At 64.0% G+C, this 127,993-nt stretch overlaps 4 protein-coding genes across 11 annotated transcripts; 2 read left to right on the top strand and 2 right to left on the bottom strand.

The window, feature by feature from the left end:
• Positions 1–8,763: 8,763 nt before the first annotated feature.
• PHF21B (PHD finger protein 21B) lies at positions 8,764–33,957 on the top strand. 7 transcript variants are annotated; one of them, XM_055141664.1, is made up of 13 exons: positions 8,764–9,035; positions 9,834–9,896; positions 24,479–24,571; positions 25,260–25,598; positions 27,543–27,665; positions 29,237–29,288; positions 29,406–29,482; positions 29,883–29,937; positions 30,560–30,582; positions 30,972–31,130; positions 31,214–31,286; positions 31,393–31,496; positions 32,532–33,957. In XM_055141664.1, exons 1-13 carry the CDS (start codon positions 8,982–8,984, stop codon positions 32,730–32,732), a joined length of 1,416 nt encoding a protein of 471 aa, XP_054997639.1. In that variant the 5' UTR covers positions 8,764–8,981; the 3' UTR covers positions 32,733–33,957. The 7 variants fall into 7 exon arrangements, 4 of the variants coding, with proteins under 4 accessions (XP_054997639.1, XP_054997642.1, XP_054997640.1 ...); XM_055141666.1 differs by lacking the exon at positions 8,764–9,035 and adding an exon at positions 9,323–9,685; XR_008630660.1 differs by lacking the exon at positions 32,532–33,957 and having other exon boundaries at positions 30,560–31,130; positions 31,393–31,457.
• A 4,590-nt stretch (positions 33,958–38,547) lies between these two features.
• On the bottom strand, positions 38,548–44,764 carry ARHGAP8 (Rho GTPase activating protein 8). The gene is made up of 4 exons (XM_055143630.1): positions 44,714–44,764; positions 42,693–42,839; positions 40,741–40,931; positions 38,548–38,658 (listed from the first exon to the last, which is right to left on the bottom strand). Exons 1-4 carry the CDS (start codon positions 44,748–44,750, stop codon positions 38,548–38,550), a joined length of 486 nt encoding a protein of 161 aa, XP_054999605.1. The 5' UTR covers positions 44,751–44,764.
• Positions 44,765–50,977: 6,213 nt separating this feature from the next.
• Positions 50,978–73,515, bottom strand: PRR5 (proline rich 5). Of its 2 annotated transcripts, XM_055141669.1 has the most exons (9): positions 73,415–73,515; positions 60,279–60,389; positions 57,687–57,767; positions 57,516–57,564; positions 57,279–57,336; positions 54,902–54,993; positions 54,671–54,811; positions 52,382–52,517; positions 50,978–51,598 (listed from the first exon to the last, which is right to left on the bottom strand). In XM_055141669.1, exons 2-9 carry the CDS (start codon positions 60,377–60,379, stop codon positions 51,192–51,194), a joined length of 1,065 nt encoding a protein of 354 aa, XP_054997644.1. In that variant the 5' UTR covers positions 60,380–60,389; positions 73,415–73,515; the 3' UTR covers positions 50,978–51,191. The 2 variants fall into 2 exon arrangements, with proteins under 2 accessions (XP_054997644.1, XP_054997643.1); XM_055141668.1 differs by lacking the exon at positions 73,415–73,515 and having other exon boundaries at positions 60,279–60,421.
• A 41,189-nt stretch (positions 73,516–114,704) lies between these two features.
• RTL6 (retrotransposon Gag like 6) lies at positions 114,705–117,527 on the top strand. Its single transcript, XM_055141672.1, has one exon. It carries the CDS (start codon positions 114,845–114,847, stop codon positions 115,565–115,567), a length of 723 nt encoding a protein of 240 aa, XP_054997647.1. The 5' UTR covers positions 114,705–114,844; the 3' UTR covers positions 115,568–117,527.
• Positions 117,528–127,993: the final 10,466 nt, after the last annotated feature.

Genomic DNA, 127,993 nt, shown 5'->3' with positions numbered 1-127,993 from the left:
CCCACCCCCAACCCCAGACCCGGGAAGCCTTCCCCACACCCCGGCTTCCTACTGACCTTGGCTGGTTCTGCCCTTCAGGGAGTTTGGGTGGAAAGTTCCAGGGGCGGGGGGGCTGCATCTGAGCCCCCCAACCCCAGATCTCCTGCTCAGGGTACTTGGGGCACAGGCAAGAGCCCATCTCCCTGCTCCTGCTTGCACGTGGGCCTTGGATAACGCCCCTCACTTCCTCTCAGGCCCCCGCAGGAGGAGGGTGCTGGGTGCGGGACCCGGAACCTGGAGAGTGTCGCAGCCCACCACGGTGACCCTGGGGAGAAGCCCCAGGCCTCCCCGTCCCAGTGGAACCCCAGAAACCCCCGGAGGGTCATCTCATCCCCCAAACAACCACGACCCCTCTCCTGAGCCCCTGCCAAGCCCCCTGCCCTCAAGGGCCCCGTCTCCAAGGGGCTGGTTTGGTGCTGGTCACAGCCCGGAGCACCCGCCCCCTTCCAGAATAGACGCAGCCTAAGCGTTTGCTGAGCCCCTCATGGCGTGCACCGAAAGGTGGGCCTGCACGGATATGCCGAGGCCCATCTTTTGTGACTTTGCTGGGGGGGGGGTTGTTTTTTGCTTGGGGGCCACACCCAGCGGTGCTCAGGGACCACTCCTGGCCTCAGACCCTCTGTCCGAGCCACTTGCTCCTGGGCTGCACGGCGCCTCGCTGCCACTAGGTGGCGCGGGAGAGTAGTTTGGGTTCGTTTCTGCTGCGGCCCAAGGGGGCTTTTGTTCCCATCCCTCTGGCCAGGCTGGGGGCTGGGGGGAGGGAGGGGGTCGTCGGTTTTTCATGTTCCTGACCGAGGCCCACAGTGCCTGCACAGGCGAAATGGTTCTGAGCTTGTCCCTTCTCTGGGCAGAGTCCTCACCAGCCTCCTTGCAAAGGTCCACGGGGGCTAGAACAGGGGGAGGGGGCTTGCCTGGCTGTGCTGGACACAGGTTTGATCCCCGGTGTCCCATACGGTGCCCTGGACCCCCGGGAGTGAGCCCGGAGCACTGCCGAGTGTGGCCCTAAAAACAAGCGAGGCAAATGGGCTTGAGAGCCATTGGCAGGTCATCAACAAAAGCCCCACACTGGGGGCCACGGTGATATCCCGGTGGGGAGGGCATCAGCCTCGCACACGGCCAACCTGGGTTCCATCCCCGGCATCCCCTCGGGTCCTCCGAGCACCACCAGGAATAATGAGTGAGTGCAGAGCAGGTATGACCCACCCCCTCAAAAAGAGACCCACATTTTTTTTTCTTTTTGGGTTACACCCGGCGATGCACAGGGGTCACTCCTGGCTCTGCACTCAGGAATTACTCCTGATGCTGCTCAAGGGGACCAGATGGGTTGCTGGGATTCGAACCCGGGTTGGCCGCGTGCAAGGCAAACGCCCTCCCCGCTGTGCTATGGCTCCAGCCCCAAGAGAACCACGTTTATCCGTTTCTCTCAGGCCTGAGCAGGTGTCCAGGTGCTCCTGGCTCAGTCCCCTGCTGGTAACATCCATGGGTGGGTTTCATGCCTGGGGTTTGGACTGGGCCGATCCCAGGTTCCTGCAGAACTCGGCAGGGCTGAGGGAAGGAGATTCTGTTGGCTTGTCCCAGTGCTCCCCCTGGGACCCCCAGCCCCACGTCCCGGGGGGGGGGGTTGTGTCCCTGGGGCCTGCATACACACCCCCTTGCGTTCGCTCTGCCTCCTTCATGCTGGAGCGTTTCCGTCCTGTCTTCTTACTCATTGATTCTCTCTCTGTGGTCGTGCGCTGTGGTTCAGCCCCTTCCTGCTCCACTTGGCCATGGCATTTGGCGTTTGTCAGACACGGAGTCTCCCCTACAGCCCCCCTACCCCAGTCTGTCTTCGGGATCCAACTCCGGAGCGATAGCACAGCGGGGAGGGCGTTTGCCTTGCACGCGGTCGACCCGGGTTCGATTCTCAGCATCCCATACGGTCCTCTGAGCAACGCCAGGGGTAATTCCTGAGTGCATGAGCCAAGAGTAACCCCTGTGCATCGCCAGGTGTGACCCAAAAAGCAAAAAAAAAAAAAAAAAAGCCCCTCCGAGTCAGACGCCGCCGCCCTCTCCCTCTCCTCCCTCCAGCAGTGGGGCCCAGCCGCAAAGAGAAACGGCAACTCCGGGCTCCCCCGCCGGGGCCCACCTTGCCGGCTACGGGGCCTGACTGCGGCTGTACTGCCGGCACCCCTCCCTGGCCATGTCGGCTGTGCCAGGGTCCTCTCGGGGGGCTGAACCCCCGCTCGGGCCTTCTTGGACTTGTGAACGTCCTGAAGCCTCTTCCTGTTATCCAGGGGCGTGTTGGCTCGCACCTGGCCCTTCTAGCCACCCACTGTGCGGTGGGTGCGGCCTGCACCCACTCTGACGTGTGGGGGCTGCTGGGGGTCCCACACCAGAGCCGGGGCTCACCGCGCCTCCCCCACACGGAGGCGTCCTCTCCTGGCTCCGGGCCGAGCGCTGCTCACGCTGCCCGGGCCCCAGGCCACTGCCCAGCTCTGGGACAAGCCGCTGCTCCGGTCAGCACCATCCCTGATCCTCCCGGCGGGAGGCACATCACCCCCTCGGCCCCTTGGGGTTTACAGACCTCGGGTCCCAGTGACCTCTGCCATCTCCATCCTCTCTAGGGGCCCCAGCAGCCCCGGGGTCCCGTCATCCGTCAGGCCCAACCATTGGAGGCCTCCAGCATCGCTAAAGGGACAGGCCTCAGCAATGGCCTACCGTCGGTACGTCCCATCACCGCCAAGGTGACCGTCATTCCTGCTTCCATCATCTGTCAGGCCCCCATTCTAAGTCCTATCACCCCTAGGGTCCCATCATAAGTATGGTCCCATCTCTAGGGTCCCCGTCCTCTCTAGGGTCCCTATCCTTTCTAGGGTCCCTGTCCTCTCTATGACCTCCATCCTCTCTAGAGTCCCCGTCCTCTCTATGGCCCCCATCCTCTCTAGGGCCTCCATCCTCTCTATGACCTCCATACTCTCTAGGGTCCCCTCCTCTCTATGGTCCCCAACCTCTCTATGACCTCCATCCTCTGTAGGGTCTCCACTGTCCCCGGGGTCCCAGCCACTCTAAGGTCCGTCTTCTGTAGAGTCCTCATCATCTCCAAGGCCCCATCATCTCTGTCCCTTGAAGGACCCTCTACTGTTCCTGATCGTATAAGGAGCACGAGGTCTTCCCTGGACTCGTCCATCCCTCTCTGGTTCCTCCTGTAATACCCCCAGCCGCATCCTCTGGCAAGTTCTAGCAGGGATATTTTTATCTTTAGGGTTTTTTTCTTTTTTGGGGTTCACCCTGGCGATGTCGTATTGGGGGGCTCTTCCAGGGTCAGGGGAATGAGGCTCATTTTTGTTACTGTTTTTGGCATGTCGAATATGCCACGGGTAGCTTGCCAGGCTCGGTTGTGCGGTTGGCATGTAGGAGGTGGCCCCTTTCCTACTCCTCACTTACCTTCACTTATCTTCAATGGTTTGAGGCTCTTCATGTTCCTGGAGCGAGCAGATGCCATTGGGCTACACTACCATGTGACAGGGACGAATGGAGACGTAACTGGCGCCCGCTCAAGCAACAGGATGACAAGTGATACAAGTGACAAGTGATACCCTGGTGATGCTCAGGGGTTATTCCTGGCTCTATACTCAGGAATTCCTCCTGGCGGTGCTCAGGGGACCCTATGGGATGCTGGGAATCAAACCCCGGGTTGGCCGCGTGCAAGGCAGACGCCCTCCCCACTGTGCTATCGCTCCAGCCCCTAGGGGGGATTTTTTTCAAACTGCAGATTCTCCTTGTGGGCAGCCCCACCCATGCTCCCGGGGGATCCCTCGCTCCTCAGCGCTCTGAGCTGCCCACACCCAGTCCGGAAACGGGGGCTCTGCCTAGGTTCCCAGGGAAGCCCCGCCTCCCGGTCAGCTCTTGCCAACAAACTCGAGACTGTCCTTCTGGCCCCCTGGAGACTGTGGCTCACTGGGGTGGGCCCGGCCTGCCTTGGGGGGTGGGGGGCAGCTTCAGGGAGCAGGCAGCTTTGCAGGCCCGGTGGAGGCCCCCATGGGCCCTGAGCCTTGCTCACTCTTCGGGGCTCCTCCAAGTGCTAGCAGGGGGCCCCCCCACCCCCGCTGCCCCTCCCCTCCCAGCACCCGAGGGAGGCGCTCCCAGGCGCAGTGGGCCCTCTGCAGCTGTGGGTGCAGAGCAAGGGGGCACCCACCCACCCCACTCCAGGCACGGTGGGTCTGCCACGATCTCCCCATGACCCAGCCCCCAGGCAGCACGTGGGTGGTCGGCCACTGTCTCTCCTGTCTGCTCTTCGCAACGCTGCCTTGAAGAGTTAGCAAGCGGGCTGGGGAGACAGCACAGTGGTTAGGGCCTTTGTCTTGCACACAGCAGGCCTGGGTTTGATCTCCAGCACCCCAATAGGGCCCCTGAGTGTAGAGCCAAGAGGACGCCTGAAGCACCACAAAAACCCAAAATCGATCAACGGAATTTTCTTTTTAAAGTTTTTGGTTTTGATTTTGGGTCATACCTGGCAGTGCTCAGATCTTAACTCCTGGCTCAGTGCTCAGGGATCACTTCGGACAAGGCCCAGGGCACCCTGTGGGGAGCTGGGGATGGAACCTGGGTCAGCTGTGGGCAAGGCAAGTGCCCTCCTCTCTTATTATCTCTCTGCCCTACAAAAAAGTTTTTTGAATCCACAGGGTGGGGGCAGGTCACACGAGCGGCCCCCAGGGTGAGGAGACGTCACAGGCCTGCAGGCCCGGACATAGGCATGGGATCCCGAGAAACAGTGTGTGTGTGGGCGGGAAGGGGGGGTCCCCAGGGAAACTGACAGATGAAAGGGTGTGAGGGAGCCCAGGGGAAGCCATCGCTGGCTGCGACCAGGCAGCCAGAGAGATGTTGCGGGCAGAGAGCGGCCGGGCCTGCGGGCCTCCCGGGATAGCACAGAGGCCTGAGGTGACGGGGCAGGGAGACGGGTCAGCGGGCGGTGCGGGCCGGAAGCCCGGGTGCTGTCCACAGCGCCTCCTGGTCCCTGGAGCACTGAGCCCGAAGCACCACCGTGTGTTTGGCCCCCGGCGTGGGCGAGGCCCCAGGAAGCAGCGAGCACAGCTCGGGTGGACGAGGGGGGGCTGCTCCCCCGGGGAAACGCGCTCCTGGCTGGAAGCTGGGCCCCGCGGGGTCCTTTAAACAGGCGGCTAATGCATTTTTAATGCGCTTCAGCATATGAGACTATTGACATGTCAGCTGCGCGGGTTTGTTCATTTCACCACTGTGCCTCAGTTCCTGAGACCGGCAGCGCCTGTGCGTGTGTGTGTGTGTGTGTGTATGTGTGTGTACGTGTGTATGTGTGTGCGCGTGTGTGTATGTTTTTGTGTGTGTGTGTTTGTGTGTGTATGTGTGTGTGCGTGTGTATGTGTGTGTGCGTGTGTATGTATGTGTGTGCACGTGTGTGTATGTTTTTGTGTGTGTGTTTGTGTGTGTGCGTGTATGTGTATGTATGTGTGTGCATGTGTATGTGTGCATGTGTGTATGTGTGTGCGTGTGTGTATTTGTGCATGCATGCGTGTATGTGTGTGCATGTGTGTGTGTGTGTGTATGTGTATGTTTGTGTGTGTGTGTGTGCAAGAGTAGTGGTGGGGGGGCGGGGCAGGGGGGTCTACCCAGAATGGTCGGGATGGAGTGTGGGGGGATCTCAGGAAGCTTCTGGATGTCCTCTCCGGCAGAGGGGACAAGACGTGCCTGGGGCTGCAGAAGTTGGACCGTTCCAGCCTCGCCCTTGAAGTGCAGGACTCACCTCCGCTCGCTGCCCTGCAGTCCGGGGACCCAGGCTGGAGGGTCCTGGGGGCTCCGCCCACTCAGGTGGCCCATATGACCATCAGGGCTTGAACACAGAGGTTGAGGCACTGGCTCTGCATGTGGCTGCTGCAGCCACATAACGGTGCAGACGATGGCACCGCCAGGCGTGGCCTCTGAGCGTCACCAGGTGTGCCCAGAAAACATTTAGTTTTCTTTTTTGGGTCACATCTGGCAACACACAGGGGTCACTCCTGGCTCTGCACTCAGGAATCACTCCTGGCCGTGCTCAGGGGACCATACGGGATTCTGGGTATCGAACCCGGGTGAGCCACGTGCAAGGCAAACGCCCTCCCCGCTGTGCTCTCACACCAGCCCCACTTATTTAAAATAAAAAAAAATTTATTTCCTGCCAGGACAGATAATGATTTCACTTACGGCCACTTGATTTTATAATGTTTATGATTTTATACTTTTTATGATTTTTTAATGATTGTGTACTTTTTTTTCTTTTGGGTCACACCCAGCGATGCTCAGGGGTTACTCCTGGCTCTGCACTCAGGAATTACCCCTGGCGGTGCTTGGGGGACCCTATGGGATGGCAAACACCCTCCCTGCTGTGCTATCACTCCAGCCCCAAAAACAAAATTTTTGAAAATGACAAGACTCGGGGCCGGAGCGATAGCACAGCGGGTAGGGCGTTTGCCTTGCACGCGGCCGACCCGGGTTCGATCCCCGGCATCCCATATGGTCCCCCAAGCACCGCCAGGAGTAATTCCTGAGTGCAAAGCCAGGAATAACCCCTGAGCATCGCTGGGTGTGACCCAAAAAGCAAAAAAAAAAAAAAAAAAAAAAAAGAAAATGACAAGACTCTCCGAGGGTGTCTCTCTGTGGATAGCCCAGACCAGAGACCACGCACTCTCCCCCCGGGCAGTCCCACGCGCTGGCCCCACTGGCTGTGCTCTCTGGTCCAGAGAACAGTGTGGGCAGGAAGTGGCCGATGCACACGCTGCTCCCTGGGGAAGTGCTCCCAGGCAAAGCAGAGCGTTCTGGTTCCTTCTCAGCACCTCAGGTTAGGAAGACCCGAGAGATGCGGGGACAGGAGCAGCTGCAGCCCAGGAGGAGGACGCTGGGGAGGTGCGGCTGGCTGGCTGCAGGGGCCCGGGCGTGTCCCTCAGACAACCACCGAAAAATGTTCGAACATTCTCCCCAATGTTCTCCTCGCAGGCGCCCAGACAGTTGGGCTCTGTGGGGGACGGGTGGGCGGGCACTTGCTGGCTTCTGCTCCAGGGTTTGGCAAACACCCTTCCTTCCTTCCTGGGCCGGTAGGCACTGACAGAGCGTGGCCACGCTGCAGGATCCCAGCAAGGCGGGGGGGGGGGGGGGTGGGAACCCAGCTCCGCAGGGGGTCTGATGGGGAAGGACCCAGGACCCCACTCAGAGGTCTTAAGCGGCATGGAGTTCAGCCCTTGGTGCTCCCAGGGCGCCGGGAAGCGCTTCTCAGCTGGATGCTTAGCGGCCCGGAGTCCTCACCTCACTGGGTCATAAGGGTAAGCATCGGGGGTCAGGATGATTGACCCTAGGTGTTCGGGGGTCTCCACAAACACATAATCAGTGATGGCAAATATCCTCACTGCTGTCAGAGGAACACTGGGGTCTTGACCTGAAAATAAAATCCAATAATTCCTGCTGACCTTAGAAGCAGCACATGGTCTGTTGGCCGATGTCCAGCAGCCTCTGTCGCGTCCTGGGTGCGTAATTCTGAGCCGGGGAGGAATGTGAAATCAGAAGTGTTTAACTTGCGGTAGAAAAACACCTTTGCTCTTCGTCATTTCCAGGATGCAGCTAACAGGGCACCAGGCACCCCGAAATGAGCTGAGGATGGAAGGTTGATTCTCTCAGACCTTCATCCTGTGGCAGCCGGGGCTGGGAGTTGGGGGGCGTGACGAGCAAGCAGGAGTAACCCTCGCAGAAAGTGTACATTGAGCCCGTGACAATTCGAACCAGTCGGTTGGAAGTTTAATGTTGGGGCTGAAGTGATAGCACAGCAGGTAGGGCGTTTGCCTTGCATGCAGCCAACCCAAGTTCGACTCCCAGCATCCCACATGGTCTCCCAGCCCCGCCAGGAGTGATTCCTGAGTGCAGAGCCAGGAGTAACCCCGGTGCATTGCCGGGTGTGACCCAAAAACCAAAAAAAAAAAAAAGGAAAGTTTAATGGTGAAGGTTGAAAATAAAAAAAAAAAAAATCAGTACGGGCACAGTCCACAGTCCAGAAATCAATTTGCATGCTGTTTTCATGCGGGCTGTCCAGAGCAGGGAACGTGGGCACCAGGAGAAAGGACATTTATTTTTCATTCCATACATCCATACATTTTCCATTCTTTCAATCCTGACATCCCAGTCCCACGGGGGAGGAATGTGCCCCCCACATCGTGTTCCTTGGGTTTGGTTGCTGGATGAGGGGCCCGGAGCACTGAGCTCTTTTGTTTTGTTTTATTTTTTGGGGTCACACCCGGCGATGCACAGGGGTTACTCCCGGCTCCTGAACTCAGGAATCACTCCTGGCGGTGCTGGGGAGGGGGGGGACTTTAGGGGATGTTGGGAATCGAACCCGGGTCGCCCGCGTTCAAGGCAAAGGCTCTCCCCGCTGTGCTATTGCTCGGGTCTGGGAACTTTGGGGGTGCAGCTGCCCAAGCGGGGAGAGGGGGGCCCGCTTTGCAGCCACTTTGTTCTCCGCTCCCGGGCACCGGGCCGCGGCGGGGTAGCAGCGCGCATGCGCGGGCCGGTCAGGGGCGTGGCCGGTAGGGGGCGTGTCCTGCTCCGGCCCCGCCCCCGGCCCGCTCCATCCGGGCACTGCCGAATTAGCCTCGCGCCGAGACACAACTTTGCCGCGGCCCTGCGAGATCCAGGCGCGCGCGCCGGAGGAAATATAGTCCCTGGCGGCGGGGCGCGCGCGGGGGGTGGCGGGGGGCTCCGGGCGCCGGGCGGGGGCCATGCGCCGGGCCGCGCCCGCAGCCCGGGCACCCGGCGCAACTTGCCGGGCGGCTTGAGGAGTTGGGGCCGCCGGGCCCCCCACGCGCCGGCCCCGGGCTGGGGAGTGGGCGCGTGTGCGTACCCCGGCCCGCCGCGTGCCCCTCGCCCCGCCGGGGCCGCGGCCCGAGTGAGCCCAAGTGCGGCCAAGTGGCGGGATGGAGCTGCAGAGCCGACCCGAGGCGCTCGCCCTGGAGCTGGCGCGCCCCCAGGTAGGCGCGCGGCGGGGGTCCCGGGCGGACGCGAGCCCCGAGCCCCCCTGCCTCTGGGCAGGGTCTCCCACCGTGCTGGGGGCGCGGGGAGTGCGGGCACGCAGAGGAGACCCTCTCCCTGGGCGGGCCACCCGCCCACCCCCGCGCAGTCCTGTCTAGGATTTTTGGGGGGTGTCCCAGGCGGGCTGCGGACCCGAGCGGGGAGCCTGCTCGTCCTCGCGGGGGTGAGGGGTGCCCGGGGGGCCCCTGCCCGCGGCTGCCCGGCGCGCGCGCCCCGGCCCCCGCCCCGCGCGGACCTGCACACTTTGCAAAAGTAGTTTTGGCGATTGTTGCTCGGGCGGCCGGCGCCGGGACATTGCAGGGTGCGCGCGCGCGCGCGCGTGTGTGTGCGCGTGTGTGTGTGTGTGTGAGCGTGTGTGTGTGTGTGTGTGTGTTGGGAGATTAGGACGCGACTTGAATATTTATGAGCTTTGCTCTACACGGACTCGCCGTGTTTACTTGGCTCTTTGTTCCCCCCTCCCCCGGCACACATTCACACTCCTTCACACACGCACCCCGGCCTGCAAACTTGCACGGCTCGGGGCGCGCCGCCGGGTGGCCTCGGCCCCCGCCCCGCCCCGCGAGCTGCCCTGATGCGGCGGCAGCCACAGGTAAGCGGCCCGGCGCGGCACGGCCCGGCGGCGCGCGCGGGACGCGGTCCGGGAACTTGGGGGCGCAGCCGGGGCGCCGGGGTGCGCTCGCCCTCCCCTCCCCTCCCCTCCCCTGCGCCCTGAACCGGCTCCCCCGTGTTTTCCGCAGAACGGAGACCTCAGCAAGCTCCACGAACGGCAGCCCCGGATCGCCGCGCTCAGCGACAAACAAGTAAGCGGGCCCGAGCTGCGCCCCCAAACCCGGCTGGGGGAGGGTCGCCGGGTACTTAGGCAGCTCCCTCGGAAGTGCCGGCCTGGGCGGCACGCACCGGCTCCCCGGAGCCTCCAAGTTACCCGCCCCCCTTTCTTTCCTGGAGAGAAAGAGCCGCTGCTCCGAGGCCGAGGGGGGCTGAGGCCGAGGGGGCCCCCGGGCCCCCCGCAGCCGCTCTTGGTCGGAGCTACCCTTAAAAGGCCACCCGGAGCCCGGCGTCCATTTTGAGGTGGTGGATCTGATTTTGGGACGGGCACCTTCCACTGGGCCGGGCTTCCCGCGGCTGGGGGTACGGCAGGGGGACCCCGAGCCCCGGGGGAGCGAGCCCCGGCGCCAGGCGCAGCCCCTCTGCAGCGCGCCCCTGCGCCCTCTCCCCTCCCGCCTCACTTTTGCTTCCTGGAGCCCGGGGGACCGCAGCTCCGGGGGAACAAAAGAAAGGCGCCCCCGGGACCCCCGCCCCGGCCTGCCCCAACTTTGGTCTTCGGACTCGAGGTGTCGGCGCCGTGCGGGGAGCCCGTCGCGGGCGGGGGCTACGGCTGCCGCCCCCCAGTCCCGGCCCCCCCTAGGTGGCGGGGAGGAAAAGTTGTCCATTGTGACTTAGTTGCGCTGAGCTCAGCGCTCAGGGTTTCAGCACCACGAACAGATGCCGTGGCCCGAGCGCGGCCCCGGCCCCTCCCCCGCCCGCGCCCCTCCCCCCGCCCCTCCCCCCGGGCGCCCCGCGCCCCGCACACGCGCGCCCGCACCTTCTCCAGTCGAGAACTTCGGGCGGCGCAGCCAATGGCCCGCTGGGGGGCAGCGGGGGGGGCAGGGGCGCCCCCTCCCTCGGCCCCGCCCCCCGCCCCCCGCGAGTCCCTCGCACTTGCTCCGGAATGCCGCTGCCGTGGGCACCAAACTTGGCGAGGGCGCGCGCCCCGCGGGCCCCCTCCCCCGTTCCCCTCCCCTGGGCCGGGCTTCAGGTCTGCCCTTCACCCGCCACGCACCCACCCCCCAAAGAACCCCCAAAACTCCTGCTCCAAAGACCCCGTGCCGCCTCCCTGTAGGAATTTGTCGGGGTGTCAGTGTTGGGGGCTGGGCGGAAAGCCGGGCACCCCGAGGACCCCTTCCCCCCACCGGCGTTCATTCTCTTTCAAGTCCTAAAGTTAGAAAGTGGCGGGAGGCGGCCGCACTGGGCCGGGGGTCCCCGAGAGGCCTGGGCAGCGCCGCGCCGAACCCCGCCGACCCCCGGCCCGCGGCGCGCGCCCCCCGTGCGCGAGTGGAAGCTTCCATTCCCCCCGAGGGGGCCTTGCGCGGGGGGGAGGGGACCCGCCGGCATATTACCATTTTGATTGCTTTGACGCCGGTTTTTTTGGAGGGGGAGGGGCTGGCGGACCCTCTGCGCGAGCACAAAGATGCTTCATCCCAGGAGCCGCAGATCCGGTACTTTCTTCCAAGAAGCAAAGGCCGGCGCGGCACAGCGGGCCACAAAAAAGCGCCGCGCACACCCGCGTTCCGGGGGGCTGACGACGAAGCACCCCCTGCAGCCCGCGCGGGTGGGCGCCGAGGGTCGCGACGCCCTTGTCTGCAGTGGCAGATTGCAGGGAGCGCGGCGCGGGGATCCTGCGCCTTGTTGTCGACAATGTATTTCTGTCGCCTGCGCCCTGGCTACAGTTTCACAATTATTTGCGGGAGCGGAGGTTGCTTCCGGTCTGCTTGTAACTATTTGAAGGCTATTTGAATTTCGCCGCTGATGGTCAATGAGTCTCTGTTTATTGTTTGTCCTGCCGGAATGTCCTTGAGGCGGAGAAAACACTTAAAAAAAAAAATCCTGTGTTTCTCCTTGGAGCAGCTCGCGCCCAGAAGTGCTCCCTTTTAAATTGGATCTCAGGCCGAGGAAGGGGGGCCGCGAGAGCACCCCCATCTGCCGGCTTGTGTTTGTAAGGGAAAGAAAGAAAGACCAAGGGGAAACTTTTGTTCCCCGGCCTTTTAAAAGCCGTTTCTCTCTGAAATGACTTAACAATAACGCCCGGGAAGCCGTCAGGGCTGGCGGCCCGGCACTTGCCCTGTTCCGCTGGGCTTGTGTTTCCTTTGTGGCATTTTATGTAACAAGGGCTCGTAAAACGAGCAGGGGAGGGGGCCGGCCGTGGCGGCGCATGCTAATAAAGCGCCTCATCTGCGCCTGGCCTCGGCTCCCCGCGGACACCGAGGGGGCGCCCGGGAAGGAGTTGCCAGGACTTGGCTGAGTTCTAGCGAGGAGTCGGGTGGTTCCGTGCCGGATGGCCGGGATGGGCCGGTGGATTCCGGGCTGCTCCCTGCAGTGCCAGAGGAACCACTGGGGGTAGGACGGTCCCCTCCAGCCCCAGCTCAGGCGGAGAAGGAAGAAGTGGGAGCCTACAGTGTATTTCCAAGTCCGCAAAAAACGAAAGAGTGTTTCTTCTTTTTTTTTTCTGACCACACCCGGGCTGGCAGCTGGCTCCTGGGGAGCGCACACTTGGGGTATCAGGGATCGAATCCCATTTAGCTGCATGCACACCAGCGAGCACATACCCGCTGTGTCATTGCTCCATCCTGGAAGAATGCTTTTGTGCACGTGTGTTTGGGGGAGTCACTCGCTGGCCACTGAGGGGTGCTCTGTGCTGTGCGGCTGGCTGGTGTGGGCCGGGAGGGTGTTTGCACTGGCTGATGGCCAGGAGCATGCTGGGCCGGGAGCCTCGGGGTGCAGCAGGGCAGTGCCGGTGCGTCCCCGGCCATCAGTCACCTGGGGCCCTGGCATTAGGTCAGTTACTTGGAAGCCCGTGCACTGGGCCGAGCTTAAAGATGTCAGGGGGACTCCGGGCTCATATCAGATGAGCAGGTGGTCAGGAGCGTGCAGATGTCACCGGGTTCCCCCACCACCGGGGGCTTAGGGGAAACGTGGGGGCAGGGGGGGAAGTCAGCTTTGGTCTTGGAAAACCAAATTCCATTTAAAAAAAATAAGTGATGGTCATGTGGGGGACCAGGCAGGAGCATGGTGGTCGCCTCCCCAGGGTGGGTGGTCTGGCTGCAGGCTTGCGTTCTGGGGGGCCGGCAGACCCTCTTCTTTAGGGAGACGGGATGTGTGAAGGTGTCCCCGTCTCCGTGAGTCGTGAGTTTGCAGCACAGGAGAGGCAGTAATGTCTCTGTCTGAACGTCAAGCCGGACACTTCCCTGTGCGTAACAGCACCGTAGCGGCGGCTCTGGGTGTCTCAAGCAGAGCCAGCACCCCGGGGGGCTGGCTTAGGGCAAGTCCGGCCTTGTCTGGGCTGGGGAGATGTGTGTGTGTGTGTGTGTGTGCGCACGCGCGTGCATGTATGTGTATGAATGTGGGTGAGTGTGCATGCATGTGTGAATGCATGTACATACATGCATGCAGACATAGTGTAGTTGTATGTGTGAGTGCATGTGTGCAGGGGGAGGGAGAGCCACAGGGGTCAGCCCGGGAGCCCGTGTCCTGTCCCTGATGGACGCTGAAGTCCAACGCGTTTGTTTGTCCTCAAGTGCAGCAGAAAAATCCATCTCCTTGAAAGGTGTTGTCGGTGACACCTGCCTGCACCCTGCCGCTCGGTCACCTCCCTGCCATGGCCACGGCCAGCCTCGCTGGGTGCAGCTCTGGAGGCCTCCCGCAGTGGCACCGCGGGCCGACAGGATGCCCTGGGCCTGGACCTTGCTGGTGTTTTGGTTCCGCGCTGTCTTCCCGCGTTGCTGGTTTCCATCTCTTGGGCTGGAGCAGTTTGGGCCAACCGGGGTTTGATCCTGGGGTAACACCTGAACCCCCGACTCCCGCCGGGAGTGCTCCCTGAACAGGGCCCTGAGCACAGCTGGGTGTGATCCCCCCCAAATGTCATCATCTTAGGCTAGTCGCCCCGATGATCTGTCTGTGTGCGCCTTTCGCACTGTCAGCTCCCTGGACGGGGTGGGGGCTTGGCCCTCCCTGCGACCTGGGGTCCCTGCCCACCTGGCTCTGCTCTGTCTGGGGGATCCCAGCGTGCTCCCCAGCACTGCCGAGCCCTGAGCACTGTGGGGGTGATTTGGAGTACTGAGCTGGGTGTAGCCCCAGAGCACAGCCGGGGGTGCACCCACCTGTACATCGTCCTAACGGTTGGGTGTGCGTGACGGGTTCTGTTCTGACTTCACGTCAGCTGTGTACATTAATGCGACTCTTGATATCTACCATCTAATATAAGACGTTTATCTGGGGTTTATGGAACTGGTTGTGGTTTGGGATTTGGCTGGGAAGCCAGAAGAGATGATTCCTGTGGCCGCTCCAGGCCAGCCCTGCCGAGAAAGGCGGCAGCCAGGCCCCTGGGCTGTTTCTGTGGGTTTAGGGGCAGAGAAAGACCCCGTTGGTGTGTGCGGGGGGCCTCACCCGGTGACAGACTCACGATGACACACGCCTGTCTCCTTCCGTGGCCACCCCCAGTGGAGTCGGGGTCCTTGTGCTGGCGCTGGGGGGCAGTGCCCAGGGGGCCTTTGGGTGCTGGGGGCCTGACCCAGGCGCGTGAGCTCTGCCCCCCCACCCCCCTGGGTGCCCTCCACGAAGGCCGTGGTGGAGAAGGTTCTCGCCTGCTTGCGGGGGCCACTGCACCCCGTGTGCACGGACCCCGACATGCAGTGGCATGTGGCCTGCAGGTGTGAGCACTTGGGCATGAGTCTCCTCACCCTGCCTTTCCCTCGGGGCCCAGGGGCTGCTCTCAGCAATCCCTTCATCTCAGCACTAGTTCCTCAACGTGTCCTTAGCCCGCGCCCCCACGGGCATCCCCCGACATGCCCCCCGCACGCCCAGCCCCGTGTCCCTCAGGGGCATCTGCCAACATGCCCCCCCTGCCCAGCCCCATTACCCTGACGGGCAACCCCGACATGTCCCCCGCACTCCCAGCCCTGCATCCTCACCCCGGTGCAGGAGAGCGTGGGGAGAGGTGATGTCTGTCCGGCCGTCCCGGTGCCCTACCCAGTGGGCAGCACCCCGGGAGCCCCTCCTGGACAAGCACCCTTAGTGGGCTTCAGGCTGCCCACCCCAGGGCCATGCAGGGAGGCTCGGCAGATGCTGTGCAGCTGGCCAGCGGAGCAGCCGCCTGGGCTGTGAAATGGGGAGCCCTGCACCCAGGGGGTCAGGGTGGGGAGTGACCCAGGGGACGGAAGCGAGCTGGTGCTGGGCTCGGGGCAGAAGGGCCACCGTGGGGTGCCACAAGAGTCCTCACTTTCCTGCGTGACCCCGACACCAAGGCCCTTCTGGAACATTCTGTGCAATCCAGGACCTTCTGGAACATTCTGTGCCGCCCATCACCTACCTTGCTGTCATTTCCTGCCTGTCCCCCGTCCTGCCGTCTGGGCACCCACAGACCTTGCCTGGACACAGAGCTGCTGGAGCCGTGGGCTGCCACGCCGTGTCTCGAGTCCACACGGGTCTCCTCGTTTCCCAGAACCCCCAGGTGGGCCGTGGGGGTGGCAGCTGTGGAGGGGAGGCCGGGCCCACCACACGTTAGTGCGAGTCACGTCGGTCTCATCAGTAGCCCCCCCCCCGCCCCCGTACCCCGTCTCCACTGCTGCCCAGTTAAAGTTATTTTATCAGTCAGTTGTGCTGAGCGGGCTCCGACTGTGGATCTAATTATAAACCCGAGGGCCGGCGAGGAGGAAGCGGGGTTCGAGGGAGGGGCGAGGTGGCTCGGGGCACGCTCTCCCTTAATGAGCCTCTTGGAACTGTATCTTAGCGACACATTTATTACATCCTGGCGCGGCCCGCGCTGCCCGGGGAGTTCCCCCTCGCCACCTCCCCACCCCCCGCCCCTGGGCCGGGCCCCTCTCCCGCCGGTGGGCTGGTGGGGGCGGGGACTGGGCATTTTTCTCTGGACATCTTTCCGGGAACGACACTCACTCGAAGATGGCGGAAGTAGGGACATTTGCGAAGCTGTCGTGGGGCCCCGGGGAAGGTTCTAGATGAGGGGAGCGGAGGCAGAGACGCCCATCTGGGCCAGGCCGAACTCTCCCTGCTTCCTGCCGGCAGCCCCTGCACCTGGAGGTGGCCTTGGTGGTCCCTGAGGCCAGAATCCCGCCATCGGGGTGACCCCGTCCTGTTGCTCCCGGCCGAAGGGGGCTTGGTGCTTGCCGCCCTGCGACTCAGCCTTGCCCGTGGCCTCCTTGTGTAGTGACACTCCTCACCCCCCGCCCCTGCCCCCACCCTTCCCCCCCAGGCCCTGTGCTCCCTTCTGGAAGCTTCTCTGCAGCAGAGCTGGACCTCTGGCGGCGGGTGTGGACACTGGGAACCAGCTCCTGAGTCCGGGTCAGCGTGGGGGCCTCCCCGGACTGCATCGAGGTTGGGTCCGTCTGCGGGGCCCACGTTGGTCCCTGCCCCCAGCCTGCCCGGGACCCTCCGGCATGTCTCTCCTCGACTGCCTCTGGGCCTCCTTTCTGCTGCCTCCATCTAGAACCTTCCGGCATATCCCGGCAGCTCTTGGCCCAGCATCTGCCTTCCGGGCCCTTACCAAGGGGCGTTGTCTCGTTTAGCCTGAGTGGGGGCTCTGGGTGCCCAAGGTCAGCACTGCTGACCCCGCTAGTGGAAGCGCAGCCTGCGGGGACAGTGTCGGGCTGAGAGTTGTCCCTCCCTGGCCTCCTGGACACGAAGCGGGCACAGCTCCCAGATGTGCCACAACCGTGGGGCCGGCTCTGCCCGGCGTGTGTCCCTGCATCAGGTCCCTGCCCTTTCCCAGCCCCCCGCACCCGCCCCCAGCCAGCAGAGGCCTCTGGCTTCCTCGGGACTGGACCGGGAGGACGGGACAGTGATGGCGGGTGGCGGTGACCAGTGTTGACCCTGCTGGGTTGGTGCTGGGGGTGGCGGGGACACAGGCCAGGACTGACGGCGTCGGCTCGGGGGGTGACATTGTGGTGGCAGTGGCGACCTCTGGACACTGGCCTGGTGTGGTGCTGCCCGGTCACCCGCCCAGCCCGCTCTGCTGCCCCGACAGGAGCCCGGCAGGTTTGTGACTGCGGCCGACCTTGGCGGCCACCCCGAACCTCCTCAAGGCGGCTTGACGCTCAGCACTCGGCGCTGGGACGCACCCCGGCCCCCCGCGTTCTCGGCTGACCCTCGCTGCCCGGTCAGCTGCCGGAGCGTCGTCCACCCCTGGTGGCCTGCGGGCGAGGCTGAGGTTCCCGGAAGCCAGAACAGAAGCCACGTGGTTTCTGTTCTGGAAGGTTCTTAGCACCCAGAGCGGTCGGACAGCACGTAGGGCGCTTGTCTCGCGGGCGGCGGGCCTGGGTTCGATCCCCAGCATACCCTGAGCGATTGCCAAGTGCAGAGCCAGGAGTGACTGACCCCTGAGCATCACCGGGTGTGGCCCAAAACACAACCCAAAAATGAATATTTTAGAGACCCAAGAGGTGACTCCTAGGAGGGTCGGGGCACTTGCCTTGCATACTCCTGACCCAGGTTCGATCCCCAGCACCGCAGGAAGCCCCGAGCACCACCGGGTGCAGCCCTGGAGGCCCAGTTGGCAAAGCATGACCAGGAGTGACCCCGGGACCCTGAGCATCGCTTTGACCCTTTCCACGCAAGGTTCCACAGGGACTGTCGCGGGCTGAGCATCCCTGACCATCCCGCCACCATGAGCTGTGGGAGCAAGATGAGGTGCAGCGACATCCCCTGTCCCTGATGAGCGGGGGCGCTCAGACCGACAGTGACCCTATGGGCAGGTCCCAGGCCCCACCCCTGGCCCAGGCGTGTGGAGGGCAGGCTCCCCCGGGGTCTGGAGCCCCACGGTGTGAGACCCAGGTCTGGGGAGGTGTTGGCCCGTCCCCGAGCGGGGGACGGAGCTGCTCCTTGTGGGCCCCAGGGTGGCAGTGGTGTAGGGGCTCCGCGTGGAGACCAGGTGCCGCGATGGGGAGAAGGTGTCGTTCGTGGTGACGGGGATGGGGAGTGTGTGCTGGAAAGGGGGTGTGCGATGGCGACGGTGGTTATGGCGTTGGCGCTGGTGCCCGTGGCAGGGAAGGGACGGTGTGAAGGTGGTGGTCATGGGACTGCTGACCGTGAGGTGTCCATGCTGTGAAGGCTGTGATGAAGCTGTGGTGATGGTGGTGGTGACGGTGGGGGTGACGGTGACAGTGGTGGTGGTGACAGTGGTGGTGACGGTGGTGGTGGTGGTGACGGTGTTGGTGGTGGTGATGGTGCTTGTGGTGACAGTGCTAGTGGTGGTGATGGTGGCGACGGTGGTGATGGTGGTGGCGACGGTGTTTGTGGTGGTGATGGTGTTGGTGATGGTGGTGACGGTGGTGACGGTGGTGGTGACGGTGCTTGTGGTGGTGAGGGTGTTGGTGATGGTGGTGACAGTGGTGGTGACGGTGACGGTGGTGGTGACGGTGGTGGTGTGATAGTGGCACGGTGGCTGTGATGGTGGCAGTAAGTTCTCTGGGAATCGCAAGGTGGCCCTGGTGGCTGGGAGGGTGGGGCTTGCTGAGGCCAATGGCGGTGATGGTAGTTGTCCTTCCTTCCTAAAATAGGAACAGGTGGAGGCAATGGTAGGGGCCAGGGGCCCTTTCCAACCTCCTCCTGGTGTGCCTCAGTTTCCCTATCTGTGGTGGGAGAAAGAGCTCTTGTCAGCTCCACCTGCCCCCATGGGCCTTTTGACTCTCACCCTGCTCTCGGAGTCTGTCTGTCCAGGGGCAATGGTGAAGGGGGAGGGTCACGCTGACGGCAGGCAGTGGGCCCTGTCCCTGTGTCACCAGCGGGGAAAGGAGTGGCTGTTCCTTCTATGCAATTTGTTTTACTTTTTTTTTTTCTTTTTTGGTAACACCCGGCGATGCTCAGGGGTTACTCCTGGCTCTACACTCAGGAATTACTCCTGGCGATGCTCAGGGGACCCTATGGGATGCCAGGGATCGAACCCAGGTCAGCCGTGTGCAAGGCAAATGCCCTCCCCGCTGTGCTGTCGCTTCGGCCCCTCTGCAGTTTGTTTTAGGTGGAGTTTGAAAACTCCTTCTCTTGGTGCTTTAAGAGACCGCAGAGCCATCTAGGGGTTGCGGCAGCCTCGTGCCGGCCTGTGCTGGGCTTCTCCGGCCGGTCTTTGGGTGCCGGGGGGGCTCCAGTATCTCCCCGAGCCCCCGAGCGTCCCCGCAGAGGCCTTTTCCCTCCCGTCCTCGGTCACTCGGTGCCCCTCCCCCACCTCCCCGAGTCTCCCAGCGTCGTGATAAAGAATCGTCCTAATGAGCTACTTAGAAACTGAGCATTGATTTCCAGATCCAAATCACAATTAATTTTATTTATTTATTTATTTTTTGGTTTTTGGGTCACACCCGGCGATGCACAGGGGTTACTCCTGGCTCTTCACTCAGGAATTACCCCTGGCGTTGCTCAGGGGACCATATGGGATGCTGGGATTAGAACCCGGGTCGGCCGCGTGCAAGGCAAACGCCCTACCCGCTGTGCTATCGCTCCAGCCCCCCACAATTAATTTTAAATGCCCTCTGTACACTTGGCTACAAATAGTTACCCAAAACACACACACACACACACACATACACACACACACACAATCTGAAATTAATGAAAATCTGCAGCCTTGCAGGACATGGGATGCTGAGGGGCGGGGCGGGAAGCAGGTGCGTGTCCAGGCCCCGCCCCTCCCAGCCATGCCCTGGCGCTGTCCAGCGGGGTGGCCGTGGGGGACAGCGTGTCCATGGCATTGGCGCTGGAGTGACCGGCCGGATTCAGCCCGCCTCCACCCAGGTTCCTCAGAGTCTCTCCACCCGTCCCCTCTCCCTGGGCTCTGGAGCCGCCCGGGTGCTTCCGCCCTTCTCAGGGGTGGGGTCCAGGGGAGCCCCCGAGGGAGCCGCCAGCCCAGGGCTGCCCCTTGCTTGAGTGAGGGCAAGTCCTGAGCTGGGGCAGAGAGACAGCACAGCGGGGAGGGCGTTTGCTTCTACGTGGCCGACGTGGGTTCGATCCCCCGCACCCCATTTGGTCCCCCAAGCCTGACCGGAGTGATTCCTGAGAGTAGAGCCAGGAGTCACCCCTGAGCATTGCCGGGTGTGGACCCCAAAACAAAAATGCTGAGGGGCTAGAGCGATAGTACAGTGGGTGGAGGGGGTGGTGTTTGCCTGACCTGAGTTCAAACCCTGGCATCCCCTAGGGTTCCCTGAGCACCACCAGGAGTGATTCCTGAGTGCAGAGCCAGGAGGAACCCCTGAGCATCCCTGGGATGACCCAAAAAGCGGAAAAACAAAATAAAAGCCCACCCAAAGGGGCTGGAGCGATAGTCCGGCGGGGAGGGCGTTTGCCTTGCACGCAGCCAACCCGGGTTTGAGTCCCAGCATCCCATAGGGTCCCCCGAGCACCGCCAGGAGTAATTCCTGAGTGCAGAGCCAGGAGGAACCTCTGTGCATTGATTGCCAGGTGTGACCCAAAAAGCAAAAAAAAAAAAAAAGCCCACCCAAAATGCTGACAAGCCCTGCCCGCCCCCTCCCTGCTCCTGCCTCTTCCTGCCCCCTCCCTCCCCTCTGCTCCCTCCTCTCTGTCACCCCTACTTGCACCCTGGCTGGTGGAGACTGGCTCCTCAGATGCCCCCACATCCCCCGCCCCATGTCTCCAGTGGCCGCACGGGGCAGGAACAAAGCTCCTGGTCTCTCTCCCATGGCAGAAGGGCTAGTGGGCAGCCGCCTGGCGGGTGGGATGTTTCCATTGGAGTAGTGAAGACAAAGGCAGGAAGACAAACGATGTTACACTTAGTGGCAATTGCTGGAAGAGTGTGTGTGTTGGGGGCAGCTTCCCCGCCTCATGTCGCGTCCAGGAGGGGGCGTCAGGGGTCCTCCGGGAGAGACTCCTGGCTCTGTGCTCAGGTCCCTGGGCTTCTTCCCAGCCTGTGTTTGGAACTTGTGGTGGTTTGGGGGTTGGGGGCCTGGCCTGGAGGGACCGGGGTCTCCAGCCTGCTGGACACTGTGCAGGCAGCAGGTGAGTCCTTTGTGCCCCCTTGGAGGGTCTGACCCAGCTGGACGTTCCCTGTGGGCGCTCCTGCCCGGGCCGGTACTGCCGGTCTCGCCTCTCCGGAGGAGAGACTGGGATTGACGGCGTCTTACATATTTGGGGGTCTCTGAGCTGTGTCCAGGGTCACGCCCAGCTGCTCACACCTGACTAAACAGTGCTCGGGCCTGGCGGTGTGGGGCTGGGGTCCCTGTGGTGCTGGGCACCCGCCCAAGGCCGAGGCGAGTGTTTCTCTGTGGAGGGAAGGCACAGCAGCTTACCGAGGGACCCCCTGACCCGGTTCTCCCTCCTGAGCTCCACCAGGAGCGACTCCCCCCACCCCCAGACAAACCAGGAGAGTCCTGAGCACCGCCTGCGACCCTCAAACCAAAAGCCCAGTCAAACAGCGACTGCGGTCGTGTCTCAGGCTTTGGACCACACCTAGCGGGGCTGGGGGGCACCTGGGTGGGCTGCATGCTGTCTGCGGCCCCCAGGCTGTGGTGCTGGAGTCTGCAGAGACGGGCCATTGTCCCTCAGGGCTGCACGATGGGGCAGTGCCGGGCACATGAGGTCTCTTTCCCTCTGAAGTTTTTTGGTGCCTTTTTTTCCTGGGGGTCACACCCAGCGATGCACAGGGGTTACTCCAGGAATTACTCTTGTGGTGCTCAGGGGACCATATGAGATGCTGGGAATTGAACCCGGGTCGTCCCCGCTGTGCTATCGCTCCAGCCCCTTTCCCCATGAAGTTTGGGCATTAACCGGGACCGGGCCTGGCAGTAAAGCAGAACTGTGCAGCGCCCCCTCCTGGCCCACCGGTGAGTCCGGCTCCGGGGCTTGGCTCAGCACCCGGGACAGCGCCCGTCTGCCTGGGGGCGGCGTCCGAGCTTAGAGACCCGGGTCAGGTCAGGATCCTGCTCTAGGGTAGAGACTCGGGTTCGAGTTCTGCCCAGGGAGGGGAGCAGGGCTTCCTCCTGGCTCTGTGCTCGGGGATCACCCCTGGCCGGGCCGTGGTGGCCGGTCTCAGCGGCGTCCCTGTCCCCTCGCCCTGCAGGGCTGAGTCTTCCCGGTCACTTCGGGCCTCACGGATCCTGCGTCCACCCCGGCACGCGGACAGGGCGGCTGTGTGGCGTCCCCGGCACGGGAGCTGACGCGCTTGTGGGCACTGTCCCTCCTGCTATGTTCCTCTTCTCCCTGGGGACACCTGTGGTGGGCGTTGGAGGCGGGGCTTGGCTGAGGCGCGAGGAAGCCGGGGGGGGGGGGGGGGTGCCGGGGGCAGGTCAGGACGCAGGGAGACGGCGGCCAGTGCTCCGTCAGGTGCATCCTCAGGTGCCGGCTGGTTCCTGCCCCGCCCCACGCAGGGGGCAGTGTCCAGCACAGGCCGGGGCAAGACGGGCGGTGGCCACAGTCGAAGAGACCAGGACCCGGGCTGGCTGGGCCCCGAGAACCAGCCAACAAGTAACTGGGAGAAGCTTCTGGGCCAGCCTGGCCGGGAGGCGCGTCCACCCGCGGGCACTGAGCCCCGAAGGCTCCAGGCGTCTGTCTGTGGCTGGCCGGCGTTGCCGACATCGGGGGGGGGGGGGGTGGTCCTGGGGCCCCCGCAGCCCCGAGGCAGTGGCGGGGGGGGGGGATTTCCTCTTCCCTGTCAGCAGCTTGACCTTGACATGTGAATTAACTCACTTGTTCACACCCAGGGCTGCTGACGGGCCTGAAACGGAGAGTCGCTGTTGGTGTCCGGGGTCTCCTCGGTCAGTGTAGGGCTGCGGCTCTGTGCGCCCTGGCCGTGCCCGGCCCCCTTCCCTGCTCCCAGGGGAAGCCGCCTTTGACTCTCACCGCCCTCCTCTCCCCGCCCAAGTGCCTCTTGCTGTCTGTCCACCGCGTGGTCAGCGGGAAGTCATGTGACGGCAGCGTGGCATGGCATAGCAACAGAGCGCAGAGGCCTTCTCTGCTGCTCTTGACCCCCCGAGCAGTAAGGGCCACCCTCCCCTCCCCGGGGTCTGTCTCCGAGCTTGGGAATTAAAGGTCTGCATGGACGAGAGCGTCCACTCGGGACGCACAGGGGTGGGGGGCCCGGTAGAGGAGCCGTGGCCTCCCAAAGAGGAGGGACCCCACTCCCCGCTCTGAGCCCCAGGACTTGGGGTGCTGCCCAGGGGGGGCCCCATGTTCTGGTGGTCCCTGAGCAGGGCTGGCCCAGGTGAGGGCCTCTGAGGAGCAGTCAGCCAGGCCTCCGGGGATGGCGCCCGTGCATGGGCCCTGCGGTCACTGCTTTCTGGGCGGGCGCTGTTGCTTTGCTGTTCCCTTGGCGTGGGGGGCTCAGGCTGCCTGGTTCTGCACTCGGGGGTCTTTCCCAGCTAGGCTCAGGGACTCCGGGGCGCTGGGGCTGGAACTGGGTCGGCCGCGTGCACACACGCGCGTTAGCCACTGTACGTCTCTCTGGCCCTGTAGTTTTTCTGGTCCAGCCCAGTGGGGTGGCCCCACCCACGGCGGGACTCGGGCCGCAGTGCCCCCCCACATCAGCTGCCACCCTGCGCCCGGCTGGAGGTGTTGGAGGTGCCACTGCCCAGGTGCCGAGAAGAACGCAGTGTCCCTGGAAAGGCGGGTGCAGCCCACGGGTGGGGCGGCCGCGAGCCCAGCAGCCCGGGAAGCAGAGGGCGGCGCAGAGGATCCGGGAAGGGGACAGCTCTCCCCCTCACCCGCCAGCTCCGACGGCTCCTCCCTCCAGACACCTGGGGGGGGGGGCGTTTCCTGGTCAGCTCAGGAGCCTCAGGGTCCGCACAGGTGTTTCATGGTCTAGATTGGTGTTCCGTGGTCCTGGTGCGTTGGTGTGAGACTCGGCTGCTGATAGCTGGGGTCATCACCGGTGTCGCTGCTCACTCAGTGCTCACCTGTTGGAATCAGCATTTTGCATCCCGGTCGCTGAGTTTAGGGCGTCTCCACACAGTCTCTGCTCCGCGCCGCCTCAGCCGCTGCCGTAGGGGCCTTCCCGCCCGGGGGGGACTCCGGTCCCTTCCCACCCACTTCTCCCGCTGCTCCTGCGCCCAGACTCCCGGCGTGCGTGGCTCCGGCTGCTGTGGCCGGCTTCTCCCGTTCTCGCTCTAAGCTTTTCTGCTTGACTCCAGAGCCCTGGAGCTCGGTGACCTGTGAGTTCGAGGGAAGTAGAAACTCCAGAGCGAGACCGAGTCCCGCCTGTGTGCTCGGTCGGGAAGATGACTTTGAGAAGGATGCCGGGGAGGTGGACAGGACGGCGGGCCGGGCGCTCCCTTCCATCCCGGCACCGCGTCCGGTCCCCTGAACCCCACCAGGGCGGGTCCCCGAGTGCAGAGCCAGGAGGAAGCCCTGAGCCCCACCGGCTGTGCGCCAGACAAAACAGGCTTCAAATAAAGGCCCAGAAGTGCCCATGGGCGGCCGGGCCCCGTCGCCTTCCTGCGGCTCTTCCTCTTGGGTTTCTAGAAAGTCTGGCGTGAGCGTCTGTGACTTTCGTGGTTCCAAAGCGCACCAGCAGGGCCGGGAAGCGGGGGCCAGGGGTCGGGCTGGAGGAGGCTCTGGGTTCCACGAGAGACGGCACAAAGGGGCAGCCGGAGCTCCTGCCCTCACCCGCTCTCTCCCCCAGGCTCTGGGCACCATCTCGGCTGTGCCCGGTGTGGGCCTCCCCGTCAGCTCCCTGCAGAGGTTGGCCGGGCACGGAGCGGCAGTGCTACCTCAGGTGAGCCGTGCGCTGCGGGTCTGTCCCCAGCTCCCGGGCACCCAGTGGGGCGGGGGCGGGGCGGGCGGCCTGCCGGGCACCGGGAGGCCCTTCCCCTCCCGCCTTCTCTGCCCCCCCTTCATGCAGCGGCTGCCCAGGGCGGCAGTGAGCAGGTCCTGCCCGTGCTGCAGTGACACCCAGGGCCTGGGGGCATCGCCCAGCCACCCCAGGCAGCCGGGCATGGTTCAGTGCTGGGGGCCACCAGGGATCCACCTCGGGGTCTCGTGCCTGCCAGGCCCAGTGCTCAGAGCTGCGTCTGACCTGGGGTTGCCCTTTTCTTGTTTTGCTTCTGGGGTGCGGAGACCCTGGAGGGGAGGACCGTCTAGGGAGGCGGGAGACCCCCCCACCCCGCCCCCAGCACACACCCCCGGGCCACAGTTCCCATTTCCCCTTCCAGGTCAGACTCTCCCGGTGTGTGAGTCGGCACCCCCATATGCACACACACGCACACTCAGCCTCGCGGTACACGCCTCTGCACGCGTGTGCACACGGCGAAGCAGACACACCCGTGTGCGCAGGAAGAACCCGCAGAGTCGCGCTCTCGCACTCGGGCCCCACCCCTCCCTCTGGCGGGGGGTCTGGCTGGGTCCGCAGGTGCCCCTGGATGGTGGTCACCCCGCCGGCCGCTGTGTCTCTGACCCCTCCCCAGGTTAGGCCAAAGACCCTGATCCCGGACAGCCTCCCCGTGGCGCCGGGCCGGGAGCGGCCCCCCAAGCAGCCCCCGGCGTTCCCCAAGGGCACCGCGGTTGGCGTCAAGAACCCCAGCCCCGCCCTCCCCACCGCCAACAGCACCGCGGGCCATGGCGGGCAGCCCCGGGCCCTCGCCGAGCCCGCGGCCGTCGGCTGTCCCCTGAGCGGCGCGGGGGTGGCCTACGCCATCATCTCCAGCACCCCCAGCAATGCCGGCGCTGTGGCCCCCGGCTCCGCCGTGGCCGTGCTCAGAGAAAGCATCAAAGTGCAGCCGCTTCTCATCAGCAGCGACAGCAAGGTGAGGGGCGGGGCGGGGCGGGGTGGTGGGCGGGGCGGGGCGGACTGAGGGGTGGAGCAGGGCGAGGGTGGGGCTGGAGCGGGCTGAGGGGCGGGGCCAGGCGGAGTGAGGGGCGGGGCGGGCGAGGGGCCGGGGTGAGTGGTGGGCGGGGCCGGGCGAGGGGCGGGGCCGGTGAGGGGTGGGGCCAGAAGGGTGAGGGGCGGGGCGGGGCGGGCGGGAGCCCAGTGGGCATGAGCCCGGGCGCCCACTGGGCACCGCTTGACGCGTCCGTGCAGGATGCGCTTGAGGCAGTGCAAGCCGGGGAGGCGGGAGGGTGTACAGGGCGCTCGCCTTGCACACGCCTAAACCGAGTTCGCTTCCCGGTGCCCCATACCAGGTGAGCACAGAGCCAGGAGTCACCGGGTGTGGCCCTGGGACCGTGGCGGAGGGCCAGAGCGGGGCTGCAGCAAGGACGCTGCCCAGTGAGCCCCCGGCTCTGCAGGGCGGCCCGAGGGGTTTGGTCCGAGCAGGCGGACCAGTGGGACAGAAGAAAGACTCGCTCAGGCTCTTCCCCCCCCTCCCCAGCCCTCCCTCCCCACCTTCCCCTCTGCCCCCCACTGGTGCTCACTGGGAAGTGCCCCTCATGCCCTCCCTCCCCTGCCCTGACCTTACCAGGGACAGCATATTTCTGGGTGTGCTCTCGAGTGCCCCCCTCTGACCGACCGGGAGACCCACCCCTCGGCGGGGGTCTCAGGGCCAAGAGACCCGTCGGGCTGTGGAGCGTGGTTGGGTGGATGGTGCCCGGTGGGGCCGCCCCAGCCCGCGTGTTGTCCTTGAAAGGTGTCTTGTCCCCGGGAATGGAGCCCCGGAGCCTGAGCGCCAAGCTTGCCCGCGGATTCTTCTAGAACTCTCCCCTCGAGGCTCGTGGGAGGGGATTTTTTCCCCTCCGTTTGTTTCTCCTTGGAGTCAGTCTTCCTGCCATGAACGTGAAAAGGGGTATTGGGTTCCTCCGCGTTCTGGGGTGTTAAAGACGTGACGCGGAGAACTGCGTGGAACTTTCTCTCAGGCCGGGGAGCGGGGCTGGATCGTGTTTTCTTTGCTGCCGGAAGCCCCGGTCTTGTGGGAGGGAGGCCCGGCCGACACGGCCAGCGCTGGACAGCTGGCCTCTGCCCGCCCCGGCCAGGAGGACCCTGCGCCAGAGAGAGGCTCCAGGCTCCGGGAGTGCCCGGCCTGCTCCAGCTGATTTCAATTTTTTTTTTTTTTTTTTTTGGCTACAGCCGGCGATGCCCAGGGGTTCCTCCTGGCTCTGCACTCAGGAATCACTTCTGGCGGTGCTCGGGGTACCATGGGGGATGCCGGGGATCGAACCCGGGTCAGCCGCCTGCAGGGAAGACGTCTTCCCCGCTGTGCCCTGCGGCCCCTCCCAGCCCCTGGGGATGGGACAGGGGTCAGCCGGGGCACCATCCCCCTGCCCCAGGCCACCGTCTTGCTGATGCTTCTTGTGGCCACACGGGCCGTTTGGTCAGTCAAGGGACAGCAGGGCCCTCAGCAGAGCTGAGGAGACTGGACTTGTGGTCTGGCACGCACGAGGCCCGGGGCCCTCTCGGCGGTCCCTGGGTCGGGGGTCATCTGCTCTGACCTCCGACCCTTCCGTGGCGCCCGGGGCCCCAGCATCAGGCTCAGAGCCAGTGGCCGTGGGAATGGGTGGGCAGTAGGTGGGCCAGGCGGTGTGGACAGACGGGTGGGCAGGAGGGACCCCGCCTCGGCTCCCTGACCTGAGGGCTCCAGGCCTGAGTCCTCGGCCTCAGTTTCCCTGACTTTGGGCCGGGGACCCAGTGACCCAAGTATTGCCCCGTTGTCAAGGGGGGTGGGGTCTCCGCGGGCAGCTAGGGGCAGGCGGGCGGGTGGCCTCCGCTGAGGGCATGGGGGCGCCGGGCTGCCCCCCCAGCTGTCCCTCGCCTGCAGGTCATCATCCTCCAGCCCCCCGTGCAGACGCAGCCCGAGGGCCCGGCCCAGCCGCGGTCGCCCCCCGAGGAGCCGCCCCAGGGAGCCCCGGACAAGCAGCCCCCGGGCCAGGAGACCCCCGAGGTAGGTGAGCGTGGCGGGTGGGCAGAGCATCTCGGACGCTGAGATGTCTGGGGGGATGTCTGGGGGGGCCTGGCCAGGGCCCCAGCGTGCAGACCGTGCAGGGGCTATAGAATGTTCTGGAGCAGGAGAGTGACCCCGTCGCTGTCCTGTGACTGGCCCAGAGACCCACAGGGCATCGGAACCCACTTCCCCAGCAGCCGCCGCCCCAGCTTGGGCCAGAGACGGTCAGGCCCACTGTGGGGTCTCCCGCACGCCCAGGACCGGCCCCACCCCTGCCCTGGGTGCATGGAGCCCCCTCCCAGCCCAGGCCACCCCACCCCTACCCTCCTGTACCCTCCCAGCCCAGCCTCACCCCTGCCCTCCTGCCCCCTCCTAGCCCAGCCTCACCCCTGCCCTCCTGCCCCCTCCCAGCCCAGCCCAGCCTCACCCCTGCCCTCCTGCACCCTCCCAGCTGAGCCCAGCCTCACCCCTGCACTCCTGCCCCCTCCCAGCCCAGCCCAACCTCACCCCTGCCCTCCTGTCCCCCCAGCCCAGGCTGCTCTCACCCCTGCCCTCCTGCCTTCTCCCAGCCCAGTCTCACCCCTGCCCTCCTGCCCCCTCCCAGCCCAGCCCAGCCTCACCCCTGCCCTCCTGCTCCTTCCCAGCCCAGCCCAGCCTCACCCCTGCTCTCCTGCCCCCTCCCAGCCCAGGCTACCTTCACCCCTGCCCTCCTGTCCCCTCCCAGCCCAGGCCGCCCCACCCCTGCCCTCCTGCCTGGTTCTGCCCGCACCCTTCACATTCTGTGAAGGTTTTCTGGGCAGTTTCGCTTTGTTCTCTCCGAGTCGACTGTTGTGCGTTTATGCCATTAGTCTGATTACACGTATCCACATAATTAGCACGAATGTGTGTAATGGCATCCACAGGACTCACAGCGAGTTCAATGTAAAAGTCCTCAGGAAAGTTTCTTTTAGAAGTGGGCCGGGGGGGTCCCTGGACACTTTCAATAGTACGAGGAGGTGCTTGCCTGGCACGCAGCCAACCCTGGTTCGATTCCCAGCATCCCTAAGTCCCTGAGCACCTCCAGGAGGAATTCCTGTGTGTGGATCCAGGAGGAACCCCTGAGCATTTCTGACTGTGCCCCAACCCCCCAAAAAAAAGTGGGCTGGGGGCCAGGGAGGAGGTGCAGAAGGAAAGACACCGCGTGCATGAGGCGGGTTCAGCTCCCCAGCGCGACGTGAGGCCCCTGGGGCACCTCTGGGTGCAGCCGAAAAAAACCCAAAGAATAACCAGCCCAAACAGAAGGGGGCCGGGGAGGTGGCTCAGTGGTCTGGGCCCCGGTGTGGCCCCCGGCAGAGCTAAGGGGAGTGGGGCTCACAGGCCCGGGGGGTTCGAGCAGCAGGATGGCAGGTACTGATGTGCCCTCTGAGAGCACAACCCTGCCCCGGGGCAGCCCTGATCCAGGGAGATCTAGAAGGTTCCAGAGGGAAGTTTCCCCACAGTCACCGCTCCCTCGCCCGGAACCTTCTGCAGAACCCCCGCCCCGTGTGTTGGGGGGGGGGCGCGGGGTGCTGACGCTTCCGCTTCCCCCCCAGAAACTCGCCTTCATGGTGGCGCTAGGCCTGGTCACGACGGAGCAGCTGGAAGGTGAGGCTCAGGGGGGCCTCAGGGGCCTGCCTGCCCGGAGACGCTGCCCGCTGGACGCAAGCCGGGGCCGCAGGGCGGGGCAGGAAGACTCCGAAACCCTCCCTCCGTGCCTTCCAGAAATCCAGAGCCGGCGGCAGGAGCGCAAGCGGAGGAGCACAGCCAACCCTGCCTACAGCGGCCTCCTGGAGACAGAGGTGCGGCGGGAGGGGCGGCGTGGGAGGGGGCGGCCACTCGAGGGCAGGGCAGGCCGGGAAAGGGGGGGCGGCCACTGTGAAGGCAGGGCTGCCAGGAGTTGGGGGGGGTTGTGGCCTCCTGGGCCAGGCCCTGTGCAGGGGTGCGGGGAGGGGTGCCGGGCCCCAGGGCTGGGGTCTGTGCCGCCTCCCGGGAGCTGGGGAGCAGAGCCCCAAATGGAGTCAGAGGAGAGCGGGGTGAGGTGTCCAGACCCACCAACTGAGCTCCGGGGGTCAGGGAGACGCCCCTCTTCCTGCCGCCAGGACACGGGCCCTGGGGTCACTCCTGGCCGGGCCCCGCAGGGGCGGGCAAGGAGGGCACCCGGGCCCAGCGGCTCTCGCGGGCTTTTCTCTGTCCCTGCAGAGGAAGCGGCTGGCGCCCGGCTACCTCAGCACCCCGCTGCCCCTCACAGCCAGAGGTGAGTGGCGCCCGGTCTCACGCCAGCCCCCGAATGGCTGCAGAAACGGGGCGAGGGCGTGACGGGTCCCAGGTCACCGGCTCCAGCTGCCCCCTGGGGCCCTGGTGTCCATGGGGCTGTGAGGGGCCCACCCTCGCCGCCCGCCCCATGTGGCTGGGGCCAGTGTCGCCTCTGCTAGGCTGCGCCCTCCCCTCCCCGCTGCACCCCGGGCAGCGAGGACCCTGCAGAGAGCACGGCCAGGCTGCGGGGTTGCTTGTTGGATGCAGCAGGGCTGTTCCCACTGAGCGAGGGGAGGGGGGTTCAGGAGAGACCACAGGCCCTCTGCTGGCGGGGGGGCGCGAGCAGAGACGGGACCAGCCCGAGCACTTCGCGGGGAGCCTTCCTGCAGCTCTGCCCGTGGGTTTCTCTGGAGTTTTGCTGTCAGAGTTAGTCTGGGCGTCACCAGGACAGCCGTGCCGCGGGTGTCGCCCTGGCACGGCGTGTGACGTGACGGTGACGGTGACTGCCGGTGTGACGGGTGACCCCCCGCCCCCGTCCTGGGGCCCTCGCGGCACAGGGCCCGTCTTGCCTGCGCCACCTGCGCGGCGCCACTAACGCTCTCCGCCCTTCCTCCCTGTGCCAGCCAATGAGGAGCCCTGCTGGAAGGTAGGTTCCGCCCCGTGGGAGGGGCTGCCCCGGGGGCCTGACCTGGGCAGCCCTGCCCGGCCAGAGGACGCGGCTCCGGGCTCTGCCCGCCTCCTGCCCGGCCCTCTCGGGCCGCGGGTCACCTCAGGACCCGCGTGGCCCCGCCCACTCCCCCGTTCCCGTCCCCAGCTTCGGGCGCTGCTTGCTGGGCTTCCTGATCAGTCTCTGGAGCGGGGCCTGCTGGACTCTGGTCTGCTGGTGCCCGGGCCCCACCCTCTGGCCACCCCCGGGGGCAGCTGCTGCACCCCCACCTCCGGGCCGGCCCCGCGGCCCCAGAGCTGCCGGGAGGGCGGGGCGCAGCTGCCGGACCCCTCCCCGGCCGGCCGCAGACCACCCGCTCCCCCTTCCAGAGTGAACTCGCCCATGACGAGCACTGTGCCGTGTGCAAGCGAGGGGCCGACCTCCAGCCGTGCGGCACCTGCCCGGGGTCCTACCACCTCGGCTGCCTGGAGCCCCCCGTTAAGACGGCGCCCAAGGGGCTGTGGATGTGCCCCAAGTGCCAGCAGAAGGTAGGGGCGGGGCGCTCCTGACGGCACCCCCAGGCCTGTCCGTGACCCCGCCCCGGCCCGCCCACTGACCCCGTCACCCGCAGGCCCTGAAGGACGAGGGCGCGCCCTGGAGCGGGATGCTGGCCGTCGTGCACTCCTATGTCACCCACAAGTCAGGTGAGGCTGGCGGGCGGGCGCGGCCCCTCCCCTGCTGCACGTCCCGGCCGGGGGCCCCCAGAGCCCGGGCGATGCTCACGCCCTCCCCTCGCCCCCTCTCTCCCAGTCAAAGAAGAGGAGAAGCAGAAGCTGCTGCAGAGAGGCGGCGAGCTGCACGCCGAGCGCCAGCAGCTGGAGGCGCGGGACCGGCGCCTGGCCTCGGCCGTGAAGGTGCGGCATGGCCCGGCACGGGGGTCGCCTCTGCCCAGATGGCTGGGCCGAGAGGCCCTGAGGTCACAGGTCCCAGGGGACGGTGATGCCGAGAGAGAGAGAGAGAGAGAGAGAGAGAGAGAGAGAGAGAGAGAGAGAGAGAGAGAGAGAGGGAGGGAGGGAGGGAGGGAGGGAGAGAGACAGAGACAGAGCGCGCAAGCGTGATGAGGCGAGGATTATACGCTCAGAGCGGGTGCGAGGTGGCGGTGAGGGTGATGTGTAGAGACGGTGAGGGTGCCTGTGACAGTGTAGTAGAGTAGAGACAGGGTATGATGGTGTAATAGAGATGGTGGGTGACAGTGATGGTGCCTGTGATGGTGTAGTAGAGACGGGGTGTGACATGACAATGTGACAGGGGAGTAGAGACGGGGTGTGACGGTGACGGTCTGACAGTGTAGTAGAGACAGTGTGTGATGGTGACGGTGATGATGCCTGTGACAGGGTAGTAGAGACGGGTGTGACAGTGACGGTGTGACAGTGTAGTAGAGACAGGGTATGACTGTGACGGGTTAGTAGAGACGGGTGTGATGGTGACAGTGATGGTGCCTGTGACAGTGTAGTAGAGACGGGTGTGACGGTGACGGTGATGGGGTGGCGCTGATCAGTGCTGCTGGTGCTGCTGGTGGCCATGGTTGCAGTCACGTGACGGTGCTGATCTGACGGTGTGGCATAGGTGACAGTGCCCGCGCCGGGTCGTGTGCAGGCGGGGGCGGGGGCTCTGGGTGAATCCCCGCCCCCCCAGGACAGGCTGTGCCCCCGCCCGCCCTGTGGTCTGACAGCCTCTCTCCGGCCCGGCAGGGAGCTGGTGTCCGGCCTCGCTGGCCGCTCCAGCATGAGGGGAGGCGACGCGGGTGGGTGCCCGAGGGGTCGCCCGGCCTCCGCTGAGCTTCTCCTGCGGACAGAGGGCAGTGGAGGCCCGTGGCCTGGTCTGAGTTCTGGCCCGGCGTGGGGTTGGGCCGCTGCGGCCGGCCTTACTGGAGCCCCCTTCCCCCCCAGAAATGCCTGGAGCTCAAGAGCAGCCTGCTGGCCCGGCAGCGGGGGGCCCAGTCCACCCTGGGCCGCCTGCGAGCGCTCCTGCGGCTCATCCGGGGCACCGTGACCAGCGCCAGCGCCGCCCCACTGCTGCCCATGGCCTGGACCAAGCCGGCCGCGCTGCCCGTGCACTCGGCCCTCCAGCACCCCCCGGGCCACAACTGACGCCCCGGAAAGCCACAGGGACGCTCGGCACAAGGCCCGGGGGTCCCGTCCGCCTTAACTCAGAAACGCTGTGAATTCCAGACGCGAACTGCCGCCGGCCGGCCGGGGCGGAGGAGGCGGGCTCGGGGGTCCGGGGAGGGCACCCCCGAGGGAGGGAGCAAGGCCCCCCGGGCCCTGGCCAGAGCTGCAGGCAGCAGTCTGGGCCCCGCCGGTCAGTATTAGGGGCCGCGGCCCCGTCGCTGGAAGGGCTCCTGGGCCGGGCGCCCCGCACCCCTGCACTCGGAGCCTCGCCCCCCCCTCCCCGCACCCCACCCCCACCCCACGTCGCCAGTGCAGACACGAAGCCAAAAACGACCTTTTTCCCTTTTTGTGAGGCGTTGGGTTCCGGGAGGGGCCCGTGGCCGGGGAGGTGGGGGGCCGCTGCTGGCCGTTGCCTGCCCAGAGTGGTCCCTGCGCAGGGGCGAGGGGACCCTCCCCTTCGAGGGGGCATGCTGCCAAACTGGAGGGATCCACTTCCTGTGATCCCGAGACCCCCCCAGAGAGACCAAACCGATCTGTCAAGGGCCCCCCGCGCCCCCCCGCCCCCCCCCCAGCCCCGGCTCCTCAGCCACCAGCAGCCCCAGGACTTAGCACAACAGGATCGTCACGTCCGCCCCCGCCCCGACTCCCCGCATATCACATGGTGCCGAACCGCTTAGAACACGTGTGTGCCGGGGGCTCCTGCCCCACACGCAGACAGGTCAGAGGGAGGAGGCGGCGGGCCCCCCCGCAGCCCCGGGCCCTCCCGCCCTCCTGAGCCGGGAGAAACTGTGCTGTATGATACAGAGCTATTTTAATACACCGACACTGGGTTGAACAAGATTTTTCTATTCTTTTACGGAAGAGCAGAGTGTGCCCGAGCCCTGCCCGCCGCCCGCTCGGCGTCCATGTCTGAGGTTCGTTTCCCGTCTGGTTTGTCTTCTCGGATGGACTGAATTCATTTTCTTTCTTTCTTTTTTTTTTTCCCCCCTTTTTCCAACGTGCTGAGAGGCGAGGAGAGGCCCAGCCCGGGAGGGGCCGCTGCTGACTTCCTCGAGACTCCGTTTTCCGTTGCTTTCTTTCTCCCGAGTGGGCTGGGGCTCGGGGCGGGGAAGGGCCAGCCCGGGCTAGTGAGGTAGAGAGAGTGTTTGTCTTCGCTAAGCTGATGTAGTTTTCCTGCTGTGAGACGCATTAAACTCATGGATGGTTTCAGCCTTGGTGCCTGATTCCTGCCTTCAGCCGGCGGGGGGAGTGTGCAGACCTGGGGCCCCCCAGGGACCCAAGAGCCCGGAGCTGGCCCCCACCCGAGGGAAGGAGAGAGCTTGGAGGTGCCTCCCTCGGAGCACGGCTGCAGACACAGGTGGTCCGGGCGGGGGCACAGCCCAGCTCCCAGGGGTCCTGCATCCGGGGTCCCAGTGGGCCTGGGGCCTGAGCCCCGAGGGGTCCCTCACTGTCACCGCTCTGTGCTCGGCATCTCAGCCCTTCCCTACTCAGCCCCCCTGGATAGAGGGGCCCGGGGACTTCTCTGCAGGGTCACAACGCCAGGGTCCAGCTTCTCCCCAAGGCCACGCCTGGCCCAACTGGACACCCATGATGGACCCTGGCCTCGCCACAGCACACAGGTGCAGGAGACGCAGAAGCCACGGAGAGCCAAAGCTGCCTAGCTCAGGCTGTGCCATTGGAAAGGGGACCCCCAAGTGGCAGGGCCACCTCCGTCCTGCTGAGTCCCCCAGGCCGGCACTGGGGGGGAGACAGCGCCACCTGGTGGTGGTCCCTGGAGAGCAAGAGCGCTGGAGAGAGACAGACTGACAGAGAGACAGAGAGAGCCTCACCATCCTGGAATGTGGGGTCACATTTCATGTTTTCCTTTTAAAGATAACCTTTCTGCCTTTATTTTGCATCTCCTGAGAGTTCAAGTTCCTAGAACAAACCTCAGGTTTGGTCAGACACCCGACCCAGCAGGACCAGCTCTTCAGCCGCCTGCAGACCTCAGCCATCGAGGGGGCTCCCCAAGTCTCTTCCACCTGCAGACCTCAGCCATTGAGGGGGCTCCCCAAGTCTCTCCCTGCCGTCTCCTGTGCCTTCCTGGTCTGTGAAAACTGCTTTAGCTCCCAGAAGCGTTTCACTTGCTGCACCTGTTTGCCAGGAATGTGTTGGGGGGTGGGGGTGGGGGGGAGGAGCGTTAAAGCCACACCCTGCAGTGCTCAGGGGCTTTCCTGGCTCTGTGCCCGGCAGTGACCCCCAGTGGGACTCGAAGGACCATGTGTGGTGCTGGGGATTAGAACTGAGGTTGGCCACGTATGAGGGAAGTGGCCTGGACCCCTGTGCGACCTCGCAGGACCCGGTGTTGGTTTCTGGGCCACACTCGGGGTGCTCAGGGGGACCATCCCCAGTGTGGGGGAGCAAGCCAGGATCTGCTGCGTGCCAGGCAAGCGTCGTAACCCCTGCCTTGGGCCCGTTTGCTATGGCTTTCCCCCTCTACCCGACCCCTGGCGGCAGGAAGCAGCAAGATGCGGCTGCTCTGGCCTGAGGGAGGCTCTCGAGGGGCACAGGGTGGGGGGGCAGCGTGGATGGCGTCTCCCCCATGCAGAGGCCAGCCCGGCACTTTGCAGGGTGTGCGCCCAGCAGCCCGCACGGAAGAGGGAAAAGAAGCCCAGCTTCCACCTTGAACCCCACCTTCAAGCTAGAGAGTGCCTGAAGGTCACGGTGCAAAGCCCAGCTGGCCCCAGAAGGGGGGTGTCCAGTCCTTGCTCCGCCCCCCCCAAAACTGCCAGCCTGGCCCACTCCCCAGGCAGCCCCACCCCTCTCCTCTGCTTCAGACTTGGAGGCCCTGGACAAGATTCAATATTTCATTGTGCCTTTTGGGCTGCGAGTTCTGGGCAGCTTGCCTGCTCCCTGCCCACCGCAGCTGCGTGCGGGGCCCGGGCCTGGCTGCCCCGGCGAACGTTTGCACAACTGACCCCTCTAACGTCCCGTCCTTGGAGGCCCGGGAGTCCTCGTTCCCACTCTGAACCGGGCCGTGCGCGGTTCCCACACACTGTCGCGGCGATCGGGCCCCGGGCGGTGGATGAGGAGGTGGAAACGGGGCTGTGGTGCCAGGGAAGCGGGGAGAGGCGGTTCCGCCCGCACCCGCGGGGCCAAGGAAACTCTTATTACAGGAGCGGCAGCCCGGCCCCGGGCCAGCTCTTGGGGCTGCAGGCTTTGAGACATAAGATTTCAGAAGCGCGTGTGGCGCTGCGAAGCCTCCTGCATAATGCATGAGAGCGGGTTTAATGTCGCAGTTAATCCCGGGGCTCTCGGTGCGCGGCTCTTAGGGGAACCATCATCTTTTATTTCGGATCCCACCCCCCACCCGCACCTTGGCAATCAAACGGGAGGCCAGTTAGGGCTGATTCTGAATTCTATGAGCACCGGGACTTTCTGGCAGCAGCTCAGGAGCTTTCCCGAGTGGGCGGCACTGGCTCTGGTGGGCAGAGCTGGGGCGCCTTGCTCTGATTGGCTAAGGGGCTCGGGATGCCTTGCCCTGGTTGGCTAAGAACTGGAGCGCCCCGCTCTGGTTGGCTAAGGGGTAGAGCGCCCTGCTCTGGTTGGCTAAGAGTTGGAGCGTCCCGCCCTGTTTGGCTAAGGACTGGAGCGCCCCGCTCTGGTTGGCTAAGAGCTGGAGCACCTCGCCCTGGTTGGCTAGAGCTGGAGCGGCCTCCCACTCCCATTGGCTAAGAGCTGGAGTGCCCCACTCTGGTTGGCTAAAGGTTGGAGCGCCCCGCTCTGATTGGCTAAGAGCTGGAGCGCCCCGCCCTGGGCTGCGGTGTGAAACCAGATGTCCAGGTGTCAGAAGAAATGCTGGCCCAGGGCCCGCTGGGCTGGCAGCGCGGGGACAGGGCAGCTGTGTGACCTGGCTCGGACACTGTGCGGTCAGCGAGCCTTGCGTGTGGCCGGCCCCATTTCCAACCTGCCCCCTCACCACCGCCAGGGCTGACTCCTGAGCACAGGCCTGGGGCAGCCCCTGAGCCTGGCGGGGTCGGTCGAGCACGACACCCCCTTTGCCCCCAACCAGGGAGGCTGGGCTCGAGCACGGCTGAGGTCACGAGGCCCCCGACCCTTTGCAGAAGTGGCTCCTGGGCACCCAGCAATGGCTCTGGGGTAGGGGGAGTCAGAGAAGGCGCTGTCCCCCCACCCCCATCTGTCATGTGGACCCACAGGAGTGACTGATATGTTGGTGACACCCCCCCGCCCCCCGTCACAAACCCGGGTGCCTGCCCGCAGGCCTCAGCTGTCCAAGCCCCCAGGTTGGGACAGCCAATGCGGAGGGCGCCCTCTCGTCACCCCAGCACTGGGTGGGCTGGGTGGGACCCACGAGGGTGAATCTGGGAGATTTCTGCAGATTCAGGGGCCCTGGGGATGCCATGGGGGCCTCCGCGGGTGACGCAATTGACCGGGCGACCCCCCCACGTGTCCCTGCAGGAGCCTGGCTGGGTCCTGGGGTGGCAGAAGGGGCTGAGCCAATGGTGCCAGCGACCCGGCCCAGTCACATCCCGCGCGGACAAGGCTGACCCGGAGTCACTGGCCAGCGTGGCCTTTCAGAGGAGCCCCCGGTGTTGGTGTTCTGGCCGGGGGCTGCGGGGGTATGGTGGGTGCAGGCAGGCGGGTGGGGCCCCCGCGTCCTCCCCACCTGCCCCGGGCGTGCTGACTTCCCGTTGTGAACAAGAGCAGCTTGTGAGAGGGACAGGAAGAGGCAGGCATAGGCAGAGCCGGAGGGGGTCTGCGAGGGGCTCCGAGCATCGCTGGCTGTGCCTCCCCCAGTAAAGGAAGGGGCAGGACATGCCCGAGGGGCCTGGGTCCAGGTGGGGCCTCCTGGTGGGGACAGAATCTTCTCCTGGGAACTTGCCCTGGGCTGCTGTGCGGGCGAGGCCCCCGCATCCGGTCCCCCAACCCCAGGGGTGGCCTCTGCTCCTGTGTTGGGGTGTGTCCCCAGTGGGCCCCCAGTGGACTCGGTGCGCAGAGTGGACATGGGGACAGGCAGGCTCAGTGCAGGAAGGTGGCCAGCAGCCAGGTCGGGGCGGTGGGCCCGTCAGGGGTGGGTCAGGGAGGGCACCGCCGCACCGACTGCCCACACAGGCCCTGAAGTGTGGGACAGGAAGTATGGGGCTGGTGCCCGGAAATGTGGGCTAGAGGACAGGAAATATGGGCTTGAGGACAGGAAGACAAGGCTCAATGACAGGAAGTGAGGGCTCGAGGACAGGAAGTACAGGGCCGAGGATAGGAAGTGAGCACTCAAGGACAGGAAGTGTGGCCCTGAGGACTGGAAGTGTGGGACTGGCACCCGGAAGTGTGGGCTCGAGGACAGGAAGTGTGGGCTGGAGGATAGGAAGTGTGGGCTCAAAGGCAGGAAGTGTGGGGGCTGGAGGACAGGAAGTGTGGGATTGGCACCTGAAAGTGTGGACTCAAGGACAGGAAGCGTGTACTTGAGGACAGGAAGTGCGGGCTGGAGGACAGGAGGTGCGGGCTGGAGGACAGGAAGTCTGGACTTGAGGACAGAAGTGTGGGACTGGCACCCGGAAGTGTGAGCTGGAGGAAAGGAAGTGTCGGCGGAAGGACAGGAAGTGTGGGCTGGAGGACAGGAAGTGTGGGCTGGAGGACAGGAAGTGTGAGCTCGAGGACAGGAAGTGTGGGCTGGAGGACAGGAAGTGCGGGCTGGGGGACAGGAAGTGCGGGCTGGGGGACAGGAATTGCGGGCTGGCGCCCGGAAGTGTGCCCGGCCCAGACACCCACCGTGCAGGAAGCCCGAGGTAGCCGAGGACTATGCGGTGGTGCTCGGGAGGCTCTGCAGGATCTGGCGGCAGCGGGTCACACGCAGGCTGCTGGCCACCCCTGCATTGACAGGGCGGCCTTTCCTGGTCCTGCCCCAGGACTGGGGGCGTGGGAGGGGGGGAGAAGCCGTGGAGGTGCCACTCCCCGCAGGGTCTCTGCGGCCCCTCCCGGTGATGCCGAGTATCTGCCCCAGTGCCTTGTGGGTGAGCGGTGGCGGTGGCTCTCAAAGGAGGCTCTGAGGGTCGCTCTGAGGGTCGCTCTGAGGGTCGTTCTGAGGGTCGCTCTGAGGGTCGCAGCGGCCACGAGCACGTCCCGCAGGCGTCAGACCCACCAGCTTCCCTGCTCGGCACAGCACAGAGGTGGCCTGGGGGCCGCGGGGCCCCCTCTCCCCCACAGGCTCCTCCCGGGGGCTTGAGCGCCTGGTGGGGGAGCCCACGGCTGGCCAAGGGTCCCGGGAGGACACGTTCCTGGCCTGGAAACGGGGGCGCCTCACTGCTCCCACCGTGGGTGCCAGCAGATGCCCGGAACTGTGGCTGGCTCACCCACCCCTCGGCCAGACGGGGATGCTCAAGGGAAGGTGGAGGGTGACCGGGGCACTCAGCCCGGCGACACGGCCCCGGCCAGGCCCAGGTCCAGCTCCCCAGATGGGAAAAGCACCAGACGGGCTGAGAGATAGGGCAGCAGGTGGGGCTCTTGCCTTGCACATGGCCAACTCGGGTTCGATCCCCGGCACCCCCATACGGTCCCCTGAGCCCTGTTGGGAGGGATTCCTGAGTGCAGAGCCAGGGGTGGCCCCAGAGCACTGCCAGATGTGACCCCAAAGCAAAACAAAGAAATAAAATAGAGCGATGACAGCCAGGCATGGCAGAGCAGGGGCAGGTGGGGCTCTGGCCCTGCACACGGCTGACTGGGGTTCAACCCCAGCACCCCAGGGCCCCCTGAGTCCCTCCAGGAGTCAGCCCTGAGCACAGAGCCAGGAGTCAGCCCTGAGCACTGCTGGGGGTGACCCCTACACCCCAAGCAGGGAGACGAAACAGGGGCAGGAGGAAAGGCCATTAGCACGAGCACAGACGTGCTCATGAGCACTGGCAAGGTGTCCCCGTGTTGGGGACCTGTATCGGTGCAGCCGACCCCGAAACACGGACGCTGCCCGGGGGCCCCACTCATCCTGGCTGTGAGCCGCTGGACCTCTCGGACACTCTGGGTGCTGGCCGAATTCCGGAATAGGCCCTTGGTATGCAGCCCCGGGGGGAGAGGGTCTCAGGAGCCCCGAAGGTACCAGCACACAGGGCTTCTGGAATGTTCCAGGGCTCCCCTGCCCGAGGCTGGTGGGGGAAGCTTTCCGGCCCGGTTTCCTCTCCCCCACCCGCCTCCTCATTATCCCCCCAGGTAAAGTTCTCCATAGACACAGCACCAGGAAGGGACCCATTGCCAGTCAGACAGATCTGCCCACCCCTGCCCAGGGCCTGCTGTGTGACCTCTCTAAGGTGCTAGACCTCTCTGAGGCGACAGAGTAAAGACACAGCGCTGTCTCCCAGGGCTGCAGAGTCTACCTGGAACCCACCCTGGTCCGTCCCGTGGGTCTGGACTTGGTCTGAGGAGGCTCAGGGAGCACCAGCTACACCCCTCGTGTCAAAGACGCTGCCACAGCGGGAACTGTGGGGTCAGAGGCATCCCTGCTCCAGAGGTCTTTGCTGTGTCCCCACTTTAGGCCCGAGGACCACTCTCCTATTATTCACCCCACTGGGCAGCCGGGGAAAGAGACAGCAAGGAACACACCCAAGGTCACACAGCCAGCAGGAACCAAACCCAGCTGGTCAGAGCCCCCTGACCAGAGCTCCCTGGCTGCTGGGGGCTCCACACCCATCCTCACGCCCACGGTGTTGGAGGGGCGTGTGCAGGGGTGAGTGTGTGAGAGGGAAGGGCGGGTGCAGGGGTGCGTGTGTGAGAGGGAGGGGCGTGTGCAGGGGTGAGTGTGTGAGAGGGAAGGGCGGGTGCAGGGGTGAGTGTGTGAGAGGGAGGGGCGCGTGCAGGGGTGCGTGTGTGTGAGAGGGAGGGGCACGTGCAGGGGTGAGTGTGTGAGAGGGAGGGGCGTGTGCAGGGGTGAGTGTGTGAGAGGGAGGGGCGTGTGCAGGGGTGCGTGTGTGGCAGGGAGCGATGTGTGTTGGGGAGGGGTGCGTACAATGGAGTGTATGTCCTGGACAGTCAGCACGTGCAGGGGTGCGTCTGCCCACAGGAGGGCAGGGAGACAGTAAGGTGCACGCGCAGCCCGCGGGCAGGACTTACTCCAGCAGGCGCCCGTGGTCAGCTGGTGGGACGGGGGCAGGCGGCAGCAGCTGAAGGTGACCACGTGCCGTCCGAAGTGGTCCTGGCCTGCAGGAGCAGCGTGTCAGCCCCACGGCGCTGACCCCGGGGCCTCTCCCCGCTGTGAGAGCACCCCTACGTGCGCCGCCTCACACTGTCACCAGCATGCAGGGGCCACCCCGGCTTCAGAGAAAACGGGGTCCAGGCTCAGCCCACAGAGGGGTCGCCGGCCCCGTGAACTGAAACCTACAGAGCCGACATCAGGGTGGGAGCGACAGCACCGCGGGGAGGGCGTTTGCCTTGCACGCGGCCACCCCGGGTTCGATCCCCGGCATCACATAGGGTCCCCTGAGCACTGCCAGGGGTGATTCCTGAGTGCAGAGCCAGGTGTGACCCAAAAAGCAAAAAAAAAAAAAAAAAAGAGTTGGCGTCAGCGCCTGCTGCCCCCTCACTCTACCAAGAGAGCCCCCCTCCCCAGGGGACCGACTGGGCTCTGCACGGCACTGCAGGGGGCTCAGCTCCATCCTGCACAGAGGGACGTGACACCACAGGGCACAGCAGGCTGTGAGTGAGTTCCAGCCCCAGCACTGCGACATCACGACACACGCGTGCAACCCCGTGAGCAGCACAGAGCTGGGAGCCTCAGCCAGGCTGCAGACGGGCTCCGGGCGCCTGGGGGCACGGGGTGCCAGGGTGCCAGGTGCAGCCCCTGTGCGGTCTCCCTGGGCTGTCTGTTGCTTTTGGTTGTTGTTGTTTGGTTTGGAGCCGCACCCAGCGATGCTCAGGGCTTCCTCCTGGCTCTGTGCTCAGGAATCTCTCCTGGCGATGCTCAGGGGACCTTATGGGATGCCGGGGGTTGAACCCGGGTCGGCCGCGTGCCAGGCAAACGCCCTCCCCGCTGTGCTATCACCCTGGTCTCAACTTTGCTTTTTAACGGGAGCAGGAAGCTGCCCAGCGGCTTCTCAGAGCACCCGGTGATGCTCCTGGATGGCGGTTAGACACCCACGTGGGCTGAGCACAGGTCTGCGTGCAGGAGGCCAGGCCCAGCCCCAGCTCCTCAAGGGCCCCTGAGTACGGCCAGGCGCGGCCCCGAGCTCTAAGTTGGGGAGGAGCCAAGTTCCACCAGGCGTGGCCCCGTGACAAGAATAAACAACTATATTGTCAATGTGGGGTGGAGCGATAGCACAGCAGGTAGGGCGTTTGCCTTGCACGTGGCCAACCCGGGTTCGATTCCTCCGCCCCTCTCAGAGAGCCCGGCAAGCTACCGAGAGTATCCCGTCCACACGGCAGAGCCTGGCAAGCTACCCGTGGCGTGTTTGATATGCCAAAAAACAGTAACAAGTCTCACAGTGGAGACGTGACTGGTGCCCGCTCGAGCAAATCGATGAGCAACGGGGTGACAGTGACAGTGATTTTTGATATGGCCGGGAGCAAGCAGGCGTGTTGGCCCCGCAGAGCTGGGGGACCCCAAGGCTGCCACCGTGTCCCTCTGGGGAGTGACATGCTCCTTTAAACACTGTCCAGTCCTAGGGGCTGGAGTGATAGCACAGTGGGGAGGGCGTTTGCCTTGCACACGGCCGACCCGGGTTCGATTCCCAGCATCCCATAGGGTCTCCTGAGCACCGCCAGGGGTAATTCCTGAGTGCAGAGCCAGGAGTGACCCCTGAGCATCGCTGGGTGTGACCCAAAAAGCAATAAATAAATAAATAAACACTGTCCGGTCCTCAATGGCCGTGGTCTCATTCTGCGAGCACATGTCCCCAGAGTGGGTGTGAGACAGCAGGTGAAGCCTCTCAGCCCTGCCCCCTGCCCCCGGCCCCCTGGACCCACCTGCCACCTGCAGGAAGCCGTGTCTGGCCACGTCGTAGAACAGGTGGTTGTTGCTCAGTGCCAGCTGCTCCTCCGCCACCGTGGGGTCTCTGAGGGTCTCCGAGGGTCTCTGGGCCGTGCCCAGCAGGGCTGCCTCCTCCTCTCTCTCTGCAGCTCCGTGGCAGACAGGGCGGGGGAGGGGAGCATGCTGTGTTCCCATGAGGGGACTGAGGGGCCTCCAGAGTGACCTTATAGGACAGTCACATGTCCCACTGCCTCCTGGCACCCCTCTCTGAACCCCACCCACACCGTCACTACCTCTCCGGGCCGACTCCTGGGGAGAAATGAGCCCAGGGCAGCTTCTGCCCGCCCAGCCTCGGGGTGGGGGGAGGGCGCCCCCACAAGGCCCCTCTGTCCCTAGCAGCGCTGGGTGTGTGTGGATTGATGCCCAGCTGCGGCCGGGCAGCTGGCAGGAAGCCCCAGCGGGGGTGGGCGGGAGGGTTGCTCATAACCCAGTCTTCTTGGGTGCAAGCGAGGTTCCTGTAGTCACCCACGGCCCAGAGCCCGCGGAGCTGAAGCGGCTGCCGGGTCCCACCAGGCTCCCCGGGGGGAAGCCGTGTGCGGGCATCTGGCCACGGCTACACCCCACGGCTGGCGTTCCCGCCAGAAAAAAACATGGGCACAGAGGCTGGGGGCCCACAGACAAGCCCCTGGGTCCCCCCTAGAATGGACAGGACTGGGGTGTGTGTGTGTGTGTGTGTGTGTCTGTCTGTCTGTCTGACAGATCCAGGCAGTGACCCCAAGGCAAAGCCAGGCCTGAGTGTCCCCTGGGTGCAGGGCACACACATTCCTCCACATCACGGAACCTGCTTCCGGGCCAGTCCCACGCCCCCTCTTCAGGGCCTCGCCCCTGCCCACCGGGTCTGTGACAGCAACGAGGGGATGGGCGTGTTCTCTGCCCGGGGTGACAGGTGGGTCTCAGGGCTGCAGCCGCATCCTCACCCCCCACCACGGACCCGAAGAGATGGACCCAAAGTCCCTGTGACGCGCACTGTCGAGGCTGCCAGGGCAGCGCTGTCCTCATCCCGGAGCACACAAGTCACCCCACCTGGGCAAGGGGGCGCTGCAGGTGTGAGTGGGTAAAGGGCCCAGCGGGTAGGGAGCCGCTGGGGGTGATTGGGTGAAGGGCGGGGCTCGGAGAGGAAGCTACAACTGTGATTGGGTGAAAGGCAGAGCTGTGTGAGAGAACTCCATCTATGATTGGGTGAAGGGCGGGGCGGGGCGAGGAAAATACAGCTGTGATTGGGTGAAGGGCGGGTCTGGGAGAAGAAGCTACACCTGAGATTGGCTGAAAGACAGCTGGGCAAGAAAGCTCCAGCTGTGATTGGGTGATGGGTGGTGGGAGAGGAAGGAAACGACAGCTGTGATTGGGTGATGGGTGGTGGGAGAGGAAGGAAACGACAGCTGTGATTGGGTGAAAGGCAGAGCTGAAGAAACTCCAGCTGTGATTGGGTGAAGGGGTGAAGCTGAAGGACGTTACAGCTGTGATTGGCTGAAGGTGAGGAAACTACAGTTGTGATTGGCTGGAGGGCGGGTCTGGAAAGCGGCCGCCCGGCAGGGAGCAAGTCTCGGTTGTACGTGCGCAAGCTCCCGGCCGCGCTCCGTGTCGCATTCCACCGCCGTGTGTCACTGCTCACAAACACGTCTGCAGTCTCCTGCAAACGCTCTGCCGCCTCTGGTTTCATGCCATGCCCAGCGGTGCGCAGAGGCCGCTCCTGCTCCGCGTGGGCCCCGGGTCTGCTCCTGCCTCTGCTCCGGGCCACACAGTGCCGGGCTTGAACCCGGGCCCACGTGCAAGCCCGTGCTCAGCCCTGAGCCAGCCCCGGCCTGGGAACGCACTTGCCTCTGCTGGGGGCCCCGAGCTCCCCCGTGGGGGACGTGTGCGGTGGACACGGCCCGAGCTGCCCTGGGGAAAAGGTGTCGGTGGACACGCCCCGCGCTGCCCTGTGCTCTGCCCGGTCCCAGCTCCGGCCCAGTGGTACCTATTTCAGCCAGTTCCTCCAGGTCCAGCTGGGACATGCTTTCCCGCGGGTGGGGACACCCAGACGTTGGCTGGTTCTTGGGGACCCAGGCAGGTCCCTTCCGACACCCTGAGGGAGAAGCACAGGGACGGGGCCGTTCCTTCCGGGGCGAGGAGCCCAGGTCAGCCCCCAGAGACCCCCAGGCCACATCAACCCCTGCCCTGGAGCCCTGGGGTCTGAGCCTGCATCCGCTCTGCGCCCCCCAACCCCGCCCAGTGAAGTCTGGGGGGAGGGGTTGTCCTGGGTGTGCCAGAGGGTCAGGTTCCACACGGCAGCAGCGGGCCTGGACCCGCAGAGGGTCACTGTCTGCAGGTCCCACCATGTCCACACCCGGGGTCCGACGCCACCTTCCAAATCCAGCTCAGCAAGACGGGGCTGGGGGCACGCCCAGGCCGGAGACCTGGACCCACCTGGTGCCCCCTCCCCTCCGGAGTGAGAGTGAGAAACGCAAAGGTGGATGTGGCAGGCTCTGGGCACAGCCCAGGACACCCGGTCTGCACCCACACCGGAGCCTGGTAAGCCGTGGGACCCCCCAGCCCCCGGTCGTCACTGTCCGGCCCCCTCGACTCACCCTCCCTCAAGGCAGCACGAGGAGCCCCCCACCCCCACCACCCAGAGCTCCGGGCCAGTGTGGCCAGTCGAGAGGCGAGACCAGCCGGACATGCAGACTAACGGACTCTGGGAGCAGGTCCTGAGAGCCGGGACAGCAGGGGGGCACAGTGGACCCGGGGTCCATCCCTAGCATCCCTAGGGCTCATATCCCCGCCCCCCCAGTGACCCCTGAACACAGACAGGAAGGAAGGAAGGAAGGAAGGAAGGAAGGAAGGAAGGAAGGAAGGAAGGAAGGAAGGAAGGAAGGAAGGAAGGAAGGAAGGAAGGAAGAAGGGAAGGAGGGAGAGAGGAAGGAAGGAAGGAAGGAAGGAAGGAAGGAAGGAAGGAAGGAAGGAAGGAAGGAAGGAAGGAAAGGGAGGGAGGGAAGGAAGGAAGGAAGGAAGGAAGGAAGGAAGGAAGGAAGGAAGGAAGGAAGGAAGGAAGGAAGGAAGGAAGGGAAGGAAGGGAGGGGAGGGAAGGAGAAGGGAAGGGGGAAGGGAGGAAGGAGGGGAGGGAGGAAGGAATGGGAGGGAGGAAGGAGGGAGGGAGGGGCTGTCCTTTTAAGAGCCCGCTAAGCAAGTCCTTTTCTTCCAACCAGGGCTTGGGAGGGATGTGGGCCCCCCTGCTGCTCCCCCTTCCTCCCATCTCCCAGAATCTGCGCTAGTAGCTAGCAGGGCTGGTGCATGAGACAGTTGGGGGGGGCCCTCACCAGGACACGGATTCCTGGGGACTCGCTCCCTGGCCCCTGGGGTGGGTTCTGGGAAGTGCCAAGAGCCCGTGAAGTGAAGCAGAGATGACAGGCGGCGGCAGGTGTGTCCCTGGATGCCCCACTGGGCCCCCAGGAGCCCAGCTCAGACTTCAACTCCCCCTAAGGGTTCTATTTATAATTCACAGCAAACCGGTTTGTTGCTATAAAAGTGCGTTTGCACATTACACAAATAGACCCTCGCAGCAATTACCCTAATGCTGCAGCTACAAATTAGCACCTACTTACCTTGGGCAAATTAGCACCAAATTTCCTTTCAGTGGTGCCCGGGGGCAGGCATGGTCTGAGGTGGTCTGAGGCAAGAGTGAGCAGAGAAGGGGTGTGGGGGTTCTGACAGGGCCGTGGGGGTGCCGGAGGGGGGGAGGCCTGCACGGGAGCACCTCTGAGCTAGGGACGCCCAAGGCTGAGGGGTCACCGCCTGCAGGCACCCCGGAAGTTATTTTGGGCAACAGCTTAACGGCCTGGAGTGTGCTTGCGTGGGGGTCCCTAGGCGAGACCCCTGACCCGGTACAGTCCCCTGGGCACCGAGCTGGACGGCATGTGAACCCCCAAACAAGAGACCGTCTCCACGCTTCTGCCTCAGCTCTGCCAAGCCTCCCGAATAGAGGGGCGCCCACCCCCCTATGCCTTAGCCCCAGTACTGGCCGACAGGCAGCAAGGCCCTGGGTCCGAGGACAGAGCGACGGAACCCGGAGCTGACTCTGGGATCGAGCACTGAGCTCAGAGCAAGCGGGTCCCCTCACAGCCTTGGCACAAATCCCAGGGGCCCTCAGTGTGCCCGTGGGCACGGGGGTCCGGAAGGCCTGACCCTCCTCCCCCCACCAGGCCGAGGACACAGGGCCGGGGCAGGTCAGTGTGGGGCCGTGTCAGTACGGAGACAGCAGCGCCCCCACCTCCGAGGCCCCTGGGGGGTCGCTCACACCCAGGTGCCTCACAGGGCCCCTCCAGAGGCCCCAGGGAGTCGGTGCTGGGGAGGGCGAGAGGCGGGAAGGGAACCTGGGGCAGCTGGGAACCCGGATCCAAGCTGGGGGCCGGACGTCAGGCTGACCCTGTGTGGCTGACCAGGCCGTGGGAAGGGAGGGCGCCGCGCCCCGTCCCTCGAGGATCACAGGACAGCGCTGACCGCTGGCAGAGACCCGGCCCATCCCCAGTGGGCAGGGAGAGCCCAGAGAGCAGATGGGGGAGGGTGACGGGGACGGGGGGGGGGGGGGGGGGCGGAGCAGGGGGGAGGGGCAGGGGGTGTGCAGGGGGAGTGAGAAGGCCCTGGGGGTGCAGAGGCCAGCTTGGCTGTGACGGGCACCCTGGGAACATGCCAACCCCTCCCCAAAGCAGGAGCACACAGAAGGGGTGGCTGGGGTGTCTGAGGGAGGGGGCAGCGGTGGGACCCCTCACCCTGGCCCCCAACAGGGGCCCAGGGGACAAGCCCGCAAACAGGCTCCCTGCCTGGTTTGGCTTCTATGGGGGGGTGTGGATGGGCAGCTGGACTCCAGACCTGCCAAACCGGTTCCTGCTGACGGTGCCCGCGGGTCACCGTCACTTCAGGTGACCTGCTCTGGCCAGAGGGACGCCAGCCATGCAGGGGCGGCCACTTCCCAGGGTCCACCCGGGAATTCTCCCAGAAACCCGGAGAGCAGGGCAGCACCCCGCCGGTGTTTCAGAAGGGGAAACCAAGTCACCCTTTGGCCAGCACCTGGAGGTCCCGGGGTGGGAGGGGGCAGGTGACCGGCCTGCTGCCCACCACAGCCCAAACCTGGGCCAGCGGGGGCACCTGGGGAAACAGACACCCCTTGAGGTGCCCGGCCCGCCTCACCTTCCAGGGACCCAGAAACCTGGCTAGGGGCCCAGGTCTCTGCCTGGAAGTTCCAGAAGTTTCCAGGTAAAGTGCACGAGGGGTGGGGGTGGGGCCAGGAGAGGCTCCAAGGGCTGAACACGGGCTCTGCACACAGGAGCTCTGGGTTTGACCCCGAGACTGCAGGTCCCCTGATCACCGCTGGGTGTGACCCCAACACCAAAACCCAACCAAAATCCCAAACCAAAATTCTCCCCTGGGGCAGGAGCGGGGAACTCAGGGGTTCAGCCCTTGAGGCTCAGGGGGTGTCCCCAGGGGGCCCCCTGCCCATCCTAAGAGTGTGTGTGTGTGTGTCTGTGTGTATTAAACAATAGATCGGAGGGGCTGGAGCGATGGCACCGTGGGGGCGGCATTTGCCCTGCATGTGGTAGACCCAGGTTGGGTCCGCTGCATCCTATAGGGTCCTCTGAGCACTGCCAGGAATGATCCCTGAGCACAGAGCCGGGAGTAAGCCCCGAGTCTCGCTGGGAGTGACCCAGCAATCGAAACAACAACAACAAAAAGGATCTGAAAAGAACCAGCGCCCCATGGCCCGGCTGGACAGGAGACCGGCCCAGTGCGGGCCCGGGAGGGAGCGGTCAGCCTGGCCCCCTGCACTGACCGTGGAGCAGGCGATGGGGGCTCCAGGGTCCGAGCCTTGGGGGGTGGAGCCCCCGGGGAGGGAGAGGGCGACACCAACAGGCAGGGGGTCTCGCTCCCTCTGCTGCCGCTCTGCCTCAGTTTCCCCAGCAGTAACAGAGGGTGCCCCGCTTGTCCCTGCCCCCGCCGGAGGGGCGCGGTCCGGGATCCTCCGAGTGGGCAGGGCCCGAGCAGTGGTTTGGCTCCGCCCCGTGTGTGCGCAGGGACGTGGTCCTAGCAGTGGCTCCACCCCGTCCTCAGAGGGGCGTGGTACAGGCGGTGGCTCCAGCCTGTGCACGTGGATGGGCGTGATCCCAGCGATGGCTCCGCCCCGTGCGCGTGAGGGGGCGTGGTCCCAGCTATAGCTCCGCCCCATGCGCGTGAAGGGGCGTGGTCCCGGCGATGGCTCCGCCCCGTGCGCAGGGGGGCGGGGCGTGGAGCTGGGACCGCGTGGCGCGCGCACACGCTCCCTCCCTCTGCCCCTCTCAGCCTCCAGCATCATAATACTGTCCACAAGAAATCCCAGGAGCGAATGGGGAGGAAAGAGGGGTCCCATTAGCAAGAAAACCTAAGCAGGGACGCAGGTCCACTTGCGCGGCAGGAACGCCGCATCCCAGAGACAGTGCGCGTGCGCCCAGGGGCCAGAGGGCCGTGGTGCAAAGTCTCCACTGGCCAGTACTGGCCAGCCTCTCAGCGCAACCACGAAGAGCTGTTACTGGAATTGTTCTCACGCCCAAATTGCCAAGAGAAGACAATGGTGCAGTTACTCCCAGGGAGAGGGGTCCCACCGGCGGGGGCCAGCCTGGGGCTGGTCTGTGCCAGCTTTTCCTAACCCCAGGGTCCTCAGTTGGGGGGGCGAGGCAGAAAGATGCTTAAAGTGCTTGCCTCGGGGTCTGCGAGATAGTATAGGAGGCCTTTCCGGGTTACTGACCCCTGCGCGGAGGTTGGAGCAAGCCCCAGCTGCCTGTGGCCCGGAAGCCCAAAGATGAGTCAGGGCAGCCCTCGCCCGGGACACTGCAGACACCGCCGCCACCGCAAACGGTCCCCTGGGCGCAGAGGCCGGGGGTCTGGGTCTTGCCCCCGAAGCCTGGCGCAGACGGACACACTCCCGCCCCGCTCTCCCGTAGAGCCCCCCCATCCTTACCCCCACGGCACCGGGGGCAAAACCACACACATCCCGCAGGAAACACGCTCCAGGGGCCGGGGCGATCGTCAGCATCAGTTACTCCCATGTTCTCCCTCCCCAAACACAGGTGTCCTGCAACCACACGCGCCCTGGGCCTCGGCCGGCCATGCATGCCGGAACCGACACACATGTTCACTCTCCAGCGTCACGTGGCAAAGCCCACCCCCACCTAACGCGCTTCCTCTCCCCGGCCTGACGGGAAGAAGGTTTTTCTGGGACCAAAGTCCACAATTCGGAGGGATAGTACAGGAGATGAGGCGCTGGTTCCACCCCCAGCACTGCCAGGGTCTCTGAGCACTGCTGGGTGCCGCCCAGACCTGCCCCCGCCCCAAAGAAAGAATCCAGAATGTTCCCGGGGTGCTAACCCCTGAATAAGCCAGTGTTTCTCCTCTCAACCTTTGTCTGTGGTGCTCGGGGCTGACTCCTGACTCTGTGCTCAGGGCTGACTCCTGGGCTCTGTGCTCCTGCAGCGGGGACCAGGACTTGCTGCCTCAGTGCCAGGTATAAGTCCTGTCCCCGACACCCGCCCCCCAGCAACTCCCCTGGCTGGCTGGGAGCCAGCAGCAGTGCGGGGGGCCTTCCCCCCTCTGCAGGGGGTGCTGGCGAGGTGACCTCCGGCCGCTTCAGAGCCCAGGAGCCGACGGCAGGGCCGTTTTCAGCGCCCGCACTCGGCACACGGGAGTGCCCGCTGGCCCTGGGCACCACGCAGCCCCGTGCTCAGATGCTGGGAGAAGCCGAGCCCTGTGATGTGGACTCCTGAGGGGCTGCCCAGTGCCCTCGCACCCCAAACTTTTTCTTTTTAGTTTTGAGGCCCAGCCAGCCGTGCTCAGGGCTCACTCCTGGCAGGGGGGACCACATGGTGCCGGGGAGGGGTCGGCGCCCTCCCCGCTGTCCTGAAACTCTCACAGCAGAGATACAAACTGGGCTCCACGGCGCCCGTGGGACCCCCAGCAGGCTGAGCCTGCAGTCTTGGCTTGCTCCTCCCACATGAGAGGAGAAACTCAGCCCCCAAGAGACCCCCCCACAGAACTGGACTCGGGAGCAGCACCCCCACGCCCTACAGGGGTCCCAGCACCCCCAGCAGCTCCATCAGGCGGGGGCCCAGGGCTTCAGCCACTGTCCCCCACACACACACACCACGGCACCCCCCGTTCCTCCCGGGCCTGTGGGCGGAAGGGCCCAGAGCCCAGAGACGTGGGAACCAGGTCACGGAGCTGGGCTGGAAGTGGTTTATTCCCTCTGTGCCCACGCCCAGGCCTGGGTCAGCCCCTTGGCTGGGACCCAGGCGACCAGCGGGGGCTCCGAGCCCATCTCAGCTGGACCGGGAGGGTCTCGGGGCGCAGATGTCCGGGGACCTGCCGTCCAAGGGGTGGGGCCCCGGGCTGGCTTGTGCGCTGGGTCCCGCCAGGGGCTCCCGGCCCACTCCAGCTCACAGGACGCTCTGCCGGCCCCCCGAGTCCCCCAGCTCGGGCGTGTCCGAGCGGTCGCCCCGTCCAAAGTCGATGAAGATGCCGCCGGCATCGGAGCCCACGGACTCCAGGATGTGGTCCACCAGGTGCTCAGGGCTGGAGGAGGCCGGGGAACCGGGCGCCGCGCCCGCGGGGTACAGTCTGCTGGGGCTGCCGGACGCCGGGGAGTCGCCGAAGCCCTGGGCCTCGGGGCAGGACGTCATCTCGGACACCGAGTGCCTGCGGACGCCCGAGCCGCTGCCCGCCGCCCCCTCCGCCTCGTGCTCGGCCACCGGGTTCAGCAGGGGCGTGTTGTAGCTCTTGGAGCGGGCCACGGGGTTCTTGGCCAGGCTGTCCCCCGGGCGTGAGCCGCGCAGGAAATGCTTCTCTGCAGGGGAGGGAGAGAGGAGGAGGAGGGGATGGAGGGAGAGGGAGAGAGGGAGGGACAGGGTGTCATGCGGCAGCCACACAGCAGAGCGAGGACAACGGTCAGCCCCTCCCCTCCCGTGGCCGGCTGGACGTGGCTGCGGGGAAGGGGCTAAGGGTCAGCTCGAGGTCAGACTGGCCACTGACGGGGGGCGCAGAGCCTGTGCCTGGCCCATGGAAGGCCCCGGGTTTGATCCCCAGCGCCCCAGCGCCACACTGGAGCGCGCGGGCAGGCCATGACTTGGGCCACACTCGGGACCACAGGACCACGGGGCGTAACGCCGGGAGCCGAGAGGGGAGAAGCAGGGGGCCTGGGGGATGGGGGATGCGGCGCATCTAGCAGTCACAGAGTCCCGCAGTGTAGCACAGCGGCCACCAGGTGGCAGGGCTGAGCTAGAGTGCCAGTGTCCCCTGCCGGCCTGTCCCTCTCCTGGTCTCCAGCTCCCACCACTGCCCCCAGGAGCCTCACCTGCAGATCATTCATTGGCCCGACTCCGGGGGATGGACGGCCCGGGAGGCCGAGCACAGGCTTTGCACGGGGGAGGGAGGGTATGGGGGTCTGCCCCCCGATTCCACTCGGTCTCCCCGTGCCCCACTGACTAACGTGGCGACCGACTTTTGGCTCTGGGACCGGGCTGGGTCCTCCGGCCAGTGGCCTTCCGGGAAGACCGAGGCCCCGGGGGGTGCAGGAGGGACCCAGGTGAACACCTGCGTGGGGACCCCCGTTTCCCTGCCTGGGCCGTACCGAGGATGCAGGAGTGGGCGCAGGGGCCCTCGCTGGAGCAGAGGCCGTAGGTGCCCAGGTAGGGCGACACCACCTTCTGGACCAGCGTCTCCAGGCGCAGGTAGTCCTTGGTCACACCCCTGGCCTCGTGCACCCCCTGGAAGAAAGCAGCAGGAGGGTCCGTGTGCGCCTGCGCGGCCCCGCCCACAGCGCCCAGGCCTGGCCCCTTGCAGGGGGATCCCCGCTACCCAACCCTTCCCTAGGCAGGGGGCCTGGCCAAACGCGTCCCCTGCACGAGGCTGCAGCCCGCAGCCGTCCTGGGGTGTGTGGGGAGGGGCATCCTTGGCGCCCGAGCCCCAGGAGCACTGCAGGGTCCTCTAAGGGTCCTACCCCGCGTGTCCCCGCCTGGGAGCCAAACCCGGGCACAAGTTTGGGGCAGCTGTCAGCCCACACGAGGGCTGGACGGACAGTGAGAAACATCCAGGCGGGGACATTCCCCACCGTCGGAGCCGCACCCCAGGCCGGGGAGGGCTCTGATCCACACCCCCGCGCGCGCCACCTCCCCACCCGAACCACCAGGAGTGACGCGTGGGCACCCCTGGGTGTGACCCAGAAGCACAGGACAGCAAACGAGCCCGTCCGTCTCCCAGCGCCAGCACGTAGCCGGCAGGGCCCAGGGCGCCGTCCCACGCCGGGGCGGGCACGTGGGACGCGGAGTCGCAGGGCCACTCGCGGCCGTCATCGGGATAAAGAACTGCAGGAGGAGGAAGGACCCGGCCCCGAGGGAGGCTCGTGTCTGTCACAGTGACACGGGCCACAGGGCACCCTGCACACGAGGACAGCAAAGGCAGAGAAGTGTCTGAGTCTGTCACAGCCCCGGGACACGGCTCAAAGGTGGGCGCATTAGCGCGGTGCCCTCCAGAGCACTGCAGGGTGCGGCCCCCATGGCTCAAGCAGCACCAGGCCCGCAGGGGTAGCCCCTGCCCAGAGCCTAGAAATGGAAAGGCAGGCAGGAGTGACAGTCCAGCGGGGAGGGCATTTGCTTTGCACATGGTCGACCCGGGTTCGATCCCCGGCATCCCATAGGGTCCCCTGAGCACCGCCAGGAGTAATTCCTGAGTGCAGAGCCAGGAGGAAGCCCTGAGCAACGCTGGGTGTGACCTCCCCCCAAAAAAGCAAAAAAAAAAAAAAAAAATAATAAAAGCAAAAGAGAAATGGAGAGGCCCCCGGAAGGAAGCCCCAGCCATGAACGACCGGCCACCACCAGCTACAGGTGACCCAGCTCGGTGCAGGACGCGGCCTTCCCAGCTCACAGGGAATGTGTGCGGAGACAGGCTGCATCTGGGTCACACGACACAGACCAGGGGTGCAGGCCCGGCACAGACTCAGAACACGCCACGCCCCGAGTCCCACCCCTTGCCCAGCACAGAAACAGGCCGGGGGCAGCCCAGCGGGCGGAGTGCAGGCGCTGGGAGCGGAAAACCGGGTTTGGTCCCTGGCTTCCCACGGCAGCGTCAGGAGCACTAGGCTGGGAGTAGCCCCGAGCACCGTGGAGTATGGCCCTCACCCGGACACCAGAAAAACGCACCCAATTCCACATCGGCGCAAAGCCCCAAAGGACGGGCAGTGGGACTCACTCCAAATAACGGATGCATGAAAGGGAGAGAAACCTCAGGAAATAACAGGCGCCAGGGGAAACCGCCACGAAAAGCGAAGGCAGGAAATGGTCCCCCCCAAATCAACAAGACCAAAGGCTGGTTCTTGGACAATGACCAAGATCAAGGTAGCTCTGGCCAGAACCGAGAGGGGAAACCAGTGAAACAGCACTGACGGCGCAGTGTGTGTGTGTGTGTGTGTGTTCGTTCTGCAGTACACAGAGTGGCCACCAGGGCGGCAGCACCAGCCAGCTGTGTGTGTGTGTTCTGCAGTACACAGAGTGGCCACCAGGGCGGCAGCACCAGCCAGCCTGTCTGTGTGTGTATGTGTGTGTTCGGCAGCACACAGAGTGGCCACCAGGGCGGCAGCACCCGCCAGCCTGGTTCCCCAGCGGGGCCAGGTTCAGGGACCAAAGCCAGCTCAGCCTTGCCGGGTCTCAATCCCGATGCTTCCTGGGGTGCCGACAGCTGCGCTGAGGTGGGCGCCTCACGCCACCACACAGCCCCCCAACGTCCCAGGCGGCAGAACGAACGCCAGGATGCACCCAGCCCTTCACTAGCTCCCGAGATCTGGCTCGGGGGAATCTTCCCCAGGTGCCTGGGCGGGGGTCCCACAGTCCGCTCTCCCGCACCCAGAGGGGGCATCCCCACTCACCTGCAGCACGAGCAGCATCTGGACGATGGCTGGGGGCACGCGGGCGTGGCCCCGGGCCAGCGCGTCCTCCAGCTTCACGCTGAGCGTGATGGTGTTCCGGAAATGCAGCAGTGCCAGCTGGCGGACGGACAGCTCCTTGCCCTGCCCGGGGGAGGACGCGGCGTCAGGGGACTGGCCAGCCCTCCGCCCCCGCCCCCGCGCCCGCCCCCGCGCCCCGGGAGCGCCGGGCACCTGCACGGGGTAGAACACGGCCTGCAGCGTGGGCAGCACGTCGCTGAAGAAGAAGTCCCAGGTCTCCGCCAGCGAGTCCAGCAGCTTCTGTCCTGCGGGCGGGCACACGGCCGGGGGGGTTGGGGGGTCAGCACCCAGCCCGGATGACCGCCTGGCCCTGCCTCTCCAGCTCCACACCCAAGTGGCTGTTTCTTTTATTTGTTAATTTTTGGTTTAAGGGGTCACCGCCGGCAATGCTCAGGGGCCACTCCCGGCAGACTCAGGGCGGGGGGGGGGGATGCTGCTCTCCCTGCGGTCCCATCACTCTGGCCCCCGTCCTTGTCCCTTCTGAATCCCCCCCCAGCCCAGGCCGCTGTGGACCCCGCCGATGATGCCCACACCCAGCGAGCCCCCAGCGAGCCCGTCGCCTGCATGGTGAGGGGAGCCCCGGGGGAGGAAGGGGACTAGCACACGGGACAAGCTCTGGGTGCTTCTGGGGACGCTGGGGAGGGAGGTGCCGCCTCCCTGTGGACAGACCCCCGGGAAGGGACGTGCTGAGACACAAGCGGCAAACCCTGAGGCGGAATGAGAGGGAAGCCAGGGCGGACCCAGTGAGCAGGGAGGTCTCTGCTGGCCGGCAGAACAGTGTCCTCCTCCGAAGCCAGCCCGAGAGGTGGGCAGTAAGGTCTCCATGGGGACAGGAGGTGGCCCCAGGCCAGTGTAGACGCCGCAGCCCCAGGAGGAAGCGGGCAGTGTGGAGACGCCCGTCCAGCTGGGCTGACGGGAGGGCGTGCGGCCAGACTGCTGGTGTCAGGGGCTCTGCCCAGCGGTCAGTGCTGGGCTCCTGGGGGATGAGCAGCCTGAAAGGGGTGTCCTGAAGTGGACAGGCTCCCCAAGCTGCCCCACTGTGTCCCTGGCCCTGGCCAAACCTACTACATGTGAGGTCACCACATCCAGGCAGCCCTCCATGACTGCCAGGCGGGCCTCGGTCTTCCCTCCCAGGGCTTTCCTGCACCCTCATGCTTGTCACCCTGCACCACCGCCATCAGGCTTATGTCCGTGTCCCCCACTGGACTGGGGGCTGCTCCAGAGACTACCTAGACGTGGGGGGGGCTGTCCGGTCCCTGCATGAAGACATGACACCAGGGCCAGGCCGTGGGCCCCAGCCTGGGTCTCGGTGCCTGTCCCCGGGGCCGGGGGAGGCTGGACGTGGCTGGCATGGCCCACGGTGGCCTGGCGGGCACGGCTGCTGTGGGCAGCGCTCCACAAGCCACACAAGGCTTCTGTTCTGTGCCCGCTCTCCTGGCGGAGCCGTGGGAGGGACAGGCACTGTGGGAATGTGCCGAGTCAGGTGTCCCGGCCACCAGCTAGCTTAGGTGCCACCTCCTCCGAGAAGTCTACCTGGATGCCCTGAGTCTGTGGCTGCTCTAGGGAGCTTTCCTCAAGCTACTGCCTCGGCCGGTCCCTCCTTCCTGACACAGAGGTGGAGCCAGAGGGACATAGGACAGAAGCCTGGGAGTGACTGGAGAGCTCCGTGCCTCAGTTTCCCAGGGTATTCAGTGCTGACCACCCCTAGCTCCATCCAGGGCTGCTGGGACAAGCCCAGTGCAGTTCCTGTGCATCCTCGGGACGCCCTGGGCCCGGCTGGGTTAGCTCTGTATGGAAGGTGCTCTGAGTCCAGCAGGGCGGGGGCTGGCCCCAGCAAAGGCGCCCCACTCGCCCTGGGCTGACCACTCACTAGGAAGCCTGTCCTTCGGGCAGCCCCACCGAGGCAGAGAACTCCAGCGGCCAGGACCCCAGCAGTGCTGGACGCGGGCAGAAACTTGCTCACGGGCAGGAGAGGTGGGAGGTGGGGGGAGTGTGTGGTGCCCCCAGTCCCTGCTTTAGGGAGCCCTGGGGAGTTATTTCTCACTGCCACGGGCCCTCTGGTCCAGGGAAGGCGGACGGCGCCCTGGATGACAGAGGCACGGCTGCAGCGCCACGGGGCAGCGCACCAGCTCATGCCGACTGAACTGCGTGACCAGGGCCACTGACCCACCCACCACAGACCCTGCCCACAAGCCCCGCCCACCACAAGCCACACCCACCACTCATCTACCAGACTCCTCCCATAAAGCTCCACCTACCATGGGCCCCGCTCACAGTCTCATGCACTGACCCCACCCATCACGAGCTCCGCCCACAGGTCATATCCAGGCCCCGCCTATGCTGTTCCAGCCAGGCCCCGCCCACACGGTCCTATCCAGACTCCGCCCACAAGATCCTACCCAGGCTCCGCCCACATGGTCCTATCCAGGCCCCGCCCACAAGGTCCTATTCAAGGCCCCGCCCACACCAGCCCCTTCCACCACATGGCCCTGCCCACACCACCGCCCCACGAGGCTGCCCCCAAACTCACCCTCGTAGAAGCGGATCTTGTCCCGCAGGATGACCATGCCCTTGGTCAGCAGCTGGTTCTGAAAGGCAGCGCGGAGATGTGGTCACTGACCCGGGGATACGGAACACGCGCTTGGGGTGGCTCCCAGGGTCTCGAGCCGTCTCAGCCCCAGCCCCCCTGCAGGCCGAGGCAATCAGTCACGCGTCAGCTGAGCCCCCCACCCCGCATCTGTCCCTTCCACCGGCCCTGGGCACCCACCTGCAGGTACTCGGTGAAGAAGGCCCCCAACTCCGTCTTCAGCAGCTGCCTGCGGGGGCGGAGACGAGAGTGAGGGGCTGGGCCCCGCCCCGCGCCACACAGCAGGAAGCCGCGCAGGGGTGTGGGGTGAGGCCCCCACCCCGACAGCCCCCGGCCCAGGTGGCCACTCACCGGACACCCTCATTGAGGCTGAAAAGCTCCTGGTCGGGCAGCCCCTTGCGCTGGAAGACAGCGATGACCCCGTTGTGAATGCTGCAAGGGAAGCGGGGTGACCGGCTGAGCCCCAGGCCCCTCCCGAGCTCCTGTCCCTCTCTCCGGCCCCAGACCTCGCCTTCCACCCAGCCCCAGACTCCCAGCACCCTGCCCAGGCCTGAGTCTCCACGGCCAGCTCTCCAACATGCCCTCAGCACCCCACGCACCGAGGCTGAACCAGCATGCAGCGCTCTGCCGGGTTTCTAGAACCTTCCATGCCCGGGCCGGGAGGAGGGAGCCCCCGGGGATGGCCTGTGCTATCTCCCCAGGACACGCACGCCTCTCCTGTGGTGCCCGGAGCTGGTCCTATTGGGGACCCCGCCTCTGCCCAGCTGCCCCGGCACAGCCGCGACCCCTGCCCTCTGCTCTCCCTTCACATCCCCCTTCCACTCCTGCCCACCTCCTGGTGTCCTGGGCAGCCCCCCTTCCCTGCACCCCTGCACCAGCCCCCGAGTCACATCCCGGGCAGGGCCTGGCAAGGCACCACCCCCCGCAGACTGCCCGAGGCCAGGACAGCTCCCCACCTCCCAGGGGCGTGATGCAGTGGGGACCGAAGGCCAGCAGCCCAGGGTCAGGGCCCAGTGTGAGCGAGAGGGACACAGAGCTGGCCCTTCCCCTGCAGGCAGCGGGGGGGCGGTGGCCACTGTCACCCGGGAGGCTCAAGGCGGGTGTGCAGGGGGCGCCCAGCAGCTGTTGCCGGGAAACCCAGGAATCCGACAGCTGGGCGGCATTCCTGAGCAGCCTGGGGCCCCCGGGCCTGGCCAGCCTCCCCCCACCCACCCGCCGGGGACAGACACACCCGGGGCCAGGCAGGCCGGCTCCGTGCACCCTTCCCGGGGGCCCCTGTGCTCCGGCCCCTGCCTGGGGCGACCCCCGACCATGGGTTCCGTAGGGCAGTTCAGCTCCAGGACAAGCCCTTGCTGAGCACCCTGGAATCCTTCCCGGGCCACCCAGGGATGTTCCGGGCTTCCTCCTGGCTTAGTGCTGGGGGACCCTGTGGGATGCCAGGATCGAAGCAGGGTTGGTCGCATGCCAGGCACACGGCAAACGCCTCCCTGCTGTGCTCTCAGTCCAGCCCTGGAGCAGGTCTTCTGTTAGGGGCGGGAGGGAAGGGGGACTCCTGAGAGCCCCTGGTAGCCAGAGCGCCCCTTGCTGTGGGGGTGAACAAGTGAAGGAATAAATGAGGGGCACAGCGCGGGTGCGATTTCAGTCACAAGAGGCCAAGCGCCCTGAGGCCAGATGGAGACAAAGTTTGAGGATGTGCCGTGGGGGGGGGGGGGGGTCACTGGAGGCCGGGAAGGGGGACGCTGCAGGAGGGAAGGTGGGCAGCCCCCGCAGCAGCTGAACGGGGGGGGGGGGGCCTCCTCTGAAAGCCTCTGGAGAAGCTGGTCGCTGCATGGCCGCGGGCCTCGGAGCCTGGAGTCAACCGTGTGCATTCCTGTCTTTGTGGCCAGCTGGTGGCAGGAAGCACGTGGTCAGTCAGAGGTCTCCAAGGAGGGAGAGTGGCCTGGAGGCAGACCCTGCCCATGACCCCGGGGTATCCCCCCGGCTGTGCACCACCAGCAGGTCACATCAACGGGGGGAAGAGGGTCTTGGGAAAGTCCCAGGGGCCCCTGAACCTTGCCCTGGACACTGTTCCGATGTCTGTCCCTCCTGCCCTGGCCTTTGTGAGACAGGACAGAGGTGCTCCCGATCTGTGGCTCCAGGCTGCAAGCAGGAACGGGGCGCAGGGGTCTCTGAGAGGGGCAGACTGAAGGCGGAACTTGGGCAGCGTTAAGTTAATTTTGCAGCAGGAGAAATGACTTTCAGACGGCGTGGGCCGGGTGGGGTGGGGGGCGGGGTTCCAGGCTTGACTGAGGGCATCCAGTGCTCCCGTCCCCCAAATCAGAACAGGGCAGTGTGGGGTCACTGGGTCCAAGAGTCCTTCCCTTGCAGGGGCATGTGGCTCTGCTCTGCACGCCAGTGGCCAGACGGAGAAACTGAGGCAGCCAGGTCCCCAGCGCTCATGCGACTTGCCACTGAGTGAGGGCACAGCACGTGCGGGCGGGAGAGTCCTGCTGGAGCACAGCGGAGGGTCTCCGGGCTGGCTGCCCCGAGCCACACTGCCGGCTGGGTCCCTGGGTGCAGCAGCTGCTAAGAGGTCCCCGCCAGGAGTGGGAGGCCGCCCCCGCGTACCCCCAACGCCCGGCCTCCCGGGTCCACGCCCCTCTCAACTCTCCGTTGGCTGGGGAGGATCAATTTCCGCGCGGGGCCCCTGCGCCCGGGAAATCCCACCCGCCCAGGGCCCCCCGCCGGATCCAGCCCGTCGGCCGGGAGGCCGGGCTGCTGCGGCGCGGGCAGGCCCGGGAGGGTCTCCGGAATGCGGACAGCTGGGCGGCCGGGAAGGTGGGGCCGGCGGGGGCCGCGGCGGGGACACGGCGGCGGGGCGGGGCCGCCCGCGCCCGCCCGGGCCCGACTACGCCTCGGGCGCACGAGTTCCCGCGGCCCGGCCGGCCCGGCGCGCGGCCTTACCTGTTCCAGGTGGCGGTGGCGCAGGCCCGGCGCTGCTGCGTGCCCCGCTCGTCCGCGGCCGGCTCTCGCTTGCCCAGCTCACTCAGGCTGGGCGAACTCATGAACTTCAACCTGCGGAGAGTCCGCATGGTCACCGGCCGGCCCGCGCCGCGCCTCTAGGAGCCGGCTCGGGCGGGAGCAGGAAGCCGCGCGCCGCTCCAGGGGCCCGCCCCGGCCCCGCGCCTCCGCCCCGGGCCCCGCGCCGGCCGCCTCGCCGGGTTAATCATTGCTCCGTGCGCCGACAGCGCCCAGGGCTCGCAGCGCAGCGTGGACACGGCGCCCTCGGGCTGGGGGCGAGGCCTGGACTGAGGGGCGGGGCCGGGACTGAGGGGCGGGGCCGGGAGGGGCAGGAGGGCTTGGCGGGGGCGGGGCCTGGCAGGGCAGGGCTTGGCCTGAGGGGCGGGTCCTGGACGGAGGGGCGGGTCCTGGACGGGGGGCGGGGTCTGGCTGGGGGCGGGGCCGTAAGGGAAGGGCGAGGTCTAACAGGAATGGTGGGCTCGCCCGGGCGGGCCGATAGGGCGGGGTCTAACCTAAAGGCGGGGCCTGGCCCGAGAGGCGGGGCTTGAGCGGAATGATTGGCTCGCCCGGGGCTGGGCGAGGGCCAACCATGTGGGCGGGGCCTGGACCGGGGAGGGGCGGGGACTCTTAGGGGGCGGGGCATATCCCGAATAAGGCGGGGCCTACGTAGGGCTGGGGCGGGGCGGGGTCCAATGGGAGGGCCAGGCCACCTCGGCCCGTCGCAGCCTCTTTCTACGCCGCTTCCCCCCAGGCTCGGGGTGGAGTGCGTCCCCCTTCACCTATTTCGGGGGTCCCAGGAGGTGTCCAGGAGCCCCCGCCCCCACACGACGGACAAACGCGCAGCCCCGCTTCCAGCGCCCTCCCCGCGCCCACCGCTGCGGCCACGCCCGCAGGATGCTCACCGAGCCCCGCCACGCCCCCGGCTCCCGATCCCGGACCCGTCCTCCACCACAGGCCCTCCCCCACCGGGCTGCGCCCACACAGAGCGCCCAGGACCCTGCCACGTGGACAGGCTCCTGGGCGGTTGCCATGGAGACCGGGGGCCAGGAGGCGCTGCCCTGGGCCCTCGGGCCAGGCCCCCACCCTCCCGCGCCGAGCCCGAGCCCTGCTCTCGCTTGGGGGAGCCGCCGGGCAAGGCGCGCCGGCAAAGCTTTGCAAACGCCAGCCCCGCCCGCCCTTGGACGGTGGAGGCCTGCGGGTCCCCTGGGTCCGGGCATCCCACGGGGCTCCCACCCTGCAGAGGGCCGCGCCCGTGTCACTGTGACGCAGGGCGGGGCTCAGGGGCCGGAGTCTACACCGTGTGTCGGTGCTCTTTGCAAAGGAACGCGGGCGGAGGGTGTGCTGGGGCCAGGCGCGGTCTGTCTTGCAGGCCCGGAGCCCGGGGAGCTGGGATCCAGCACAGGGGCCGGCGGGGGGGGGGGGGTTGTGGGAGGAGCGGCATCGTTCATGCAACCCCCCAGGGCTTCCGGAGTCCCCCTGTGCCAGAGACACCCCCGCCTGCTGAGGCAGGGTAAGGACAAACTCCTGAACCCACAACCCAGGTGACTGGCCCACCCATGCCCGCGCCCACTCAAGATATCCGTGTCCGCCCCCCAGATCCTCCGGTTACAGGTGCACCCAAGGTCCCCTCGAGGGTCTCTGGGAACGTACAAAGCCCGCAGCGGACACCATCGACAGGGTGAACTCCCGCCCGGTGAGATCACAGACGCCCCCTCTGCTATTCAACACGGAGCTGGCAGCCCACCCACTGCAATCGGGCGGGAAAGCGACGTTCAGGGCATCCGACTGGAGGAGTCCCACTCTCCACTATTTGCAAACGACAGGTCAGTATCCACCTAAAGACTCTTAAGAAGCACCTAGAAACCATAAAACTGCAACAGTAAAGTGGCAGGTTCTACAGTGCAACCCGCAGACATACAATGTTTCTATATGCAAACAGTGAAACAGGAGAGGGGGGGGAAGGGAGAGGGAGAGTTAGAGAGGGAGAGAGAGGGAGAGAGGGAGAGGGAGAGAGGGAGAGAGAGAGAGAGGGAGAGAGAGAAAGAGATTTAAAGTAATAATAATCCTGGGGCCCGAGTGATAGTCCAGTGGGGAGGGCGTTGTTTGCCTTGCATGCAGCCAACCCGGGTTCGAAACCCAGCATCCCACATGGTCCCCCGAGCACCACCAGGAGTAATTCCTGAGTGCAGAGCCAGAAGTAACCAAAAAGGGGGGAAAAAAAAAGCAAACCAAAACAATCCATTCACAATTGTGCCTCAAAATAAAAAATATAAAAAATCAAGTAGCCAGGAATGAGCTTAACAAATGGTGAAAAACTGAGACAAGACGAAGTGGGTCGGGGGAGACAGGACAGCAGGTCAGGCTGGCTGGCACGCCACCAAGCAGGGTTTGATCCCGGGCAGCCCGAGGGTCCCCCAGCCGCCTGGAGTGGACCCCAAACAGAGCCAGGGGTTGAACAGGGGCCGGTCCAGCGCCAGGCAGATACCTCCCCCATCCCCGGGTTGTGTTTCCGCCTGGCGGTGTGCCTGCACAGCCCACGGCGGCCCACGGTCACACTGCCCACTCCGTGCCCTGCACAGCCGTGGACACGGAGGAGGCCCCGCCCACCCTGGGGGCCGCCCACCCTGCCCGCCCCTGCTTTCCCGGCCCCCTTTCCAGGAGGCCCCGCCCACCCCTGGGGGCCGCCCACCCTGCCCGCCCCTGCTCTCCCGGCCCCCTTCCGAGGAGGCCCCGCCCACCCCTGGGGGCCGCCCACCCTGCTCGCCCCTGCTTTCCCGGCCCCCTGCCCAGGAGGCCCCGCCCACCCTTGGGGGCAGCCCACCCTGCTCGCCCCTGCTTTCCCGGCCCCCTTCCCAGACGCGGGAGAACCCCAGACGGGGCCCCATCCCTCCCTCCAAGTCGGCTCCGACCCGGGATGGTCCTTCCTCTTCCGCTCGGCTGCCACCTCCCCGGCGAGAACAAAGCGACCCTGTTCTGCAGCCAGGCCCCGGGCTCGGCCCTGCGCCCCTGCCTCCGGCTCTGCCGGGAACAGTCCCAGGAAGGGCAGCGCTGAGATCTGGGTGAGGGCCGCCTCCTTGGCCGGCCACCCTGCAGGCCCCGAGTTTGACCCTGGCCCTGCCCTGAGCACACAGGGCCTGGCCCTGGCCTCCCCACTGCAGCCCGCCCGAGCCTGGGCCCCCCACAGCAACTGCTGGCTCCCCCTCCCCAAATCAGCTGCCCACCCTTGCTGTGAGTTTGACCCGCTGACTCCTGCCTCAGTTTCCCTCACCTGCAAATGAGAATCACAGCACCTGTCTCCTTCTCCCTTCAAACGGGCAAGATGCTGAGGGTAGGGCTGGACACAGTTGGTGCTCAGGGACTGGACACAGTGGACACTCAGGGGCTTTAGGGACTGGACACTGGTCATTCAGGGCCTCAGGGACTAGACACAGTGGACTCTCCGGCGGTGATCCCCTGGCCCTCCTCCTTCCCCACCAGGCCAGCAGTGTGGTCCTTCCTTCTCTTACCTAGCCCAGCAGAGTTCCCCAGCTGCCTTCTCTGCCCGATCTTAGGGTCACAGGACTACCTCCTCCATCAGACAGCTGCTTCCATCAGACTGCCTCCTCCATCAGACTGCCTCCATAAGACTGCCTCCATCAGACTGCCTCCATCAGACTGCCTCCTCTGGGGCGGAGTGATAGTACAGTGGGGAGGGCCTTTGCCTGGCACGTGACCAACCTGGGTTCGATCCCTGGCATCCCATATGGCACCCTGAGCACTACCAGGAGAGGTTCCTGTGCAGAGCCAGGAGTAACCCCTGAGCATCACCGGATATGACCCCCCCAAAAAAAAGCAAAACAAACCAGAGATTGCCTCCCATCAGAATACGTCTTTCATCAGACTGCCTCCCCCATTAGACTGCCTCCCCCATCTGACTGCCTCCTCCATCTGACTGCCTCCCCTATCTGACTGCCTCCTCCATCTGACTGCCTCCTCCATCTGACTGCCTCCTCCATCTGACTGCCTGCTCCAACAGCGCGAGTACCCTCAAGAGCGGAGGTCAATGCACCGTGTCCACGTGGCCTTTTCAGACATCTTGTGTTCTTTTTGCTGGACTAGCCTTGACCCTGGGCTTTCCCATGCCCCTGTGGAATGTGGTTTGGGCAGGAATTCTGCAGGGCCTGAGGCGGGTTCCAGCTCTCAGACCTTCTCCTGCCTGCCTCTGGGGACACTGGCTGAGCTGGTCCGCGCCCAGAACCCCCTCCTGTGTCCCCTCCCTGCCCTCTCCCAGACCAGGGGGGCAATCCGCCAATCCTGCTGCATTGTTTTTTACCTAATAACATTATTGTTATCATTTCATTTTGGGTCACACCCACAGTGCTCAGGGGTTACTCCTGGTTCTGTGCTCGTTCCTGGCAGGGCTCAGGGACCCTCGAACCCGGACCAGCCATAAAGCAGATGCCCTTCCTGCAGATGGTCTCCCCCCTGTTCTGTTGCTCTGGCTCCGTTGGTGTCATTTTTATTGATTAATTAAAATAAAATAATTGATTGTTTTATTAATTAATTAAATTAATAAATTAAATTAATAAATTAGTTATTGGTTCACGAAATCCCGTTAATCACCGATTTCTCGGGCGGGCTCAGTAACATCTCATTTCGTCCTTTCCCTGAGATCTTAGAAGTCCATCTCGACTCGGCTCTCCTAACGGTGTTGCACTGGGGGCTCTTCAGGGTCAGGGGAATGAGATCCAGCTTGTTACTGGATTTTGCATATGAATACACCATGGGAAGCTTGCAAGGCTGTCCCATGTGGGCAGAAAACTCTCAGAGGATTGCCAGTTTCTCCCAGAGGGAGAAGTAGGTTAAAGATATTAAAATTATCTAATAAAAAATTATTGGTTAATTTTTTAAAAATTTTTTGGGTCACACCCGGCGATGCTCAGGGGTTACTCCTGGCTCGGCACTCAGGAATTACCCCTGTCAGTGCTCAGTGGACCCTATGGGATGCTGGGAATCGAACCTGGGTCAGCCACATGCAAGACAAACGCCCTACCCGCTGTGCTATCGCTCCAGCCCCAATTATTGGTTAATTTTTAATAAATTAAAATAAATGCCAGGGGTTCCTCCTGGCTCTGCACTCAGGAACTACTCCTGGCGGGGATCAAACCCGGGTCGGCCGCGTGCAAGGCAAACGCCCTCCCCGCTGTGCTCTCACTCCAGCTCTTACCAATTTTAGTTTTGATTGTTTGACTCCCCCCGGTGCTCAGGGTCCCGCCACCAACTCCCGGCCAAATGGGCCGGCGGTTCCATTCCAGGGTGTGGCTTGGGCCCTACGGGGCCAGGGGTCAGCTGGGCTGCCTCAGGGGTCGGGCTGGGAGCTGGACCCGGGTAAGGCGAGCGCCTTGACTTCCGTGCCCGCCCCAGTGCCCGCCCCAGCGCCCGCCGTCGTGCAGAGTTGGGGCCTCGAGGCCAGGCTCCCCCGCTGCCTGCCACACCCCAGGGCCTGCACCTGATCTCCTCAGGTTGTGTTTTTTGGGGGAAACAGTGCTCTGGAGCACTCCTGCCAAAGCTCAGGTGACCCAATGCGGGCGGGGCCTGGCCCTCCATGCTGGCCCGCCTCACCTCTGTGCTCCTCCTGCCTCTTGCTTTTCTTTTTAGTTTTGTTTTGGGGCCGCACCCGGCGATGCTCTGGGCCAATGCCGGCTCAGTGCTCGGAATCACTCCTGGCAGTGCTCGGAGGACCCCATGGGGTGTCAGGGATGGAATCCCGGGTAACGGCGTGCGAGGCCAGCGCCCTCCCTGCTGTCCTACCCTCGGGCCCCCAGGACTGCACCAAGGCAGAGGAGATGAGACCCTTGGGGCCGGGAGCGATGGGTCAGCAGGGGGCGCCCGCCTTGCCTTGACCCCGACGTCCCTCTCCAGCTCGCCATAGGGGCCCCTGGGCACCACCAGAGGCTCCGTGCTGGCCTTCCCTCTCCCTGGGCCCTCTGGACCTGGGCACCGGGAGCTCCTTCTCCAGAGCGTGGGTGCCGCCCCCTCCCCGCGCGCGCCCACCCCCCAGCCCCTTGCTCTGGGCTGCAGCCTCCCAGCTGGAAGCCGGGGCCCCTGTGTCCCCACGTGAACCCGCCCGCACGGGGCCTCGCTGGGGTCACAGACCACAGTTACCGCAGCGGGTCACCCTGTCTCATCCCCTCTGACTGCAGCGCCTGCCCCTGGTGGTGGCGGGTGGGGGGTCCTGGAGCTGGGGGCTGGAGAGAGGGTCCCTGGGGGTGCAGGGGACACCCAGGGCTGCAGGGGACAGAGTGTTCTCTGCGTCCCTCCCCACCTCGGGGTTCCTGTTTCTGAGTGGCCCGGACAGGTTTCTCTGTGTTCCCCGCCTGGGGGGCGGGTGGCTGCGGGGTGGGGGGGCGGAAGTGTGTGCTCAGCGCTCTGGGTGCCGGGCGACCTGGGGGCCCTTCTCAGGCACCTGCTCCACTGCGGCTGGCAGGGACTTCCCCACCCCAGGGTGTCACTCTGGGGTGAACCTGCCTGAGGCCTGCCGGGACCCCAGGCTGTCAGCTCCTGGGGAGACCGGGGGCCTCCAGGCTACAGGAAGTCTCCACTTCCTGGTGAAAAGAACTGCGTGGGGAGATTGGGCCCCAGGTGAAGTCCACTTGCTTGCCCTCCACTCTGCGGTGGTCATTCCCCTAAGTCTGGGCTGGTTGGCCAACTCCTGCTCATCCTGCAAAACCCTACTCAGATTGCCCCCACCACCAAAGTTTTCTCCCTGAGAACCTGCCCAACCACACAGACACACAGAGACACACAAGCACAGACAGACAGATAGACAGACAGACAGACAGACACACACACACCTGGACCCTGGTCCTTTTCTCTGTCAGGGCTTGGCTCCTGCAGATTTGCACCCCAGGACTCCTTCCTTGTCCCCCACCCCTGCTCCTGATCCCCCCAGCCCTGCTTTTTTCTATCCACCCCCCACCTCTTCCCTCTACACATCTGCAGGTGTTCTATGAAGTACAGGTAAATGAATGAATGAATGAGTGAATATATCAGAAAGATCTCAAATAGTAGCAGCTTCCAGGAAGGGCACGGACACTAGGACCTGCCCCCCACAGCCTTCCTGACCCCTCGGGACACGGGTCCAGCCCCTCGGTGCTGCCTTACAGTACAGTACAGCCACACAGCCCTGACCCAGGCCAGCACCTACCCGCTTTGGTTCCTTGTAGCCTCCCCCATCAGACTGCGCTGGCCCGTCCACAGAGAGAGTCTCCCTGTCCATCAGACTGAGGCCCGTCCACGGAGAGTCTCCCTGTCCATCAGACTGAGGGCCCAGGCGCCGGGGCCTTGATGGCCGAGAAGGGCACAAGGGCACCCAGCGTGATGCCAGGTCATGGACGAGCTCGAGGACGTCGGAACATCACGACCCACGTGGGGCTCCCCGGGGAGGGAGCTTGGCACGACACAGGCCGTACCAAACCGCCGGGCCCCGCGGCGCCAGGCTGCTCCACCCAGGGCGCCCCAGAGGGGGTGGGCGAGACCCCTCCCGTCCCAAGGGACCCAGCCCCAGCAGCCGAAAACCACCGGAGCGCAACCGCCGCCACGCTCACGGACGCTCTCTGCACGCTCGACCGAGCCCTCATCCACGCGTGAATCCACAGAAAACCCAGGGGCGCGGGACCTTGGGACCGAGAACTCCGGGTTCAACGGGACCGGGACCCCCGTCTCCGGCCGCTCAGCAGTCACGCCCACCAGCCCACCAGCCACCTCCGGCTGGCGCCAGATCATCCCGTCACAGCCACCCTCCAGACCGCACGTCCCTCTCTCCCGGGAGGGAGCACGACATGACAGCGGCCCCGAGTCAGGCTGTTCCACTTGGGGCGCCCCAGAGCGGGGCGGGTGAGACCCCTCCCTGCCCCACAGCACCCAGACCCGGCAGCCGAAAACCTCCAGAACCCAGACCCCGTCATGCTCACTGCTGCTCTCCAGGCACTCGGCCGAGCCTCGTCCAGAAATGAACATGTCCTGGACCTCGACAACCCACACCTCACAGCACCCGCACGCCAAGAGCACCCGCACCACGTTTGATGGGGTTTAGGGCAGGAGGCAACTAATCTTAAAGGGAAACATTTCTTTCTTTCTTTCTTTTTTCCCTTTTTGGGTCACACCCAGCGATGGTCAGGGGTCACTCCTGGCTCTGCACTCAGGAATTACTCCTGGTGGTGCTGAGGGGACCCTATGGGATACTGGGATTCGAACCCAGGTCGGCCACATGCAAAGCAAACGCCCTACCCGCTGTGCTATCGCTCCAGCCCCGAAATATTTCTTTTTCACAAATATATGTATATATATATATATATATATATATATATAAAACAACAAAAATAAGTCTCCCAATGGAGATGTTACTGGTGCCCGCTCGAACAAATCGATATATAAAAGCACACAAGGCTCAACCTTTAACAACGCGTTAGCGATCTCTTCTAGAAGGGCTTAACAGCCCCTGGGGGAAATACAACCATCTTCACACTCTTTCCTCTAAGGAAACTTTTTTTGAGCATTTTCAGCAGTTTTTCATAACAAATAATACAAAGTAAATTATTTCGGATCTGTTTTGGGTAGAAGTTCGGGTTCGGGATAGAAACATCCAAAATATGGTGGTGGGAAGGTGTGATGGTGTGTTTGGTGTTCGAATATTAAATGTCATCAAATACGGTGAACCACTTTATAAAATAATAATAATAAAAAAAACACGTGGGGAAGAAGGACAGAAGCCGCTGGAGGCCACGGCCCGTCCAGGCCCCCCAACCACAGCCCGTCCAGGCCTACGGGTCCAGCTCAGCATATGTCCACTCCCTGGCCAGGTGCTGCGAGCACAGCGCAGATGGGCGGGAGGCCCCTGTATCAGCCAGTGCCCAGGAGGGGACAGCTGGGCGGGCCCCTCTTGACCCCGGCTCTGCGCCCCTGCCCTGTGAGACCTCAGAAATCCTGTTCCCCAGGTCTGGCTGCAGAGAGCTGGGGAAGGCCAAGAGACCCCGCAGAACCCGGCCTGGGTCGGGGGTCTCTGCTCTGCGTCTCCCTGGGCTGAACCCCAGCACCCAGAGGTGGATCAGGCCAAGAGCCACTACCCTCAGCACCGGGGCAGGGACAGGCAGGAGGGGACTGTCAAGGGATCTTTCTAGCACTGACTGCCAAGTGCTGTCTCTGAGACGTGAGTCAAGACTCCAGGGGGTTGGCCTGCCTGGCCTGGGGTGGGGGGTGGCAGGGGGCACAAGGCAGCTGGGAAGGCTTCCTGGAGGAGGAGGACGGCACCTTCCAGCACTCAGCCCAGGGCAGGACAGAAGAACAAAGGGATTCCAGGCAGGGGAGGGAGAGTCAGGAATTTCCCTTGGGAGAACCCACCCGAGGGAGCCCTCGGCGAGGCCTGAGCCCCGGGGAGGCCTGTCGGTGCCCAGTGAGCCCACATGAGGAGGTGACAGAGAATGAGGACACGGGGTGACTGCACTGAGGGGCAGAGCCTGTCCCCAGTTCTCAGCTGCGTTTGAGGCCCAGAGACCCGGAGCTGCCTGCGGGGGTCACACAGCACGCAGGGAGCGGTCTGGGGCCCGAGGTCTGTGTGTCCCACCTGGAGGGGGGCACTGTGGCCCTGGGCCAGCACGCCCAGGACGGGTCTTATGAATGAATGAATGAACAAAGGACGGGGCGCCCGGCCTCCCGAGGGCCCCCTGCCAGCGCCATCTGCTCCCGTCTGCTGCCCCTGCCTCTGCAGAGCAGAAGCACACGTGCGGGTGCAGCCCCACCAGGCTCGGACAGACGGACGGACAGACAGACGGACAGACGGACAGCCCGGGGGCAAGCCCAGCCCGATCCTGCGCTGTGAGGGGAGGCGGTGCCAGGAAGACCCTGGAGGTGGGCACAGGCGTCCCCACCGCGGCCCCTCTGCCAGTGACCTCGGCCGAGACCCACGGGTGCTGGAGCTCTGGCCCTCGGGGCAGGCGGCGTGGCCGCTGGCCGCTGGCCTCCCGGTGGGCCTGGGCGCCTCTGTGACTCAGCGGCACTGCGGCCTGCTACAGGCTATTGGATCAGGCTCACACGGCGCCCACACTGCACCTTCCTGCACGGGAGCGGCTGAAGGGGGCTCAGTCCTGTCCCCGCCTCACAGTGCACTCAGACCCCAGGGCCTCATCGCACACTGGCCCACCCAGGCTGGGTACTGAGTGCTGGGTATTGGGTGCTGGGTACTAAGTTCTGGGTGCTGAGTGCTAGGTACTAGGCCCTGGGTATGGGGTGCTAGGTACTAAGATCTGGGTGATAGGCACTGGGTACAGGACACTGGGTACTGAGTGCTGGGTACTGGATGCTGGATGCTGGGTACTGGGAGCTGGGAACTGGACAATGGGTACTGAGTGCTGGGTACTGGGTGCTGGATGCTGGGTACTGGATACTGGGTCCTGGGCACTGGGTACTGAGTGCTGGGTACTGAGCTCTGGGATGGGTGAGGGACCCCTGGAGCAGGCCGTGTGGACAGGATGGGTGAGGGGGCCCGGGTGCTGTGGGTGCTGGGTACTGGGCACTGGAGGCTGAGCTCAGCCCCGCCTCAGGACAGCTCCCACCTCCTCCGCATCCTGCCCTCAGTCCTCCCCTGGGCCCAGACCCTTCCAGGGCCGCTGCTCCTCCTCCAGGAAGTCTTCCCGGCTCTCTCGGGGCTGGGGCTGAGATGGCTCGAGGCCCTGGGAGCCACCCCGCTGTGCGCCCTTGAGCAGGCCCGTCCCTGAGACTCTCTCCAAGAGGGGAACGAGGGGCTCCCGACGCGCCTCTTTCAGGAGCTGGGGTGAGGCGAGCACATGGCGCGGCACTGCGGCTCTCTCTCCGCCTCCCCTTCATTCCCCGTTCCCGCCGGACAGACGGACGGACAGGTAGACAGACAGCAGCGGGAGACGCGGGAATGACACTGAGCAGCGCCTTTAAGCCCGGCCTGGGGCCTTGGGGGTCTGCACGCCACTCCCGCCCTTACGTCCCCTCTGGCCCCGCCCCCGGAGCCGAGGCCTGCGGTGGGCCCAGCCCCGCCGCTGCGGAGACTCAGGGGTCCCGAGAACCCAGCTTTGCGCCTGCTCAGACCCCGGCCCCCTCCCCGCCCCGTGCTCCCCCCCAGCTGATGCCGGCACGTAGCAGAGGGTGGCAGAGTCCCCCGGCGCCCCCGGCCCCGGCGCCCCCGGCCCTGCCCCATCAGGAAGTTCCTCCTTCTTCCAGGATGGTCCCGGGACCATCTGCCAGCTGCCAGGCCCGGAGCAGCCCGCGCAGACGGGATGGGTGAGGGAATGAATGAATGACTGATGAACGAATGACTCCCGGGGTCTCCCGGGTGTCTCCGCTTTCTCCTTCCCTCGCCCCGCCTGGCGGGGCCCCTGGCAGGTCTCTGCTGGGCTCTGCGGTGGCCATGGTGGTCTTTGAGGTGCTGCCTGGGGTCCCAGAGGCCCCAGTGTCCAGGCGGCTGTACCTGGCCCTCCCGGGGCTGCTGAGGCCGCGCCTTAGCCCCCCAACCCACCAGGCATGGCTGCTCCCCGGGGGAGACTGAGACCCCCCAGTTCTGGAGTGGCCACATGACAGTCTCCCAGTGACCAGAGGCCACAGGAGCACTGTGGCCTGAGACGGGTCAGAGGGCGACAGGGTGACAAGCCCGGGCCAGAAAGCCAGGCCTGGGGGCTGGACTCTTCCACCCCCTCCTCCCTGGCCCCCTGGCCACCCCCAGAAGCAGCCTAGGGCAAGACACTTGCCGCATACGAGGCTGACATGGGTTCGATCCCCAGCACCCCACAGGGTCCCCCGAGCTCTCCAGGAGCAGATCCTGGGTGCAGAGCCAGGAATGACCCCTGAGCATCGCTGGGTGTGACCCAAGAGCCCCCAGCCGGCATGGTCTCCCCTGCTCTCTGGGGCGGGGGCCACTCCCCCTGCGCGGGGTCGCCCTGTCTTCAGAAGGGCCGCGGTGAGTCCTGCAGGACCGTCCCCTGCTCCCGCCCCTTCCCAGACACGGAGGCTCTCGGAGTCCAGGCAGCTCGGGGCCTCCTGGGGCAGGCATGTCACAGCAGTGACAGGGACGCGGCCCCACTGGACGCCCCCGGCTGCGGCCACGTCCTGTGTCACCGAGCAGCAGACAGGGAGCCCACCACAGGAAGTGGCCTGGCCAGCAGCGCTGAGGCCACACCTGGGGCCCCTGGGCATCCCTGAGCCCGGCCCGGTCTCCCCTCACTGCGCAAGGGCCTGGTGTGGGGTGCCCAGGGCCCTGCGGGGGGGGGGTGCCAGCCCTGGGCACAGACCCCAGCTCCAGCCGTCAGCCTGCATCACTGGGGAGGCGCCCAAGCAGGGACTCTCGAGGGGGGTCCCTGCCTGCCCATCTCTGTCTGCGCTGTGGAGGGGGCAGGTCTGCAGGCCGCCCCCGAGCCCCCCGGGAACGGAAAGTGGGGTGCAGGAACCCTGATTCAGGAAGAGCTCTGGAGGTCCCAGGGGTCTAGGGGTGGGAGACGCAGGACCCCATCAAAGGGGCCCTTCCCACCCCATGTCCCAGGGCTCAGCGTGACACAAGCACATGCACATGTGCAGTTGCACACATATGTGCACACACATGCACATGCACGAGCAAACACATACGTGCACACACCTGCAGACACGCGCACACACCACCACAGCACATCCACACACACCCGCAGACGCGCACACACAGTCACACGCGCACACACACACGTGTGCACATACCCGCAGACACACGCACACGCGCGGGCGCGCGCACCCGCAGGCACACGCGCACCCACACTCGCAGACGCGCGCACACACACTCGCGCACGCACCCGCGCATGCACACACATCCGCACACTCACCCGCAGACACACGCGCACCCACACCGCAGACGCGCGCACACACCGCAGACACGCGCGCACACAAACACGCGCACACACGCACTCACGCGCGCGCACACACACACCCGCAGACATTCGCGCGCCCCCCGCACCCCCGCACCCCCGCGCGCACACGCGCCCCTCCTCGCCGGGCCGCGCGCCCCGAAGCCCGCCCGCGCCCCCGGGGGCCCCGCGACCCGCCGCGCCGCTCACCTCGGTCCCGCGCCGCCGCCGCCGCCGCCCGCAGAGCCCGGCCCGGCCCCGCGCCCGGCGCCCGCCGAGGGGACCGAGGCCCCGCCCCGCCCCGCCCCCCGGCCCGGCCCGGCCCGGCCCGGCCCGGCCGCGGGGGCCTCGGGGCTGCGGGAGCCGCGCGAGCCGGCGCCGGGGCCCGCCGGGAAGGGCCGGGTGCGCGCCGCGGCCGGGGCGCCCTCCCCGCCTGCGCTGTGGGCGGTGTCGCCCGGCGCCCGGATCCGCTTTCCGGCCAGTCACAGCGCTGTCCCCCACCCGCGAGCCGCGTCCCGGAACGCCCAGCAGCCCCCCCTGCCCCGGGCCCGAGCGCGAGTCCCCGCCCCGGCCGGGGTGGGGGACACGGGGACCCAGGGCCGCCCGGCTCCGGAGCACGGCGTGGCCGGCGCCCCCACGGCCTGTGGGCCCTGCCCGGTCCCAGGCCCCACCCTGCGCGGGCAGAACCGGGGGGCCTAGAAACAGGGCACACCCTGAAGCAACTCGCCTTGCCCGCGGGGGACCTGGGTTTGACCCTCACCCCCCCCCAGTCCCCAGAGCCCACCGGGAGTCATCCCTGAGCACAGCGGCAGGAGTAAGCCCTGGGCACGGGGGGGGGGTGCCCCCAAATAACAACAACAAAGGCAGAATAACGGATACCCCAGCCCCCCACATGCCGCCTCGCGCCCCTGAGTGTTCACGGGGGCTCTTTGCGGTACCCCAAACCCACCCGGAGTGATTCCTGCACCAGAGCCAGGAGTACGCTCAGAGCACTGGGGGGGAGCCTCTAAAGCACCTCTTCCATGGATGTCGGGGGCCCGGGGGTGCCCCTGGGCCAGGAGGGAAGTCCAAGGGGCCAAAGCCAGGTAGCCCCGGCAGGGGTGAGGCTGGGCGGGCACTGGCCTCCTGGTGAAGGAGCGGGAGGTATCTGCACACACCCTGTACCAAACCTGGCACCTGGGTTCAGTCCCAAAACGTCTTCTAGGACCCAATGGACCGGATGCGCCATTCCCGGACACTCGCATGGGAAGGTGGGGTGCCGGGGGTCCCCCAGGACCGTGGGGTTCACACCCCCTCCCAGGCAGCAGGCCCGAGTGTCCCAGAGGGCAGACAGGGGTTCCCTCCGAGCAGACCCGGGAGGGACTGGGTACCCCTTCTCTGGACCGGCACCAACTGCGTCCACCTCGGCCCTGGTCCTCCCGCCTCTGGGCTCGGCTGGGATCCGTGTCCAAGGCTGAGAGGCTGCCCGCTCCCCGCACCCTCCCCAAGAGAGAGAACTGGGCTCCCTCCTGTGTTGGGTGCTCCCAGGTGCCCACAGCTGTTTGTTGAGTGAGTGACCGTCCCCCCTCAGGAGCGGGGCTGGACGCCCTCATCTGTGGGCCTCCCTGGGCCTCAGACCATTTGCAGCCTCCCGCCCCCGCCCCCCCCCTTGCGGGCTCCTGCTGGGACCTGGACAAGGGGAAAGCAAGGCAGAGTGGCTGGGGGGTTCAGGGGGCTCCCTCCATGTCCTCCCACGGCTGCCGCCTGGCTGACCCACCTGTGACCACAGTTCCTGCTTGAGGGGCCACACGCTCCTCGCCGCCCTCCAGCTGCGGACCCCCAGCGCCCAGCGGTCTCTGCCCTGTCAGTGGGCTGCATCCCCGGGGCAGGGGTGCCGTGGGAGCTCAGACCAGGTCTGGCACTGGCCTTGCAGTGACTGGCCGGCTTGCAGTCCCGGCACCCGCTGGGTCCCTTGAGCACCGGGCCAGGATGGAGCGAGGGGCATGGCCGGGGGTCCCTTCTGGACCCGGACGGGGCCTTGGGAGGTCCAGAGGCCCATCCAGGGCTTCCCGCACAGGGGGAGGGGGCCTGATGTCGCAGGGGGTGCGGAGGGCACGCTGCCCCTTACACCCTGGAGAGCAGGGGGGCTGCAGGGACCCCTGCTCACAGGAGCCGCGGGGCTGGTGCGGAGCCAAACCCGCTTGCACCCTCGCGTCCTGCGGCCGCATCCTGCGCCCACCCTGGGGCTGACGCATTTGTTCCTGGACGGAAGGAATGTGCCAGGCGCCCTGCGGGAGGTGTATAGAGAAGTGAGGAGGGGTCTCACCAGTGACGCCTCATTCTCCTCGCGGTCCCCTGTCCCAGGAAACGAGGGAAGGGGTGAAAGAAGTCCCCGCGCGCCAGGAACCCGGAGACCCCTACACACTCGGAAACCGGAGATGCCCCACACTGGAGACCCTGAGACCACCCCGCCCCCGGAACCCAGAGACCCCCGCACCCGAGACTCGGAGACCACCCCGCCCCTGCCCCCGGAACCCGGAGACCCCCCTCACCCGGGACCCGGAGACCCCCGCACTCAGAACCAAGAGATCCCCCGCACTTGGAACCTGGAGACCCCTGCATTCGGAACCCAGAGACCCCTCGCACCGGAACCCGAAGACCCCTGCACGTGGAACCTGAAGACCCCCGCACCCGGGACCCAGAGACCCCGCGCACCCGGGACCTGGAGACCCCCTGCACCGTTATCCCAGAGACCCTGCACGCTGGGAACCTGGAGACACCCCCACATCCGTGACCTGAAGACCCCGCACACCTGGGACCCGGAGACCACCTCCCACCCCCCGCACCCGGAACCCAGAGACCCCGCGTACCCGGGACCCGGAAACCCCCTGCGCTCAGGAGCAGGAGACTCGCACTGGGACCCGAAACCCCGCGCACTGGGGACCCGGAGCCCCCACCCTCACCCCCGCCCCCGGGACCCGTAGCTCCCATGTCCCGGGGACCCAGGCCAAGCGGGTCTGGAGAGGCGCGTCCTGTGTAATTCCAGCCGCGGAAGAGGCCACAGCAGGACACCCGCGGCCCTGCAGCCCCCGAGATGCTGAGGCGGGCCACCCCGCGGTGCCACTGAACGTTCGGAGCCAGGAGGGGCCCTGAGGTGGCCGCGGGCCTGGGGGATGGTTGGAAGCAGGGGAAAGGGGCGCTCTGGGCCGCAGATGTAAGGGAGAGGGGGGTGAGGCAGGGGGTTGGGGGCAGGGGAGACCCCCGTGTCCTCTCGCAAGGTTGCAGCGAATCAAACTGCTCTTTCAAAAACAATCTGGGGGGTCGCAGCCACAGCTGGCCCGGAGCCCCCCCCCCCCGCGCTGGTTTCTGGCTGGGACCCTGGGGTGGCTGAGGTGCCTTGTGGGGGGGCTGGTCAGGGGCTCCCCAGGTGTCGAGTCTTGGCCGCCAGGGCCCACCTATGACCGTCTGCGGCATAAGGCACTTTGCCGGGGGAGGAGCTGGTTCAGGGGGTCTCCGAATGCCCCAGGGCCGGCTCCATCTCAGGGGGGCTGGGCGGGAGAAGGGGCGGCTTGAGCCGAGGCGGGGACGGAGCCCGGCTGGACGGGGCTGGTTTTGCCTCCTCGGCGGCCGGGGCTTCTGCCGAGAACTTCCTGTCCCCGAGGACGCATTTCTGTGGTTCCAGCAGCCGAGGATGCCCACAGCCAGCAAAGGGCCTGGACTCCCCCCGCCGCTGCCGGGGGACAGTGACCCTGTGCTGGGGCTCTCTGGGTCCAGACTCCGAGCTGAGGCAGGGGTGCGGGGTGCTCAGCAGGAAGGACCCAGGGGTGGCCAGCGACAGGGACCTCCCCCCCCCAGGGAGTGGGGGAGGCTCTGGCCGTGCTCCCCAGCGTCCACTGGCACGGGAGGGGTCCGGCTGAGCCTCGCCGGGCAGCCAGGCCCTGCCCCAGCCCCGGGGCCCAGGCGGAAGCTGGCGCCAGACGGCCCTGGCCCAAGTGTCCGCCGAGGCCAGCGCGGCCAAGAGTGTGTCCTGGCCAGGGAGGCCGCGGTGTCCGGTGGACAGGCCCTGGGCTCAGTGGCCTGGCAGACGGGGCCAGCGGTCACTTGGCTGACACGGGCGTCCAGCCCTGCAGGGAGGCCCCTCAGCGCCACCCGGTGCCCCCCCGCCCCCATCGCCAGGCACGGAGCCCGTCGGTGTGTGCCAGGCCGGAGTGCCACGTGTCCAGTCGACACAGGGTTCGAACGACCCTCCCGGCGTGGGGCCCACGAGACCCCGGGGAGCGCATTTGTCCTGACAGTGCCTGGGCTCCTTCACAGCCGCGGGTGAACGGGGCGGGGCAGTCTGGGCCAGTTGGGGCTACCCCAGCTCCGGGCAGACCCTTGGCACAGGCGGGGCCGTGGGGGGGGGGAGGTTGGCGCTGGGTGGGGAGGGGCAGGGAGGGGCCCCAGCCGGCCCTTCTGCGGCCAGCCCGGCCCTCTCCGTGGCCAGCTGTGGGACCTGCCCACTTTCCCTGGGGTCTCCCGGCCCCCCGCAGCCAGGGAGGATGTCCTGTTCACTCTGGGGCGGGCTCCGGGCGGAGAAGCCGCAGCTGCCCCCGGGGGCCGCGTGTCCATCCGAGGCCGCCCCAGAACCGGCTCTGGCTTTGGACCTGGGGCTGCGTGTCCCCCGAAGCCCGAGGTGCCGGGTGGTGAGGGGGGCCAGGGCGGTCACCAGCGTCAGTGGCTGCCCCCTCCAGTGGCCCCGAGCCGGGACCGAGGCTGGCCTCTCGTTTTGGTCAGTGTTGCTGGGGCGGGGGAAGAAAAGTGAGTCCCGGGGCTCATGGGGAGGCCTGAGACAGCTCCTGGAGGCATCATTCATTCACTCCTCTACTCATTCATTAACTCACTTAGGGTTTTTTTTTTTTAGGGTCACACCTCGCGATGCTCAAGGCTGACTCCTGACTCTGTGCTCAGGAATTGCTCCTGGGGGCTGGAGCGACAGACAGCGGGGAGGAGGTTTGCCTTGCAAGCGGCCGACCCGAGTTCAATCCCCGGCATCCCGTAGGGTCCCCTGAGCACCGCCAGGAGTCATTCCTGAGTGCAGAGCCATGAGGAACCTCTGTGCATCGCCGGGTGTGACCCAAAAAGAAAAACAAAAAAAAGAAAAGAAAAGGAATTGTTCCTGGCGGTGTTCAGAGAACGCCGGGATCGAACTGGGGTTTGCCACGTGCCAGGCAAACGCCCCCCTGTGCCCGCTCTCAGCCACAGTCACTCACTCACCCCATGTCTGCATGATTTTCTTTTTTTTTTTTTTGCTTTTGGGGTCACACCCAGTGATGCTCAGAGGTTCCTCCTGGTTCTGCACTCAGGAATTACTCCTGGCGGTGCTCAGGGGACCTTATGGGATGCCGGGACTCGAACCTGGGTCAGCCAGGTGTAATGCAAATGCCCTCCCCTCTGTGCTATCGCTCTGGCCCCTGCATGAATCTCCTTATTCCCTCCTCCCCCTCATTCGTTCATGTGTCCTTCCGGCCTCACTCTCTCAGGGGTCTCTCTCACTCCCCGTCTCCTGTCCACCATCCCCGCGGCCACTCTTTCTCCCATTAACTGACTCACGCCCGACTCTGTCCTGGGCTGAAGGCAGGGCGCGGGCGGGGGCTGGGCAGGGCACCTTACCGGGGAACCGGGACCTTCCCAAACCCTCGGAGCCAGGTCCCCTGTGTGTCCCGGAAGCGACTGACTCAGGGACCCCCATCTGGAAGGTCTCTGTGCTGGCAGAGCCTGGTTGGGGGAAGCAGGACACAGGTCTGTGGACACGGCCGGTTTGGTGGGGGGTGGGGGGGTGAGGGGTGGAGGGCTCAGCACCTTCCTCTGCCCCCGCAGGTGCACGCGGAGCTTTTCCAGACCTGTGCAGTTGGGTTAAATTAAGGGAGAGCATGAAAGAGGCAAAGATGGAGAAAGACCCGAGAAATGATGCGCTTCTGCTGAGGGTGGCCTGGGGGGTCCCGGCCCCCGCTGCGTCTGCTCTTCTGGTTTACAGGTTAGCCCCCAACCCTGCCATAATGGTGCAGCCGGGACGGTGCCCGCCTGGCACACAGCTGACCAGGCTTTGATCCCCGGCACCCCATATGGTCCCCTGAGCACTGTCAGGAGTGATTCCTGAGCACTGAGACATGAGTAAGCCCCGAGCACTGCCAGTGTGGATCCCATCCCCCCCTCCAAAATAAAAAAAGAATTTAAGAAATTGGGATTGGAGCGATAGCACAGCGGGTAGGGCGTTTGCCTTGCACGCGGCCGACCCGGGTTCGAATCCCAGCATCCCATATGGTCCCCTGAGCACCACCAGGGGTAATTCCTGAGTGCAGAGCCAGGAGTGACCCCTGTGTATCGCCGGGTGTGACCCGAAAAGAAAAAAAAGTAAAAAGAAATAAAAGAAATGTGTCATTTGGGACAGATGGAAGGGTCCATGGGGTCAGAGGAACTGGCCCCCCGCCCGCCGCCCGCCCCCCACTGTCTCATTCTCCCCCCCAGCCCCCATCTGTGACCTCAGCTTCCCCCACGTGACTGCTGTCAGCAGAGGGAGGGCTGAGGCTCGTTTTTCCGGCCTGGTCACAGGGAATGTTTTCCAGGGTGGGGTGGGGGCGCGGCCACACCCGGGCTCTGGGGTCACAGGCGGGCCGGAATGACCTGGGGCGCCCGAGCTCCCTCCTTTGCGTCATCTGCCTGCGGGATTATCTTCTCTAAACACGCAGGGGGGGTGGGGCCCCTCTGAGCCCAGCACAGCCCCCAGGGGCCTTGTTTATACTCTGCCTGCCTGGGGTTAGTCTGACCCTCAGCAGGGGGGTGGGGGTGCCGGGTTCTCCCGACCCTCCCCTGCCAGCCTCTCCCCTGCAGAGCAGACCCAGGACAGGCCCCTCTCTGCGCCCTCAGCCTGGCTGCTGCTTCTGGCTGTGCCGAGGGGCCGTGGGAGGAAGCCCCCAGCCAGTGAGTATTCAGGGTGCCGGCCTCAGTTTCCCTCCTGTGAATTGGGCACAGGGAGCATCGCACACGGCCGGTGGCAGACGTGGGAGGGGTCCCTGGCTGAGGTGCTGGGGACCCTCGGTACTACCCACCCGAGGGTGGTGTCGGGTCCCACAGGCCGGGGGGCTGCCCCATCACCTGTGTCTGAGTTGGGGTGAGCGAGACCCCCCTGGCCACCCCCGCCTTCTTCTTTTTTTTTTTTTTTGCTTTTTTTGGGTCCTATCTGGCGATGCTCAGAGGTCACTCCTGGCTCTGCGCTCAGGAATCACTCCTGGCAGTGCTCGGGGGACCCTATGGGATGCTGGGAATCGAACCCGGGTCAGCAAACGCCCTCCCTGCTGTGCTGTTGCTCCGGCCCCAACCCCCCGCCTTCTTGGATCTGGTCACGTTCTGGTTCTTGGGCCCACACCCAAAACTGGACTTGGGCCAACGCCCTCCCTGCTGTGCCCCAGGCTGGACCCACTGATGCGCCGAGTGGCTCAGGGGACTCTGGGAAACAGCTCACGGGGCCGGACAACAGGCCAGCAGTGGGCCAGGCGCCGGCTCACACGTGTGGCCGACCCAGGTTCGATCCCCGGCACCCCACAAGGGTCCCCTGAGCCTACCAGAGCACAGAGCCAGGAATCAGCCCTGAGCACCGTGCAGGCGTGGCCCCCAAACAAAAACAAAACGAAGCTAGGCTTGTGAAAGGCCGCACAGCACCAGAGAGAGCCAAGATGGAGGCTGAGGGCTGGGGGAAAGAGTGGGGTCCCCTGTCTCAGGAGTCCAGTGAGCACATTCCCAGGAGTCCAGCAAGCACTGTTCATGGAGTCCACAGAGCACTTTCCCAGGAGTCCAGCAAGCACTGTCCCTGGAGTGTAGTAGGCACTATCCCCCACAGTGTGGATTTCAATGCAGGAAAGCATCCCAGACCCCCCAGTAGGGCGTTGATGGCGGCGTTTCCTCCCTCCCCTCTCAGGGAGGATGTGGGGGCGGTGTGGGTGGACAGCTCCTGCTTCTAACCTCCCTTAGCCGTTCAGACACCCAAAGGCCCGGTGGGACCGGAGCCCCCCAGAGCCCAGCCACGGGGTCACACCTGCCGGGGCCTGGGGTCTGGGAGACAGTCTGACCCCGTGGTCTCCCCCACCCCCCGGGGGCGTGTCTGGGTGAGGGTGGGCGTCAGTGGGGTGCAGGGCCTGTTCCAGGACTCCTGCCTGCCCCAGGCAAGCCCGAGTTTGGAGAGAGCTCCGAGTTTGGCCTTTTCCAGAATGTTCCGCAGTTGGGCGCATGGGCCGAGGCCTCCGGCAGGGCAGTGTCTCGCAGACCATCCCCGCTGACCCCCCTGCCTCCCCCCGCCCCCGCCTGGCTGGCCGGGAGCCATTTCTCTCTGCTCCTGCAGAACATTCCGGAGTCTGGAGGTGCGTGTCCAGCCGCCCAGGACGCGGACCCCCGCTGCGGTGCCCCCTTCACGCCCCAGGCCCTGAGGGGACAGCCCAGGAAGGGTCCACTGCAGGGAGGCTGGGTGGGGGCCACCTGGACACTGGGCCCCCCCAGCTGCAACCCCCCCCCCCGCCATGACTGGCGGCTCTGCCCGCAGTGTCGGGGGCTCAGGGCTGCGGACCCTGAGCTCACAGGAGCCCACACTCTCTCCTTGAGCAGAAGCCCTCAGGCTGACACCTCCTCCTGGAAGCCCTCAGCTTTAGCCTCGCCTCCTCCCAGAAGCCCTCAGGCGCCCTCTCAGCACCCCCCCACGCTGCCTTCTTTCCTATGGCCAGCAGGGGGCAGCAGAGCCCCGCAGATCGCGCCCAGCAGCCTGGATGTCCAGGGCCTGGGTGCCGAGGGTCCCCCGGGGGTGGACGCTGTCCACCGACAGGCCAGGTGTGGGTCCTGCTGGGGTGCCCGGAGGCCCTCTGAGGGCCCCTGACAGCCTTGGTGCAGGGCGCAGTGGGGAGTGGGGAGGGGGTTACCTGACCCAGGACTGGTGGCCACCGCAGTGGGCCTGTGGCCAGTCACGTGGCAGGGAGGCTTGTCCGCTGCTCGCCCGGTCGGGGTGAAGGTGAGGGCGCGGCTGGGCCCACAGCACCCGCCCCCCCTGCCCCCTCTCCACACCGAGGGACCCGCCCCGCTCCAGTGCTCCCTGCAAGCCCCAAGGGCGGCTGCACAGAGCCACCGTGGCCAGCAGGGGACGCCCGCGCCACATCCAAGTTTGCTCACCTGGTCAGTAAGTTCTTCCTCCTCCTGGAAGCCCCCAAGGTCACACCTCCTCCTGGAAGCCCCCAGGCTCACACCCTCCTCCTCCTCCTGGAAGCCCCCCTGGCTCCTCCTGTGGGCACCTCCAGCCTGAACCCCTGTCATGCCTGTCACACTGGGACCTCCCTCTGCGGGCGGGTTTGGTGTCCTGTGTCCTGGCCCTGGAGATGGGCAGAGAGGAGGGGTTTGCCCTGGGCCAGCCTTTACCGATTTACCATGGCGGGTTGCCTGGAAGAGGCCCCCTCTCCCCAGAGCACGGGAGGGCCAGGCCTGAGCGGGTCCCTCCAAAGGGGGCAGGAGGGTCCAGTGCTGGTAGCCGGTGTGGGGCGAGGGGCCCCGAGCACTGTGAGGACTCAGGCCAGGGGCCCCGGGAGAGGGCTGGTGGGTGGGAGCTGTAGAGGGAGGTGGTCCTCCCCCACCCCCTCCCTTCCCCACTCCTGTCCAGTCCCGGTGGCCAGTCCCCACCCCTTCCTCATGTCCTGTTCCCGAGGGCCCCTTCATCTTTCCAAGCACAGCGCCAAGGGGCCTCCTCCAGGCAGTCTGCCTAGATTTCCCAAGCCTGCCCTTGCCTCTGGGTCCCTTCTGCAGGGCAGCGCCCTTCCTCCTATGAGGACGAGGGGCTCAGTGCTCACACCCCTCCTGCCCCGCTTGAGAGGGGGGCTGAGATCTTGAACTGGCCCTCCTGGACCTGTCCTGGGGGTGCAGGGGTGCGCTGAGAGGGGCCGTGAGTCCGGGCAAGGCTGGGCGCTGAGAAGGAGCGTTTCTCCCCGTGCCGCCCCCTCTGGCCTTGTCCGCCCCCGGTGGCAGGGCTCCTGTGCTGCTGGGGACGGGGTGGGGGCCCCGACAGTCCCTGAGTCCCGGGGAAGGGTGGGCAGCAGGTGCCCAGACGCTGCAGCGTGGTTGCCAGGCAACGGTGTCGCCATAGCAATGCGGAGGCCTTGGCCGCAGAGGAGCAGGCCCCCCACCTGCAGTTGTAGGGGTGGGGCCACGGGCTGGGGCCTCCCTTGTCCCCCAGTGTCCTCAGGGTCACCCGGGGTCAGGGAGCTAGGGTCTGCCCCTCCCTCCGCTTCCCTGATCCCTTGTGCCTCGGTTTCCCCAACCATGGTGCCCCGGTGACAGCTCCTGTCCTCATGGGACTGAGTGTCTGACCCGCTCCCACCTCCGGGCGATGCGCAGGGCAGGTGAGGGAGAGGTGGGGTCAGCCAGGGCCAGGACAGGGGCTGGGCTGGTTCTGGGGGTCTCCGCGGGCTCTGCCCACCCCCCCCACATCAGCATCTCAGTCGGATATGGAGGTGCCACCCCGGCCCGCCTGCCATGGTCCCCCCTCGCACCTCGGCCGGCCGTGCTGTGTGACCCGCGGGCACCTGCCCTCTCTGTGCTGTGTGGTCTCCTCAGGAACAGTGCGCCCAGAGTTGAGCTTGGGTTGGGCCTCGGTTTCCCCTTTTGCCCCTGTAGGGCCGGACCCGGTGGGGGCTCTGCCCCCCATCAGCCTGCTCCCAGGTCAGCTTTCCCGAGCCTGTAGCCCACCTGGTGTTGCTGTTGGGGGGCTTGGGGCGGGGCGGGGGAGCCAGACACCCCAGACCCTGCGTGGGGGCGATCTCGGGGCCCTGGGGGCCGGCCCCTTGGAGGCAGCCTGGCGGAGCTGCCTGACTTCCCTCATCCCTCATGGGTTGCCATGGAAACCTCCTAGCAACCGTGTAATTGGGTCGTGGGGGGTGCTGGGCGCCCGGGCTCCTGGGGGTTGGGGTCACTCCAGACTGAGGGTCAGGCCCAGCAGGGGTCCGGGTGCTGTCCCCCTGCCCCCCACAGCCAGCCCAGCTGCAGCCACGCTCCTGGCCCTGCCCCCCCTGCACCCCGCCTCAGAGGCAGGACCGTGGGAAGGTGGGACCCGGGCCTTGGGGTCCTGCAGGCTGAGAGGGGTCCATCCAGCTGCTCTCGCACCCACCCTCCCGGTCTCACCCACTCCGGCTCCCGCTCCCCGTCAAGTGCTCTCTCTCCCTCCCTCCCTCCCTCTGCCTCTCCAGCCCTCCCGCTCCTGGTGCTGCGGGTGGTGATGCCTTGGGGCACACTGCCCCCCGCGGGCACCCGACACCCCACAGAGCCCACAGCTGCCCACGCAGGGCACCCTGCCACCGCCAGAACCCCGAGTCCGTCTGCGGCTGGAGCCGTGTGAGACAGGAGGTGGCTCAGGGCAGACACTGGATCTGGGTCCCAGCCTGGACATGATGAGTCACAGAGTGACGTCCACTCCAGGTGGGGAGGGACAGGCATTCGAGTGACGTCCACTCTGGGTGGGGAGGGACAGCTGTCTGAGTGACGTCCACTCCAGGCAGGGAGGGACAGGCGTCTGAGTGACGTCTACTGCAGATGGGGGGAGATAGGCGTTTGACGTCCACTCTGGGTGGGGAGGGACAGGCGTGTGAGTGACGTCCACTCTGGGTAGGGAGGGACAGGCTTCTGAGTGATGTCCACTCTGGGTGGGGAGGGACAGGCGTCTGAGGCGTCCTTGTCCCCTATCTGAGAAGAGGGTCGTCCCCTAATAATCATGAGTCTGGGCAGCACCCGCTCCCCTCGGCCACTGCTCCACACTGGGGAGTGTAGGCATGAGTCGGGTGTGAGTCAAGTGTGTGTGGGTGTGAGTGCGGGTGTGTGTGTGGGTGTGACTGTAGGTGTGAGTGCAGGTATCAGTGTGGGTGTGGGTGTAGATGTGTGAGTACAGCTGTGAGTGCAGGTGTGAGTGCGTGAGTGTGGGTATGAGAGTGGTGTGTGAGTGTGGGTGTGAGTACAAGTGTGAGTGCAGATGTGGGAGTGAGGGTGTGAGTGTGGGTGTGAGTGCGGGTGTGAGTGTGGGTGAGGGTGCAGGTGTGGGTGTAAGTTTGGGTGTGGGTGCAGGTGTGGGTGTAAGTGTGGGTGTGAGTGTGGGTGTGAGTTGGGTGTGAGTGCGGGTGTGAGTTGGGTGTGAGTGCGGGTATGAATGTGGGTGTGAGTGTGGGTGTGAGTGTGGGTGTGAGTGCGGGTGTGAGGCAGGTGTGAGTAGGTGGGTGAGTGCACGTGTGTAGGTGTAAGTTCAGGTGTGAGTGTGGGTGTGAGTGTGGGTGTGAGTGTGGGTGTGAGTGAGGGTGTGAGTGCGGGTATGAATGTGGATGTGTGGGTGTGAGTGCGGTATGAGTGCGGGTACGGATGTGAGTGCAGGTGTGAATGCGGGTATGAGTGTGGGTGTGAGGCAGGTGTGAGTAGGTGGGTGAGTGCGCATGTGTGGGTGTAAGTTCAGGTGTGAGTGTGAGTGCAGGTGTGAGTGCGGGTGTGGATGTGGGTGTGAGTGCGGGTGTGAGTAGGTGGGTGAGTGCGGCTGTGAGTGCGGGTGTGCGTAGGGGTGTGAGTGCAGATGTGAGTGTGAGTGCGGGTGTGAGTAGGTGGGTGAGTGCGGCTGTGTGGGTGCAAGTTCAGGTGTGAGTGCAGCTGTGAGTGCGGGTGTGGGGGGGTGTGACTGTGGGTGTGAGTGCTGGTGTGAGTGCAGGTGTGAGTAGATGGGTGAGTGCGAGTGTGAGTGTGAGTGTGAGTGCAGGTGTGAGTGTGAGTGTGGGTGTGAGTGTGAGTGTGGGTGTAAGTGTAGGTGTGAGTGCGGTATGAGAGCGGGTGCGGGTGTGAGAGCGGATGTGAGTAGGTGAGTGAGTGCGTGTGTGTGGGTGTAAGTTCAGGTGTGAGTGCGGGTGTGAGTAGGTGAGTGAGTGCGTGTGTGTGGGTGTAAGTTCAGGTGTGAGTGCGGGTGTGAGTAGGTGGGTGAGTGTGGGTGTGAGTGCGGGTGTGCGTGGGTGTGAGTGCAGGTGCGTGAGTGCGTGTGCCTGCGTGTACGCATGTGTGCGTGTAGAACAGTGGCAGGAAGTGGCTCTGTGGACACCTGGGAACCCCACTCCCCCACCCCGAGCTCCCTCTGGGGCTTGTTCCTCAGTGGGAGGGGCCATGGGGGTGGAAGTTTCCAGAATGGAAGGTGGGGGCCCCTTTCCCTGCTCTTCTCCTCATTCCCAGCAGGGGCAGCTGGGTGGCCTGGGGAGCCGGTGGCCCTGGGGGCTGCACACTCGGGTTCTGCCCTCGGGGCCGCCCCCAGGGCGCTGCCCCCTGCCCTTCCTGTCTCTTCAGGGCACCCCTGCTTCACTTCTGCCGCCTCCCCTGGGCCTGGGTGGGGAAAGGCCCCTGGGCCTGCCGGGGGTCAGCGGGGGTCAGCGGGGGTCAGCGGGGGCGGCTGAAGGGCAGGGGAGGGGGTGGGGGAGGGGCCCCTGGCCCTCGGGGCTACACAGGTGTGGCTCTCCAAAGGCGGGTGTGTCCCGGGACCCCGCAAGGACGGGGGCGATGGGCGGGGGCGGGGGGCGGAGGGGTGGCCCGGGCTGGCCAGCGCCCAGAGGAGCGGCAGTGGACCCCCGGGCCTGTGTCTCTGGGCCCGCGGCCCCCGCGCGTCCTCCTGCGCCCGGCACCTTCCTCCCCGGGCGGCCGCTGGAGAGCCAGTGGGCGCGCGGCAGACGCGGTGCCCGGGCGGGACCCCAGGCCAGGGCTGTTGCGCCGAGAGCTGTCGCGATCTCCCCAGGCAGCTGATGGCGGCGGCGAGGGGGGCCGGCTCCGCTGACACCCGCTTTAATAATATGCAAAGTGTTCTAATTAAAGCCTGGCGCTCCCTTTGAAATCCCAGCAATTACAAAGATGAATAATTGCATAATAAATATTAATTTGCATCACGGTAATGAGGCCCGGGAGCGTCCTGCTGTTAACTGAGAATTTAGCTCTTTTCAAGTCCTAGGGTGGGGGCGCCTGGGGGCTTCCAGGGCCCCGTGGGACTCGGAGGGAGACAGAGACCCTCACTCCTGGGCTCCCCGCGCTGGATGGGGTGGCCCTGTCCCCCGTGGCCTGGGAAACGGCTCACCTGACACCAGGCCCTGGGCCTCAGTTTCCCTCCATGTGGCCACCACCGAGTTTTGGTGCTTTGGGGCTGGCGGACGGGGCAGCCCAGCAGGTGAGCGGGGACTCGGGAGTTGCTGGGCCCCACGGCTGGTCACTGCCTGTCTGCGAAGCTGATGGAAAATTCCACAGCAGGAAACCACCAGCCCGGGGCCCCCGTGCCCTCCGGCGGCCCCCGGAGAGGCAGTGCTGGGGGGGCTGAGCTGGCCGCTGTCTGCATCTCTCTCCCTCACGCGGGCACGTGGGCATGGCCTTGGCCGCAGCGAGCCCGGGCACCAACGGTGGGCCCTGGTGCTGCGGTTCCCGTTAGTGATGTCATGTCCAGGGGGTCCGGAGGGGCCCGGGGTGGGCTCAGCTGGTCCAGCCCGTGCCTGGCCCAGCTCTGCGTGGCCCCGACCCAGGGGGGGGGCAGAGAACAGTAAACCCCAAACTATGTTGTTCGGGCCTGGGGGGCGTGGGGCGGGGTCCCAGCCACCCCTCTGGGCAGGGTCCCAGCCACCCCTGCTGGACACGGGGGCCACCAGTGCCCGGGGCTGCCTCCCCCTGCTTGGCTCCGAGACCTCAGGCGCCCGGCCTGGTGGGCGCTCCCTGGGGCTGCGGGGTGGGGCCCCCTGCACTGGGCAGTGTCCTCCAGGCCCTGGGCTCTCCCCCCGGGGAGAGAATCGGGGGTCACGGTCACTCTCACCGCCCAGTGCCCGATACCTGCATGTCTTCCGCTCGTTCCTTCCCACCAGGGGGCGCTCCAGGCAGAGCTGCGTCTGGGAGGGTCGGGGTGCCCCGGCTGATGGTCTGGGGGTTCCCCGGGGGGTGTGGCCTCAGGTCTGAGCTGCAGCGTGAGGGGCCGCGGCCCCTTCCTGCTCGGGGTCACAGCGCCTAATGGGGTTTGGGTGATGGTGGAACCCCAGTGCCCCCCTCCTCCGCGTTTGAAACCTCATTTACACCTCAGGGCTCGCGGGAGCAGTGCTCTGCCTGGGCTCGTAGCTCTTCCCTTGCCTGGAAGGGAGGCTGGGACCCCCCCGGGGCTGAGTCTGCAGACCCAGGGAAGACCCCAGCCAACTCCTCCTGGTGCCTGTATCTCCCCCATCCCCCCTGCCCCCGGGCCTTTGCACTGCCCTTTCTCCTCAGCGGCTCAAGGTCAAGGAGGCCCCCTCGCCCACCCCAGGGGGCAGTGCCTCAGCCCCACACTCAGAGCCACCCCCCCCCCACCAGCCACCTGTGCCCGGGGAGGTGGCTGAGGCCCAGAGGTGGGCCGGCCGGGGGGGTGGTTTCATCTCAGAAATACCGAGTCGGGATTTGCCTTCTGGTGCCCTCCCAGCTTCTTCCCTGCAGGTGGGCGCGGGGCCCCTGTCCTAGGGGGCGGGGGTCCGTGTGGGGGAGACGCGGCCGGCCCTCCCGCGCCTGCGGGGCTGTCTCGGGGCAGCTGTGCCCGGGAGGGGGCGGGTCCCTCCTGGGGAGCTGCTGGACGCGGCCCCCCCCACCCCCCAGTCCCCGCGCCCGGCAGGGCGGCGCCGGTGGGCCGCTGAGCGAGGGCCCCCGGCTGCGGGCGGCTGCGATGCTCCCGGACCCGCCGAGCGCCGTCGCCATGGCAACCGCCCAATCCGCGGAGCCCCCAGCTTCCGGCGCCGGGCGCGTCTCAGGCTCCCGGGGCTGACTCAGGCCGCTGGGACGCGACTCTGGCGAGGAGCTGGGGGAGGGCGCGGGAGACCCCCGGCTCCCTGCAGGGACCCCCACCCCGGCCCGAGCTCGGCTCTCACCAGGAAGCTGACACCCACCTTGCAGACAGCCGCTTGTCTGGGTGCCCACGGGGGCGGGTGTGTGCTCGTGGGGGGCTCGGGGCTGCAGCCTGAGCAGGGACCCCCCCCACCCCCCAGGCCCTGCAGACCTGAGGCCTGGGGTTGGTGGGGCCAAGGGACCAGGGCTCGGCGTGTGTGCGCGCGCGTGCGGGTGCGTTTGTACGTGAGTGTGCACATGTGTGTGTGCGTGCGTGCGTGTGTGCGTACGTGCACGCATGTGTGTGCCAGTGTGCGTACACATATGTGTGCGTGTGTGCGTGTGTGTGCGTGTGTGTGCGCGTACGTGCACTCATGTGTGTGCGAGCGTGCATATGCATGCATGTGCATGTGTGTGTGCATGCGTGTGCATGCGTGTGCGTGTGTGTGCATGCTTGTGCGTGTGTGCATGCGTGTGCGTGTGTGTGCATGTGTGCGTGTGTGTGTGTGGGACTGTGGATGCTCCCTTAGCTCCGCACACACTCCCGGCCCGCATCAACCTGCATGTCGGCTCGCGGGCACCAAGATGTGAGTTCTTGCTCCTGGAGCGTGTGGGACACGCCCCGCCCCCAATTCTCACCCCACCCGCTTTCACCCCAAACACCCTCCCACGCACGTTCCCGCCCGCTCGCTCCTGCAGGGTCCTCGAGAAGGTCCAGGTGTCCGGCGAGGGCCAGGTTCCAGGCCGTGGTGGTCAGTGAGCGGGTCCGTGGAGTCTCCTGGACACTCTGCCACCTGCATGGACAGACCCAGGTGTGCGGGACGATGGCTATTGTCCACCCAGGCCTGGAGGCACCAGGGGCGGCCGGCTGCAGACACACGCGGACAGCAGAGGGGGCGGCCCGGGACCCCCACACGCGTCTCACCGAGTCGCCTAGGAGAAGCCGCCAGCAGTGCCCGCGGGCACCGCCGGGCACCCCCAGACCCGGAGGCTTCTGGGTCGCCCACTCACTCACTCATTCATTCATTCATTCACTAGCCGCTCACTCCCCGGATCATTCACAGACCCTCATTCACTCTTTCCTTCCCACACGTCATCCGCTCACTCGCGCCTCATTCAGGCTGCCCGCTCCGGACCCCCGACAGCCCTGCTGGGCACAGGACCCCGGCCCCTTCCTTCCTTCTTTCTTTCTTTCCTTCCTTCCTTCTTTCCTTCCTTCCTTCCTTCCTTCCTTCCTTCCTTCCTTCCTTCCTTCCTTCCTTCCTTCCTTCCTTCCTTCCTTCCTTCCTTCCTCCCTCCCTCCCTCCCTCCTTCCTTCCTTCCTTCCTTCCTTCCTTCCTCCCTCCCTCCCTCCCTCCTCCCTTCCTCCCTCCCTCCCTCCCTCCTTTCTTCCTTCCTCCCTCCCTCCCTCCCTCCCTCCCTCCCTTCCTCCCTCCCTCCTTCCTTCCTCCCTCCCTCCCTCCCTCCTTCCTTCCTTCCTTCCTTCTTTCCTTCCTTCCTTCCTTCCTTCCTTCCTTCCTTCCTTCCTTCCTTCCTTCCCTCCCTCCTTACTCCCTCCCTCCCTCCTTCCTTCCTTACTCCCTCCCTCCTTACTCCCTCCCTCCTTCCTTCCTTCCTTCCTTCCTTTCTTCCTTCCTTCCTTCCTTCCTTCCTTCCTTCCTCCCTCCCTCCCTCTCTCCCTCCCTCCTTCCTTCCTTCCTCCCTCCCTCCCTCCTCCCTCCCTCCCTCCTTCCTTCTTTCCTTCCTCCTTTCTTCCTTACTCCCTCCCTCCCTCCTTCCTTCCTCCTTCCTTCCTTACTCCTTCCCTCCCTCCTTACTCCCTCCCTCCCTCCTTCCTTCCTTACTCCCTCCCTCCTTACTCCCTCCCTCCTTCCTTCCTTCCTTCCTTCCTTTCTTCCTTCCTTCCTTCCTTCCTTCCTTCCTTCCTTCCTTCCTTCCTTCCTCCCTCCCTCCCTCCCTCCCTCCCTCCCTCCTTCCTTCCTTCCTTCCTTCCTTCCTTCCTTCCTTCCTTCCTTCCTTCCTTCCTTCCTTCCTCCCTTCCTTCCTCCCTCCCTCCCTCCCTCCCTCCCTTCCTTCCTTCCTTCCTTCCTTCCTTCCTTCCTTCCTTCCTTCCTTCCTTCCTTCCTTCCTTCCTTCCTTCCTTCCTTCCTTCCCTTCTCCCTCTCTCCCCAGTGGTCTGCTGGGCTTGCTCCTGGCGGGGTGCTCGAGAACGGCCTCTCAGTGTCTCAGTAGGGGTGGGCACTGTCCCGCTCCACTGTGGCCCCGCCCCGTGGCAGCCCTCCTCAGCTGCCAGTGTGGTCAGGGCAACCCTCAGCCCTTTCCCGCAGCCCTCCCCCAGCAGTTTGCTCACAGATCATTGGCCCCTCAGTGCTTGGCGTCTTTCTGGGTATGGGGGAAACTGCGAGATGGAAAAAGAAAGTCTCCCCCTTGGCAGTTGTGGGAGGATGAGGAGTGAGGGGCCGACAGATGGGGGCGGGGGAGGCCAAGGGAGAGGTGTGGTGTGGGGGGTGCAGAGCGCTTGGAGGGCGGGGAAAGTGCTCACCTGGCACGCGGCTGAGCAGGGTTCGATCCGAGGCACCACACAAGCCCCCCCCCAATCCTGCCACGAGAGAGAGATCCCGGAGCACAGAGCCAGGAGTAAGCCCTGAGCACGCCGCGCGTGGCCCCCAAACGGAGCCCCCGCGGAGAGGGCTGGTGAGGACGGGAGCGAGAGGGGGTGCGAGCCGGGTGGGACTCAGCTCCTGATGCGCCTTTGTCGGTACTTCCCGGCCTGGCTGGGTCCCTCCTGGCCGCCTGCGTCTGGGGGCTTCCGGGCTGGGCTGAGTCCGGACCCGTTTCCCGCGTCCCTGCCCACCTGGCGCTGTCCTGCGACTCCAACCCAGCACCCATTTGCTGGGCGTCTTTGCTTCCAGACTCTCGCTTTACTTTTCTCCTCTGCTCTGCCTCGAACATCGCTTCCTGGCATTGGCACCGTGAATGCACACTCGTCCTTGGTGACTCGGGCGTCTCTGGGGCTGACTCGCCTTCCCCCCGGGACCCCTCTCCCTGCCTTGCCTTGGTCCGGGGGGCTGCGTGCTGGCCACTCCGGGTGAGTGTGGGGCAGAGGGCCAGGGAAACGGCTTCATCGTCCCCGAAGGGCGCCCCCCGGGGGCTGTTCTGCAGGGGCCCCTCTGCTCTCTGGCACTGTTGTCTGGGGGGACCCCTCCCTGCTGGGAAATGCCCCTCCTCGATGGTCTGAGGTGGACGGAGCCCCAGGTGGGAGGAATGTTCCAATAAATAAGCTCATTGCTCGTCCGGAGACGGAGAAAGAGACCCGTAGAGGGATGAGGTTCAAGGCGAGCGAATAAATAATCCAGGGGAAAACCACGTCCAAAGACAGTATAATGGATTAATAAAGCAAACGCTGGTGTTTTCAAAGGAACCAACAGGACGGACAAAACCTTGGCTGGTCCCGCAAAGAAGACAGGTGGTGAACTGGCTCAGAGGCAAAACAGGAGAATTCACAACAAATACCAGAGAAATTTGAAAGATGGCAGGAGAATTCAAAAGGAACAACTTCATGCCCCGAAATCAGACAGCTAGAAGTGAACACAGTGCTTGGAATCCTGTAACTTCCCAAGACTGAGCCAGGAGAAAAGCAGAATGTCTGGACAGATCAATTACTAATGTGGAAATTTAAACAGCAGCGAAATGTTTGCCCCCAGCGGGCTGGAGCTGCAGCACAGCAGGGAGGGCATTTGCCTTGCACATGGCCCGCTTCCACCCTGGCATCCCACAGGGTCCCCTGAGCCTGCCAGGGGCGAGCCCCGAGCACAGAGCCTACGAGCATCGCCAGCTGTGGCCCCAGACAAATAGAAGTCTCCCCCCCACAAGACCTGCCAGGGAGTGAGTCCGAACCTCCATGGGGGCTGGAGTGATAGCACAGCGGGGAGGGCGTTTGCCTTGCATGATTCCCAGCATCCCCTATGGTCCCCTGAGCACAGCTGGGGTGATTTCTGAGTGCAGAGCCAGGAGTAACCCCTGTGCATTCCCGGCAGCTCAAAAGAAGAAGGAGGGGTTCTTTTTTTTAAATATATATATATATATATATATATATATATATATATATATATTGCTTTTTTTAGATCACACCCGGCGATGCTCAGGGGTTATTCCTGGCTTTGCACTCAGGAATTACTCCTGGTGGTGCTCAGGGGACCATATGGGATGCTGGGAATCGAACCCGGGTCAGTCTCGTGCAAGGCAAGCGCCCTACCCACTGTGCTATGGCTCCAGCCCCCTTTTTTAATATATTTTTTAATGGCACAGCAGAGCCTGGCAAGCTACCTGGGGCATATTGGATATGCCAAAAATGGTAACAAATCTCACAATGGAGACATTGCTAGCGCCCACTCGAGCAAATCTATGAACAATGGGACGACAGTGCTACGGTGCTTTTTTTTTTCTTTTTTGCTTTTTGGGTCACACCTGGCGATGCACAGGGGTTACTCCTGGCTCATGCACTCAGGAATTACCCCTGGCGGTGCTCAGGGGACCATATGGGATTCTGGGATTTGAACCCGGGTCGGCCGCATGCAAGGCAAACGCCCTACCCGCTGTGCTATCACTCCAGCCCCACTACGGTGCTATTTTTTTAATGAATCACTGTGAGATACAGACTTTCGTGATTACGTTTCAGTCATACAATGATGGAGTGCCCATCCCTCCACCAGTGTCCATTCTCCACCACAAATGTTCCCAGCATCCCTCCCGCCACCCCCACCCCTTCCCCCCCACACCCACCTCTGTAGCAGGCACATTCCCTTTTACTCTCTCTCTCCTTCTGGGTGTTGTGGTTTGCAATACAGGTACTAAGCGACCATCATGTTTGTTCTCTAGTCTACTTTCAGCCGCATCTCCCATCCTGAGCAGGCCTCCAAGCATCACTCTCTCAGTGCTCCCTACTTCATCCCAGCTGCCTTTCCCCCCCAGCACGTGAGGCCGAGTCCCAAGCCGTGGAGCTGTCCTCCTGGTCCTGGTCTCTACTATCCTTGGGTGCTAGTATGAAAGGTTCTTTATTACCAAGGCCAGTATTACCCGAGCCGTCAAGAACAAGGAAAACTGCAGATCAATGTCCCTGAGGGAGAGAGACGCAAAGATGCAAAGATTCACCTACCCCTGCCCCCCCCAACCCCAACCAAGTCTCATGGGACTAAATCCAGCAATCCAGCGAAAGGGTCAGTCCCCAGGGTTGAGAGGGTTTAACCCTAGCAAGAAGACTGGCCCTGCAGACGTGAGTCAATTCACGTGACATGCCACACTGAAACCACAAATCGGGGGCTGGAGCAATAGCACAGCGGGGAGGGCATTTGCCTTGCACTCGGCCGACCCGGGTTTGGTTCCCAGCATTCCATATGGTCCCCTGAGCACCGCCAGGAGTAATTCCTGAGTGCAGAGCCAGGAGTCACCCCTGTGCATCGCCGGGTGTGACCCAAAAAGTAAAAAATAAATAAATAAATAAAACCACAAATCGGTCCACGTATAGAAAGGGTGTGACAAAACCCCACACCCACTTGCAATTAAGGGTCCCAACAGGATGGGGCGGAGGAAGGCCCCTGAGTTCAGAGAAGGCCCTGAAGTTTGCGACAGGCCCACGGCTGACAACACTCAAAGTCAAACTCCTGCGGGTGTTTCCCTACTGGCCAGATTCAACCAGGGACGTCCACGGGCACACTGCTATTCAACAGGGGTCTGGAGCCACACGCCACAGCAGTGGGGCAAGGCAGCACAGATGACAGAGACTCAAGTGAGGAGAGAAATAATGGGACCACCGCTCTTTGCCTATGGCATGACCCACACTGGAAACCCCAGAGACCCTACGAAAAAGTTCTGGAAACAATAAACATGCAATAAAGTTTTTTTTCTTTCTTCGCTTTTTGGGTCACACCCAGCGATGCTCAGGGGTCACTCCTGGCTCTGCACTCAGGAATCACCCCTGGAGGTGCTCGGGGGAACCATATGGGATGCTGGGAATCGAACCCGGGTTGGCCGAGTGCAAGGCAAATGCCCTCCCCACTGTGCTATCACTCCAGCCCTGCAATAAAGTCTTATGACATCAATTTCCAGGAACCTGTTTTTATCACCAAACAATGGAGTAAAAGAGACATTTTTAAGAAAATGTCATTTACAGTTGCACCCACGACATCCCCACTCAGGTACCTCAGAATCAACTTAAAAGGGAGGTTTAGGACTCACGCAAAGAGCTCTGTAATCACGGTGAGAAGAAAGAGATGGGAACCCGGGGCTGGAGCGATAGCACAGCGGGGAGGGAGTTTGCCTTGCATGTGGCTGACCCGGGTGACCCGGGTTCGATTCCCAGCATCCCAGATGGTCCCCTGAGCACCGCCAGGGGTGATTCCTGAGTGCAGAGCCAGGAGTGACCCCTGTGCATCGCCAGGTGTGACCCAAAAAGAAAAAAAAAATGGCCAAGGGGAAGGGAAGACGGGAGCATTTTCCCCTCAATTTTATTATTATTATTATTGCAGTGGTGCTCAGGGGTTCCTCCTGGCTCTGCACTCAGGAATCACTCCCGGGGGTGCTTGGGGGACCCTGTGAGATGCCTGGGATTGAACCCAGGTCACTTATGTGTAAGGTGAAGGTGAATGACCTCTCACCTGATACTGCCTGCTTCTGTCTCACTCCTGCCTCACCTCTGCCTCACTGCCTGCCCTGCCTCACCCCTCCTTCACTGCCTGCCCCTGCCTCACTCCTGCCTCACCCCTGCCTCACTGCCTGTCCCTGCTTCACTCCTGCCTCACCCCTGTCTCACTACTGCCTCACTGCCTGTCCCTGCCTCACCCCTGCCTCACATGGGCCCTGTCTTACCCCTGCCTCACTCCTGCCTTACCTTTGCCTCACCCCTGCCTCGCTGCCTGTCCCTGCCTCACTCCTGCCTCACCTCTGTCTCACCACTGCCTCACTGCCTATCCTGCCTCACCCCTGCCTCACTGCCTGCCCTTCCTCACCCCTGTCTCTCTCCCAGCAGCACTGGCTCTGTCCAAGGAACGCCCCAGCCTGCCCATCTCTGTACATAGGGGTCTGGGCTGTGCTGCCCAGGGGGACACAAGGAACCGGGGTGCTGCAGAGACACATCCCGGTGTCCCCAGGCTGGACTGTCCAGCCTGAGCTCTGGGGCTGAGAGTCCAGCTTCCTGCCAGGGTGGGCAGCAAGGGTGGCCGGGGAGCCGTGGCCGGTGAGGGACGTCACACTTGACCTGTCCCTGAAGATGACGGCGAGGGTGGGGACTCGGTCCAGTCCTGGCTGTGGTGTGGGCAGCTAGGCGACCGGGCACTCAGGGACATTGCCAAGGACAAACTCTCGCCCGCTGCCCTCCTGGGCCCCCGTCCCCCCCTCCCCCCTCCTGACTCCCCATGTCCTGTCCCAGGGGGCGGGGCGGCCCCCAAGGGGGGCCTGGACAATTTGCCGGAGGGTTTATCGGAGCAATGGGAGGCTGAGCCTGCATTGTTTGGACTTTATCTTTAGACAAGAGCATTTATCATGTTTAATTAGTGTGTCAGGACGGCCAGAGGCTCACAGCGCCCTGATAACACTAATTTTTCTACATTAGCCCGAACCCGGCCCCCACAGAGCAGGAAACAGACCGTGGGAGCGGCCGGTGTGGGGGCAGGTTCCCTCCGCACACCAGAGTGGACGTGGGGTGGCCCGCGTGGCCCTGGGTGGAGTGGGCGGAGGGCGGCTGTGGGCTGAACAGGTGAGTGGCCAGGCCCTGCCCCCGGCCTGGCAAGGCTGCCCTGAGGGTGCCCGGGCTGGGGGCCGGGCGGGCGTGTGGGGGCACGTTCCTGGAGGCCACATTGGCTCCCCCTTCCTTGCAAAGGCCGGGCACCTGCTGTCCCTTCCGCACTGGACACAACAGACGGGACCACCTCTGTGGGGTGGACACGGGAGGGGCAGGCCAGGGGGAGGAGGGGTGAGTAGGGCAGGTCAAGGGAGGAGGGGTGAGTAGGGCAGGTCAGATGGGGGAGGGGTGAGTGGGGCCGGTCAAGGGAGGAGAGGTGAGTAGGGCAGGTCAGAGGGAGGAGGGGTGAGTAGGGCAGGTCAGAGGGAGGAGGGGTGAGTGGAGCAGGACAAGGGAGGAGGGGGCGAGTGGGGCAGGTCAGAGGGAGGTGGGGTGAGTGGGGCAGGTCAGAGGGAGGAGGGGTGAGTGGAGCAGGTCAGAGGGAGAAGGGGTGAGTGGGGCAGGTCAGAGGGAGGAGGGGTGAGTGGAGCAGGTCAGAGAGAGGAGGGGGTGAGAGGCCCCAGGAAGAGCATCAGACCCCTCTGGCAGGAGAGGACAAGTCCTGGGAGTCTCCCAAGGCATGCAAAGGTCCTGGGGTAGGGCAGGGCAGTAGGGGGAGGGGGCAATGGGAAAGTCAGGCCCGAGCGGGGTGTAGGCAGCTCTTGGGACCTGCCTGGGGAGGGGGCACTGTGTCTGGAGGGTCCCCAGGAGGCCCAGGGCACACAGGGACCCGCAGGACTGCATGGGGTCTAGTTTGGGTCCCTGGGCCCCCGGATGGGGGTTGTGGGTGCCCCAACCTGGGTGCTGTGGGGCTCCGGCCCAGGACCCAGCACCCAGGTCCCCTGAGCACTAAATCTGTGAGTACTCCTAGCCACCGGAGAGCTCTGCCTGGCAGTGTAGATGGGGCTGATGGTGTAGACGGGGCAGGTGGTATAGACGGGGCAGGCAGTGTAGATGGGGCAGGCTGTAGTTCCCACGGGGGTCGGGGCTGCTGAGGGGAGCAGGTGTCCCGGTCTCTGCAGGGGGCAGGGAGGGTTCAGGACAAGCCCCACGGGAGGGGACAGCCCAGGAGGAGGGGCCACTGTGGGACCTGCCTGGGGAGGGGGCACTGTGTCTGGAGGGTCCCCAGGAGGCCCCGGGCACACAGGGACCTGCAGGACTGCATGGGGTCCAGGACTCCCAGGACTCCCTGGGAGACCTGGTGTGAGTTCTAGTCCTCCCAAATCAGGGGACGGGGCTGGTGGCTGTGTGAGCTTCAGCCAGTGTCCTGACCTCTCTGTGCCTTTGCAGTGGCTGCTGAGCTATGGGGACAGTGTCTGCAGTGGGGACCGATGCCTCTTCCGCTCCTCCCCTGGGCGCCTTCCCTCCGCCATCATTTGGAAGCTCTGCCCAGGGGGTGCTGAATGGGGCTGGGCGTGAGGACCCCAAGGTGGAGTGGCAGGGTGGCCCCTTGGAATCTCTGACCGCCGTCTGAAGGCCTAGTGGGTTAGCCTGGTGGTGGTGCAAAGGCCCTGGGGCATGCATGCTTGGCCTGCGGCTCTGGGTTCTGATTTCCCGCCTCTGGGCTCCGTCTCTGCACCGTAAGAGAAGGGGGCTGGGAGAGTGAAGCGTCTGCTTGCACCGAGATCAAACCCTTTGGGGCAGAGCGCCCCCCCACCCCACGCCCCCGCGCAGCTGGTGGGGTAACAGCACACGCGTGTCGCTGACAGGCAAACCCACGGCTGCCGCCAGCACGGCCTCTAATTGGCCTTGAGAAGGAGCATCTCAGCTGGCGGCGCGGGTGGCACCTGGTGACAAGCTGCTGTCGTGGTGCCTTTAACGAGCCTGAGCCTGGCTGTCAGCGGTGGGGCCCGGGCCCGTGTGGGATAATTGGGCCCCTTGAAAAGGTCCCTAGAGGGGCCCTGTGGGCTCCCCCGGCCAGGAGCAGAGAGGGCAGGAACTGGTCACAGCCCCTCCCCAGTACCCCGCCCCCCCAGTACCCCACCCCATACCCGCCCCCATACCCCGCCCCCTCCCCAGTATCTCACCCCCCAGTACCTCGACCCCTCCCCAGTACCTTGCCCCCCAATACCCCGCCCCTTCCCCAGTACCCCGCCCCCACCCGGCCACTGCCCCCCGCCCGGGTATCTCTGGCATCAAGATGCGGGGTCCAGGTGAGCCCCTGGGGACTCTGCTCCCCCCAGGCTGTGGGGGTCCCCTGCCTGCCCCCTCAGTTCCAGATGGAGCCCGGCGCTGGGGGAGCCCCAGGGTTCCCCTAGTCGAATCAGGGCCTGACCCTTGGGCCGTGTTTCCCCTGCGCCCGGAGCGTGGGCTGGGCCGCGGGGGCCCGGCGGGCAGGTGGGCTGCTGGCCCCGAGGTCCAGCCTGACCCCGCTGGCCTGCAGGGGCGGTGAGGCCTGTGGAGCTGCCCAGCGCCTGAGGGGAGGGGGACAGCGCCCGCAGGTCCTTCGACTCCCCCCCCCGGGGCAGGGGGCTCCTCCCTGTCTGCCGGGGGAGGTGGAAGGGGCCGGCGAGACTGACCGTGGACACGGGGGCGCCTTACGAGGGGCTGAGCTCGGTCCCCAGCACCCCGGGCTCAGGGGGCTCAGGGCCCACCCAACAGGCTGAGGATAGCACAGTGGGGACCCCCCAGCCAGAAAGGGTCACGGAGGGAGGGTGGGGGAGGCTCCTGCGGCTGTGCCCCCACCTCCTCCGGTGCCCCCCTCCCCCCAGGCCCTGTTCTGAGCAAAGAAGAGGCAGAGCAGTGGGGAACCGGGAAAACCAAGGCACAGCGTGTCTCTTCTGCCGTGGGCAGGGAGGGAGGGGGGAGGAGGCTGGCAGGGGTCAGGGATAGGAGTTGGGGGAGGGCAGCCGGGGCTGAGGGGAGACTCGGGCCCCCCCAACAGTGCTCGCTGGGCTGGGTTGGGGGGTGGTGGGTGTTTAGGAGCCTGTGGTTGGCAAGGATGAGCCTCCCGGGAGCAGCAAAAAAATGCACCCACTGAGGGGCGGCACCCGGCTCACTGCACCCACCTCACTGCACCCAGCTCACTGCACCCACCCCACTGCACCCGGATCACTGCACCCACCTCACTGCACCCGGCTCACTGCACCCACCTCACTGCACCCACCTCACTGCACTCACCTCACTGCACCCAGCTCACTGCACCCACCTCACTGCACCCGGCTCACTGCACCCGGCTCACTGCACCCACCTCACTGCACCCAGCTCACTGCGCCCACCTCACTGCACCCAGCTCACTGCACCCACCTCACTGCACCCACCTCACTGCACCCAGCTCACTGCACCCACCTCACTGTACCCGGCTCACTGCACCCACCTCACTGTGCCCAGCTCACTGCACCTACCGTTAAATATGAGTGTGTGTGCGCATGTGTGTGTATGCAACTGTGTATATATATCTATGTCAGTGCATGTGTGTGAATGTATATGTGTATGTCAGTGTGTGTGCATGTGTGTGGGTGTGAGCATGTGTGGGGGTGAGTCTCATGTTTATTTATTTATTTTTGGGTCACACCTGGTGATGCACAGGGGTTCCTCCTGGCTCTGCACTCAGGAATCACTCCTGGCGGTACTCGGGGACCCTATGGGGTGCTGGGGATTGAATCTGGGTTGGCAGCATGCAAGGCCAATGCCCTCCCCGCTGGGCTATGGCCCCAGCTCCTGCTTTTTTTTTTTCCCTGGGGCTGGTGGGGTGAGGGGGAGCGCACCCGGCAGCTCTGGCACCTCCCACGGCGGGGCCTGGGGGCTCTTTGCGGGTGCTGCAGTTGGCAGGGAAAAGCCCCGGGGCTGGAGGAGGCAGAGACATTTGACGCGCATCAGGCATATTTTTCCACAGCACCCAAGCGTCATATACATATTGAAACAGCGCGGATCCGAGAGGCGCGAGCCGAGTGACTTTTCACCGCTCCGCGCCGTGGCCCCGCGTCGGATCCAGAAATACAACATCTGCTCCTCGCCGCCTCGCCCCCGCAGCCTCCCCACGTCTGGGGGGCCCCACCTCTGTCTCCCCCTGCTAGGGGCGCCGCGCGGGGACTCCGGGCCAACACTCAGGTGTAGCTAGACAATCCCGAACCGCCTGCCAGCGAGGCGCACACCCTTGCCAAGGGAGCTTTTTCTTGTTTTACTTTGGAGGACCTGCACCCGGCGATGCTCAGGGGTCCCTCCCGGCTCCGCGCTCAGGGATTACTCCTGGCGGTGCTCGGGGGACCCTCTGGGATACCGGGGATGGAACCTCAGACACAGCCTTCCACCATGCTCGCACTGGCCCCTTTTATTTTAATTTTATTATTTTTTGCTTTTTGGGTCACACCGGGTGTAGCTCAGGGGTTACTCCTGGTGGTGCTCAGGAGACCATATGGGATGCTGGGAATCGAACCCGAACCCGGGTCGGCTGTGCAGAAGGCAAATGCCCTCCCTGCTGTGCTATCACTCAGGTCCCTTGGGTCTTTCTTTCTTTCTTTCTTTCTTTCTTTCTTTCTTTCTTTCTTTCTTTCTTTCTTTCTTTCTTTCTTTCTTTCTTTCTTTCCTTTCTTGTGGGGACATGTCCAATGGCGCTCAGGGCCCACTCCTGGCTCTGAACTCAGAGATCACTCCTGGCGCTACCGGGGGGGGGGGGAACCGTAAGGGGGCCTGGGATCAACCCGGGGTCACCTGTGTGCAAGGCCAGCGCTATCCCCGCCCCTGCTAAGAGCTTCTGAGGGCTTCAGCCTGGAATGGACCCGGCAGGGCAGCTGGACGGGCTCCAGAGACACACAAAAGAACCTTCCTAGCAACCAGCCCTGAAGTGGAGCAGCCCGAGGAAGCCGCTCGCAAACAAAGCGCGCGGGCAGGCGCCAGACAGGAAAGGGACCGGCTCGGGATGACATTTCTGGAGGCAAAGCGCAGAGGCGCCCAGCGGAGCCAGATTTTTTGTTTTCCTCTTTTGCTCTTTCTCCCCCCCCCCCCCCCCGCCTCCCTCCCTGCCATCCCTCCTCCTTCCTTCCTTCCTTCCTTCCTTCCTTCCTTCCTTCCTTCCTTCCTTCCTTCCTTCCTTCCTTCCTTCCTTCCTTCCTTCCTTCCTTCCTTCCTCCCTGCCTTTCTCTCCCTAGATGTGTGCTTGAATTCACCCCACCCCCCCTCCATTTTTTTTCTCCGCAATAAGAACCTTTGAAAAGCGTGGCCGGCCCGCTGGCCTGCACCCCGGGCGGGCGGCTGGCTCCTATTAATAGCTCGGGCATCCGTGCTCTGCGCGTCCCTCTTCCCTACGTCAGAGCGGACTCGAGGTCATCATCGGACGCTTCAGCGTGAGGGGCCTGGGTGGGTGGGCGGTGGGGGCTGGAGGTGGCAGTCAGGAGCCAGCAAGAATATTGGGCGCGGGGGCGGGGGGTGCCAGCCAAGGACCAAACGCTTCCTGCCACATCAAGAGCTTCGTTATCTGCAAAGTGCTCCTCAGGGCCTGGGCTACGGGCAGCATCTGCTAACAAGTGCCTCGGACCCAGACGATTGAGGGTTGTTTTTTTTTTTTTTTTTTTTTTTTTTTGCTTTTTGGGTCACACTTGGCCATGCACAGGGGTTACTCCTGGCTCTGCACTCAGGAATTACTCCTGGCAGTGCTCAGGGGACCCTATGGGATGCTGGGAATTGAACCCAGGTCGGCTGCAAGGCAAACGCCCTATCTTCTGTGCTATCACTCCAGGCCCCGTTTGAGTTTCTTTCTTTCTTTTTTTTTTCTTTTTGGGTCACACCCGGCGATGCACAGGGGCCACTCCTGGCTCTGCACTCAGGAACCACTCCTGGCGGTGCTCAGGGGACCATATGGGATGCTAGGATTTGAACCCGGGTTGGCTGCGTGCAAGGCAAACGACCTCCCCGCTGTGCTATTGCTCCAGCCCCCGTTTGAGTTTCTTTTTTTTTTTTAATATATCTATTTAAAAAAAATTTATTTGTATTCACTGTGAGGTAGTTACAAAGCTGCTCCTGATTGGGGTTCAGCCATACAGTGATCCAACGCCTGTCCCTCCAGCGGGGTCCTTGTCCCACCCCCAAGGAACCCAGTTTCCCGCCTGCCTCTGTGGCTTTATGGCACTTTCCTTCTCTCTGGCGCGGTCTGGAATGGACCGAGCCCACGGGGTGCCTCGGAGACCCCCAGCCCCGCCCGCCTGGCAAGCCCCCGGGCCCCTCGCGCTGTGTGGGAGACCCACCACCCCCCCCCAAAGTAAAGAAAAATAAAAGTTTCCCCGTTAAACCCGGCAGCGTTGGCTGGAATGGGGCCCAGCCAGGAGTCTCCGGAAGCGGCCAGGAGCAGCCAGGGCGAGCTGGGCAGCGTCCATCTGCCGTCGCAGGGCCCTGCGGAAGGAGCCAGGCTCAGAGAGTGTCCCGTGCAGGGCCAGAGAGCAGGGGGGCAATCCCAGGACCCCCTTGGAGTCGCTTCTCTGCCCTCACACCCGGGCGGGTTCCGTGGCGCAGGGCGCCCCGGCAGGCCTTGGGGGAAACAGCTCAGGCCCAGTTTCGGGGGCGCCAAGCCAGCCACTCCCCGCACTGCTGGGGTGCGGGGACCTGCCCCTTTCGCCTTCCAGGGACGGGGGTCACTAACGGGGAGGGGGGAGGGGAGAGGGCTCAGTCCCGGCCTCTGCATCTGCTGTGGGCAGCGCCTCTGGGTGCTGCCCCCCCCCCTCCCCCCGGGCCTTGAGCCTGAGAAAGGGGCATCCCCGGGGCGGGGGGCAGCGCAGCTGAGCACCTACAGCGTAGCAGAGAAACACGGCCCAGCTGGATAACAAGAAGTGGGGCGCCCTGGGCCTGCCTTCCCCCCCACTGAGGCAGTCCTGAGGCGCCGGGAACCTCCAAATCTCAGGGAAACCCTCCCTGGCATTAGCAGGAGCCTCAAGACTCAGTGGAGAAAACCAGATGTGGGCGATGGCCTGGGCAGAGCTGGGACGGTGGGGAGGGTGTGGGGGTCCCGCCTGGGCAGAACTGGCACCAGCGGTTTCCCCGCGGTACCCTGGACACTCTCTGGCCACTCTCCTGCTTGCGTCTCCCTCCTTGGCACCCCCCATCTCTGGGGTCGCTCTCTAATGGGGTCCCCGGGGCCTGAAGACTCGCCAAGGGCTGGGGGTCCTACGTGCCAGCGCACGCGTGGCCGCCTCCCAGCCAAGGCGCGCCAGTGACTCCACGCTGGCTTTTCAGGAATCCAGCTAACGGTTCCTGTAAACGCGCAATTAAAAGGAAAAAAGAAAAAGAGCCGCTTCATCAGGCGCCCTGGCAGGCGGCTCTGCATGCTCGTACCCGCCCGCCCGCCTTCACCTGCCCAGGCACCCCCGCACGCACCCGCCAGCCCTCACCGGCCCAGGTGCCCCCGCACGCACGTGCACGCGCGCACGCACACACGCGCGCATTCACCCACCCCGCCCTCATGGGCCCAGGCGCCCCCGCACGCAATCGTCTAGGCATCCCCACACACACGCACCTGCCCAGGCGCCTCTGCACGCACGTACCCGCCCTGCCCTCACGGGCCCAGGTGCCCCCACGAGCGTGCACACACACTCACGCGCGCACGCACGCACGCGCACGCACGCACGCACGCACCTGCACAGCCCTCAGGGGCGCAGGCGCCCCTGCACACACACGCACTCACGCACAGGCGCACGCATGCACATGCACAGCCCTCATGGGCGCAGGCGCCTCCGTGCGCATACACACGGACGCACACACACGTGCACACACGCGCGCACACACGCACCATCCTTGCCCTCATCCGCCCAGAATTCACCTTCCAGAAGCTTCTGGCAGGCACGTGGCTGGGCACGGCCACGGCTGCAGGACCGTGACGGACACCTGACCTTGCCAGTGGCCGGCCGGGGACGCCTGGGCGACGGGCCGTGGGCGCGGGTGGGCAGGGGCGCGGCGGGTGCCTCTTTCTGGCCGTCATTGAGTGGCTTATCGCTGGTGAGCCGCCGGGGCCGAGGAGCTGGGGAGCCGCGCTGCCTCCTGACAGATGAGGGGTCACCTGAACCTGGGGGGGGCCGCAGCGCCCAGAAGCTATTTTGAGCGCGCACGGTGGCAGCTCGGTGACAGGAGCGGGGCTCGCGGACGAATGAACTTTCTGTCTTTGTGTCTGTTCCTGGAGCTCTGCAGCTCGCCGGTGGCAGCTCCGACACTGGCTCTGTTAGCGGGAGTAATTGCCAAATTGATTCGGGCAGCGGGGGCAGGGGATGCGCTAAGGCGGCCGTTATCTCCGAGTCGGATGCTGCTGCCAGCCCCGCAGTCTCTGATGATCCGGTTACTGTTCCAGAATATTCCCTCCCCGCCCCCGCCGCTGTGGGTTGGGGGGGTCTTCTCTTTCCCACAGATGTGGGGACTTTGGCACCTGGCGGCTACCCCCAACCCTCTACCCCTTTGCCAACAAGGGATGGGTTGGGGACCTCGAGGAGACGGGGATGTGTGTGTAATTGGGACCCTGGGGGCTTCCCGCTGCCCCAGGAGGGCACTCCGGGGGGCTGTAGCCTCTCCAGCCCATACCCCTAAATGTCTTCCCTGGCCCCTGGCCTCCCCTGGGCAGAAAGGGCAGCGTCAGCCCACAGGGCAGTGATGGGCTTTGGTCTCTTTCTCTCTGTCCACAGCCGCCGGTGAACTCGCAGGGGCGGCGCGAGACCAGCCCTGAGAGGCTGGTGCACAGCTGACCCCTGCCGGGGCGGGCAGAGGCAGCCCCCTCAGCTTGGGAAGGGGACCCCGTGTCTGAAGGCACTGGAGCCCGGCTCTCAGTGACTGCAGGGGGGGCTGTGGGTTGTGATGACTCCAGTGGGGGTGGGGGGTGACTGCAGTGGGGGCTGGGGGGGGCTGTGGGTTGTGATGACTCCAGTGGGGGTGGGGGGTGACTGCAGTGGGGGCTGGGGGACGGGGTTGTGACCGCAGTAGGGATGGGGTGTGAACACAGTAGGGATGGGGTGTGAACGCAGTAGGGTTGTGGGGTCCGACCGCAATGGCAATGTAGCTATCCTGGGAGGAGAGGAAGCATGCGTGTGCATGTCTGTGTGTGCCTGTCTGTGAATGTGTGTGTGTGTGAGAGAGAGAGAGAGAGAGAGAGAGAGAGAGAGAGAGGGAGGGAGGGAGGGAGGGAAATGGAGAGAGGGGGAGATGGCTGGAGGGAGTGAGGGGAGGCCGGGGGAGAGGAGTTGGTAATTCCTTACTTCCCAGAAAGCGCAGCTGATCGCTGAGGCCTGGCTCCGAGCGGTCAGTGCTGTCTGCAGTGCCCGGGACACTGTAGCCGGAGCAGCGGCCGGCGGGCAGCCGGGCTGCAGTCCTCAGGGAGTAGCGGCCTGGGGACCGTCGAGGGCCTCAGCATGTGGGCTGAGGCGGGAGGGGGTGCTCCTTGGCGGTGCTCCATGCTCCTGAATAGTTTAGACAGAGCTGGCAGGGGTGGGGTGGCTGTGCCCAGTGATGCCTCGGGGGGCCCGGGTTCTACCCGGGCTCTCGCTACGCTCTGCGTCCCCCCAGGCTTCCAGATAATTTTAGGCTGTTTGCTGGCTCGGGGTTCCCTTCCGCGACCTGCTCCTCTCGGCTGCTCTTCCAGCCTCCCTGCCGGGACTGGGGCCTTCGGGCCTTACTCCCGGGTAGGGCTTCTCTAGTGTGTGCGCGCGTGCACGTGTGTGTGTGCATGTACGCACATGTGTATGTGTGCACAAACAAACCTTTTTTATTTTTCTTTTTGGGTCCCACCCGGCGATGCTCAGGGGTTCCTCCTGGCTCTGCACTCAGGAATTACTCATGGCGGTGCTCAGCGGACCCTATGGGATGCCGGGAATCGAACCCGGTTTGGCAGTGTGCAAGGCAAACACCCTACCCGCTGGGCTATCTCTCTGGGCCCAAACTGACTTTTTTTTTTTTTGCTTTTTGGGTCCCACCCGGCGATGCTCAGGGGTCACTCCTGGCTCTGCACTCAGGAATTACTCATGGCGGTGCTCAGGGGACCATATGGGATGCTGGGAATCAAACCCGGGTCGGCTGCGTGCAAGGCAAACGCCCTCCCCGCTGTCCTATCACTCCAGTCCCCCAAACTGACTTCCTTCATTCCTCCCGTGTCATCTGAGTTTCGGTGTCTCACTTTCTGGGGCAGGGGACTTGGACCCCACCTGGTGCCACTCGGGGCTTGCACGATCCTCTGAGCTCAGGGATCATCCTGGCGGGGCCCAGGGGACACTGTGTGATGCCAGGGACGGAAGTGGGGTTGGCAGACGCAAGGCCAGCGCCTGAACCTCTGTGCTGACGTCTTCCTCCTCCTCCCGGGACGCCCGAGGAGGAGGTGCCGGGTCGTCTGTCTTAGGGGTCTTTGGCACAGGTGGAGAGACGAGTTTGGGGGCACCATCAGTCCTGGATGCGGTGTCCGACTTCAGGGTCCCAGAGCAGAGCCTGGATCGGGTGCGCTGTGACGCTCCTCGGCCTCCCCCCCCAGCCCTGCCGTGGGACACAGCTTCCGTGGACGAGTCCTCCAAGAATTTGCTGGCGCGTCCAGAGGCAGCTGGAGGCCTCCGTGCCCACGCGCCCGACTGGGGGCTGCGGAGTTTGCGCGCTGAGGCTCCGGCGAATTGTAATTATTAGACAGGCTCCTCGCCAGCGGGAAATGACGAACTTTAGCCCCACAAAGGCTTGGGGAGAGATGAAGCGCCGAGCGCGTCCATGGGGGGCTCCAGCGGGGGCGTGCTTGGACTCTGTAATTGCTTCTGGGGCCCCCCGCGTGGGCGGGCTCGCTGGCCCACATGCTTCGGGGGCCCCGGAACCAGCATCCTGCGTTGCAGCCAAGGGACTGAGAAAGCAAAGTGCCGCGGAGTCTAAACTTAAGAATGAGGAACCAGGGGCTGGAGCGATAGCACATTAGGTAGGGCGTTTGCCTTGCACGTGGCCAACCCGGGTTCAAATCTCAGCATCCCATATGGTCCCCTGAGCACCGCCAGGAGTAATTCCTGAGTGCAGAGCCAGGAATAACCCCTGTGCATCGCTGGGTGTGACCCCAAAAGCTAAAAAAAAAAAAAAAAAGAATGAGGAACCAGTGCTCAGGACAAGGGCAGGGAAGGGAGAGGGGGAGAGAGAGAGACAGAGACAGAGAGAGGGAAGAGAGAGAGTGGGAGAGAGAGGGAGGAGAGGGAAGGGAGGGAGAGAGAGAGGAAGAGAGAGGGAGAAAGAGGGAGAGAGGGAGAGAGAGAGGGAGGAGAGAGGAGAGAGGGAGGGAAAGAGAGAGAGAGGGAAGAGAGGGTGAGAGGGAGGAGAGGGAAGAGGGAGAGAGAGGAAGAGAGAGGGACAGAGAGGGAGAGAGAGAGTGAGAGAGGGCAAGAGAGGGTGAGAGGGAGAGAGAGAGGGAGAGAAAGAGGGTGAGAGGGAGAGAGGGAGAGAGAGAGGGAGAGAGAGAGAGAGAGAGAGAGAGGGAGAGGGAGAGAGGGAGAGAGAGGGGGAGAGAGGGAGGGAGAGAGAAAGGGAGATAGAGCGCACCAGCCTTATTCAGATGAGGCTCGGAGAGCCTTTAGCACCTCTGAAGGGTTTTCTCCATTACAGGGTGGGTGTGGCTGGAAGGGCCTGAGGGATACAGCGGGTAGGGGTCCTGTTGCGTGTGGCGGTTCAGAACCCCACATGGCCCCCGAACCCCACCAGGAGTGAGCTCTGAGCAGGGAACATTCCCTCCAAGAAACAAGCCACCAAAACGCAGCCTCCTGTTTCCTGCTTGGACACACCTGGAGAGGCCCGGGGGCTGCCCTGGCTCTGCACCCAGAAATCATTCCGGGGGGGTGCCGGGATCGAGCAGGGCCTCACGCAAGGCGAGCGCCCTCTCTGCTGTGCTCTCTCTCCAGCCCCTCAAAACCGGAACCGTTAAGACCGTCTGGTCGAAAAAACTATTCCATGAAAAAAACACCATACTGCAGAGTTACATGTCACACAGTTTGCTATGATAGATGATCTCATACTGTAAGGACAACATGTAAAACACAAACACGACAGTATATAATGTATTTATCCATTTACCCGTATGTATCACAGATACAGATGTATCAAATATACTTCCTATGTTCTCCTACAAGCTGATGACACAAGTGCGGGTTCAGGCGCTGCTGTCTGTCTGTCTGTCTGTATGTCCTCTTGGTTGCGTGTCCAATCATGACTTTGGCCCTATTTTCGAATCGGGATGTTTGCTGTCTTACGGCTGGACGAGGAGCACTCTTCCTCTGAGTGAGTCACGAGTCCACTGTCAGAGGCCCTGCGAGTCTGCTCTCCTCACTCGATTCTCTCTTCACCCTCACAGGAAAGTTTTAAGCTGTGAAGGCGTCCCCAGGGCCGTCAGGCACGCACAGGGGCTCCCAGCTTCTTATTCCAGGGAATGTGATACGGAGCCCGGAGACTTCCCCTCTGGAGGCTACTGAAAAAAATCACAAATAGGGTTCCCGTATGACTCAGCTTCCCCAACGGGGCATTTCCCCAAAGAAGACAAGGACACAAATTTAAAGAGATATTGGGACCTCCACGTTCATGACATCATCAAACTAGCCGAGAGCTGAATGAGGTTGCTGTGTCCACACACACATACACACACATATACACTCATACACACTGACACATTCATACACACAGTCACACCCACTCACACTCATACACACACACTCACACACATAAACTCACACTCATACACACACTCACACACATATACTCACACATACTCACACTTGTACACTCACATACACACATAAACTCACAAATACACACACTCACACACACTCACATACACTCACTCATACACACATGAACACACATGCATACACTCACACATACACACTCATACACTCACATGCTTATACACACTTACACATATAGTCACACACATATACTCACATTCATTCATATGTTCACATACTCATATATTCACACACACGTACTCAAACACACATACACTCATGGAGTCACACACATACACACACACATTCATTCACGCACACACACACACACACACACACGGGTCCCACTAGAAAGGAGTAGATGTCTATTTGCGACAACAGAGGGGCCCCGAGTGCGGGACTCTCAGTGGGCACAGACGGAGGAGAAACCACCTCTAAGAGTTCACGCTTACGGGGAAGAAAAAACAAACCAGTGAATAAACAAAACCAAGGTGACAGGAACAAGCAGTGGTTCCCAGAGGCAGGGGAAGGGGTGAGAGGGGCGATGGCCTGGTGATGGGCAGAAACTGGACTTTCACTCAGCCCCCGGTACCCAGGCCGCATCGGCGAGTTTTCAGATTGGGGACTGTGGGCCCCACGTAGCGCTTTGGCCTTACGAGTCCTTAGATTAATTTTAGACTCGAACTGTCACTTAACACACACTCGAGCACCGGGGAGATGGCGGTGCTGAGACCGACTTGGGAAACTTGCCGTCTGTTAGGCAGGACTGACTGTTTTCCAGCTGGAAGGATCGGGCCGTTCCCCACCACTGTGAGCGCTTCTCATTTTTGCAGCTAACGCTCCGGAGTCAGGGCATCGATAAGTCTTGCCTTTTTGTTAAATTGATCCTCGTCTTTCTCATCGTCTTTGACGGGATGGTAAGTGGGAGTGTGTTCTCAACTCCGCTTTGGGAATGCTCATGGCTCGCATATTCATTTGTTGTGCGTGTGTGTCATGCCCCTTCGCTGAGCTGATCAGTTTATCTGCAGGGATGGTGTGAGTGGTCCAACCTGCCTATGTATCAGCTCTAGCTGTGACCAGAGATGGTTTGACTTCTTCCTTCTCGACCAAGATGCCTTTTATTCATCGGTCTTGCCTAAACGTTCTGGCTGGAACCTCCAGTACAGTGTGATGCTGGCGCAAGAGGAGAGAGCAGATATTCTTAGTTCTGTGCCCTCGTGGGAAAGGAGCTAGCCTTTCATCCTCGGGAAGATGCCAGTGGTGGGTGTTTTGTTGATGCTCTTTCTCATATAGCAAAAATTCCCTTTTATTCCTACTTTGTTGAGTATTTTTATCATGAGAGGGTACTGGCTTTTGTCAAATGCTGCTTTCTGTGACCATTTTGATGATCACATGGCTTTCACCCTCTATTTTAAGTGATGGGTCACATAATGTCTTTTGCACAATGCACCAGCTTTGCACTTATGGGCTAAAATTCCACTTTGCCTGTGGTTAACGTTTTTTCTTTTTTCCCCCCTCACATTTTGCTGGCATTGGTCTGCTACTATTTTGTTGGGGATTTTTGAATCCATAAAAGTTTCTTAAGGTTGAGTGGTCTATTTCTTTATCTTACAATGTCTTTGATTTATCTATGATGGAAAGTTGCTTAACATTCCCTTATCTTCTGATTTGTTGGAATCATTAGAAAAAAATTGCTTTTAGGGGCTGGAGCGATAGCACAGCGGGTAGGGCGTTTGCCTTGCATGCAGCCGACCCAGGTTTGATCCCCAGCATCTCATATGGTTCCCTGAGCACCGCCAGGAGTAATTCTTGAGTGCAGAACCAGGAGTAACCCCTGTGCACTGCCGGGTGTAACCCAAAAAGCAAAAATAATAAAATAAAATAAAATGAGCGAGGACAGGAGAGAGTACTAAGAGCTGAGCACATGTTTAAAAAAATTGCTTTTAAACATTTATAAATGTTTATTTTTTGAGGGGGGCCCACACTGGTGTGCTCAAAGGTCATGGCTAGCAGTGTCTGGTGGGTAAGCCGGGGTGGGCTGCATGCAAGTCAGTGCCTTAACTCCTGCACTAACTTTTCTGAATCATTTTTGGGGAATCATTTCTGAATCAAAATATGAGTCAATTTCCCCCCTTTTTGGGTCACACATGGTGATACTCAGGGATCACTCTTGGCGGGGCAGAGAGTGCTAGAGATTAAACCCGGGTCAGCCGCATGCAAGGCAAGCACCTTACCTGCCATTCTACAGCTCTGGAGAGAAGAGTTTTTCAAATGTTTAGTAGAATTCACTAGTGATGTTATCTGGTCCTGGGCTTCAGTGTGAGTTAAGTAAAATTAATTTACCCTTTGGTGATGATAGGGCGACTCAGGTATTACTTTAGAGTTTATTTTGGTGGCCTATTTCTTTCTAGGAAGTTATCCATTTCCTGGAGGTTATCTGAGTCATAGGCACACTATTATTTATAGAATTTCCTTGCTATCATTTTTACTTCTGAAAGTCAATATCATTCTCCTTATTCATTTTTTTTTCAAATTTCAGTCTACTGTACTTCCTAGTTACTTTAGGTAAATGGTTGTCAATTTTGTTGATGTCTTTGAAGAACCAACTATTGCTGTGTTGATGTTTACCACCCTCCCTTAATTTGTTAATTTCTTCCTTAACTGTTATTACTTCCTTCTGTGTGTTTGCTGTGAGGTTAGTTTGCAGGTGGAAGCTTTGGTTATCAGTGGATATATATTTCTTTCTTTCTTTCTTTTCTTCTTCTTCTTCTTCTTCTTCTTCTTCTTCTTCTTCTTCTTCTCCTTCTCCTTCTCCTTCTTCTTCTTCTTCTTCTTCTTCTTCTTCTTCTTCTTCTTCTTCTTCTTCTTCTTCTTCTTCTTCTTCTTCTTCTTCTTCTTCTTCTCTCTCCTCCTCCTCCTCCTCCCCTTCTCCTCCTCCTCCTCCTCCTCCTCTTCTTCTTCTTCTTCTTCTTCTTCTTCTTCTTCTTCTTCTTCTTCTTCTTCTTCTTCTTCTTCTTCTTCTTCTTCTTCTTCTTCTTCCTTTTTTCTTTTCTTTTGCTTTTTGGGTCACACCCGGTGATGCACAGGGGTTACTCCTGGCTCTGCACTAGGAATCACTCCTGGCGGTGCTCAGGGGACCAATGGGATGCTGGAAATCGAACCTGGGTCAACCTTGTGCAAGGCAAATACCCTCCCCACTGTGCTATCGCTCCAGCCCCTAGATCCCATATGTTTTGATGTACAGTGTTTTATTTATTTATTTATTTATTTATTTATTTATTTTGCTTTTTGGGTCACACCTGGTGATGCACAGGGGTTACTCCTGGCTCTGCACTCAGGAATTACCCCTGGCCATGCTCAGGGGACCATATGGGATGCTGGGATTTGAACCCGGGTCGGCCGCGTGCAAGGCAAACGCCCTACCCGCTGTGCTATCTCTCCAGCCCCCAGTGTTTTATTTTCATTTGTCTGGGGCCAGACATGCATGTGGCTTGGCAGTAGAATACGTTCCTTGCTCAAGAGGCCTTAGTTTTGATTCCTCATATGATTTTTTTTAAAAAGCCTTTTGCATTAGTCTCAAAACATTTTTTATTTTCCCTTGTCACTTGTTTTTTAAAAAGTGTTATTTCAGATTGTGTTGAAGAAGTGTCAAACTTCTATATATTTATGGTTTGGGGTGTGTGTGTCACGCCCTGTGAATTACTGCTGGCTCTGCGCTCAGCAATTAATCCTGGGGGTGCTCAGGGGACCATATGCTGGAGTTGAACCCAGATTGGCCGCGTGCAAGGCTAGTGTCCTACCTCCTGTATCACCTTTCTGATCCCATAATTAGAAAACTTCCAGTTCCTTTGATTGTTCATTTCTAGGTTCATCTGCTGTCTGAAGAACCTGCTTGCACTGTTCAGCAACAGTCTGTCCTGGAGATCAGACTCGAGAAGATGATCCGTCCTGCCGCTATGCGATGAGCACTGCCAGCTCAGACTCCTGCTGCTTGGTGTCGCAGAGAGGATGGCAGTGACTGTTCCCCAGCCTGACACCACCAGGCACTGACCATTCAGAGGCAGCTCATCAAGGTCGGTGAAACAAGTACCCAATTGGGAGCCAAAAATGAACAAGAAATAAAGCCCGTACTCTCTGGCGGGGATTTATAGGCAACGGCTGATACAGAACTTCCACGTGGGAACTAGGGTGGACACGGATGTGAAAAGGGACTTGCTTAAATAAACGGCGGTATAGAATTCCGGCAGGACAGCGGGCAATAATGGAAAACCAGACTTGGAAAACATCTTTAGCAGAAAATAAAAATCCAACATGCTATCGAGGCGAGAAGATGGTTTCTAGGACAGTGTAATATTTTGTGGGGCTGGAGAGAGAGTACACAAGCAAGCAGGTAGCATGCTTGCCTTGCACGCGGCTGACAAGGGCTCCATCGCTGGCACCCCATATGGTCCCTTGAGGACCATCAAGGGTGAGCCCTGAGCGCAGAGACAGGAGGAAGCCTTGAGCACCGCTGGATGTGACCCCAAAGTCATAAAAATTAGTAAAAACTTAGCATTTTGTAACAGACTGACTATGCCAGAGTAAAAGACTGGATGGAACAATATATCCGTTTGTTCCCATTTAAGAGAAGACACAAAGAATTCTCTGAAATCAACCTCTGCGACAGTGAATTCTATTCTGATGATAATGTGCAAAGCAAGCTTCGTTAAAAAAATCCTCACAGAATACCCAGCGCAAATTGAGGGAGGTAGCCCCACCTGCAATTCGGGAATAGCCACGCCCATCGAGTCACGCCTGATTGGCTGCGGAGCAAGGCCGCCCGAGAGGTGCGAATAGCCACGCCCACCAACTCATTCCTGAGTGGCTGCGGCGCAAGGCCGCCCGGGCGGAGCGAACAGCCACGCCCACCGACTCACGGCTGATTGGCTGCAGGGCAAGGCCGCCCGGGCGGAACGAATAGCCACGCCCACTGACTCACGCCTGATTGGCTGCGGGCGAGGCCGCCCAGCCACTGCCCCGCCGGCAGCACCCCGGGGGCGGAGCCTGGAGGCTCGGGGCGGGGTTCGGCGCCACTTCCGGGGCGGGCGCACGCACGCACACACGCACACACGGGGGAGCGGGCGGTCTCCATGGCAACCGGCGGGCCCCGCGCGAGGCCTCGCGCCGCCCGCGCCGCCGCCGCCGCCGCCGCCGCCGCCGCCGCGCCCGCCCCGCCCTCCGCGCCGCCGCCGCCGCCGCCGCCGCCGCCGCGGGCCCGAGCCGAGCGGGAAGCAGCAGCGGGCGGGCCGGCGCCGCCCTGACCGCCCGGCGGAGGGCGCCGCGGACGCCAGGTAGGCGCAGGTGGGCGCGCGGGGCCCCCTTTGTGCCGGCGCGGGAGGCATGGTGCAGCCGCGCGCCGCCAAGCTGGACGCCCCCGCCGCGTCGGCGCCCGCGGGCGCGCCGCTGGACGACGTGGTGGACACGCTGACCTCGCTGCGCCTGACCAACTCGGCGCTGCGGCGCGAGGCGTCCACGCTGCGGGCCGAGAAGGCCAACCTGACGCACATGCTGGAGAGCGTCATGGCCGAGCTGACGCTGCTGCGCACGCGGGCGCGCATCCCGGGCGCGCTGCAGATCACGCCGCCCGTGTCGGCCATGGCCTCGGCCGGCGCGCGCCCGCTGACCACGCCGCCCACGTCGCTGCCCGAGCCCTTCTCGGGCGAGCCGGGCCAGCTGGCCGGCTTTCTCATGCAGATGGACCGCTTCATGATCTTCCAGGCGTCGCGCTTCCCCGGCGAGGCGGAGCGCGTGGCCTTCCTGGTGTCGCGGCTGACCGGCGAGGCCGAGCGCTGGGCCATCCCGCACATGCAGCCCGACAGCCCGCTGCGCAACAACTACCAGGGCTTCCTGGCCGAGCTGCGCCGGACCTACAAGTCCCCGCTGCGGCACGCGCGCCGCGCGCAGATCCGCAAGACGGCCGCGTCCACGCGCGCCGTACGCGAGCGCCAGCTGCTGTGCCGCCAGCTGGCCGCGGGCGCGCCCCCCGCGCCCTGCCCCGTGCACCCGGCCGCCGGCGGGGCCAGCCCCGCGCCCGCCCTGCCCACGCGCGCGCGCCACCTCTGAGGCCCGCCGGCCCCGCGTCCTCCCCGCGCGCCTCCCCAGCGCCTCGCATGTGGCCCCCTCCTGCTTGCTCGCGGAAACCCCCTTCCTCGCAGAAGAGATGTCCACAGCGCCGCCCCCCGCGGCCCCCGGGCCCGGCGCCAGCCCACCCGCGACAGAGGACCCCCGGTGACTCGCCGTGGACACTGGAGTGCGGAGTCCCGCTCAGGCCGTGACTCGCCGTGGACACGGGTGCGGAGCCCGGCGCAGGCTGGTGACTCGCCGTGGACACCGGGGTGCGGCGCCCACCTGTGGCGGGGTCAGTGTGGCAGGCTGTGCCTCCTTCCGCGCCTGGCGTGGCTGCACCAGCTCCAGTGCCAGGACCTGCGGGGTGGAACTTCTCTGCTTCTGGGGAACCGCGGGCAGCTCGTGGGCACACCCCGGCCGGGGGCAAGGCCTGGTGGACACCTGTGCCCTCACACCGTTCCCTTGGAAGTCACGGCGGGACACGACACGACGCCCAGCCCAGCACCCGCTCCCGGAAGCGACCCGCGAGGCCCAGCCTGGGCCGGGAAGGGCCCTGGTGATCCAGCGACGGTGCAGGTCCTGCTGGGCAGCTCAGAGGCCTCCGGCTGGACCGTTGTCCCTTTCCCGAGGGCCTTCATCACCCAGGCCGGGGCTCCGCCTTCCCAGCTCACCTGGAGCCAAACTGCTGCGTCCATATGGCCGCTGAGCCTTGGTCCGGGCTGGGGTGCGGGGTGCGGGGATCTGCCCTGCTCCGCCGCCTGGTCGAGGCCACAGCTCTCCGCCAGGGTCCCGGGGGCTGCGGCCGAGGACCCTTCCTCTTGCCCTGGGGTTTGGATGTGGCCGGGGAGGTGACGGCCGGGGTCTCCCTGCTGCCCTGCCCAGCAGCCCCAGACGCCAGCCCAGGCCGTGCAGGTGGGACCTTGGCGTGAGAAGGGGGAAACGCCTGTGGGTCCTGTGTCTGGGGGCACCCCGAGGGCCGTGGCCCTGAGTTCCACGGCGTGTCTGTGGCCCAGTCAGCGGCTCTGCCACTCAGGGCTGCAGGCCCCCTGCCCTGGGGGCTGTGGTGGGGTTCCCGGGCCCTGCGGGGGGAGCTGCTCCGTGCTTTCCTGGGGGTCCAAGTCCTTGGAGCAGACAACAGCGGCTTTGTGAAGGGGACGGGCTGGGAGCGGGCCAGGACCTGACGGTTCCCAGCGGTGGGTCTGGCAGGCAGGGGTGAGGCTGCAGGATGGGGGGCGCCTTGGGGCTCATGGACGCCGCGATCCAGACGCATTTCTGGGGCGTCTGGGGAAGAACTGAGAGTTGCAGGGGCCTGGGGTCCCAGGGAGGCATCCGCTGAGCCGGCGGTGGAGATGCAGCCCCTCTGTTGGGGTGCAGGCCTGCAGGGCGGCCGTGGGGAGGGCAGAGGTCAGGGGCCTCCAGGTGGGGTGGCCCCTGGAGCTGAGCCTCCCTGTGCGGGACGGCGAGGGGGAGAGCCAGCAGCACTACGGGGTCAGCAGAGGGTGGACGGAGCCGTCAGTGCTCATGGTCAGCACATGCCGCTGGGCAGCCCCTTTGGTGGACACGCCTGGCCCTCCCCGGCTTGGTGCTGTGGGCAGCCGGCCCTGACGAGGACCCCCCCCCCCTTGGGGGCGAGCACCCACCTGAGGAGGCTCTGCCCGCGCCGAGCCCTTCCTGCAGACCCCCCATCCGAGGGACCGGCAGACCCCACCCCAGCCTCGGAGCTTCCCACGACGCACGGCGGAACCTTCCAGAGCTGGCCTCCAGCCAGGCGTCCCCGCCCCTCCCGCCCCCGCCCCAGGGCCGTGGCGTGGCGGCGTGTCTCCGGGTCCCCAGCAGACCCGAGCGTCCTCCCCCTTGAAGCTGTCGTGTTTCCTCCGTGGGTGTCTGTGTCCTTCGTGCTGGCGTGCGGGGGCCGCGCTTTGTCCGAGCTGTCGCCTATTAAAGATAGTCACGTGCCGTCCTGTCTCTGCACGTCTCTGGGGGGCTGCCCCGCCTCTGCCCCCGAGGGTCACACTTATGTGGTCGCACAATGCCCAGTGGTCACTGCGTGGCTATCTGGATGCTGGAGACAGGCCCGGGCCACAGGGGGCCCAGCTCGTGCTCATGCCTCTGGTCTCCGCGGGGGTGGGGGTGTCTGCCTCAAAGGGGGCGTGTGCGGGTCCTGCTGTGTGGGGAGGCCCCGCCAGCACGCACGGGAGTAGCACGCTAAGGAAGATGCTGTTTGGGTCTGAAACGGGAAAAAGGGAGAGGCCAGTGCTGGGGCCCGGGGCCGTGGTGGGTGGCCCCTGTGTCCGCACACGCCAGGCCAGGGCGGTGGGAACTGACAGGTCCTGGTGTCCTCTGGGAGGGGTCGCCTGCAGTTCCCTGGGGGGCTTCCCTGCCGTGGCCCCATCCTGAGCACGGCCCCCCGCCCCGGGTGCTGCGGCACAGGCAGCTGCCGTGTTTCTCGGTTGCCGGTTGCCCGCGTCGGACCCTTCCGGGGTGCCGGTGTAGCGCCCAGGGCCCTGCGGTTTGGGGCAGCTGGTCTTGCCAAGGTCACCCCAAGGTCACCCAGGTGCGGACAGGCAGGGCTGTGGGGGGGCGAGTGCGAGGGGCCCTTTGCTTACAAGTCCTCACCCCTGGGTCGCCGCCGTCTGGGGCTGGGGGTGGGCAGAGGGGGGAGAAGCCTGGGGGCACCAGTGTCGCACGCCAGGGCGTGGCCGGGCACGGCTGCCAAGGCCCGTCCTCCGAACCGCCGGGCCACCGCAGCCCAGATGGCCCCCACTCTGGCTTCGGCCGGGCGGCCGTCCCGCAGAGACCCCCGTCAGGGTGACTCACCGTGTCGCCGCCCTCCTGCCCTCCGTCGTCTCTCCCTGCAGACAGAGTCTCCCGAGGACCCCCTGGGCAGTGAGGCCCCTCGAGGAGGCCGGTAGCGCCTGACCCCGGAGCTGGGGCCGGTTCCTGGGCCAGGCCACTCTGTGTCCCCGAAAGTGTGCCCGGTGCAACAGCCACGGCCACTGCCTCCTGCACTCCAGCTTGCAGGTAGAGTCTGCACCCCCACCCCTGCCTGGGGTGCAGCCCCTTCGACCTCACCCCTGCCTGGGGTGGGTTGCAGTTCCTCACACCTCATTCTTGCCTAGGGGGTTGCAGTCCCTCACACCTCACCCCTGCTGGCAGGGGAGGGGGTATTATAGCCCCTCACACCACCCCTACCTGGGTATGTGGCCCCTCATGCCTCATCCCTGCTTGTGGATGCAGCCCCTCGTGATTCACTCCTGCCTATGAGCACAGTCCTTCACTACTTGCCCCTGCCTGGTGATCAACCCCTCATGCCTCATCCCTGCCTGGGGTGTAACCCTCACACCCTGCCTATGCCTGGACACAGCGCCTTGTGCCTCGCCCGGGATGCAGACCCTCCCTCATTACCCCTATTCATGAGTACATCCCCTCATGCCTCACCCCTGCCCAAGATACAGCCCCTCATGCCTCGCCCCTGCCCAGAATACAGCCCCTCATGCCTCGCCCCTGCCCAGGGTACAGCCCCTCATGCTGCACCCTTCACCCGATGACCAGGCCCCCGTCTCTTGGTGTGTCCGACAGTATGACGTGAGCAGCCTGTCCCCCCTCCGCCCCCACTGGGGATGGCACTGGGTTTCTGGGGTGCTTCCTGCTGCCCTGAGACGTCTCCCCCACCCCTGCTTCCTGTCTGTGGAGGAAGGGCTCTGGGTCCCGCACTGGCCGCCTCGCTGCTGTCTCCGTTCGGGTGGCCGTGGCCTGGGGCGGCCGCTGTCATGTGCTCTGGCCCGTCCCTGCTGATGACGCCCCTCAGAGAGAACGGCCTTGGGCTGCAGGGATGCCCGGGATCCCCTCGAGAGCCGCAGGTACGTGGGGTGAGACCACAGACACACACACCAACATGCACTGTACATGCAGAACACACAGTCACACCGAGTACACCACGTATGCACAAGACACAAACCACGTGTGCCATATATACACCGTGCACCACACAACAGACGACACCACACAACAGACGACACACCACACAATACACACACCATGCATGCACAGTCACACATCACGTCTACCACACGCAGCACGAACACAACACAGGCATGAGCAGACCCCGTGTGCCCATACACGGCAAACACAGACATGCACAGACACACGGTCCTGCATGCCTGCATCACCCTGCGGGCGAGGTGCTGTCCAGGAGCAGAGGCCAGCGGGACGGCTCCAGCGCTCCTGCACAGGACACTGCCCAGAGTGGACAGCGGGTGGGGGGAGTGGACACGGGGAAGGGCGTGGGGCCGGGGGCTGGCTAGGAGTGGACATGGGGTCTGGGAGTGGACACAGGGCAGGGGTGACATGGTGCTGGGGTGGGGTAGGGGTGGACAGGGCAGAGGCAGACACGGGGTCAGGGATGGACATGGGATGGGGGTGAGACATGGGGGCTGGGGTGGACACAGGGCACAGGGGTGGGACATCAAGACTGGGCCGTGGCAGGGTGGACACGGGGGCGGGAGCTGGTGGGCGTGGTGGCCAGCTAGCGGGGGTCTGTCAGTGGTCAGTGCAGGGAGAGACCCTCGGGGCTCCCCCTGTCTGGTCCAGGCTGGGGTGCAGGGGCACACTGCTGAGGGGCGGGGGGGGGTCCGACAGCCCGGGAGGGCGCTGAGACACGGGGGCTCCGTGTCCTGGAGCTTTGGGGGCACGAACCGCAGCCCCGGAACCTGGAGCCCTTAGCCCATCTCTGCCTCACCCCCGCCTGCTGCCGGGAACGTTCTGAGTTTATTCATCTAGTTACTCTGTTTGGGAGCCTCACCCGGCAGTGCTCAGGGTCCCACCTGGCTCTGTGCTCAGGGATCACTCCTGGTGGGGTTCGGGAAATCCTGTGTGGTGCCGGGGATCAAAGCTGGTCAGCAGAGTGCAAGGCAAAGGCCCTTCCTGCTGTTGTACCATCTCCCTGGCCCACAGGAATATTCTAGAAGTGGGGAGTACAGGACAGGAAGACGGAGACTTGGTCCCCCGGAAATTCTCACCTTGATGGGTGACAGAGTTGTTGCTTCTCCCCGCCCACCCACCCTCATCCTGGAGCTTAGACGGAGCCTGGGGGTGGCCTTCCCTTTGGGCAGAGCCTGGAGGGCAGCAGAAGGGGGTCCCGGCAGGGCCCCGTTATTAAATCCTGTGCTTCTTGCAGTCAGAAGGGCTGGAACATGCGGAAATGGTTTTGTGGTTGTTGTTTTTTTTTTTTTTTACTGATTGTAGTTTGGTGATGACACTGGATATTGAGTGTGTGTTGTGTGTGTGTGTGTGTGTGTGTGTGTGTGTGTGTGTGTTTGAGAGAGAGACACACACACACAAAAAAACATGGGGTGCTGGGGACCAGCCCTGGGCCCGCCACGTGCGAGGCCAGCGCCTTCCCCGATGTTCGCCCTCTCGAGCCTCTGCACAGGCAGTTTCAGGCCCTGCAGGAAACAGACTCTGGGCCGGCTACACTTCCCCGGCCAGGCCGTTCCCTGGAGTCGCCTTCCCCGCCCTGCCCCTCCCCGCCCCTCCCCTCCCCAGGGCCGCCACAGCCCGTTAGGGCCCCCTTCCGAGTGTTTTGACAGACGCCTGCCTGACCCCACCTCCCAAATCATGACACATCCGGGTCACTCCTGAAAGTTCCCTGGGGCCGTCCATCACTCAGACTCTGCCTGGCAGCTGCGCTCCTACCCCCTCAGCCCGCAGCTCAGCCGGGCTGTTCTGAAACATTCTACTAGGGGGTCATGGTGGAACGGCCCGAGCGTGTGGTTTCTTTGGCTGGGGTGGGGGGCGGGGCACTCGGCCCCGTGGCCACCGCCCTTGCATCGGGCCCAGATGCCGAGATGGAATTTCTTCCTGAAGAGTGGCAGCTCCTGGCCCGCCACGGCTCACCTGCTGGGGGGGGGGTGTGTGTGAGTTTCACTGCCCTCCCCCAGTGGGGCACAGATAAACGTTTAGTAGCATTCGAGAGACTCCCCACTTCTCTCTGAGCCACTTCGCTCAGAGGCTGCAGCGACGGCAGAGGGGTGAAGGCAACTGCTGTGATTCCTGGCACCAGACAGGATCCCTGAGCCTCGCCGGGAGTGGCCCCGAGCACAGAGCCAGGAGTCAGCCCTGAGCACTGAGCCAGGAGTCAGCCCTGAGCACTGAGCCAGGAGTGACCCCGAGCACAGAGCCAGGAGTCAGCCCTGAGCACTGAGCCAGGAGTGACCCCGAGCACAGAGCCAGGAGTCAGCCCTGAGCACTGAGCCAGGAGTGACCCCGAGCACAGAGCCAGGAGTCAGCCCTGAGCACTGAGCCAGGAATGACCCTGAGCACAGAGCCAGGAGTCAGCCCTGAGCACTGCCAGGTGGGTCACAATCCTCCTCCCCCCCATATAAAATCAATGAAGCACAGGGCCGCACGAAGTCCATCGACCTTTCATCTCTTCCCGACCATCAGCATTTCCTGTTCTGGAAGTTTCCGATCCCCCACGCCTGCACTGTCCCCTGTCGAATTAAATTTCTTACAATCAACGAACGATTTAGTTCCTCTGCTACCATCACGGCTTTTCAAATGCGCAAGAGAAATATCCCCACTGGCACACATCGCTTCAGGTCCTTGGCAAACGCCATCTGAATTTCAGACTCATTTCATCAATTCCGATGCTAAAAGCCTCCGGGATGGCGGCGCCGGGAAGGAGGCGGCGTGGGGGCGGGGCTGCGGGGGCGGGGCTGGTATCTGCATAAACCCGAGTCTCCCGTGCCCTGATGGCTCACTTCCCCCCCTGGATGCGGCTCATTTTTCTCAGCCTCATTTCCTCTCTGGGAGCTGCGGGCTGACACACCTTTTGTGAACGTGTTCCCGAGGATCCTATGAATTTTGATGCTATTGTAAATGGAATTGGGGGAAAAAATTTCATTTTGCAATAGGTCGTCGCAAATGTATAAAGCGCTAGCGAATGTTTTTCTTTGCCGTGTTTCATGGCCCTGCTAAATGAATTTGCGCTGGTAATTCCCCAGGTTCCTTGGAGCTCGCTCGGGGCCTGATCCGACGTGGGGAGAGAGAGAGTTTTGCGTCTGATTTTTCACTCTCTGTGCCTGGCTTTCTCCCTCGATAAGACAGGACACCCTTCTCCCTGATGGTGGGGGTGGGGGTGGGGGTTGGGGGAATCTTAAAAAAAGGGAGGGACTGGGCCATAGAGCAGCGGGGAGGGCGTTTGTCTTGCATGCAACTGACCCAGGTTCAATCCCCAGCATTGCCTATGGTCCCTGAGCACAGAGCTAGGCGTCAGCCCTGACCAGAGAGCCAGGAGTCAGCCCTGAGCAGAGAGCCAGGAATGATCCCTGAGCACAGAGCCAGGAGTAAACCCTGAGCACAGAGCCAGGAGTGAGCCCTGAGCACAGAGCCAGGAGTCAGGCCTGAGCACAGAGTCAGGAGTCAGCTCTGAGCACAGAGCCAGGAGTCAGCTCTGAGCACCTGGTGTGGCCAGGAGTCAAACAAAGACATGCAAAGCATTCGGCTTCTCCTTCATGCTCCTTTGCAAACCCCATTCCCATCGATCCCTAATTCCTGAGTGTTTTTTAAAGATCACGAGCGGGTGTTTAATTTCGTTAAATGCTTCTGCTGCATCCATGTAAATGCTCATAATGCCTCTCGTTTATTCTGTTAACACGGCGAATTAAACTGATTTTCAGATGATTAAGCCAGGCGGCATTCTTGGTGGGAGCACACACTGGTAATTGAGTATCATTCTCTTTTCTGGAAGACGGCGCTGAGTCTGACGGGCTGATGTTTTTCTTTGTCTCTTCTGGGTCTGTTATCAGTGGGGACACCCGTGTGTCATTTTCTTTTCCAGAACGTCTTTGTATTCAAGTTAGCTTCAGCTCCGGAGATCGAACCTTTCTTTCTTTCTTTTTTTTTTTGCTTTTTGGGTCACACCCGGCAATGCACAGGGGTTACTCCTGGCTCTGCACTCAGGAATTACTCCTGGTGGTGCTCAGGGGACCCTATGGGATGCTGGGAATCGAACCAGGTCGACTGCGTGCAAGGCAAATGCCCTCCCCGCTGTGGTATCGCTCCAGCCCCGATCGGACCTTTCTGTGGTCTCCAAGAGATCGGAGCATTTCTCCCTTCCGTGTTCCGAGTGAGAACCGAGGTGAGAGCATCTGGGCGGAGCTTCGGACAGTAGAGTCTCAGGTGAGGAATTCTGTTTCCGGGCGGCGGACACCAGCCCCGCTGGGCTCGTGGCTAGGGGACGGCCCCAGTCTCCCCCTCTCACCGCCCTCGGGGCCAGGAGGGCCCAGAATCCTTCCTGGGAAAGCCCCACCCGGGGCACCTCCGGCTCTTCCCAGGCCCCTTGCAAAGGTCTGTGGCCGTCAGGAGCCGAGGAGGGCGCGGGCTCTGTGTGGCCCCAGCCTCCCCCAGCAGACAGAGCACTGCAGACGAGCACTCAGGCTCAGCACTTGGTAGCTGGGAAGCGGGGCTCGAGCTAGCAGCCACGTCAGGGCAGGTCTGTTTTATGGCTTCAAGGAGCAAACACTCAGGGAGTTTCGGGGTGCGCTCAGGACAGCCCCTCCCCGCCTTGCCTTGTCATGGTGCAGATAAGGCTGGCCCCAGCTCCCCGTCCCGGAAGCGAAACCCCACGCAGGCCTGAGACCCGGGTGCATCTCCCCCTCGGGCGGGGGAGTCACCACCACGCTGACGTCTGGCTTCTCTCCCCCGGGTGTGGGCTGGTGGCTGGGAGCGTGACCCCCCACAGCGGGCACACGTGGGAGCCAGCCCCGCCCCAGCACCCCTGGAAGGCACCGGAACCTCTCAGCTAAACAGAGAGACCCCGTCGGTCACGGCTACGACAAGAAGGGGGGCAGCAAACCATTGATGGAGCCTCTGGGGACGAGGGAGGCCCCGAGACAAATCCCAGCCCAAGGATCTGAGTCGCAGAGACCCGGTGACGCCATTTGGCCAGAGACGCAATGATGGCGCCTAGCCAAGGGTCCTGGGGTCGGGGCGGGGAAAGGAGAACCCCAACACACGGGTCAGAAAGGGCGTCAGGCGGGGCCCAGAACACAGCTCAGGCCTCCTGGATATTCAGAAAAGGACTTGGCTGGGGAGAGCAGGGGCTTGGAGGAGCCGTCAGTGGTTGGATCTAACCATGAGTATGTGCGGGTCTGAGGGTGGGTGAGAGAGAGACCAGAGTGATCATCATAGCTGGGAAGGGTCATGCTGGACCAGAGCGGAGGGTTAAAAGTAGGCGAAGGGATATTCCCGATAACCTTTCGGTATTGATATTGCAAACCACAGTGCCCAAAAGGGGAGGGAGGGGGGAGAAAGGGAGGGAGAGAGAGAAAAGAGGGAGAAAGAAAGGGAGGGAGAGAGAGAAAAGGAAGGAGAGAAAAAGAGAGGGAGAGAGAGGAAGGGAGGAAGAGGGAAAGAGAAAGGGAGGGAGAGGGAGAGAGAGAAAGGGAGGGAGAGGGAGAGAGAGAAGGGAGGGAGAGGGAGAGAGGGAGAGAGAAAGGGAGAGAGGGAGAGAGAGAAAGGGAGGGGGAGGGAGAGAGGGAGAGAGAAAGGGAGGGAGAGGGAGAGAGAGAAAGGGAGGGAAAGGGAGAGAGAGAAAGGGAGGGAAAGGGAGAGAGAGGGAGAGAGAGAGAAGGGAGGGGAGGGAGAGAGGGAGAAAGAAGGGAGGGAGAGGGAGAGAGAGAGGGAGGGAGGGAAAGGGAGAGAGAAGGGAGGGAGAGAGGGAGGGAGAGGGAGAGAAAGGCCTCGGGGACTAGGGCTACTACTGGCCCACTGACCTTGCTGTCCGTCGGACTGACCCATTTGGCCTTCTGGCCTCCCCTCCAGAGGGAAGAGAACAAAATTGTGGTGCTTTGAGTCATCAGGATTGTGACACACCATGACGGGAGCTCCAGGGAACAGACTGGGGCGGCTGGAGGGGAATGGTGGCGATTCACTATGTAGGCTTTGTGTGTGCGTGTGTGTGTGTGTGTGTGTGTTGCTTTTTGGGTCACACCCAGTGGTGCTCAGAGGTTCCTCTTGGCTCTGCACTCAGGAATTACTCCTGCAGGTGCTCTGGGGGGACCCTGTGGGATGCCGGGGATTGAACCCGTGTCAGCCGTGTGCCAGGCAGACGCCCTCCCTGCTGTGCTGTTGCTCACTCCGGCCCCTTAATGTACGGTTTTACATGCAGTGCACCTGTTTCTAGAAGAGGACGATGCCTTAGAATGGGCTCGGGAACAAAGGGGCAACCTGGATTCTAATCTCAGAATCCGGGACGCGAGCCTCCCGGGAAGAGAGCGTCAAATCCAGGTACCCCCCGGCCCCCCCCCCGCCCCCCTGCACCAGGCGGGTCCACCTCATCCTTGGCACAGTGGCCACCTGCGCCCGCCCCCGGAGGGAGAACAAAGGAGCAGTCGCCTGCGAGACTGTTCCCTGGGTACGGGAAGGGGGAAACACGACAGGCGGACTCCACGCAGGGACACAGACGTGGAAGCCCGGAGCACAGCCCGTCAGAGCAGCCGCAGCCCGGGGGAGGTCTGACAGGAGCGTGTGCGGTATTTGCCAACGCAACAGATGAACGGAGACAATTCCCGGGACAGCTTTAATAGACGCAGGAGAAACGGGCCATGCGGCTGGAGTCCAGGTATGACAAAGAGGAGCCTTAGAACGCCGGGGACTGTGAAGCCAGAACTTCCATCTGACAAAGACTCTTTAAGGAAGGTTCCAGAAGGCTCTAGAAGGCTCCAGCAGGCGCAGACCCCTCCCCACTCCTGTTCAGAGCAGCCGGGCGGGAGTCAGGTCTGCAGTCCCTGGAGAGCGAGCGTGGGTGGGTGAGCCCCCACGGGCCTCTCGGGCCGGAGGGGAGAGCCCAGCGCGGGACATGGCAGCGGGAGGCCGCCGGCCTGCGACCTTCCAGAGAGGACAGAAAGTGTGCAGCCCCGTTAAGGCGCCCCAGGGGTGTGTGAAGAAATGGGGAGCTCTGCCGACATGGGGGGGGTTCACGGGTCAAAGCCAACTTACCAAGGAGTACAAAAGCTGAAAACATAAGCGAAGATATATTTATTTTTATTTTTATCTTTTTGCTTTTTGGGTCACACCTGGTGATGCTCAGGGGTTACTCCTGGTTCTGCACTCAGGAATTACTCCTGGCAGTGCTCAGGGGACCATATGGGATGCTGAGAATCGAACCTGGGTCAGCCGCATGCAAGGCAAACGCCCTACCCACTGTGCTATCGCTCCAGCCCCCATAAGTGAAGATATTGAATGAATTTTTTTTTCCTTTTTGGGTCACATCCAGCAAGCTCAGGGGTTACTCCTGGCTCTGCACTCAGGAATTACTCCTGGCAGTGCTCAGGGGACTGTATGGGATGCTGGGGATTGAACCCGGGCCAGCCGCGTGCAAGGCAAACACCCTCCTCGCTGTGTTATCGCTCAACCCCTGAATGAATAATTTTTAAATGCCCCCTAAGGTAGCTAGATGGCTTTACTGGTGAGTTTCTACCAATTTTTTTTTTTTTTTTTTTGCTTTTTGGGTCACACCCGGCGATGCCCAGGGGTTCCTCCTGGCTCTGCACTCAGGAACCACTCCTGGCGGTGCTCGGGGGACCCTATGGGATGCCGGGAATCGAAGCCTGGTTGGCTGTGTACAAGGCAAACGTCCTACCCGCTGTGCTATCGCTGGAGCCCATGTTTGTTTTGCTTTTTTTTTTTTAATTTTATTTAAAGGATTAAGGCTAATCCTTTATAAAGTTTTCCAAAACAAAATGAAAGAGCATCGAATGCCTCATAGACCCTTTGAGGCCAGCAGCGCCCAGAGGGCAGGCCAGAGAGGGGCCAAGCAGGGGACAGGCCCGAGTCTCCTGGTTCACACCTGCTGCCCTCAGCCAAATGGTGCGACTCGAAGGTGGGCCCTCACGAGAATTCTCTACCAACCCCATGTGGGGGCAACCGAGCTCCCCAAGAAGGCAGAAAGGGGCCAACACTCAGAAGCCACTCAGAGAATACGTTCTACCAGTAAATAGCCCTGTAGCTCTGTCCTCCCGTTGCTCATCGATTTGCTCGAGCGGGCACCAGTAACGTCTCCACGGTGAGACTTGTTGTGACTTTTTGGCATATCGAATACGCCACGGGGAGCTTGCCAGGCTCTGCCGTGTGGGCGGGAGACTCTCAGTAGCTTGCCGGGCTCTCTGAGAGGGACGGAGGAATCGAACCTGGGTCAGGTGCGTGCAAGGCAAACGCCCTAGTGGCTGTGCTCTGGCTCCAGTCCTCTCCCAATAAATAGTGAACAAAAATGCACACGTGTCTCTGGGTGCAGGAAGAGCAGGGGTGAATCCCGTCCACCTCTGCCAGGTCTCCCTGCAGACCAGAGCAAGAAACCAGCGTCCTCACCCGAGAGAGAAGAGGCTTCTGGGGCAGGCAGGGGTCAGAGACCCTCCCAGGGTC

This window comes from Sorex araneus, chromosome 6 (genome assembly GCF_027595985.1).
Source record: "Sorex araneus isolate mSorAra2 chromosome 6, mSorAra2.pri, whole genome shotgun sequence".
NCBI lineage: Eukaryota > Metazoa > Chordata > Mammalia > Eulipotyphla > Soricidae > Sorex > Sorex araneus.
The sequence above is the reverse complement of the archived record's forward strand: the minus strand, read 5'-3'. Positions and strand labels throughout refer to the sequence as shown.

Coding starts and splice junctions, on each gene's coding strand:
- PRR5 (XM_055141668.1), bottom strand. CDS start 60,406: ATGCGGACTCTCCGCAGGTTGAAGTTCATGAGTTCGCCCAGCCTGAGT. Junction 54,994..57,278: donor CAAGATCCGCTTCTACGAGG/GTGAGTTTGGGG, acceptor GCCCGCCCGCAG/GACAGAAGCTGCTGGACTCG. Junction 51,599..52,381: donor CGCCCACTCCTGCATCCTCG/GTACGGCCCAGG, acceptor CCTCCCCTGCAG/AGAAGCATTTCCTGCGCGGC.
- RTL6 (XM_055141672.1), top strand. CDS start 114,845: ATGGTGCAGCCGCGCGCCGCCAAGCTGGACGCCCCCGCCGCGTCGGCG.
- PHF21B (XM_055141664.1), top strand. CDS start 8,982: ATGGAGCTGCAGAGCCGACCCGAGGCGCTCGCCCTGGAGCTGGCGCGC. Junction 24,572..25,259: donor GAGCGGCAGTGCTACCTCAG/GTGAGCCGTGCG, acceptor ACCCCTCCCCAG/GTTAGGCCAAAGACCCTGAT. Junction 29,483..29,882: donor GCGGCCTCCTGGAGACAGAG/GTGCGGCGGGAG, acceptor CTGTCCCTGCAG/AGGAAGCGGCTGGCGCCCGG.
- ARHGAP8 (XM_055143630.1), bottom strand. CDS start 44,750: ATGTCCCAGCTGGACCTGGAGGAACTGGCTGAAATAG. Junction 42,840..44,713: donor GGAGGAACTGGCTGAAATAG/GTACCACTGGGC, acceptor ACGGAGCTGCAG/AGAGAGAGGAGGAGGCAGCC. Junction 40,932..42,692: donor CGGCTTCCTGCAGGTGGCAG/GTGGGTCCAGGG, acceptor CTGCTCCTGCAG/GCCAGGACCACTTCGGACGG.